The sequence below is a fragment of the Aplidium turbinatum genome, chromosome 12, assembly GCF_918807975.1.
Source record: "Aplidium turbinatum chromosome 12, kaAplTurb1.1, whole genome shotgun sequence".
In the NCBI taxonomy this organism is placed as follows: domain Eukaryota; kingdom Metazoa; phylum Chordata; class Ascidiacea; order Aplousobranchia; family Polyclinidae; genus Aplidium; species Aplidium turbinatum.
Window position 1 is genome coordinate 2,635,039 of NC_137483.1, and position 121,896 is coordinate 2,756,934.

A 121,896-nucleotide genomic window follows, 5' to 3' on the forward strand; every position below is an offset into this window, starting at 1 on the left:
CCTACAAATAACGTAAGAGTAGTAAAAAAGTCTAAATAGCCTGTACGGTAGGAGCTTCTACTGACCTTGAAATTCATAAGTAGCCTCTGAATTATTGCCAGAGACATAACTAGCTGCAATCCTATCATAAGTTTCATTTGAACTTTCCATCTGATCGTTCCAACGCAGTATTCCACAAACCATCCCTATGCCGCATTCCATCCTTTCGGATTCATCGTACAAGTTGTAACGGCGAGAAATGGGGAATCCTCGCTTCCCAACATTGCAAGTATAACCCGCCGTTTCGTTTCGCGCTGCAGAAGCTGAATTGTATGAAGATTTGCATCATTTCTAACTTTAATTATTATTGGTAATAATCCACTTATAGTGACGTCACAAACTTCTTTGAAAAAGATTTCGGAGTCTACAATTTGGCTTTATGAGCCGCACTGCTTCTATGCTGGCTCAAGGCAAATTGGAAGAGGGTAATATGTCACCAGGTTATTACCCGACTTATCCTCACTGCGTTATGCAAGAAAGAACAAAATCGGTACCCTTTTTAAAGTCTTTGGTATGACCCGACCTGGAATCGAACCCAGGGCCACCAGCACCAGAGCCGAAGGCGATAACCACTGAGCCACAGTATATTACTGTATCTCAATAATGGTCACTAACTGCACACGCACTTTGTTGAATACTTTCATTGCAATAGGGCACAATCTGATCCAATATTTCGTATACGATTGCAACGGTACGGTTTATATAAGGAATGAGAGACTGATATTCTTGCGGAAGTATTTGGTTAAAGAACATCAGAAAACTTTCTTCGCTACAACGAGTCACAAGGATAGTCAGTAATTCAGTTTTCGCTTCCTCAAAAACACTGAAACAAAAACAATTGAAAATTAAACATTAAAAACTCGCATTTATTTCTAAATAAAAGATAATTTATCTTCAAACTGCAAAAACCTTTTCTGAAGTTTTATTGTGCAATTTTTATATAAACGTAGAAGCTCTAATTCAAGTTACTAAACAAATTCTAATGTCGACAGCTTGTTTAAGATTTAGCCAGAGGGTTAAAGCTCCCTCTACTTCCACTTCCTCAAACAAAGTAGGTTTGATTGATTGAATCTTTATCCTCGGACTGGGAAAGCTTCTTGGAGAGCTTAATCCTGGCAGCTTCGCATGCTTGTAGGGGCTTTGAATCACTGACGCAGGCCGGTCACCGAGATTGACAGAGTGAAGTTTCGATTGTTGAAGTCTTGTATGCCACTGGATGGAGAGCAGCCCTTAACGTGCGTTGCTCAAGCGCACACCCCGAGAGTCAAACCAGCGCCGTTTTGTCGTGAAGCTTCTTCTTTTGCAAAGTTAAGCGCTATCCAACTGAGCTATCGGGGTGGACTATCTATCAGGTGGAAGTTAACGTATGTGCGCAAGTACAGTGTGCAAAAAAGCGTTCACTTACTAACACAACTCTTGGTGAGTTCTTGTTTCATAAAACTCTTTAAGACTTTCCACCCCTAATCCAACAAGGTCATCAATAAATTCAGCATCACACAAGGGAATTGAAAAGTTTATCGATAATATATCTCTGATTACACGCTCCAGGTATTGGGGAACAGGAAAGCCAGGATTAGGACAAAGCAAGTTGTCAACAATGTTATTTTCATAATAAAAATCTTCTGCTCCGATTGCTCTGAAAAACGATCGAGAACTGTTGATTCTTCTGGAGTAGCCCTGAGCAACCTGAAACCAAAAATTATGTTTTATTGCTGTTTATTTGTAGAACCACGATAAAGCCCAATGAGTAAAGATTTCGATTAAGTGGACAAGAAGGAAAAGAAGCAACGAGGGCTGGTAGCCTACAGTTAGGTCAAGCATGGTATTGGTAACAAAGTTGCTATAATACCAAGGCTTAACTTAACAGTAAAATGACAAGATATAGGCTACATCAATCGGGCTATGACTTGTAACAGAAATGACAAATTAGTTAATGGGAATTAACCACTTTTCCAAAAATTAAAGTAGGCTAATTGCAAGCAAAAGCTTAACGGTTCCTTCAGTGATCATAATTCAGTTTCCTTCATAAGTCTCTTATCAACAGGTTCATGATTGCTCTGATGTCAACATGTGCAGCACTGAGGTATTATAGATATATCCTCAAGAATTCATATGTTAATTCTCAATTCTCACCATATAATAATATCTCAACCTAGGGACAGCATCCAACACAGTAGGACAGTCTCCACTCAGGCATTCAAATACAACATCGCTCAAACAATCGACTGCTTGATTAACTGTTGTCCTGAAAGAGAAAGTAGCAAGATTATGGTATAGTGACTATTTCGTGTATCAACCAATACAAAACCAAGCCATGTATCACAGTATTACTAGTACGTTAACATTACATAAATATAGTTAATACTGTTGTCTTTCGTGCCATCAGAATAAAATATATAAATAAAGAAAAAGAGAATAAGGACCTTCTGATGATCCTTTTTTATGTGAAACAGGCTGTCAAGGGTTTAGATAGCAATAACTATATTTGATTTAAAGAAAAAGAAGAGTGTTCCCTCTGCACTCAACAATTGCCCTCGTCTCAAATGAGGATAGTTCGTTTCCAAACTTACGTAGTTACCTATAAACAATTGAATGGCCATAAACCTGTGGCACGAGAGGGAAGCAGCTGAAATGAATCTATTTAACACAATTCTGTCCAAGAAAGTGCCTGACTTCCGACAGTGAACAATTAACTTTTTATCACTTATCCCATCGTCTACGGAATAGGACTGAAACATAATTAAATATGTATCTTATCAATTCAACTTATCAGTCAATAATATAAATACAGTGTCCCGGATGCAGAAAGTGATATCAGAGCGTTGCGGCGACTGTTTGGTAAATATAACGATTCCAAAGGAAATGGCGTTAATCATCAGCGGAGAGAGGATGCATTGTTGTATCATAAATATACAGTAAGCCTATTTCAAATGAAATACATATTCTTCGCCTATGTTGGTAAATTGTTTTTGAAATGCTATGTTGCGCCAACTCTAACGTCTTTTTAGATATCTACTACAGCGGGTAGAGGACCCAAAGTCAGGGACTAAACCTCGGGGAATTCTAGGAATATATTACGCCAGTCAACAAATCCCAAGTAAAAAATTGCATTGAAACACCGTTGAAACAGCATTTAGTTCAATAACATGAGAAGCTCTTCTGATGTAAACTACATTAAATTATCACAAGGCGTTCCAGATGATTGATGATGATGATGATGATCATCATCAGCCAGTCATGCCACTGCTGGCAGATGGCCTCCACATATGTTTCCACGCCATTCTGTTTTTCGCTGTTCTCATCCAAGTGATGCCAATCGGGTGATAATCTGCATTAATTTCGACGTTTCGTCTATCACACACGACTGAAGAAGACGTCGTGTCATTGAAAAAACGTCAGAAGAGACTTGCCTTTAAAACATTGTATCTCATACAAGGTAAACAAACGAGTATTACGTTAGGTACCTGCATTGCCTTCGGTTGTAAAAAGGATAATATCCAAAATATGGTTTGACGCAAGACAGAGCTTTGTTTATGGTTGTTGTGAGGGAACAACTCGGAAGAACAGCTATATCTATAAAGTAGGTATTAGTGTATCAAAGGTTATCGTTTATACTGTGTATTCCTTGCTACAGATTTATCCAAACTGTAAACTAATATTTATGCTTTTGAAACAATAAGTACACGTAGCACATTGTCCTACATCGAAATGCTTCATAGCTAATCAGACCGTATTTGTACAAAGCAGTTCAATTATTTTATAGCCTATCATATTATTTCAGCTGAGTAATTGAGGTTTCATGCATGTCAAACTTTCACATGTTGAATTGCTATAAGAAACCACTTCTATCGTTAGTGTGTACCTCCTTGCGGAACTTGGTCGCACAACGAGTTGCATGCGGACTCATAACAAGAATTTACAGAACATGAAGCCATTTTGTTGGGTTGCTGAACAAAGTCCTTGCACTGAAAACCTGGGGGCTTGATTGTTTGGCAAAATCCTTGCTGCACATAATATGCTGAAGAAAAAAACAACAATAAAAGTAAAGAAAAAATATATAGGCTCTAAGAGACTTGAGCAAAGTACAGTAGTTGTCATGTATTCTAAACTGTCGCTTTTGTGACAAGAAGAAAACTTAAACTTTGTAGTGAAATTTAACTGCGTACGTTAATGCTCTCCAGCTTTTTTGTATCAGAAAACACGTTTGGACTGCAATAGCAGAATGTAAACTAAGCACAATACCAATTGGAACTCGCGTTTTATTCAAATACACATTTGCATCATTTGACCGAAGCTAGTTGGCACACAAAGAAGCTAAATCAGCAACAATTGTTTCCTGCAGACTCAACATCTGCCTTCTTTGAATGCAGTAAAATAAAAGATGGGCGACTGGAAAAACAACGTTTATTAAAGACACAATATTGAAGATACTGATAAAAATCGCTGATTCCAGAGTGCATGAAACTGTCAAAATTTAGATACAGAAGAAACAACGGTATTCTTCATTACATGCGTTAAATTAATCAATCATGCTTGTACATACACTGTCCTTGATCTCTGTCTTCTTCTGTGTACTGAACACGCCCACAGATTTCATCGTCTTTGCACTGACCGATGGTTACATTGTCGAAGATGGTCGTGGCTAAGTCTGTGATGAGTTTCTTCATGCCAAGATAGCAATAAAAACCTGATCATAGAGAGTTGTTAGCAGGCATGGAGGAACCATTTTAAAAGTAGGTGGGCCCAGAGGCACAGCAGTCAAAGTCAATTGAACTTCTGGGGGTTGAAGCTTCCCAGACCCCCATAACATTGTTGCATTCCTAATACTTCAAATCGTTTATACATTGTGTTTTCATGAATGCCTTTCGCGCCATCAAGCGAAAATTTTCCATATTTGGACCCGATTTGGCCAAAAAATTACAAGATTGTTATATTGTTCTATAGCGCTTTACAAAATATGGCGATGTACACACAAATAAAAAGGCAACAATAGCCTACACACACAGTTATACTACCACATGGGAGTATTAATCTGCAGTATTAGGCTATGCACTACGTGCATATGCAATGATATCATTGTTTTAACCATAGAGACCATAAAGAATAATTACATTGATTAATAGATTGCTCCACCAATCACACCCAACCACACCCACACGTGCTGCCAATCAATAGTGGGCTCAACAGAAAAGTTTAAAGGTTGGATTTCATCATTGAGCTATCAAAGATAATCAAACTACTGTGTATCAAATGAGTGGAGACTTTTTTAGAACTCCCTTCCTGATTTGCCGTTTTTGCTACCTTTTAAAACAAAATTGACTTTCTTCGTGGGCCAGGCCCACCCAGAAAATAAAGTAGGAGGGCCCAGGCCAGGGATATCTAGAGAAGGGGATATGAAGGCTCGCAGCGATTGTCTTATTCTCATGACACTACCAGGGCGGTAGTTTGTAGTGCTTTAAACAAGTGGTTCTTTTTAAAATCGTAGAAAGTTTTGTAGTGCAGCTGGTACAATGAGCTACAGAAGACAGTTAGCAAATGTTACGTAGAGCATATTTAAAGAACACTTGTTTACAAAGACAGTTGAAAAGTTACCAGTAAGCTGTTTTTTTTAACAAAGTCTTTGCAGTAGGCTAGATGTAAAGCAAGTATATGGGTAGTTGAATTAACAAGTAACCATAAGCATGCTGTGAATATCCAGGTCTGATTCTAATAACGCAATGCAAGTTATCATAACAAGATTTTTTAAGCTACTTTCGGTGCCAATTGTCATTTTACGATAAACAGAGATTATTTACGATAAACAAAAGCCCTTCTATTGTCAGACGTAATAAAATCCTTCGTATCCCCTTCTTTGGATATCCATGGCCCAGGCCCACGAGGCCACGTGGTTCCTCCATGCCTGGTTGTTAGCCGTACGCCAAGAAAGCCTCTACTCATGCAAGAGATACGCAGCTAGTCCATCTTGTTTTGTCACAATGGTGGCTGTTGTGTTGGCGAAGACGCAGCGATGTACCGAAAACATTAAAACTGGTTGTGTTTTTTTTATTTTTGTTACTTTACAGTTGGAATAACGTTACCCACTTTAATAAGTTCTATACTATTCTATACTATACTACAATTACTACATTATTCTATAGGAAAATGACTTCTCTTGCAAAGCGATTTTAGCACAAAAATTTAGAGAGCTAAGTTAGCACTCTATATCACACTACACTGTGTGTTTAGTTGCATGGCAATGATGACGCTGAACCTATGATCGCAGGTTGTTGGTTCGACCACCACAGAGAGCACACGTTTGTATCGACAAAACACTTATTTAATGGTATTTCAAAAGAAGTAGCTGGCCCGATGACTATGGTTTCCAATTGCTTTCTACTGTCTATTGTGTTGCTTCTGTGATTTCATTCCACCGCATCCTGTTGCATTGTACTGTATGTTATCATAGGCTAATGGACGCACAGTAGGCTAACTTATAAAAGAATTGTTAGTTTTATTATTTTTGTATGAAACACTCCCATACAGCTGAATTTGTAGACCGAGAAGTCTTACCGGTTGGTCTCCAATTTGGTCGCTATGCGTTCTCATTTGCACCATGCAGATATAATGTCTACTTGCCAAATAGAGTTTCTGTACTCTTGTTTCCAGTTTTTTATGTTTGATTGAATAATTGAGAGAATCTTCAGACTGAGAAAGCCCTTTATAAACCTTAATCCTTGTAGTTTGGCATACTTATAAAGGCCTTGATCCACAGTACTTTTGATATTGATAGACTTTTGAAAGATTCCCCAGATATTAATGAACCCCCTTGGTGCAGCTCAATGAAAAGTTGTCGTTCAAGACTACTGCACGCCCCAGGAGTTGAACTATTGTCGTTTGGTCTTGCCGTTGTACCTGAAAAGTCTTAATAACTACCTAATGTAGTAAAATCAACTTTTGTAATTACCAGCAGTTCCTTCAGGCGGACATTGTTCCCGTTTGATGCATTTTCTTCCCTGAGCAACCGTGCCATGTGGACAAAAGCATCCAGGCTGGCATCCCAAGGTACAAAGCTGGGGCCGTTGGACGCAGGTGGAAGAACACATCGAACCGCAACTGTTCCACACCAAAGGCGGGTGACAATCTGAAAGCAAATTCGTCTTGAATTTCAAATACGACATAAATTGACTTGTAAGGCGGCCGAGATAAAGGAACTGGCCACCCTACTCTCCTTAGTGCCGAAGGCTTACAAGGAGAGCCTTATCTTCTCCTACCCAACACTTGAATCAAGTCTGGGACCACATTTACCTTTAAATATACTAAAGTTTACAAGCAATAAACACACGATACGTCACGAAAAGTTGACCTTAAATAAACATTGCCATTTCATGATTCTTTCGCAACAAATAAATTCTGTTCCAGCACATTGCCTGTCATGAATCACATGGTCATGCTTAACTTTATCAAAACCTTAAGAAGTGTGACCAAATTACAAATAGCCTACTGCTGACAATCACAGTTTTGTAACTATTCCATTATGTTTATTTAGACGTAACTATACTTAAACAGAACAGTCACAAAAAAGGTATTTGTTATATCACAATGTCACTTACATGGAATAGATCCATTTGGACCAATGCTTAACACACATATTAGTCTAACATTTGAAGCATCAGCTTGGCCACTATTTGGCATACAAATTGGGCCCATATTGGGCACCTGAATTGGACCCATTGACATTGGTGGACCAAGTGGAACTGTTGGCCCGATTGGACCAACAATTGGCAGGTTTACATCATCGTTTGGCCCAGAAAGTCCACCACCAAAACGGCCATGCGTCCAGTCCACCATCATGCACACAACAACGACGCTCAGGATGTAAATCATCGCTGGGGTAGTTTTTAATAACCAGTCACTGATTAATATTATTAAACATCTAAAAAAAAAACATATTTGTGTTGTAAATTTAACTTTCAGAAACTAATTTTTTTTGTCGTATCCAGGCTTACACCCGGTGGTTGAAGATTTAGATTAAGTGGACGGGAAGGCAAGGAAGCCAATCTTCGTGTCCACCTTCAAGCATGCCTTAAAGTGTCTTGCCACAGACACAGCCGCATGCTCTTGAGCGGTGTTGAACCGGCGCCCTCTCGATTGCCGTTCCAGCGCTCTCACCACTCGGCTATGTAGCCGACAGAAACTAAATAATAAATCATTTTGAATAGAGAAGTTACTATTTTCAGCAATAAACAGATATAACTCGGTTTCCACTTTAACAAGTCGAAATTCTGCCACTGAAATTGACTATAATGCCAATCAATCAGAACGTGGTATAAGAGGCTACCGTCCAATTGTGACCCTTCTAGCACTCATCCAGAGAGTTAATGCTTGTTTTGAACTTTATTTGGTAATTACAGAAGAAAAAGAGCAATAGCAGTGGTGAGAATCGAACACGCGTCAATGAAATGACTACTTTCTAGCCCGAACCCTAACCCCTAAGCCAACCAGCTGACAAAAAATCCATCACTTAATTTGCTTTCTATGATCTTCTTTTCGCCGTTTTTTACGTCACTTAAACCGTAGCTTATGATTGGTTAGCGGTTTCATTCTAATCAATTTCAGTGGCAGAATTTCGACTTGTTAAAGTGGCTACCATATAACTCAGAAGCAACACAACATGTAACTTTATACAATCAAAATATCAAACGTTTTCGGCTCTGCATCAAGCCTTTATCAAGTATTTGAAAGAAAATTATTATTGCTTTATTAATTAATTATTAAAACCAGGATCCAAATTTGTATTAAAAAAAGCTTTCTCCTTGTTAGAGACCACAGTTCTTAGCTCCCGATCGCTCATGAAAGAAACCGGTCAGGAGATCCTGGGCATTAGTATTCGAGTAGGTGTATGTAGGGTGGAAGCGAGAGGGAGATGAAAAAAGAATGCTTTCCTCAAGATACTATTACCCTACGGTGGAAACCGTTTGTCTGGCTACCCCTAAGCCTACAAGAAGACGAATATCAGTCACAAAAGGCCAACGCCAGGTCTGTCACCTTAGCGTGCCTCGTTTTTCTTAAATGAAAAAAGCAAATACTTCACAAGTTTAATAGAGGAAAGGTGTTTATTGTAAATATTTTTTTCATGTTGGTCTGTCTGCACTGTCTAAGTACCAAAGGATCGGTCAACAGTCTAAACACTTTCTAATAAAATATATCTAATAAAGTATTTAGACTGTTGACCGATCCTTCGGTACTTAGACAGTGCAGACAGACCAACTAAGTTAGTAATGGACAAAGGATCGTCGCAGCATAGTAGTCGCTCAGATAGTCAGGCAGATCTCCTCCATCAGTTTACTACTAGAGAAATTCAAAGACGTATTTTTTTCATGGGTTGATCTTTGTGACGTCATACATACTTCAAAAGGTTGGAGTTCACACCATCTTTCTACGTTGCTGACGTCACCTGAATTTGGTTTTTCTGGTCACAAACTTGTAGATACGTCATTGACAGAACCTCAGTAGGTCACCATACGATCAATAAGCCACAACAAAAGGTCACAAACACGTTTAAAGTTTATTTTTTGGTTCCCAACAACCAAGTTCATAATTAGGTTGATCCTCCTCTATAGTCTATACCTTTAAATTGTCATTGGCCTCTCACATATTGGCCTCTCCACCAAAATGTTTGGTTGCTGGTGACCTTCTTCATGTGGCCTTTGTAATGTTTGGCATTTGTGACCTAACAATCCCATCAACTGCCTATCTTACAGGGCTGTTCGAAATCGAATATGTATTTCGTTTCGTTTCACAAAAAATTCCTTTGATTTCTTTCAATTTATTTCGATATAAGTTTCATGGTGCAAAAGTTCATTTGGTTTTATTTCGAAATGTAAACAATTTATTTTGTTTGGTTAATCGAATTAATGCGAAAAACATGAAAACCACAGAACTAATAGAACGCCTTCAATGTCAAGACGTAGCCCGCTACAATATCATTCGAAGATGTACCGACTATCCAAGGCTTGCGTAGTCAAAATAAACTTATTTCAAGAACTTTTAGACCCAAGTATCGCTTTGAAAGAATATTTCATTAGTTTTGTTTCATTCATGAAACAAAATCCGTTTCGAATACTAGGTCTACCTACCTTTCCAAAGAGAGTTTTTAGTTTCCATTCTGGATGTGCCAATTGCGCAACTCGAGCCCAGCCATTTTCGAAGAGAGTGCTCATATCTAGAAGTAGCTTACCAATAGAAAAACTTGCTGTCTAAAAAAGTTCGTCTCTACCAAGTCGATTTTTGCTTCCAATAGCCCAAAAAGAAACCTCAAAGCGGCCCCCATCACGGGGACTACGAATTTGTCTTCTTATCTCCTGGAAAGGATTTTTTCAGCGATTTACAAATTGGGCTGTTCATAAGTTAGTCCTGCATCTAATTTATAAAGAAAGATATTTGAATTGAGAATTGATCATTTCTATAGTGTCTGGATAAGCGAGGTTATGTATTTCGTACCTCCGGATAACTCAGTGGTAACTGCCATCTGCCGTATATGCCAAAGCGGAGTAGGCTAACTTTAACCAATTATCTTTAATCAACCTCTACAAAAAGCCTGGACAGTAGCCACAGTTAACTTGCAGCAGCAACTGACTTGCTACAATGAATCAGGCGCAAACAATTTTCTCGCTTTTAGTGCCATCAAAGTCTAAAACTTGATATTTCGTTTTCTAAACACCACAAACAATGCATTTATTATGGACGTAACGATTACAAGTGCAACTAGATTGTGACATCATCATTAAAAATGCAAACGCTGCGAGACCTTGATGCTTGCAAGCAGACTTGGACAACTAGTTCGATAAATTAGAGCGAAATGTTGGTAATTCTAATTCTAATCTAATTCGGTAAAAACTTGTTTGCTCTAATTGTAGTTCTTATCCAATCTCCAGTTTTGCTAAAAATTTTAGTTTGTCCAACAGTATCTTTTGACAAATGGAAGAATACTGCGCTCTTATCAACGCTATACAAAAAATGCAATAAAACGATCAAGATCAAAATGTCATTCCATCCCTTGAGCAGCAAAGTTATGAAAAATTCGAGTATCATTAATTCATCAATTCACTGACGTTACAATTATGTATGTTGTGACGTAAGTGGTTTTGGCGCTGTGGTGGTGGAATGACACTTTGATCCCGAGTTGCCACATTGGCGTTTTTATCCAACCAAAAAAAAATATGTGACAACTGCGTCCAACTAATTCTAATCTAGTTTAAATTCTACTCTAATTTGTGAAAACTTGGGAAGCTCTAATTCTAATCCTATGCTAATTTGTAAAGGCTTAAATTACTCTAATTCTAATCTAATGTTGAAAGACTACAAAAATTCTAATTGCCCAAGTCTGCTTGCAAGGGTGAGGTTTCTGCCACCTTTAAAATCTGAGAGTTAACGTCTTTCCTTCTGGATTTAGCAGCAGATGGGGACATTAGGCTGCGTTTCTCTTTAAACTTAGAAAAAATGCAAACAAAAAGATTCTCTTTGTAAACGAACTTGTTCACCTGGCAATGCGGCACATGTACCAAAGTATGACTCAACACGTAATGGAAAGACTGCTTTTAATAGACATATCAAAAATCTTTAAAAGTTTGGAAAAAGAGAACTCTTATTTTCTATAAATAGTACGGTACTATTATAAAAAATACGAATAAAATAACACCATAGCCATTTAGATATTACAACAGACCGGATGCAGTGAAAGTCATCGATATGAAATGCTATTTGACGCAAACCCCTTTTGTTTCCTATTCAATTTGAATTGAATTTTTTGGTGAAAAAGTTTGCTTTGTTTCAAACGGAAAAAAGTTTTCTTCCGTTGTCAACTTGAAACAAAACACATTTAAATCTTCAACAAAAACGCATTGCAATTAAAAATGAATGGTCTTGAGATAGAACCACCTTCTTTGAAGAACCAACAGTTATTCAACTTCTTAATGGTTCTACACCAATATTTGACATTGTTTCGATGTAAACTATTTTGCTGGATTTCGTTTATATTTATTGCACAAAAAATATTTCGTTTGGATTAAATTAAAGTTTGGTTCAAATAGCCGTGACTCGGAAGTGATTATCTATCAATCTGGCCCGTTAAGATAATGATTTGCGCTGGCACCAATGAAATTCCGGGGCCACAAACTTAGACACTTCTGAAAAAAACGGACTATATTCAACGATGCAATGTTTTTTTTCAAGTTTCCAAGCCCCTTAAAAAGGTTACCGGCCCCTCAAACTATCTCGATACCTGGTCCAAAAGTACCATTTGGGCTCTCCTCTCAACGCTACTGCTATCGACCATTTCATACATGAGGCACCACTGGCATAACATCTGCTGTAACACAAACCTCACCGTTCTTGATCTGTAAACAGATTAAAGAAAACGTAGACAAATATAATTGATATTTTATATTGCTTTGTTGCGTCACAAAGAGCATGAATGGTATCCGCTGCTTCGCTTCCGGCAGAGACAAAACACATAGTTTGTTTTATGGAATAGATGCTTATAACAATGCCTACTGTATGTCGTTTATGCAACAACAATGCACATTGCACATTCCATCACAATTGCATTTTTACAATTTTGGTAGAGAGGTGATTTTCTTTAACCATAGACAGATAAAACCAAGCAACCACACGGCATTTAACATCATATTTGAGTGAACAGAAAACTATAAACTACGAACGTTTTCGGCCATACTCAAGTTAGCCCTTCTCCAGTAACGGAAATAACTGATTTTACAATAACATCTACATTGAAAATAACTATTCTATACAATGAATTGAAAAACGAAATGCACAAGAATGATACTGCAAAGCAGAGGAGAAAGGCACACCACATGGCGGATAATTACGCGAGGCAAAAAGCGCATCATACTACAAATTAACCGCCATGTGGTGTGCCTTTCTCCTCTGCTTTGCAGTATCATTCTTGTGCATTTCGTTTTTCAATTCATTGTATAGAATAGTTATTTTCAATGTAGATGTTATTGTAAAATCAGTTATTTTTGTCACTTGAGAAGGGCTAACTTGAGTATGGCCGAAAACGTTTGTAGTTTATAGTTTTATGTTCACTCTAATATTATGATGTTAAATGCCGTGTGGTTGCTTGGTTTTATTTGTCAATTGCATTTTTACCTTCAAATTTTAACAATTTGAATTTTCAATTGCCAGGTAACAAAATCTGTCATTTTACATCGATCCAACGTTTACAGATGTTGATTTAAGGTAAGAAGGATGTATTTTATTTTATTGATTGGGTAATTGTCATGACCACCAGTTTGTGAGTTAAATGTGAACTGTGCTGAGAGAAGTCAAGGTTTGGGGAGGGAGTTATTGTTTCACAAATTGGTATCTGAAGCAACACTGAAGCGTGCTTTTCGCTCAGCACTTTACAAAGCTGACAATATCTGTGTAGCTGCACGTAGGCCCAGTTTGCAAATATTTAAGAAGATAAAGGCTATTTACGATTACAACGTTTATGGGTGAGGCGGATGAATGGCAATAAGGTCGGCTGCATAGCCGAGTGGTGAGAGCTTTGGTGTGACACTCAAAAGGAAGCTGGTTCGACACCCCTCAAGAGCATGCTGTTCTGTCTTTAGCAGAACTCTTAAAGACATGCCTGATGGTGGACACAAAGACTGGCTTCCCGTCCACTTAATTTTTGTCTTCAACCATTTAACCACCGGGCGTAAGCCTAGATATGACAATGACAGTGGATCTATGGCACTGGTGAGGCTGTTAGGCTGAAACGGTGTGCCACTGTCTGCGGTAATGGACGATTGGATGCAATACCAGCAAGCAGATAAAGTTGGTATTTGTGGGCTTCAGACACCCAGTAATAAGACGACAAGAACTTTAAGGTAAACTCAATGAAATTCACTCCATTTTGTACTTTTTTACTAATTCTGACGAAATCTCTCAAAAGAAACTCTGTTTTTGATTTCTAATGGGCCAGTTTCTCAGGCTTTCCCATCAAGTCTCTCTCTTAGCTAATTTTCAGCAGAATCTCAAAATTTCATCAAAAACAGTTTTTAGGTCTCACCAACCTTAAAATTTTCTTAAGAGTCCCCGAAATTGAGATAAAAAATTTTCCAAAATGGAGACAAAATTTCTCCCAAAATGCAGAAAAAAATTCCATCAATTGAGACAACAGTTGACAATACCTAATTCCATTTACTGAGAGAGAGAGAGAAACCTTTTATTTTGTCTGTTGCGAGAAAAGTATACGGTACAAAATATAGACAATGCAAATAAAATAGCACCATAACTAGAATCTACAACAGACAGGAAGCAGCGAAAGACTTATTAGTCATCGAGTCAGCTGCTTCCCATGTTTTTAATGTGACAAATGTCAAACATCGGCATTACGTTGAAACCAAGATATGCGTTAAAATAGGATAAGCTTAAGTTCCGTAAAAAAATGAAAACAAAAAGTTGTTTACTGCTGCGACAGTCAAGTGAATTGCTGTGATTTTATTCAAATATCAAAAAATATCATGCCCTACAAAAGTAGTAAGTTATGAGAAAAAAAACAAACAAAAAACTATGCATAAACAACAACTTCTAACTGCTAGCATAAAAGACGAAACAGAAACACTAAAAGTAGGCCTAATCATAGTATATAACTTTAAACCTTAACAAAATCAGTCAGTTTATAGGCCGACTTGAATACAGTTAATAAGATGACAGCCGTTAATAAATAGTACTTAGCACTAGTTCGTGAGTCGTAGACCTAGGTCTACGTAGTATCAACAATGTTCAATCCGAAAAATTTGCGATAACACTCGTCAATGTTGTGGCAATAAAAACAGTCACAGACAAAGTTTTTTCATATAATAAATTTTACATTTTTTTGTGAAAGTTTTTACACTCGTAGCCCCTACTACTTCAGAAGGTAAATCATTCCATATTTTTGGGCCTAAGAATTTCAAACTGCCTTGGCCTTTTCTTGAGCTGACACTACGTAAGTGAAAGTTATTTTTTTGAGAAGCTCTAGTGCCATGGCAATGTACTTCAGTAATTTCCTTAAAGTAAGGTTCAAAATAGCTTGGCAATAGCATATTTTTAAATTTAAAGACAAATTTAGAAATTTCTAATTGATGCAAGTTAGTGATGGGAAGTAGGCTATGTCGAGATCTTGGTACAGTAGTGAAAGTTTTGCTCTTCTGTTGCTAAAGGTTATTGTGCGAATGATTCGATTTTGCATTGTCGAAATTTTCTTGAGCAGTTTTTGTGTGCTTGAACCCCAACATAAAATGCCATATTGTATTATTGATCGTGCAAGAGCATAGTACAGTGTTAACATGCTTTGTTTGTTTGTGTAGTTTCTAATTTTATAAAATATTCCAGATATTTTTGCCAATCTCCCAGATAGATCTTCAATGTGATAATTCCAACTCAGTTTGTCATCAAGAAATATGCCAAGATATTTGATGTTGTTTGTTTTTTGAATTTTTGTGTTGTTTAAGACTACATTTAGTTTTGAAGTTGACCCTCCTTTTCGTTCAAGTAACATGTAAAATGTCTTGGAGTAGTTGATACATAATTTGTTTGCATTGAACCAATCAGTGATACGCTGCATCTCAATTTCAGTGTTTTGCTGCAATTGCAAAATAGATGTTGCTGAAGTAAAAAAAACAGTGTCATCAGCAAATAGCTGAGAATCGAAAGTTGTTATAAGAGGCAAATCATTTATGTAAAGCAGAAAAAGCAATGGTCCAAGTATAGATCCTTGAGGAACACCACATGTGATATTTTCATGCTTTGATTTGAAGCCATCAGCAGAAACATATTGTTGGCGGTTGTGTAAGTAAGATTTTATAAGGCCTCCCATTAAACCTCTCAGGCCATAAAACTCCAGCTTTTTTAGAAGTATTTGGTGGTTAACAGTGTCAAACGCTTTTGCTAAATCAAGAAATAACAGGTAAACGTAATGATTTTTTTCTTTGAGTTCAATTAGTCTTTCATGAAGATTACTTAATGCTAACGTTGTAGAATGACCTTCCCTAAATCCAAATTGTTGATCATTAATCACGTTGAATTTGTCAAGAAAGCTCATCAAGCGTTTGTAAATAATTTTTTCTAAAAGTTTGCTGATATTTGAAAGCAAGGAAATAGGACGGTAATTAGTTGGATCTGCTTTTGCCTTTTTCTTGAAAATAGGAATAACTTTTGCAATGTTTAGAGCGTCAGGAAATATTCCTTGTTTCAAGCATGCATTAAAAAGTTTAGTTAAATGAGGTGCAATAATACTTTTTGATAACTTTAACATTCGAGAAGAGATGTCATCTGGTCCATCCGATTTTTTAACATCTAGTTTGTTTATTAGGCATTCGACTTCATTTTCATCAGTTTCATATACCGCACATGTTTGTTTTAAAGCAGGCCCCATGAATGAATCAAAGTTTGACTTTTGCTTTAAGTGTGAAGTTAATTTTTCGCCTTAGTTAATTTTTTTAATTTTTTAAGTTAATTGTTACTGGATAATGCTAAATGAAAAGCTGTTGGTTGTTTGCTGTCCTCTAGTGAACAAACATACAATTAAAGTTTCGTGGCTAGATGTCGCCAACTCATCACCTCCAAAATCAATGTTTATTGACCAATGAAAAAAATAATGTTTTTTTAATCGAAATATATCCATTTGTAGTAAAATTATAGTTTGTTTGATTTTTAGAAGTTTATTAAAAAGCTCATTAAAAGTTTCAGAAAGATTAGGTTCTGTAATGTTTAAGCATGTTCAAAATAAGTTAGTTAAAACGCACTTTCTGCAAAATTTTGAATTGAAATAATAAAGTTATTGATAAACATTGTCTTTGTTTTACATGGCTTGCTTTAAAAATAAGTTGTATCTTTCGGCAGAAGATAGACATGGCTGTAATTGCTTTACAGTTAACCTCAGAGTAAGCTTAAATTGTAAAACGGCAAAAATAAAGCCTCGCTCAGCATATGCGCATAAATGTATGAAGCCCACCGCCTTGGTCTAAAATTGTTTGGAAAGTTCTTCCATAAAATGAGAAGGTCTTTCATTCATTTTTGCTGTCATGAATTCCTCAGTCGCGGCTATTGTTTCAACCGGCGCTCAAGTGGCCTCTGAGTGGGCAAACAAATAGAGCTCTAATGCTGCGCGGATTTGACGAACGCTCGAAACGCGTTCCACGTCGCAAGGACAAAAGGAAGTGAAATTGAATTCCATCGTCAAACAAATGACATTGTTTTGCAACAATCACCAGCGAAGATTCGTTTCGAATTCTACAACTTGGTTTGTTTCAAAGCTTCTCAGTATCGATACGTTCAAGTTTGATGCTTAAGAATGATAACTTAATTGTGGCCAATAATAATAGTGATCATTTGAATGGCGTTCAGTTGTGACAGAATAGAATTCAGTTACTTACACACAGTGTAGCCGCTTCAGCTATTGCAGTATATCATTGTATTATGTGTGCAATTGCACAGCAGCGCAACCAACAGCAACACAAAAATTTATGATTTCAGTGTAAAACAACAAGACAGTGGCAGTGATGAAACAGACAAAAACAAGCAGAGAAAGAAACCGCAATCATGGAAGCAAGTGATTCTATTTTGGTATGTTAGCAAGTACCTTGCAAAGACACCTATGAGCATCGAGAATGAGAAGAAAAGGTTTGCATGGTTGGCCACCGACACTATCCAGAGCAGGGTTGCCAGTTCCTTTCTCTCGATCGCCTTTTCTTCAGCAACTACGCCCATACTATTTATTACCTACACTCTGGGTAGAGAAGTCTGATGTTTTTCAATAAACAAAAAACAAACCGCTCGATCCCGGTGTCGAACCCGCAGTTCAGTGTCTAAGTACGGGAGCTTTCACAAAGGCACAAAGACGAAATTTGGAAAGATATCTACCCAGACAGCACGTCAACCGTTTTTTACATTGATTCAATGTCTGCTGTGCATTCATCAGTCAGACTAACAACCTTCACACCCCAACTTTCAGTCATGCAGCTGGAAAAAGATGATCCTCACTGACGTTTAATCAACGTACAGAAAAAGCTTCCAGCGTTGTTCATTAGGCTACCGGCTACGTGATTGGTTGTCGAAACAAAAATCATCTCCAGAATGTTTAGGAGTGGTAGGCTCTGCTTAGCCGATTGTTCCCAATAGAGCAGGATAATAATAGTGTTATGGTTTTATTTATTGTCGCTCTACAACAGCTAAGGTATTTTAGCGACATGGCTCATTTTTAATTTTATAACAAGCTTACAATGTCATCACATTATTACCCGATTTATTCTCACTGCGTTATGCAAGAAAGAAACACAATCGCTACCGTCTTTAAAGTCTTTGGTTTGACCAGACCTGGAATCGATTTCAGATCTACACCAAAGCCGAAAGCGAAACCACCCGGCTACTGAGCTTGGCAACAGAGCAGGAAGAACATCAGTTTAAACCAGGGGTCACCAACTGGCGGCCCGCGAGCCGCATGCGGCCGCCACGCTGTTATGTGCGGCCCGCGGAAGGTAGCAGCGTACAAGTATAAAAAGTACTTTTCTTGAAGAGTTAAAAAGCATGAAGGCAAAACATACTTTCCGGGAAGCTTTATTTCGCTTTGCATACGATTCCACCGACCGACCAATGAGATTGTCGAAATTGTCTGTGAGCATAAGGTTGCTTATTTCAAGTTTGTAAATGTCATGTAAACTCTAGTGTGGGTTTCACCATTATTGTGTTTCACGAGCAGTGTTCCATTTATGCAAGTTTTTGTTGGCAAAATAGGTCGGTGTGCCAACTCAATTTATAATAAATGGGCAAAATATTATATATAAATTTAAAGATTTTTCTGGTTATATTATGAAATAATTTAGCTTAGTAGGCTGCAAAATATTATTAATCAACAATTCTTGCCATGCTGATAAACACCGCAAGTGACAGTTGTCTAATAATCAAAGAAAGTCTGTTTTATAGACTCTCACAAAAATGGATGAAGCACCAAATTGCTGTTTTAGAGGGAACACTGTTCATGAGTTTCAATGGAAACGTTTTTTCGATGATTTCCACAAGCGTTTGTTTCATGGTGTATAGGAGCCTATTATTCGCTGATATGTTTGCAGGCCACTATTGTTGCCTGTATTGCGATGTGTCAAACATTTCCTTGTTTACTGAAACTGTTAATTGCAACATATCTTTTGTGAAGCGAAGTGACAACACCACTCTTACTTGGCGATGAATATTTTGATGAAACCGCTCGCCTCGCTATAGGTGCGCAAAACAAGTGGCCTCGTTTATTAGGCATTGTTAACAAAATCTAAAGTGTTGTTAGAGGAGCTTGGCCTGGCAGTAGCGTTGTTCGACTAATTTTGTTGCTGCGGTATTCAAAGATAAATATTAACAACATGTAACGGTGGATACTGGGTACGAAATGCGTTCTTTTCAGTAGCATAAGAGTCCACCTACCTAAAATTTTATTAGTGCGGTCCGCCACAGCTCTCCTTAGTGCCAAAGTGGCCCGCATGCGAAAAAGGTTGGTGACCCCTGGTTTAAACTAAGGTGCAGCTACCAAACTTCATTTGACGTCTTTTTTACGCTTAGGAATGTTGATAAAAATGTCTTTATGCCTAACAATGCTGCAGAGTGACCTTGCTAGCAAACTGAAAGAAGTGTTAAAGGCACTGCAAGGTTACTAAATGTAAACTTGGGCTGTTTGAAAATTACTTTTTAGATCGAAACAGAAATCTTCTCAGAACCCAGAAACTTATTTCGAATCAACAAAACGCGGACAAGCATTTTCCTTTCGAAGCAAGATGTTTTTAACATTTGAAATATTTTCGTTTTGATCGATCCCGCAGTATCTCGGCAGTCGAGTGTAGAAAGAATTGGTTTGGTTTTGAATTAGTATCCTCGGTCTGACAAAGCCTTGATTGGTTATTCCTTATAGTTTCGCATGCTTGTAGAGGCTCTTCACGCAGGGCCGGTCAGCGAGATTTGCAGAGTGAAGTTTTCCGATTATTATTGAAGTGTTGTTGCCGGGGAATTATTCCATCCACTAGATGCCTGAATGGAGAGCAGTCCTGAAATGCGTTGCTCAAGCGCATACCCCGAGAGCCGAACTAGCGCCGCTTGATCTTGAGTCGGGCGTAACCATTGAGCTAACGGAGACACATGTTTCCCCCATAAAACTGAGCTCATGTTTTGAAAAGTTTTGTTGGCTAGCGTGGAGACTGCATCGATATGGTTAGCGAAAAATGTTTACTGTTCTGTAACAAGTAGCCTAGGCCAATTCAAACCTACAGTAGTTAAGCTTCTAACTGAGATTGTAAAAATTGCATTTTAATGAAAAGCCTAGCTGAATTTATTTTCTTTACAGAAAAGTAATTGAATCACTAAATATATTTCCCTTTACTTTGTAAAAATTTTGCCAAAAAATGTCAAAATCTGTGTCTTGGCGCATCTCTTCTAAGGAATCACGACCAGTAAGATATTTTGAAAAGAAAGCTGAAAACGAAGTTAACACTCGCGATCGCGCGACCTGGACAAATTGCAAAAAGAAACGACCAATCACAGCAGGACACATCATCAGAGTGAGATCACCATTAGCATCAACTGTCTCCTTGTCGACCAAGTCTTCTTATGTTTTAAGTTCGAGACAAAGCGAAACAACGGAAAATGATCCTGAGAGAGGAAGAGAAAATTTCCGGCGGAAAGCAAGATCCCAGCTCAGGTTGACGTTTCCGACCAAATTTTCTAAATTTGACCCAAGCGATCTCAGACTGCAAGGAAAAACAGAGGTCAAGAAATCCCACCTAAAAACATACACACAATCAGCGAATGCCATTGTGACGTCAGCAATGAAAGCTGAAGGTCGATTATATTTTATCAATGGTGTCGCGTCGAACTCTTACCGAAGACCAAGTATTCAATTCACAGACGAAGAGTCTGGATTGATCACAATGCCTTTAGATCGGCGGTTCAGCGAACCAGCTTTCCCGTCATACATCGAGATACAACAACCTAATCGACCCAAAACGAAGAGAAAAATTCCCGGTAAAGCCAAATCAATAACCCCTTCTACGTCAGCACCAGCTACGATAGCGTCAAATGACGAATCGGAAAAGTTATTACGTGATGAAGAGATTCCTTCCTATTTGTCACGTGATTGGAGGTCTGATATTTTATCGCGGTATTCCAACGCCCAGCCGTGGACGCCTAAATATCGAACAAATCGTTACTTTCCTAAGTATTCCAACATGCAGGACCTACACTGTAAAAATCCGTATTTATTTCCTGGTGGTTTGTTATATGAGAATAATGATTCGAAAAATAGTTTATGAACATTTTGCACCTTTTCAGCCCGAAAATTACCTCATTTTACCCTGGTTCAACGTTTGCAGATGTTGAATCAATGTAAAAAGGGACTTAATTTAACTGGCTAACATTGCGTTACAGGTTACATCAACCATAGTGTTGTTTTTATTCAAATTAAAAACATTTTGCTTTTCTAGTATATTTGCTGGCAGCTTATCGTTGTGAAAAAAAAATACGTTTGTTGTCCTGGAAGAGATATGAAGCTTAGATAGGGAAGGAACTGAAGAAAAGTAGTCATCAGATCAAACAATGGTAGGCTGTAATACAAGGACTGTGAGTGACACATCTCATTTTTACATGCTCTTTGAAGCAAATATTGTATAGAAATAGATGAAGTGGGCATACACAAATGGTGTGGCCAAACTAATGCTAGTTCCGAAGAAATCACTTGGTGTTCATTACGACTAAGTCCGACATTAAGTTATCTGGTGTCCCAGATGTAAACTTGATCGTCTTAGTTGGTTTCTCAAAGAACAAGTTATACTTAAATTAAGTGACCATAGTGTCAATTTCAACCACAACCGTTATCTAATACTATGAGGTAGAGCTGGATTTCAAATAGTTTGTTCTAAATGCTGTCATTAAGATTTTTAGTCAATCCAGCTTAACAATTTTAGTTTGGCTGTTTGGGAGCGAGCGTACATGACACTGGAAGGGGCATCGGTTCGACACCTATCGAGAACACCTGGTTGTGTCTTTGGAAAAACACATTTTGACATGTTTGAAGAAGCATACACGAGTTAAATCTGTCTATTTATAAAGGCCTAATTAACAAAGGGAGAACATTATCACCAAACTAAAGTCGAATACTAAAAGTTTTTTTTGTATGATTTGTGACCGTTTGCGACCAACGCACAGCATATATATGAAAACTTGTCAGTCATGAGCGTAGCCACGGGGGAGGCTTGAGGAGAATGGCTCCTCTTTTAAATTTTACCTTGCCCCAAAAAAATGTTTTGATACAACTTTTCAATACCATTGTAATTCATGTTGAATGACTTTTACTCCCTTCAACAGTTGCTTTTTCCCCCTAAAACTTTCTTTCTAGCTATGTCATTGTTGTCAGAGCTAGGCCTATCTGTTTTATTCCCTGACACAAACCTTCAGTTACTGGACAGTTTGTGAAAAGATGCGCTCAGCTTGTTTGAATGTTAAAGTCCAGTTGTTGCCCAAAATAACACAACCATTTATTGCTTATCGTATCACAAGTGACCACTATAGCCACAGTTTTGTTTATTATTGATACTCGTTATAACTTGGGTTTGTTAGGGGTACAAAGAGATCGACTAAGCTCCCACCTGGTGAAGCAATCTACAAATGCAGGACTGATTTGATAGGATATGCAAACTCAAAGTAGTGACGGTATGCAAACTCTGTGATGTAAGATTAAATAAGGGGAGTCAGGAATGATATGACGTAGCTTTGACACGGCACTTGGCACGGCACCTACGTCAAGTAGGCTATAGTTACAGGAACTTGCTCGCATGCCCCTGAAAATTGGGGAAGCAGTACAAAATAGTGTGCGAAAAAAATAAGGTAAAGTTGTTTTTTGGTAACGTACAGACGCTAGTACTTACAGAAAAATGTTTGATTTCTTTCAGGCCGACTTTGTCCAGTTTGTTTATCATAAGGAACGCTGGCAAAGTTTACGAGCTCAGCATCTAATTCAGTGGTTCCCAACCTTTTTGTTGTCACGGACCCCTTTAGACAAATTATTAATTTTTCGGACCCCTACCTAAATTTTGCCTGAACCTCAATTAACTTTAGTTGCACCGCATGCTTTCTATTACGTAATATAGACGAGCCAATCTTGATTTGACTGTAATCGACATGCGTTGTGGTAGATGTAGTTTAAGGTCAATGTAGGCCTACACACTGTGGGCAGCAGCATAGATTTATTTTAATGCATACCGGTACAGTTTATTCTCGCGGGCTTGAGCTTGACATATTTGCATTTAAAGAGAGAAATGAAAGTAAACAGATCGCTTTTCGTTTTTCTTCTTCTAAAATTCATCAAGGTAATCACGGACCTCCAAATGCTTTCTCAAGGAACCCCAAGGGGTCCGCGGACCCCAGGTTGGGAACCACTGATCTACTTTATCGAAGACAGCATCATCAATTCTGCATACGACGACAACGGATATTTTGAAAACATACGTGGTCATCCCAGAAATATTTTGTAGATCCACTACTGGCGTGTGCCCTGTTCACTTAACGTCCTATGAAACGGTTTTCTAAAAGCATTCAAAAGTTCTAGCTCACGTGGCGAGTCTTTTCCGTGTTTAACGAGAGGATATTGATGAATGGAAACAAACCAGAAGGAAGTGAAAAGCGCTGAGTATTCGCAGAAGAAACTTATTTCAATCATCAGTTTAAAAAAGTGCTCACGAATTTCTGAATCAACCGTTTTGTTTTAAATCTTCATTGATTTCAATTGATTCGGGATACAAATTATGACTGAAATAAGGAAACTAAGGAACACGAATCCCGGATCACGAATCCCTGGATCACGAATCCCGGACTTCCCTGTGAAAAATCAAAGAATATTCAATTTTATAAGACTTCCTGTGGTTGAAACACAAATCTTTCCTCTATAAATTATAAATCGTAGTAAAAATTTAGGTTGCTTATAGACGCTAGAACAACTCCACGGAAAGCAGTCTAATTCATTCAGGCTACAAAGTTGATTGGTGAATAATAAATAGGTTTGTCTCAAAAATGCAGCTTCTGTTGGTGTCGTTTTGTTTACTTTGTTACTTCAGCTGGACTTGTGGAAGTAAGTAGAATGTTTTATGTTTTTAAAAAATAATACTTTAAACTAGATATTACTAAATCAGCGATTAATTGCTGGTTCATTCTTGGCCTCGTCAACCTGCTTAGGTTTTCTTAATCGATTGAATATGTCTCCTTGAAGTGCGTTGCCTTACACTACGGGAGTCGAACCGACATCGCTTCGTTTCACTGTTCCTTTAGTCACTCGTATAATCGAATGCTTATTTGCTCAATACTGAGTTATAACGCCAGTATGGTAGACTGATTCCATTTTTTGAAGTCATTTGTTCCCAGACAATAAAATCTGTGGTTTTTACATTTATTCTAAGTCAGCAGACGGTGAATGAATGTAAAAATGACGGATTACGATTAAATAATGAAGTTGAAGCGGTGTAGCCTAATATATCAACAGACTGTTATAATTGGTTTAATTACACAATTTATGGAAGTTTTTCTGAAGCTCAAAGCATCGCCGAGTTCACTCATTGATTTTGGTTGGTTAGTTTTAAATCTTTATCCTCGGATTGACAAAGCCTTTGATAGGTTATTCCTGACAATTTCGCGTAGGCTACTTGTAGAGGATTTTAACCATTGACTTCCTTCTTCTTTTTTGTGTCAATTTGCTACAATATTTAAAAACGCAAAACTTTCTTTCGTATAACTATTTGAATGAGAGAGTGCAGACTCGACGACCTCCTACGCCTCCAGGGCTACGATCTTTCGCACTCTCTCATTGGATGCACACTGTCAGTTTTTGTTTTATGTATGTTTCATCGTTTCACATCCAAACAAAAATAAAATGATCATGACCATGACCATGACGCAGAGCCGGTTTCCAAGATTAGCAGAGTGATGGTTGTTAAAGTGTTGTTGTCTGAGCCATTCCATGCACTAGACGTCACTGAATGGAGAGCAGTTCTGAAATGCGGTGCTCAAGCGCACGACCCGAGATCCCAACCATCCCCGCTTGATCTTGAGTCGGGCGCTTAACCACTGAGCCATTGGTTTTTATCTTGAAAGACTCTCTTCAGCCTAAAAGAAGAAAGTCACTACAAGTAGATTGAAACACACAAAATAAAATGTATGAACAATAATAATAAAGACATAGCTTAATGTGAATGCTTTTGCATAACGCCGTATCCTTTGCAGGTACGCGTTGCTCTCAGCACTTTGCAAGCAGTGTCTGAGTAGCCGGATAGCAAGGACAGCAAGAAAATAAAATAATTTTATTAATTACAAGTTTTTATTTTTCTGTGACAGCTGCTTTTGACGACGTCACTGGTGACGTAACGGATTGGTTGGAAAGTCCCGCAAATGACTTAAACAATAGGGATGAAATGGTTTTCGATGCGAAGTCTCGAATAAAAAATGTCTGCAGACAATTTTGCTCGGGCAAAAGAAAAACAAAGAAGTGCAAAAAGTTAGTAAAGAAATATAAGAAACAATGGAAATCATGGGGTGAGATAATTTATTTTTTTAAAGTATATTTTGTTTCTTTTGAGATTTTGCTTTGCTCAGGCCATGACTTTTGGTTGAGCTGCAGAGGTTATAATTTGCCATGTAGTCTGGTCGGTTTGTAATACAGAGTATGGTAGGCCAACAGAATATACAGAGTACAGAGCATACAGATAGTAAGGGGCTCATGTTTTCTTATTGTGTGATGAATCGCCAGCCTAATAGCAAACGTTTTCGGCTATGTAGGCTATAATACAGTATAGGCTATAATAATAAAAATATGGTCTTATCGAAACATTTGGAAGAACGTTGTCTGTTTTGTTTGTTATAATGTTAAATATTGTGTTGTTACTTGGTTATGTCTGCTCATGGTTCAAAAAAAGGTAACATCTCAGTAAAAAATTGTATGAGTTGCGACAGGCCTTATACAAACTTAAGGAAAACTATTAGATATTTTGAAATTGGCCCTGGAAACGGAGGCCGTTTTAAAAATATAGTCTTTCAGTCAAACTGAAAATCCAACAAAAGTTTTGCTCTGAAGACTAATTCAAAATAAAACCAAACAAAGTTTTTCATTTTAAAATGCATCTTACAATATGTAGACCACGCGTTTCATTTAGAGTTGACGTTTTCATGAACATTATGGGCTACTGGAAAAAAAAAAAAAAAACGAAAACAACAATTCGCCCAGAAACGAACTAGCTTACTTTTCCTTCTAGCAGCCTTGGTCTTACAGAAATACAGACACGTTTTTGATTTGAGATTCGGTCAAGAGCTTTGCATCAGTGGACAGCAGCTGTGGTGCAATACCGATGAGCCCAGTTTCATGGGCAAAACACGTAGTCTACCAAATTGTGGTACAGTATGCCGTCAAGAAACATTATAAAAGTTTTTACAAAACAAGATTTGAATAAAAATGTAGTTTCCGATTGTTGAAATGTTGTTGTCTATAAATTGTTTCATTCACTAGGTGTCGCTGAATGATGAGCAGCTTAAAGTGTTGCTTAATCGCACACCCCGAATCGAACCAGTACCTCTCCACCTTGCTATTTCTTTGTGCACAAAGTTGGCTGGTTTAACCAACAGAACTATCGGGTGGATTGTGCTTTGTGGGAACTTTTGTTTAAGTATTTGAATTCCATAACTGACTTTTATCATTTTTCTGTGTTTAGCTTCAAGCACATGTGCCATGTGCCGTCTTTCCATATGTCCCAAATATAAACCGAAGTCATTCTTTAGCTGGGGTAATGATGACGTCACTACTGGTGACGCTATAGCGTTGCTGAATAGCGTAGTGAATCGGGATACGGATCAAAGCAGAATAACTCAACAAGACTTCGATGCAGACTCTTCGAAACGTCCAAGGAAATGCAAAAAATACTGCAAGGGAAAACGCAGAAACAAACGTTGTTCAGATTTAGTGAAAAGATGCAATACCTCTTGGAAGAACTGTCCAGGTGAACAAAGTGAATTTTAAAATAGATTTTTATTAAATCCATGGTCGGCTTGCTTCATAACAATATGTTGAGAAGACTCGGGTAAAGTGTTCAATGGGGTAAGATGAGCAACTCCTGTTTTTGGAAAAAAAAGTTGGCAGAAATTATTGTTTCAGTGTCATGAATATATCACCCATAATGCCACTTCCGCACTCTATATATTTGATATCCAGTGAGATTCGCATTTTACCATGGGATGCAATTATATTGTTTACGTCAAAAACTCCAACCTTTTTCCTTTTTGCAAAAAATGAATAATTTATTTGTTACACTATGAAGCCTAAATCAAGTTTGTTTGTTGTTTGGTCGGTATAAAAAGGTGATGATATACATTTCATAAAACGTTTAGATTGGGTAGTCTTGTACTTTTTTAAATATTTTTAATTTTGTAGCCAAACTCAGGATAGGATTAAGTATATGAAACTTTAATTGAACAAAGATTGAGAAGTTGCTCAATTTATCCTATAAGACATAATCTTGCAGCTTACTTAATGGTTAAACTATTAAATTTGTGTTTTATATTTTGATTGATTAAAAAATAAAACACTGTGTTATGCTTTGTTTCAAAGTATTGCTTCGCAACTATACCATAAAAATAAAATGACACGGAAATGCTTCAACTTGATGGAATTGCTCAACTTACCCCAGGCCATTGCTCATTTTACCTTAGAAATTTTTTTGTCAGGTTAAGCCAAGCAATACGCATATACCTGTAAACAAGCTATTAATAAAAGAAAAGGTCTATAATTAATCACAAGGTGATCGAACTCAATTTAAACTGTCGCTAAGTCACTTGTGCTTCAAGTTACTCTTGGAAAATTTTCCAGTGGTCAACTGTGGTCAACTGTATAGCCACCTAATGGAGTGGAAGGTCTGCGTGTCTTCGATGATGAAACAAAACGACTGGCTGCTCTTTAGTAGCCTTCCAGCTTAGCCCGGGAAAACAATGAAACGGGCGTGGTAAAAGGATAGACCCTCGGTCCCAGAGGGTCACACGACGACGACGACGACGACGAACAACTATATTTTGAGTTGTTTTACCTCTCACTTTTTTCCCATATGCCATGCTTGGTTAAATGTGACTCCAAATCAAAAGGTGTTGAGTTCGATTTCCTTGTTCATTTGTTTGTTCTTTCTTCAAGCAAGGCACAGTAGTCTGCATTGGCTGATCATGCAATGCACGTTGACAGAGTGATACTGCAGTATCAGTGAATGCATTCAGGGCAGTAGATTCCTGATTGTACTAAACAACAGACCGACGACCCTATCATCAACGATTGCGTCACTGTACGCAGAGCAGTTCAGAGGATAATTTAGGTCTGATACCGACGAGACCTTTAGGAACGAAATTAAGACACTTTTAATAAACGTGACCATATCTAACGAATAGCATACGAGGTGTTTTTTTCAAATTTTTGGGCCTCTAGGAAAGGTTGCTTTCCCCTAAAATCATCCTGGGCCTCCCCCTTGTTAGCTCCGCGTATCGTACGCAGAATCACCAAATCGACCAGAAGGTCTGAATGGCTTGGACGATGAGACCAAAGACTGGGTGCTCTATAACAGCCTCTCGATGTAATTAGAGAATTATCATAAACTTGGGGTGGTAAAAAGATAGAAACTCGGCCCCAAAGACTTGTATGACGACAATGAATGCATTGGGAAGCAAAATCTGCTCTTTTTCACATTAAATAAATGCCTGGAGACGTTGTAAAAATGCATTCAGCAATCTGGGCTAAAATTTATAATAAAAAAACAAAAAAAAACAGGGGAATCTTTGAAAAAACTGTGTATAGAAACAAATAGAAAATTATTTTGCTTTGGTTTAGGCCTACAGGTCTACTGTACATTAATTTTCAAAATTTTGTTTCAGCAATGAGGACATGTAGAAACTGCCATCTTTTACGATGTCCCAAACAATCGACACCAATTTTTGAGACTGATCAGCAAATGTTTAAAATGGAATAGATAAAGGACTTCTTCATTTTGTTGAACCAGAAAGGTGATTAAAAAAATACTTTTTTTCAACTGTGCTAAGAAATTAAAAGGATTGGTCATTTTCTCGTCATCCGGATAAGAAGAATCATTGCAATACATAAACTTAAGGTTAAGCTACTGTCATGAGTTTATTCGCAGTCGAAGAAGGCAAGAATTGACAGTGATATTTTTTGTGTTTTTTTCTTTTTCTTCTTGTCGCTCAACAAATGCTATTATGTTATTTTAGCGACAAAGCTCAAGTTTAGCGACAAGGCTCATGTGTAATGCTATATCAGGCTTACCACATCATTTATTACCCGATTTATTCTCACTGCGCTATGTCGGTAGCTGTTCTAAAGATTTTGGTTTGACCCGACCTGGAATCGATCCCCGATCAACTAGCACCAAAGCCGAAACAACTCGGCCACTGAGCTGAGTAGACACTTGCTTCGCCGATGGGCTCATCAGTAACACACCAATGATGTATGCCACAGTGTTCTCGACCACTTAAATTCTTGTCTTTGTGGAAAGAATGTATTGCCAATATTTCTATTGCAACGATCCAATATTATAAATACAAAAAAGGAGCAGACCATAAAAGGGCTCTCATTCTGCCTTTAGAAGGGAAATTATAGATCGCCTGCATAGAAAAAGAAATTTAAATAAATCTCGTATTTTGTGTGTTAAACCTCTAATTTTTCTATGCAGTAATTCTTTAATTCATTTCGTTATACCTACAAATTATATGAAAACCTTCTGTTAACTTTAAAAATACAATTCGAGCAACAACTATGTGGGAAGTGTTTAATGGAAGTCAGATAGCCCAGGGTAGTCATAAAATTAATCACGCAAGCAGATAAGTTAAATAAAATAATTAAAATATAAAAACCCAAATAGAAATATTACCACAATGGTCAAAATATTGTTACTGCGATCATGGCCACCTGGAGATGCTGCCTGATTTGTCACATTTTGCAGATTTTGATTACAGCTACTGCTAGTGCTTAACTGACATTTTTTGAGATGTTTTTACTTTTTGCGGTTTCCTAATGACAAAAAACTTTTTTGTTGCCTTGGGGAAGCAGTAGCAAATGAGAAAAAGTAAGTTAAAAAACGCAAAATCAGACTGTTATTGAAAATTAACAGTCTAACTAAAATCTACAAAATCAAATTTTCTTTGTTTTTCAACATGTGAGGATGTTAAAACCTATTGTGTCATCTGGGGAAGAGAATAAAGAAAGCGTAAAAACCAAATTTTAAATTTTTTTATTTAAACTATCGCCCAAAGTTAGAAAAACCTGGAAATTTCTGCAAAATGTGACAAATCAGGCCGTATCTTTAGGTGGCCATGCTGCGATCCATTGTTTTTAATTTGTCTTTTATCTACAGGTTCCTTGAAAATTGTACCCAACAACTGTTTTCCTGCAATCTCTTCTGACATCTGATGGTTTTTCATCTGGAATTTTACGATGGGTTGTCACATGAATTTTGTGGAATTGAATATAATTGCAGCCTACTTATTCAGTTTTCTATGTTAACCATTCATTGTTTCAAAGTATACTGTTTGTCAATTCAGATTGTTAACAACACCTGCTTGTCTTTGTTTCATGCAAAACGTTTTAACTTTGAAATTATTAACCGGAAATGGCACTTTGTTGCATTATGTTGCTGCCCAAAAAATAGCTTGACCAGCGCATTTTAGTTTGTTCTTTGTTTCTTTGAACATCACAAATATTTAGTTTATACAAATTGTTAATTGGAAGTAAAATTGCCTGTCCAAGGTGTGTTGTAGCGATCCATTATTGCGCTATTTACATAAAGACTTTTCAAATATTCTATCAAGGGTAAAACAGAATGTTGAATTTTTCAGAATATATGGTAGGTTTGATTGGTTAACTGGAATAAACTGTAGGCTATTAATAACTTACTAACATCAGTTAATTCTACGCTTAGTAGCCTATGTTGAATAGGCAAGCATAGGCCTATATTGCAAGTCGTATCGACCTATGCGGTACAAAAGGCAGATAGCCTACAAGCAGCGAAACAAAATGTAGTCATTGCATCTGTGCCTATTTGTCATGCCATTAGCCAACTCAGAAATTAAAACTTGTTATTTTTACATTGATTCAACGCCCACAGACGTTGAATCAATTAAAATAGGACAGATTTTGTTAGCTGGGAAGTGTCTTGTTAAGCATGTGCACTGGAGCGGTGTCGAATCGACATCCCATGAAACATCGCACAGGCTCTCACCACTAGACCACTCAACCAACAACCAAATAATACGAAGCCAACGTGGACATTGGGCAGTTAGGGCACGCAACTAAACAGGTGTAAAGCCAGAACAAAGGAGCCAACTGCAAATTGAAAAACATCTAGGACCAGAAAGAAAAGGCAACGTGTTGATTGGTTTTGAATCTTTTTCCTCGGACCGACAAAGCCTTGATAGGTTATTCCTGGTAGTTTCGCATACTTGTAGAGGCTATTGACGCAGGCCCGGTTACCGAGATTGGCAGAGTGAAGTTTCCGGTTGTTAAAATGTTGTTGCAGAGAATTATTCCATTCACTTGGTGTCGCTGAATGGAGAGCAAGAATGCGTTGCTCAAGCGCACAGCCCGAGAGTCGAACCAGCGTAAATCGTAACATCGCCCAGCATATGTAAGTCGTATCATAGCTTATTTGGGAAGCTGGTTCCTTACTCAAAATATGTCTAACAAAGGCTTTGTCAGTCCGATGATACAGATTCAAAACCAACCAAAACCAACACACAACGGGTTCCAGTAGGCCTAATCGTGTTTGCAACACGCAGGGGCTCCGGACACTTCCTCAGAGGGGGGTAATTTAAGCAGGGGTGGGAATGATGTTTTGACATCAACAAAGAGGCTTATTGGATTATTTCATCACATATACGTCTGGGAGGTCGCCCCCAGGCCCGTACGTAGTGGGGCGCAGGGGGGCGAAGCTTCCCTGCAAAAGTATTGCCCCCCCCCCCTTTGGCAAAAATGATGTTAATTAACTCTGTTCGTTAACTTTTTAGTTTTATACCCAATTTTCTTGTGTTGTTTGATTGTAAACACTATTTGTCTAATGGTGTGGTCGAATGTTGTGTTAAACAAACAGACTCGAGATTTATTGCTGGAAAGATCCAGAGTAGGTACACCAGTTTCCAATTGAGCTAAGCAGTGTGATGGCCAATCAGTCTCCAGAATACTGTACAGTTGACTGCCACTAAGCGTTATTAAAGTACCGGACAACCACCTTGGCATTTGCGTTCTAGGTATGCTTATCGTTTTGTTCCAGACGCGTTAATGACGAAAAATAAAATGCTTGATTGATGAAAACTCAGTCGCCTACTACTTTCCTGAACAAACGCAGTATCCAGCATGGGTACTGGATAGTGGATAAGCCTACCGTACGTCAAAACTATGTGTTTATGATGTGCAACAGCAGATATAAATAGTTTAGGCTACTTGGTTGGCATTATCGAGCTTCAAGAAAGCGAGCTTCAAGAAAGCATTACGATTACCCTTTCCACCGGTAGCGGCCGACGAAGTAGACTACGTCGACTCAGGAACGGCGTCCCACAGGGCTCTGTCCTGGCTCCCCTCCTCTTTAACACTTACATCTATGACCTGCCTGACACCATCTCCAGGAAGTATGCTTACGCAGACGATCTGGCTCTCCTGCATCCAGCCGGAGATTGGCAGTCAATGGAGAGGAACCTAAGCCAGGACATGGCAACTATATCAACATATCTCCAGAAATGGAAGCTACAGCTCAGCAAGGCAAAGACAGTGTCGGCGGCCTTCCACCTAAACAACAAGGAAGCAAAACGTGAGATCAACATTACCACCGATGACGAACACCTCCCCTACTGCGCCGAACCCACCTACCTCGGCGTAACCCTGGACAGGTCACTCACGTACCGACGACACCTGGAGTCACTGCGCAAAAAACTATCTGCGCGCGTTGCACTTTTGAGGCGGCTGGCGGGTTCCGGCTGGGGAGCTGATGCGAAAGCCCTTCGCACAGCTACCTTGGCCCTTGTCCATTCTACCGCTGAGTACTGCGCACCAGTGTGGTGCCGCAGCTCTCACACTCGCCACATTGACACCGCCATCAATGACGCACTACGCACTGTGACTGGATGCCTGCGTCCCACTCCAACGGACTGCCTTCCCATCCTTGCAGGCATCCAACCTGCTGAGCTTCGCCGTAAAGGAGCCATGATTTCCCTTGCTCGTCGCGCACTGGACCCCGACCACCTCCTCCACAGTACATTCCAGCGCCTACCTGGAAGACAGCAGCGACTGAAATCAAGACGCCCATTTGTGCCCGCCGCACGACAGCTTCTGAACAACGTTGAAGATCTTGGAATAAGTGCGGCACACTGGACGAACTACACATGGAACATGGAGTGGCAAAACAACACCTCCCGACTCCGTGATTTCCTACCCGACGTCGATCCCCACCCTCCGGGAATGTCCCTCGCAAGACTTGCGTGGGTCCGGCTTAACCGCCTACGAACCGGCGTCGGTCGCTTTCGTTCAGACATGTGCAAATGGGGCCTGGCTCCCTCACCGGGATGCGAGTGTGGCGCCACAGACCAGACAGTAGATCATGTCGTCCATGACTGCCCAATCCATCAACCACCACATGGAGCGCTTGGACTGAAGGCCCTGGATGACGAGACTGTCGAGTGGCTGATGACATCATGCCCAAACATATAGTCCAGAAGAACAGCTCATACGACGAAGAAGAAAGCGAGGTGCTAAAAAGAAACTTCAATACAACAAATCTTCAAACGTTTTGGTGCCAACAAATTGAAAGTTATCCTCTTATCACAAAATTTGCCCTTGAAGTTCTCATGCCATTCGTAACCATTTATTTATGCGAGCTTGCGTTTTCTATTCTTGTGAATGTTAAAACAGAAAATCGAAACCGGCTTGCATACAAAAGTGACATGAGAATTGCTGTTTCCGAGACAAAGCTTCGAATCTCACTATTGGTCTCAGAAAAACAACAACAGAAGTCTTATTAATACAGTAATGTATTACTACTAAATGTGGTAGATTCTTGTTTTTGTGATTCGGCGAAAATTTGGGGTTCAACGAAACCTTGCAGATTAGCGTAAGGGTTTGCCGGTTAGTAAAGGTTAAGAACCACTGCCCTAAAACTATCTTTCTGGCTACGTCATTGTTGTCAGAGCTAAGTCCATCTGTTTTCCTTTCCTGAGACAAACCTTTAGTTACTCGACAATCAGTTTGTGAAAGGATGCGCTCAGCTTGTTTGAATATTAAGTCCAGTTGTTTCCAAAACAACACAACCATTTATTGCTTATCGTATCACACTTGACCACTACAGCCACAGTACAAACAATCTTTGAAATTTAATAAGATTTAAGGCGGTGAATTTAACACTTTGTCTACCGAAAAAAAAATATAGCCTACAAGTTTTACCGTTGAGGTCTTTTGGACCCCAAATTTCAACGTAGGGCTACTTGTTTTGGATAATAAAAATCAGTTCCGATGATGAAATTAAAGCTCAATAGGAAAGGATGTAACAGACTACAAAAATCGTAACTTCTAAACACTGTAGAAAAAACAAAAATACTCAAAATTTAACAAACAAGTCATACAGTAGCCCATGCACAAACCAAACTGATACAGAATTGGTATATTCGTGAGCAATGGTCAAACTATTGAGAGATTTGGCTAATAAAACGCATATTAGGCCTACATATTAGTTCACAAGAAATATTGCGAGTTTATATATTATCGCATTCATTGCAAATGAATTGCTAATGTTCTTGGCAAACGTTGAGTTTGCAAGTAGTAGGCTGCAGAATTGTTTGCATTTTTGGTGTTTGTGTCTTTCGCAAAGATAGCATCTATAGCCTTCTTTGATTTTGGTGCCTGATCTTCAACAGCTGTTTCTTTTATTTTGTTGCGGATTTAGTTGTCTTGTTGATATTGAAGTCGAAGCTGGTAATCCAGCAAGCTCTTTTCCTAGTTGGATCTAAAATTTTCTTCTCTTTCATGTAATCATGCAGGCATGCTTCAATGTTGTGCTGCTATTTTCGCCTTGCAATTGATGCCATCCATACCAGTACCACAAAAGCATTGACAGCAGTGACATCGGTCTTATTGTAAAATAGAGCTATCGGCCATCTTCTCGTCAATCTTTTGAAGTGTATTTCCTAACCATTCTGTCAATAGTGTCAACTCCTCTTTTAGTGCTGTTGTATAATACAAGATTACTTCGAATGCAGCATCCTTGGGGTCCGTTGGACCCCATCCCCAGGGTAGGCTACCAGATGCTATTATTTTTATCTATGCTACCAACTTTTGTTTCAGATCAATAATCATTATATTGTCCTAAAGATCAAGCAAAGCTGTGAAAAGTCAAGGTATATCAATATCGCATCTGCTATATGTCTTGAGAAATCGCAGAGCGAAATTTGTTTTGGGGTCCATTGGACCCCACGGTAGAAAGTTTCTTTTAGTTTTCAGTCTTAATATGTTTCTTTTAAGTTTTGCTTATTATTGATACTCGTTATTACTTGGGTTCGTCAGGGGTACAAAGAAATCAATTAAGCTCCCTCCTGGTGAAGCAATCTACAAGTGCAGGACTGATTTGATAGGATTACCTCCATCAAATGTTATTGCAACGTAGCAGTGACAGTACGCAAACTCTGTAAGGTAAGACTGAATGAGGGGCATCAAGAATCATATGACGTAAGCTAGTTACGGGAACTTGCTCGCATGACTCTGAAAATTGGGAAGCAGTACAAAATAGTGTCCGAAAAAATAAGGTAAAGTTGTTTTTGTAACGCACGGACGCCATAAGTACCTAAAGAAAAAAGTTTGATTTCTTTTAGGATGGCTTTGTCCAGATTGTTTATCATAAGAAACGCTGGCAAAGTTTACGAGCTCAGCATCTACTTCATCAAAGTTAACTATCCGCCCCATTAGCTCAGTGATTACGCGCCCGGCTCAAGATCACGTGGTGCAAGTTCGAATGTCGGGGTGTGCGCTTGAGCAACGCATTTCAGGACTGCTTTCCATTCAGCGGCACCTGGTGAATAGAATAATTTCCCGGCAACAACATGTCAATAATTAAAAAACTTGACTCTGTCAGTGTCGGTAACCGGCCTGCGTGAAGAGCCTCTACGAGTATGCGAAACTACCAGGAATAACCTATCAAGGATTTGTCAGTTCGAGGATAAAGATTCTAAACCAACCAACCATCAAAGGTAGCATCGTCTATCATACATATGGCGACAACTATTAGTTCGAATCGTAGCGGCTGCAATAATCTCAGAAACAGAAAATAAGTGTACAACTGGATTCACCATCGGCGGTCATGCAATATCCAACTTAAGCTACGCAGACGATATGGCCATTTTGAATAATTCTAAACTGAAAATGCAGGAATACCTAGATGCTCTGTCAAAAAATGCTGCTAAATTAGGCCTCCAAATAAATGTGTCCAAAACCAAATGTATGACAACCGACAAAACTAACAACACAATCAATCTCACTCTCTATGGAAAACAAATAGAACAAGTATCAGAATTCATATATCTTGGCCACCGACTATCCGCAACCAACGATGGAAAGACTGCAGTGCAACACCGAATTGGCTTAGGCTGGGCAGCATTTGAAAAGAACAAAAAGATTCTAACATCCAACAGACTCCCAATCAAACTGAAAGCAAAAATTTTCAACACCTACGTTTTACCAGTCGTGCTGTACGGTCTAGAATGCGTAAATTGGACATCATCAACAATGAAAAAACTCACTACCTTCCAAAATCACATCATGAGAAGCATGACCAACAAAAGGCTACTTGATCACACAAAAATAGAAGATCTTCTAACTATGACAAAACTACATCCAATTGCAGCAATAATAAAATCAAAAGTTTTAAAACTGTTCGGCCACACTAAAAGATCACAATTCGGAATCAGCAAAGTTTGCACAGAAGGCAAAGTAGAAGGAAAAAGAAAACGTGGCAGACAACCAAAACGATGGCAAGACAACATTCAATCATGGACCGGACTCCACTTGACGACACTGGGCGAGTTGGCTCAAAATCGCCACTCTTGGAAACAAATAAGCCATGTTGATGCGCAATCTGCTGCAGGCGGAGATAACGACTGATGATGATTAGTTCGAAAAAATACGTGGTCATCCCAGAAACATTTTGTAAATCCACTGCTGGCGTGTGCCCTGTTCAATTGACGTCCTGTGAAACGGTTTTCTAAAAGCATTCAAAAGTTCTAGCTCACGTGGCGAGTCTTTTCCGTGTTAACGAGAGGATATTGATGAATGGAAACAAACCTAGAAGGAAACGAAAAGCGCTGAGTATTCACAGAAGAAACTTATTTCAATCATCAGTTTAAAAAAGTGCTCACGAATTTCTCAAGAAACCGTTATGTTATAATCTTCATTGATTTCAATTGATTCGGGATACAAATTATGACTGGAATAAGGAAACTAAGGATCACGAATCCCGGATCACGAATCCTGGACTTCCTTGTGAGAAATCAAAGAATATTCAATTTTATAAGACTTCCTTTGGTTGAAACAGAAATCTTTCCTCTATAAATTATAAATCATAGTAAAAATTTAGGTTGCTTATAAAATCTAGAACAACGCCGCAGAAAGCAGTTTAATTCATTCAGGCTAGAAAGTTGATTGGTGAATAATAGGTTTGTCTCAAAAATGCAGCTTCTTTTGGTGTCGTTTTGTTTGCTCTGTTACTTCAGCAGCACTTGTGGAAGTAAGTAGAATGTTTTGTGTTTTTAAAACAAAATACTTTAAACTAGATGTTTTAATAATAAATCAACGATTAATTACTGGTTTGCTTCTTGACCTCGTCAACCTGCTTAGATTTTCTTAATCGATTGAATGTGGCTCCTTGAAGTGCATTGCCTTACACTACGGGAGTCGAACCGACACCGCTTCGTTTTACTGTTCCTTTAGTCACTCGTATAATCGAATGCTTAATTGCGCCAGTATGGTTGACTGATTCCATTTTTTTAAGTGACTTGTTCCCAGACAACAAAATCTGTGGTTTTTACATTTATTCAACGTCAGCAGACAGTGAATGAATGTAAAGATGATGGATTTTGCTGTTTAGATGACGATTAAATGATGAATTTGAAGCGGAGAGTAATATATCAACAGACTGTTAATAATTGGTTTATTACACAATTTATGGAAGTTTTGCTGAAACTCAAAGCATTGCCGAGTTCACTCATTGATTTTGGTTGGTTAGTTTTAAATGTTTATCCTCGGATTGACAAAGCCTTTGATAGGTTATTCCTGACAGTTTCGCGTAGGCTACTTGTAGAGGATTTGAACCATTGACGTAGGGCCGGTTCCCGAGATTGGCAGAGTGATGGTTGTTGAGGTGTTGTTGCCTGTAAGCCATTCCATCCACTAGGTGCCACTGAATGGAGAGTATAGTTCTGAAATGTGTTGTTCAAGCGCTCGCCCCGAGATCCCAACCATCCCCGCTTGACCTTGAGTCGGGCGCTTAACCACTGAGCCATCGGTTTTTGTCTTGAATAACTCTCTTCAGCCTAAAAGAAGAAAGTCACTACAAGTAGATTGAAACACACAAAATAAAATGTATGAATAATAATAATAAAGACATAGCTTAATGTGAATGCTTTTGCATAACGCCGTATCCTTTGCAGGTACGCGTTGCTCTCAGCACTTTGCAAGGAGTGTCTGCGTAGCCGGATAGCAAGGACAGCAAGAAAAGAAAATAATTTTATTAGTTACAAGTATTTATATTTCTGTGACAGCTGCTTTTGACGACGTCACTGGTGACGTAACGGATTGGTTGGAAAGTCCCGCAAATGACTTAAACAATAGGGATGAAATGGTTTTCGATGCGAAGTCTCAACCAAACAATGTCTGCACACAATTTTGCTCGAAACGACACAAAACAAAGAAGTGCAAAAAGTTAGTAAAGAAATATAAGAAACAATGGAAATCATGGGGTGAGATAATTTATTTTTTTAAGCTATATTTTGTTTACTTTGCTATTTTGCTTTGCTCAGGCTGTGGCTTGTGATTGAGCCGCAGAGGCTAAAATTTGTCATGTAGTAGGCTATGGTCGGTTTGTGATATACAGTATGCTATAGCCTATACCAGTGGTTCCCAACCTGGGGTTCGCGGACCCCTTGGGGGTCCGTGAGAAAGCATTTGGGGGTCCGTGATTACCTTGATGAATTTTGAAAAAAAAACTTTGTTCTATATGCACGGATGGAGCACCAGCTATGCTCGGGAACAAATCCGGATTTGCTGCTTTAGTAAAAAACAAAGCTCCTCGCGTGGTTGTTATCCATTGCTTCTTGCACAGGTAGCCTACGCCTTAGCAGCAAAAACTTTACCAGCAAGTCTCAAAGAAATTCTGACGAATTGCGTGAAAGTCGTTAATTTCATCAAAAGTAGAGCTGTAATCCACCGTACTTTTAAAGCGCTCTGTCAAGAAGTAGGGTCAGATTACGAAGTACTTTTGTATCATTCTGAAGTACGTTGGTTATTTAGAGAAGTTTTAAAACGACTGCAGCAGCTAAAAAATGAGGTATCAACTCTTTTGAAAGCAAAAGGAAGTCCCCTCTCAAAATTGTTCGAGAGTAAAAGTTTTCTATACGGCATGGCCTACTAGTACTTAGCCGATATTTTCTGTCATATTAACAATGTTAATCGTGGCATTCAAGGACCAAGTGTGACAATAATTGATGCAGCTGGAAAACTGAAAGCGTTTTTAGCCAAGTTGCCGGTTTGGAAACGCAGAAGCAGGTAATTACGCTAAATTTCCAATGTTAGAAGACCTTATCTTGATGGATAAATCTCAAAGAGAATGTACTCTTTGATCTCTAGGAGAAAAAAAATTACGCATACTTGAAACCCTGCAAATCTCATTTCAACGTTATTTTAATTTAGAACACCTGCCGAACGAAGTTGAAACATGGATTTGAAATCATTTTCTTTTTGACTGAAACAACATTAACGATGACGATCTCAGTAAAGATGACCTAATTGATTTGAGATCAAAAGAGTTATTACGCATTGAGTTTCATTCAAAAACTGTGGAAGAATTTTGGTGCTCACAACTGTAAACCTACCCATTCTTGGCAAAGCAAGCGATTATTGTTTTGTTACCATTCATAACCACTTAACCTTTGCGAGGCAGGATTCTCAGCTCTTGTTACAATAAAAACAACATCGAAATCGCCTGGACACAGTGGACGTTGAAGATGACATGCGTGTTGCATTGTCAAAAACTCAACCACAGTTCAGTCGTTTAGTTCAAGAAAGGCAACAACAAGCATCTCATTAAATTTGCTTACGTTGAAAAAGTTTCGGCATGGCACTTTGGGTCACCTTAATATTCAAATACTGCTGACATTTCTTGAACAATCCATTCATTTTCTTATTTGAGCAACTGCCTAATCAATCAATCAATCACAGCGGCAATGCAATATGACACCGTACAGTAGTTGAGTAGCTATAATAGTCAATAGTAGCCTACAGTGATTGAACTGACTCGTGTGAAAATAAATTTCTTTGCATTAGTCAATAGTATGTTAATTGAGTTTCAGGCAAAATTTAGGTAAAGGTCTGCAGAATTAATAATTTGTCTAAAGGGGTCCGTGACAACAAAAAGGTTGGGAACCACTGGCCTATACGGTCGTGACAAATTCATAGCTTATCCATATCCTACTCATGTTTTCTTATTGTGCGATGAATCGCTAGCCTAGGCCTAATAGCAAACTTTTTCAGCGATATAAGCTATAATACAGTATAGGCTATAATAACAAAAATATGGTCTAATTTGGACATTTAAGAACGTTTTTTGTTTGCTATAATGTTAAATGTTGTGTTGTTACTCGATTATGTCTGTTTATAGTTAAAAAAGTAACCTCAAACAGATCGTTAGAATCTACATTGTGAAGTAAGCAACGATCATGCTGCTAAAAGCGAAACTCAATCAATTGTATTTATAAAACGTTTCCATGGACATTATGGGCAATTGGGGAAAAAATCAAAAAGAAGACAACTATTTGCGCAGAAACGAACTAGCCTACTTTTCATTCTAGCAGCCTTGGTCTTACAGACACGTTTTTGATTTAAGATACGGTCAAGAGCTTTTGCATCAGTGCACAGCAGTTGTGGTGCAATACCGATGAGCCAGTTTCATGGACAAAACACGTAGTCTACTGAATTGTGATACAGTCTGCAGCCAAGAAACATTATAATCGTTTAAAAAAAAAAGATTTAAATGAAAATGTAGTTTCCGATTGTTGAAATGTTGTTGTCAATAAATTATTTCATTCACAAGGTGTCGCTGAATGGTGAGCAGCCAAACGCGTTACTTAATCGCACACCCCGAATCGAACCAGAGCCTCTCGACCTTGCAGTTTCTTTGTGCACAAAGTTGGCTGGTTTAACCACCAAAACTATTGGGTGGACTGTGTTTTGTGGGAACTTTTGTTTAAGTATTTGAATTCCATAACTGAGCATTATCATTTTTCTGTGTTTAGCTTCAAGGACATGTAAAACATGCCACCGTTGGGAATGTCCCATAAATGAACCAAATTCATTCTTTATCTTGGGTGATGATGACGTCACTACTAGTGACGTCACCTCGTTGCTGAAAAACGTAGTGAATCGGGATACGGATCAAAGTAGAATAACACCGCAACAAGACTTCGATGCAGACTCTTCGAAATATTCAAGGAAGTGCAACAAATACTGCAAGGGAAAACGCAGAAACAAACGTTGTTCAAATTTAGTGAAAGGATGCAATACCTCTTGGAAGAACTGTCCAGGTAAACAAAATGAATTTTAAGATCGATTTTTATTAAATCCATGGCCGGCTTGCTTCATAACAATATGTTGAGGAGACTCGGGTAAAGTGTGCAATGAGGTAAGATGATCAAGTCTTGTTTTTGGAAAAACAAGTTGACAGAATTTATTTTTCCTGTGTCTTGAATATATTACCCATAATGTGAGTAACATCTGTAACATCTGTGAGTATCCTTTGAGTAACATCTGCTTTCAAGCAAATGAGAAACGAAACTTGTCAACCAAGAGCCTCCACCCGGACGGCACAGCTGCAAGGACAACGGACAAGTTCAGACGCCCCCTCTACCCTGCAGCTAAACGTTGAAGGCTACACAACAAGCAAGATCAAAGTTGTGGAGCAGCTTTCCCATATCAACTGGGTATTCGGCATTCTCCTCCAAGATACCCACTGCACCTCTGCAGATAGGCTAGCTATTCCTAACTACAGGCTAGCCGGGTCTACCCTAAGCAGGAAGCACGATATTGCCACGTTTGTGCATGAGATCCTGAAGTGGACCTTTGTCGACCAATCTCTAACTGATGCTGAGATTGAGTGGGAGTGCATATGTATCTCAGACTGTAACATCGTCAATATCTATAAGCGCCCACCCTGACGAATACTACAATCATCCCTTCCAACATTCTCCTTCCACAGTCTCTACGCTGGTGATTTCAACTGCCAGCACAGCGACTGGGCTACAACACAATCAGCGACGGAGAATTGCTGGCTGACTGGGCCTCTACAAACCATCTTGCTCTTTTATTTGACCCAAAGGAACCAGACAGTTTCCACTCAGGTAGCTGGGAAACCGGGACAAACCCAAACTTGGCCTTTGCGAGTGTCGACAGCTTTCTTCCAGATAGAAATGTGCTTAAGAAGTTTCACGGTCCCAACACCAGCTATCCCTCACCATCGACCCAAAACTTGTGGCTCCTGTCCCGAATTCACAGGTGAAGCTATGAAACTTCAAAAACAACAATTGGAATCAATACAGCCTCTTGACCAACTGACCTACTTGAGCATGCAGTAGTCTATAGCCTACGGCCGTGACAAATTCATAGCTTATCCATATCCTATTCATGTTTTCTTTATTGTACGATGAATGGCCAGCCTAATAGCAAACGTTTTCGGCTATGTAGGCTATAATGCAGTATAGGCTATGATAACAAAAATATGGTCGAATCTAAACATTCAACTACGTTTTCTGTTTTGTTTGTTGTAATGTTAAATGCTGTGTTGTTGCTCGGTTATGTCTGCTCATAGTTAAAAAATAGTGACCTCTCTAGTCTCTACACAAAATGTATGAGTTGCGACAGGCCTTGTACAAACTTAAGGAAAACTATTAAATATTATGAAATTGGCCCAAGAAACGGAGGCCGTTTAAAACAATAAATTATAGTCTTTCAGTCAAACTGAAGATCAAACAAAATTTTTACTCTGAAAACTAATTCAAAATAAAACCAAACAAAGTTTTTCATTTGAAAATGCATCTTACAATATGTAGACCACGCGTTTCATTTAGAGTTGACGATAAAACAAAGTTGAGTTTATTTATAAAACGTTTTCATGGACATTATGGGCAATTGGGGAAGAATCAAAACAAAGACAACTATTTGCGCAGAAACGAACTAGCCTACTTTTCATTCTAGCAGCCTTGGTCTTACAGACACGTTTTTGATTTGAGATACGGTACAGAGCTATGCATCAGTGGACAGCAGCTGTGGGGCAATACCGCTGAGCCCAGTTTCATGGGCAAACCACGTAGTCTACTGAATTGTGGTACAGTCTACGGTCAAGAAACATTATAATGCTTTTTTACAAAACAAGATTTGAATAAAAATGTAGTTTCCGATTGTTGAAATGTTGTTGTCTATAAATTGTTTCATTCACTAAGTGTCGCTGAATGATGAGCAGCCTAAAGCGTTGCTTAATCGCACACCCCGAATCGAACCAGTAGCTCTCGACCTGCTGTTTCTTTGTGCACAAAACTGGCTGGTTCAAGCAACAGAGCTATCGGGTGGACTGTGTTTTGTGGGAACTCTTGCTTAAGTATTTGAATTCCATAACTGAGCTTTATCATTTTTCTGTGTTTAGCTTCAAGCATATGTGCCATGTGCCATCTTTCCATATGTCCCAAATATGAACCGAAGTCATTCTTCAGCTTGGGTGACGATGACGTCACTACTGGTGACGTTATAGCGATACTGAAAAACGTAGTGAATCGGGATACGGATCAAAGCAGAATAACTCAACAAGACTTCGATGCAGACTCTTCGAAATATTCAAGGAAGTGCAAAAAATACTGCAAGGGAGACCACAAAAACAAAAAATGTTCAGATTTAGTGACAGGATGCAATACCCCTTGGAAGAACTGTCCAGGTGAACAAAGTGAATTTTAAAATAGATTTTTATTAAATCCATGGCCGGCTTGCTTCATAACAATATGTTGAGGAGACTCGGGTAAAGTGTGCAATGAGGTAAGATGAGCAACTCTTGCTTTTGGAAAAACAAGTCGGCAGATTTTTTTCCTGTGTCTTGAATATATTACCCATAATGTGAGTAACATCTGTAAGTATCCTGTGAGTAACATCTGCACCCAAGGAGATGCCAAACGAAACTTGTCAACCAAGAACCTCCACCCGGACGGCACAGCTGCAGGGGTAATGGACAAGTTCAAACACCCCCTCTATCCTGCAGCTAAACGTTGAAGGCTACACAACCAGCAAAATCAAAGTTGTGGAGAAGCTTGCCCATATCAACCGGGCGCTTGCCATCCTCCTCCAAGAGACCCACTGCACCTCTGCAGACAGGCTAGGTATTCCCAACTACACGTTAACTGGGTCTACCCTAAGCAGGAAGCACGGCAAACCTACATATAGTCCATATTACCATGGAACTTGTCAGGAATCGCTTCACTCTCACCACCGGCAACGCACGGCAAAGCAGACTGAAATGCATGAAAAATGGCGTTCCACAGGGATCAGTGATGTCCCCACAGGGACCTGAAAAGCACGGTTTCCTCAAAATACGCATACGCGGACAACCTGGCAATTCTCCACTCCACAAATTTGCGGGAAAATTTTGAAGACACCCTGAGCCAAAACATATAAAACCTCAGCTTATCTCCAGAAATGGAAACTGAAACTCAGCGAAACCCAAACTGTGGCAGCAGCTTTCCATCTAAATTACTGGGAAGCTGATCGTGAGCTGAATGTCCCGGAACAACGGAAAATCATTTTCTTTCTGACCAGAACCAAAATACCTTGGCGTGACATTAGACAGATCGCTCACGTTCCGCCACCATTTGTTGTCACTGCGCAAGAAATCTTAATCGCGCGCTGCGCTGCACAAGCGCCTAGCAGGCTCCAGCTGGGGAGCGAGGGCTGACGTTTTGCACATAACAGCCTTCGCCATTGTGTAATTTCAACAGAGTACTGTGCACCTGTTTGGTGAGGCAGTGCTCACTACCACAATATCGACACTGCTATCAACAGAGCCCTGCACAAAATGACCGGATACCTCCGTCCCACACCATTGGAAAATCTTTCCATTCTTGCTAGGATCCAACTCGATTGAACCCGGTGGGCTTTTTCGCACTTTGTCTCTCGGTCGACGGGCATTCGAGATCTTTATTCCGAGATCTCTGCTCCCCAAGAGATCACCATCGTCGACTGAAATCAAGACGCCCATTCGTGTCAGCCGCTCAACCCTGATCAACAAAGCTAGTGGATAAAACATCTCTGCGGCTAATTAAGAAAACCATAAATGGAACTCCCAATGGAAGTCAAGTCCATTTGGTTTGTTCTTTTTTTAAGCAAGGCACATCAGTCTGCATTGGCTAATCGTGTAGTGTACGATAACAGAGTGATACTACAGATATTAGTGAATGCATTATGAGCAGTAGATTCCTGATTTCACTGAACAACATACCGACGACCGTATCATCAACGATTGCGTCACTGTACGCAGAGCAGTTGAGAGGATAATTTAGGTCCGGTATGGATGAGACCTTTAGGCAAGAAATTAAGTCACTTTTAATAAAAGTTACTCATGGCCACCTGGAGATGCGGCCTGATTTGTCACATTTTGCAGATTTTGATTACAGCTACTGCTAGTAGCCTACTTGACTGACATTTTTTGAGATGTTTTTACTTTTTGCGGTTTCCTAATGACATAAAACTTTTTTGTTGCCTTGGGGAAGCAGTAGCAAATGAGAAAAAGTAAGTTGAAAAACGCAAAATCAGACTGTTATTTAAAATTAACAGTCTGACTAAAATCTTCGAAATCGAATTTTCTTTGTTTTTCAACATGTGAGGATGTTAAAACCTATTGTGTCATCTGGGGAAAAGAGAAAAGAAAGCGTAAAAATCTAATTTTTAGAACAAATTATTTAAACGTTCGCCCAAAGTTAGAAAAACCTGAAAATTTCTGCAAAATGTGACAAATCAGGCCGTATCTTTAGGTGGCCATGAGTTACTATATCTAGCGAATAGTATACGAGGTGGTTTTTTCAAGTTATCGGATCCCTTGAAAAGATTATTGTCCCCTAAAATCATCCCGGAAGTTCCCAAAAGTACCCCCCTTGTCAGCTCCGCGGATCGTACGCAGAATCACCAAATCGACCAGAAGGTCTGAGTGGCGTGGACGATGAGACCAAAGACTGGGTACTCATTAGCAGCCTTTCGGTTTAATTAGCGAATTATCGTAAACTTGGGGGGTAAAAAGGATAGAAACTCGGCCCTAAAGACTTGTACGACGACAATGAATGCATTAGGTCTCTGTCAGCAAAATCCGCTCTTTTTCACATTAAATAAATGCCTGGAGACGTTGTGAAAATGTATTTAGTAATCTGGGTTAGCAAATGTATTTAGCAATCTAAAATTTATAATAAAAAAACCGAAAAAAAAACAGGGGAATCTTTGAAAAAACTGTGTATAAAAACGAATAAAAAATTATTTTGCTTTGGTTTAGGCCTACAGGCCTACTGTACATTAATTTCCAAATTTTCGTTTCAGCAATGATGACATGCATGAACTGTCATTTTTTCCGATGTCCCAAAGAATCGACACCAATTTTTGAGAGTGATCAGCAAATGTTTAAAATGAAATAGATAAAGGACTTTTTCATTTTGGTTGAACCAGAAAGGTGAGTAAAAAATACTTTTTTTCAACTGTGCTAAGAAAATCAAGGATTGATTATTTTCTTGTCATCCGGATAAGAAGAATCATTGCAATAAATAAACTTTAGGCTAGGCTGCTGAGTTTATTAGCAGTCGAAGAAGGCAAGAATTGACAGTGATACTTTTTATAGTTTGATTAATTGTCGCTCAACAACTGCTATGTTATTTTAGCGACAAGGCTCATGTTTAAAGCTATATCAGGCTTACCATATCATTACATTATTACCCGATTTATTCTCGGTGTCCGACGTTTTTTTCGTAAACAGTTGTCGGTAAAGCAATTGTTCATAAACAATTTTTCGTAAAACAATTGTTCGTAAAATTAATTCTTCGTAAAACAATTCTTCCTAAAGCATTTTTTCGTGTATGTAGTTGAAATTTGATGTATACAAAGAAATGCTTTAGGAAGAATTGTTTTACGGATTTCATTTTACGAACAACTGTTTACGAACAATTGTTTTACGAACAACTGATTACGAACAATTGTTTTACGAACAACTGTTTACGAACAATTTTTTTACGAACAACACCAAATAGAAATATTACAAAATATTGTTACTGCAAACCATTGTTTTTAATTTGTCTTTTTTCTACAGATTCCTTGAAAATTCAACCCAAGAACTGTTTCTCTGCAATCTCTTCCGACATCTGATGAATTTTACGATGAATTTTGAGGAATTGCATAATTGCAGCCTACTTATTCAGTTTGCTATGTTAATCATTTATTGTTTCAATTCCGCTTGTTAACAACGCCTGCTTGTTTTTGTTTCATGCAAAACGTTTTAACTTTGAAATTATTAACCGGAAATGGCACTTTGTTGTCTTATTTTGCTGCCAGAATAAATAGCCTGATCAGTGCATCTTTTTTGGTGTTATTTGTTTGTTTGGCCATCGCAAATATTTACTTCATACAAATTGTTAATTGGAAGTGAAATTGCCTGTCCGACGTGTACACCTATAATTCTATTTGAATAAGAACTTTTCGAAGATTCTACCAAGGGTAAAACAGAATGTTGAGTTTTTCCGAATATATGGTGGGTTTGATTGCTTAACTGGAATAAACTGTAGGCTATTAATGACTTACTAACATCAGTTAATTGTACGCTTAGCAGCCTATATTGAGTAGGCAAGCATAGGCCTACATTGCAAATCGCATAGGCCTATGCGGTACAAACGGCAGATGCAAGCAGCGAAACAAAATGTAGGCTAGTCATTGCGTCTGTGCTTATTTTTCAGGCCATTAGCCAACTCAGCAATTAAAACTTGTTATTTTTACATTAATTTAACGCCCGCAGACGTTGAATCAATCAAAAAGGACAGATTTTGTAAGCTAGGAAGTGTCTTGTTAAGCATGCGCACTGGAGCAGTGTCGAACCGACGTCCCATGAAACATCGCACAGGCTCTCACCATTAGGCCACGCAGTGCCGGTCTTAGGGTATTGCGGGGCCCTGTGCGGAATATGTTTTGCGGGCCCCAAGGACAATGATCCAATTCAGTAACGTATTTAGAAACGGGAGGGGGGTGTTGACGGCCGGCAGGCGAAGCCTGACGGCGTGCTCGCTGAAGGCGACACCCAGCGGCGGGGGGTCTGGGGGGCCTCCCCCAGAAAATTTTGAAAAATTACTTTGAATTTGGTGCATTCTGAGAGCATGTTCAACAAAAATTTGGGTATGAATATTACTGTAAAATGGTGCTGTCCGGTGGAATAGCAAAAGGATAAGATCATGTTTTCTTGGGCATTTTTCAGAAATAAAGCTAAGTCTCTATGTTTTCTTGTTGCTAATTCCTGGCTGAGATATTTGAATGTTTGGTAACTAGCTCTTTTAATGTAGTTTCATTTAAAATTAGGCAAACTTTGTTTTAGAGAAATAGGTTGATCGCTTTTTTGCCAGATTATTACAGTTTTATTATTGATTAATTTTGTCCTTGGTTGATCAAAAAACGATCTTATTCCGGTAAGCCACTAACTTTTATGCTTTAAAGTTAACCCAAAGTTTAGAAAATGTAAACAGACGTTATACATCTCGATGAGTAGGCCTATCAGACAAAAAGCTTTAAGACAGCGAACTTACTTCATTTCTGATATATTCAAGTTTTGTATAACGAACCACTGTAATCAGCTATATACCTGTATAAAAAATCAGTGCAATTTTTCACAGCTGTGGATATTGCAATGTTTCCATGGACTGTACGAGTTAGTTAGCTGCAGACTACTATGGATACTAAACAGCTGTAGAGCATTATAGATCCTATACCATACTAATTTAGTGTTGATTAGAAAGCACAAAACACTGAAAGCATAATTTTCAATATCGTGACATCACACGCGTTCCAAGGGGGGGGGGGGGGTGTAACTCCCAAACTCTCACTTGGCTATGCTACTGATCCAATTTGATTTAAGAAAATCGGTTTACTTTTACTTGGTTGCATAAATATGCATAGAAAGCATGAATGAAAATACATCAAAAACACAATGCTCAACTTTCATGAAATGTGTGCATATTGTTTTATGGGAATATTTAAGCATGAAATATAACAATGCAAAAGAAACAAACCCAACCAAATGCACCTGTGCAGCAACCAGCAAGGACTCCTTATTATGCTTAAATTGGTCGGAATCCATCTGAACTCAGAAGTAGGTAGCCTACCTAGATTGAAGTTGTTTGAAATGCTTGCAAAATGTCCAGCAGGTTCACTTCAGAAAAAGTTTTTACTAAAACTGCTGGCTGCCAAACTCAAAGTAACCCTGCAACTGAAGATGGGCAATATTCTCTGTCAGAGTCAGTTTCTATACAGTGGCAGAGCAGCATTTAATTAAATTGTTTGCCTCATTCCTGCAAATGCAAGTTAAAACATAATCAAGCAGGCTAGAAATGGATTCGTACATGAAACTAAGCCACAACAGGCAAGACAACAAGGGGAAATTTTGAAGACGAGTGAAGGTGTTATTATTGAAGACATCATGCATCAAGTACGTAAACCATGCAATCATGCATCTTAACACTTTGCGGTGAAATACCTCATGTTATACAAACATATTGAAAAATAAATACAGCTACTCAATCCAAGGAAAAAAGCACATTGAGATGTATATCTCAATAAGTTAAATATGAAGTATCATATATAACATAATAAAAAAATGAAAACCACTGCACTTGCTATTTGCATGCCACATCTAGTAGCTCAGAGTAAAGACATGTTGTAAAACAATTTTAAGGTTATGGTATTGCGCACACTAAGCATGCCATGTAGTTCATTAGGGCTATAGTGAATGATGTAAAATACATGCAAAAATGCTATGGCCAGGGCCGTTTGAGAAAATATTTATCTGGGATTTCTTATCAACACCAAATTTAACTGAATAGACATTTTGTACGCACACTAGCTCTTCGAGCAAAGACTTGGCGTTTAGGTCATTTGGGTAAAAATTAGCCAGCACATCACATTTAGAGGAAATCGAGCATTTCTGCTATTGATCTAACATCATTGCAAGCAGCTGGAGTTTGAATAAGGCAAAGCTGATCTCAGAATTTAGTGGAATTAATCTGTTACCACCAGTAGTGACATCATTTAAGATGTTGTCAAAGAAGTAGATTCACTGGTGTCATTACTGCATTTACTGCAACTAGTATATTTTAAAAACTTAGAAATTGAAGAATGCTTTGTATATTATAATTGCTCAACAACTCTTTTTTTAAATCCTTTTTTTCTTTAGTCCACTTTTACAATAATTAGGTATAGCTAATGGATAAATCACTAATGGTACTCTATTATTGAGTTCAACAACCTTTGCTGGTACAAAAATGACATTGGTATATCATCAATCTTCTTCTTTTTGCTTATGAGGCAGCAATTCGGGTAACATCTCCCAATTGTTGCAACCAGAGCAGTGTCTTCATATATCATCAATCAATCACAGGATTATATTACTATTCAGTGAAAAAAATCCAAGCAATGAATAAGTGTACAATGTAGCCTACTGCACAAACTGTATTATACATATCTAAATACAGTAACAAGTAGCCTATATTAAGATTTAAAAATTGTTTAGGTTGGGTACTACAGAGTAATCAACTTGAAACAATTTGAAAAGATCCGGGCCCCTTATATGTTATTTTTCAACCCATGGCATAACAATGACATTTTAGTACCGTACTGTACTGGAAGTAACATGTATCTAAACACAGTTGCCACAAGATTGAAAATTTTGGTTTCTGTTGTCACTGAGCAATGTTAAACATTTGGTAGCCTACATGGCGTTTTGAAAAAAACCTGGGCCCTTCAATATTAGATTTTAAAAATTACATGCATAGGGCATAATAATGATAGTTTAATACTGGAAGTAACATGCATTTAAATTTTCACAAGAGTGAAGTTTCCTGAATTCATAGAATATTAAGTGATTTGATACATGGTGTTTTAAAAATCCGGGCCCTTTAAATGATTAGTTTTAAAACTACATATCATATATATGGCATAATAACAATGGTTATTGTATAGAAACTAACATGTATTCTATTTAAATGCAATTGTCACAAAACAAAATTCTGTTGTCACACTGCCATGTTAACTATTTGGCACATGGTGAAATGTCGTGGGGGGCCTAAAAGCATGCAAAGGTGGCCCGACACGACAATTTCAGCACTTGCCTCACCCTAAAGCCGCAACTGACTTCAAGGATACCGGTACTTGCTTGGGAATCGAATTGAATTTTTTCCATTGGACATGACAAATATTACCGCATTTTCTGAGTAAATTGCGGGCCCCCTAATTTGCGGGCCCTGTGCGATCGCACGGTTCGCACACCCCAAAGACCGGCACTGGGCCACGTAGCCAACAACCAAATCATCCGAAGCCAACGTGGACATTGGGTAGTTAGGCCACGCAACTAAACAGATATAGGGGGAAGGCGGGGCAAGTTGTGCAACGGGGCAAGTTGTGCAAGTCCCCGTTTGAAAGGAAATAAAGAACGTAATAAATCTTTAACGCCGTTATTATATTTTACCTATAATGCCTTTGAAGCACGTGAATCGCAGTTATCAGTTTTTTGGGCAGGTTAGGCTTGATCAACGATATAAGGTGTTTAGGTCTTAGGATCTAAATTCGGATGCAAACGAAATTTTGATTTTTTGGATGCACAGTAGAACTAGTCAAACTTTAGCAGTATAGGAGTCAGTAGACATATGATGTAGTTGTATTTTCGCAGGTAAAATTGTTCGTACATTTGTTAGTTTTTTTGAAATGTTTTGTTCTTTAAAAAAGTGTGAATGGGGCAAGTTGTGCAATTGATGACGGGAAAAGTTGTGCAACTGTTCCTGTAAACCGCTTTTGTTAATTTACAAATGTTGTAGCCTATTAGCCAATTTTACATAGTTTCAAAGTCTGGAGATAGTGAATGAATGTAAAAATAGCTAATTTGTTACAATTGTCTGTGTTTTTGCTGGCCGCAATATGTTGCTCAACTTGCCCCTAGTGCTGCACAACTTACCCCATGGTGCTACACAGCTTGCCCCATGGTGCTGCACAACTTGCCCCGGAAAAATAATCCGGGGCAAGTTGTGCAATCGTTACTTATGCTTGAATACAGTGCAAAATAATAAATACAACCAACGGGTTTTTGTATTAAAACTTGGCTTGGCTATAAAACTCGCATGATTTTGAAATGCAATACTTGAGTCTTCGAAAAAGTTAGTGAAATAAAAAAAAAATACATTTAGAAAAAAACCTGCTCAACTTGCCCCACCTTCCCCTAAAGCCAGAACAAAGAAGCCAACTGCAAATGCTAGGGCCAGGAAGAAGAGGCAATGTGTAAGCCGTAGCATAGTTTATTTAGGAAGCTGGTTCCTTACACAAAATATACTCTGAATAACGTCAAAGGCTTTGTCAGTCTGAGGATACAGATTCAAAACCAACACCAAAGGGTTCCAGTAGGCCTAATCGTGTTTGCAACGCGCATACACCAATGCTTCTCGCGTTTCTCTATTAAGCAATTATTACGTTTCTTCTTTAGGCCAATCTGTTGTTTGTCTTGTTGCAATTGTTTGTCGCGTCATGAACGGCAAACAAAACAGATTGTTCGTCGCTGTTCTGGAGAACAAGAGATCAGTTGTATTAACGAGACCAATAGTGAGGCTAGAAAGTTTTAGACAAAGATCAAAATATTTCTGGTGGTTTCAAATAAGGCTACCAAACCGACCGCCCGAGTCAGACCTGTCAACGGTGAGTTGTATTTTTTTGACAAACTCAACGGGACACGACACCTTGTCAAATACGACTGTGACAGATTTTTGGTAGCCTATTTTGACAAAAAAAGCTGAAAAACGGCCAGTCTTAATCAAAATTAAGTTAATATTATCAGATCGGCTGTTAGTTTTATTAGAGAAGAAAAATGTGCTTAAAAGTTGGAAATATTTTGGTAGAGGCTGAAGCTTTTTTGCCGGCTGCAAAGCCGAATGGTGAGAGCCCTGGTTCGGCATTCGAAAGGGTACCGGTTCGACACCGCTCAAGAGCATGTATGTAGCTATGTGTTTGGTAAGACAATTAACGGCAAGCCTGAAAGTGACACGAAAATTGGCTGCCTTGCCTTCCTGTCCACTTAATGCAACAGTATTAGCCCAGATACGACAAAAAAATTACCATTTTTTATAGCCAAATAAGGCCAATAGTGTTTGTTTTTTGTAGACCTGTTTTGTAAGCTTAGACCTAATTGTTTGTCCGCATACAAGATGTCTTGTTACAATATCTTTAATGTTTAAATTAAAACAATGAAAACTATTAATACTGTAGCCTACTACAAAATGTGCTCAATGCTATGCAAAAAAAAGAAAAGCAGAGCGAATTAAATCAAAAAAGTTGTAGTTATTACTATCTGAATCCTTAACAGCCTGTTTCACCTATACGGATCATCAGAAGTTCTTATTCAAATAGAATCCATTAAATTCCAGTGTAACTACTGCACCGATGAGACCGGGAGGTCGAAACGGTGTGCACTGTCTGCAGTAATATATAATATAATCATTTAAATAGAATCAAATAGATTCTATTTGAATAATAACTTTTGATGATCCGTATAGGTGAAACAGGCTGTTAAGCATTCAGATAGTAATAACTATATTTGATTTAATGTTTAGATTATATGCGTATGTGCATAAAGACTATCACAGATACAACTGAATAGGTTACAAAAAATTCTTTGATAATGTCATTCACAATAAGCGGAAAAACAAATCTGACAAGCACTTCTCGCAAAAGAACAGAAATTGCAAGTCTGATTGAATATGCAAACGATAACAGGCATCTCAAGTCTTTTCATGATGTTGTGATATGTACCGAAAGCTCACAGTTTCCTGCAAACAAGTTGGTGTTGTCTTGCTATTCTGGTTACTTTGAGAAAATGTTTAAAGTTGAAATGAAGGAGAAATATCAACGCTCGGTAAATATCACTTCCGTAAATTCATGTTCGATGTTGGATCTCATCGACTTCATTTACACAGGAAACATTGAAATCAGTAAGGAGAATGTTTGTGATTTGCTCTCAGCATCAGACTACCTACAAATAAACGATGTCAGGGAGTTTTGCTTTGAGTTTCTTGCAGAAGCTGTTAATCCTTCTAGTTGTTTTGTGATTCTAAACATAGCTAATCACTATCAAAACACTTCCTTAAAAACTCATGTTCTTCAAGTAATTTCTGACAACATCGACCAAGTGGCAACCACTCTTGAATTTAAAAACTTGACCGGGAAAGAACTGGCAGCTTGCATCCGGGAACAAACTGAAAGGAAAACGGAAATGACGTCACTATACAAAGCCATAATCAATTGGACAAAACATGACCAAGAAAGCAGACTTAAAAGCTTACCCGACTTGCTACAGCTCATCAACTTTGATCGTCTTCCTTCTGAATTTTTGGAAGTTGCAAAAAAGGAAGCTATGATTGTAAATGATGTTGCTTGCTCAAAGATGTTGCTGAATGCGTTTTCCTTTCACTTAAGGTCATCAAAATGGAGAGAACTTGGTGGTGGCACAAGAATCTTATCTTTGGGTGGAAAATATAGTATGAATGTAGTTACAGAAGTTTACACTTGCATGGAAGAAGATGCAAAATATTATCCAGATCTTCCAATTGGTCGTAGTAGAGGCTGTGCAGTCAAAATGAACGATAATTTGTATTATATGGGAGGATCATCAACATTACGCAATCAAACATCATCCGTCTGTAGACTGAACCTAACTGCGGCAGAGCTGCAATGGGAAGAAGCAAAGCCAATGCACTCGGAAAGAGCTGGATTTGGTGCCACTGTTCTTGATGGAAATTTGATTGTTGTTGATGGTTTTGGTCATAAATCCGCTGAATGTTACTCACCAGTTTCCAATTCATGGCAAGAAATACCAGCATTGTCACACACTTTGTCTGCAAATGTTCTTGTTGCGTGGAAAAATCACCTGTATGCCCTTGGTGGACTCCACGGTGACAAGTTCTTGTCATCAGTTGTTCGCCTGAGAATTGGTGAAAAGGGATGGAAAGGGATAAAGCCAATGCAAACACCACGAGGATGGTTGGCAGCGGTTTACTGTGATGGTTTTATTTATGCAATTGGAAAAAGAATTGATGATGGAACTCGTTTGAAAAGTGTTGAAAAATATGATCTTAGGAAAGATGAATGGACATACGCCAGCGACATGAATTTCCAACGCTCTGGTTGTTCGGCCTGCTTGCTGCGAGGAGAAATAGTCGTGGTCGGAGGGCTGGATGGGAACGGTGAAGTGATTAGAGAAATAGAGTGCTATGATCCGTTGAATGACAAGTGGAGGATTGTTAAAACAATTAACCACAGTCTTCAACTTCATTCAGTGGTAGTGGTGTAAATATATGTTTATCATTCTTGAAACGTTCATGGGCATGTGAACCATAGTTTATTGTTATTGACTGACTTTGCATGCAAAAAAGGAGAACCCTGTGTTTCGCTTTGATTCATTCTCACTCATGGAATGAGAACTGCTTTGAGTGAGGGGCAGTCACTTTTTAATGAGCAGGCTAGGCTACATTGTGTCTAATTCCTAAGGTTTTCAACAGTAAGGCCTAATCTTCTAGTTTTACGAAAACTAATGTTCCCACTGCGACATATAATCGGCTAAAACCCTCACAGAAAATGTGCCCTTGTCGCTTTGAAGAGTAATGCGCACAAACAAACTTAGGCTACAACCACATTCACTTTTGCCATGTTTGTATGACATACGGTAAGCTTTATAAAGAAAATGAAAGTGTAGGATAACTTATGTTTGAACTTTTTTGTCTGTCTTTAGTTCCATTTCGTAGAATTTTTCCTTCGTTTTGTGTGTACAGGACTTTTCAAATTACCGTAAAACCTCTATTTCACCGCCATGGCGCTCTATTTTTCAACTCTTGTTTAAAAGTGGCGTTCTATTAGAGGTGACGTTCAATTAGAGGTTGGCGCTCTACTTTTCGACTAGCTGGTCAGAATTTTGAAATAAAGTTTATCAATGAAAAGAAAAAACACCAAACACATTTACCGGTATATACAGGTAATTTTTAGTTTAAAATTCGTTTGTTTTTAGTTTAAAATTGAAGCAACCTGTCAGGCCCCAGGATTGGCAACACGGCAAAGTGGCGTTCTATTAGAGGTGGCGTTCAAATAGAGGTGGCGCTCAAATAGAGGTTTTACGGTAAGTCTTATTTCTCATTGGCTTTTTGTTCACCTTCAATGTTCTACGTAATTTTTTTATTTTAAATTTTTTAATTTCAACACAATTTGTTCCCTCGCTGTGGTGATCACCATGCCTATGCACGTTAACAATCACTTCATCTTTGTTATGATTTTACTTCGCCTAATTTTTGTCTCATTTATACATTTGCCGTTATAAGCATGTATCGCTCATCTAGTCTGGTAATTCGGGATAAGGACCGGAGTTCTTTGAAGAAAAATTGTTGTAAGTCTGCACTGCAAGAATTACTGCACTTTACACTACGATTTCATTTGGGATTAAGTAGAAAGAACATGGTTGGTTGGTTTTGAATCTTTATCCTCGGACTGACAAAGCCTTGAACAGGTTATTCCTGGTAGTTTCGCATATTTGTAGAGGCTCTTGACGCAAAGCCGGTTACCGAGATTGGCAGATTGAAGTTCCGATTGTTGAAGTGTTGTTTCCGGGGAATTATTCCATTTACTAGGTAGGCTACCGCTGAATGGAGAGCAGTCCTGAAAATGCGTTGCTCAAGCGCACACCCCGAGAGTAGGGACGGTACATTACGGGACGCGCAACTCCGTTGTTCCTTCAACATTAGAAGGGTCAATTGCCAATTTGACATTTTTTTTACGCTTTACTGCTGGCTTGCTTTCAACTAAAAACCTTAAATTACTTTAAAACCAACTTCACTCTTCTTATATAACCCATAAAAAGTAAAATATTTTGTAAATTACAAAAGAACGTAACCCTTCTAGTATTGCGGATAAGCCAAAAGCGGATGAAGTTTCGCATCCCTATGATCTACAATCCCTACCCCGAGAGTCGAACAAGCGCCGGGTGATCTTGAGCTGGGCGCATAACCACTGAGCTAACAGGGCGGACTTAACAGGTTATAAGAACGTTAACTATATTTTTTTAAAGTTCAATTTTGCCATACCTCCTAAATTGAAGAGGCAGCCTACGACAATTAAACCGAGTTACGAAATTTGCTTTCTCGCTTACAACGTGACTAAATATTTGCTTCTGTACAATCCCAGTAAACATTGATTGTTGGGGCAACATTGGCAAGAAGTTGGCCGCAACATTGGCAAGATGCAGACGCCAACATTGGCAAGATGTTTTATGCACCATTTGGATGCATCTGGCCAGCGTTGGCGTCTGCATCTTGCCATCGTTGGCTTCTGCATCTTGCCAACATTGGATTATGCATCTTGCCAACGCTGGCTTCTGCATCTTGCCAACATTGGCTTCTGCATCTTGCCAACGGTGGCAAAATGTTTTATGCACCATTTGGATGCATCTGGCCAGCGTTGGCGTCTGCATCTTGCCAACGCTGGCTTCTGCATCTTGCCAACGTTGGCTTCTGCATCTAGCCAACATTGGCTTCTGCATCTTACCAACGTTGGCAAAATGTTTTATGCACCATTTGGATGCATCTGGCCAGCGTTGGCGTATGCATCTTGCCACCGTTGGCGTCTGCATCTAGCCAACGTCGACTTCTGCATCTAGCCAACGTTGGCTTCTGTATCTTGCCAACGTTGGCAAAATGTTTTATGCACCATTTTGCTTCATCTTGCCAACGTTGGCATTTGTATCTGGCCAACGTTGGCAAGATGGCTTGTGCACCATTTTGCTTCATCTGGCGCCTAAATTCTGGTTGACTTTTATGCACCATGATGCTGCTTCATCTGATCTATTGACTATTGTGATGCCCGCGCTTTGACCAAGGTTGGCCATGCGAAGCAAGCTGGTGCATAAAACATCTGAACAGCATTGGCATCTACATTTGCCAAACGTCTCTGTACTTAAACCTCGCTCATCACCAAAAGTTTATTGTTGAACCTAGCTAATCCTTGGGCGAAAGAACAGCAGCAACACGGATTTATAAGCAACACTTCTCCCTTTGTGACAAAGCAAAGTAACAGCCGAGCTTCGTATATTTTCACATTTATTAGAAACAAGCCACATCAAATCGTATTGACAGATGGAGATTCATTGCACATCAGCAGCTTTTTCTTGTGTATCTTTATCATTGTGAATTCCTGCGAATGAAACAAAAATATTTAAATCAAGAGGGCTGTTTGGCAACAGTGTAGGAATCATAGGCGTAACCAGGGGGGCAAAAGGGGCCATGCCCCCCCAAATTTTCAAACTTTGGATTCCGAAGTTGAGCCCTTTGTTGAAAATGCAATAAAGTTTGTAGAAATTTATATCGTTTTCCAAGAGATCTGGCTATTAACACCCCCAAGGACTTGTTTTAGACACACAGAAAGACACCAATAAATTTTCCAAATCGTAAATCGCCCAAAATTTACGCGATTTACATTTCTTTGAACTAATTTGTGGAAGCAATTTCAGAATGGCTTACTCTGTTGGGCTTTTGTGTAGTTATTGAGTTTTTGTTTAGCTGTGTTTTTGGTGTTCTCTAATTTAGCCGCAGTTTTTGCCAGTTCGTGTGTAAGAGCTATCTTTAATAAGTTAATAGCTGTTTATCTGCTAATAAATTTCATACAAATATTACCCTAAAAGTGTTTTCAGAAAGCGCTATAATCCATTATTTGAGTGTAATTTTTCAAAAATTTTCCGGGGGAGCATACCCCCGGACCCCCTTAGAATACGCGTGCCTTCGGCACGCTCTAACCCCGCTACCAGTTTTATTGCTTCAACCCACCAGGATACGCCACTGCACATCAAGTGGCGATGGCTTTAAATCAAACACTTTGTTGTTCTCTTCAATTCATCAAATATTTGGCCCCCCCAAAACATTTTTCTGGCTACGCCACTGTGTAGGATTTTGATCAGTTGTCGTTCAGGATACTACGAAGTTAATTGACAATCTGCAATATCAATGTAATATCCCTCTCTCCAACGTGCGTGACAAAAAACTTATCATTCGATTCTGCGCCACGCAGAGCAATAATCAAGTTCCAATACATTCTAATTGCGTGTACAGTAGTTATTCAACAACTAAAGCAACACATGCGCTGTTGTCTTTCAAACATATAACAAGCTCACCAAAAGTTAGTTTTTGCCGTTTTCAGCCACCTTGCCTGTCCTTCCAATTTCGAAATCACTCTGAAACTCTTCATCAATTTGCTGCACGGCAGCAGCTTTGTCGTGCGCCATCACCATGTCTAATCATGAAAGTAAAAAAAGAAATGTTAAATCAGTATATAAATGCCGACATAGCCTACTAACCACCATGTTCGTTGTTCACATCACTGCAAATACACCACTAAAACATTTTCATACATTACTCAATACTCTTCACAATTACATCATACATTAATCAAAAGAACAAAATGGCATAGTTATGACATAATCATTTAGTCGTAGTAAAAACATTTATCCGTACTCACCAAGAACAATCTTTTTCAGATTCTTTTTTGAACAATCAAACGAGTGCTTAGACTTCACGACGTTTTTTTTTTCCTTTCTTTTTTCTCGACATGCTTTGAACTGTGTTGTGTTCGATAATAATAGTTGGTAATAAGTCCACTGATACAATCGCTTGCATTTTTGCCAACAGCTTGACTTAAATTTGCTACCTGCAAAATGTAAATCGAATGTAATGACAGGGGTTTCATCCATCATATTAAAAAGCTTCAGCACTTGTTACAGACATTTTCGACTGTTACAAATGACAGCCAACGTTTAAAGTTTATTTTGGGATTCCAGTCGTCTGTTTTGTTGCGTATGTAGGTCGCAGTGTAGGCTACTGTAGGCCATGTTGTCGCAATGGGCGCAAAATAAAACATGTTATTATTATTATTATTCAGTTGACGGCAATGAAAGCTACATTTGCAAATACTCTACAACCATCACAGACCTATCCACACGACATAAAAATACAAACACATTCAAGCAGTCAGGCAAACACTGCCGGAGCAGCAAAATCAAAGATTGAGCAGAACCCTACACATGTTGTGGGACATCACAAGCTCTGCTACTTTGCTGATATCTTCTTAGCACTCATCTAAAAGCACTGGCACTAAATTTGTCACGAGAATATTTCATATGAATGTTTTCCATTGGTCATTGAGTTTTATAACTTTCTCTAAATTGAGTTTTATAACTTTCTTTAAATTGTGTAAACGTAGCCTAGTGACAAAAACGACTTTACACAATTATTTCAGGTTCAATGAATAAAAGACATTCACTTACCAGGTTTTCATAAACATTGTCGTAAGTCATTCTTATAGTTTCATTTTGATCATTTCTAAAACTTCTTTCGGCCGTAATAGGCCTATCTCAATTGAATTCGATTTTTTATATTTTCGATGCAAGAAGCGAAAATTCCTCTTAGCGCTGTTCACATAAGCATTGTGCTTTCGGCTCTCCACGTAATTGTGTATTGAGCACAACCGCCATGCTTGAACAGTCGAAGTGAATCGAGTGACGTCATAATCCCTTTAGCAAAGGATTAAGTCATGGCCTCTGTCTTCCTTCATCAAAACAAACCAAGTTCTTCTGCTAAATTGCATCTCCTCACGTTGATATAACACATCGCCGCATTCTAAAGCTTTGTTGCCTCTTTCACTTCAACGCGTCATATTGCCCAGTCAAAGTTTGAAGTAGTGACGTCATAATGGAGTTTTCACAACAATTATTGTGCCTGCAGTGTTGTTCTATGCACCGCGGGAGTAGAAAAAACGATTTGCCGGATCGTTGAAAGTAAAAGTAGCAATCGTTTTGTGAAATCTCGCTTCAAGAAATTGAGGAGAGATTTCGACGCAACATGACTGCTCCTGAAGCTGGCCTATTGTGCAAGCTTTGCTACATTTAAAGTAAAGACGCCCCTTTGTTGGCGACACGAGAATCTCACCCACGTGGTCAAAATCAGACAGTGAGCGAGACTGCTCTCAGAACAAAATCAACAAGTGATACTGCATCAATCGATTTTTTTTTACATTGATTCAGCGTCTGCAGACAAGTCAGCAGCGCGGCGGCAGTGCAGCCGCAACTCAATGATTACATGATCACCACAATCATGCTGCTGTGTCGAGCGCTACTAAACATCAACAAGTGAATTCGATTAAGCTTACAAGTTGTTTTAAATTTTCTTGAACTGCACGCAAATTTTGAGGTTAGTCCTGAAAAAATGTTTTCAAAAATATTACAAAACATTTTAGTATAGTTAAACTTAAAAATTAAAAAAGCTTTTGTTGAACATAAGAAAAAAATGAAGACCTGGCAACTTGAATCTGCAGACGTTGAATCAATGTAAACAGAACGGATTATGCTAGTTGGGTATTGGAGGCGCCAAAGCCTAAACTTTCTGGAAGTGTTCTCTGAATCACAAGACATTTATTGCACTAAATTATCTGAAGCAATTGAATATGAACAAACGATTTTTATCATGGCGTTGTTGGTACAAGAATACGGTATGCGAAAGAAACTGTGTTTTTCCACTAAACCACATGAGTCATTTAGTTAAAGAGTCATTTTATTGTTGGCTATTAATATTTTCAAAGAATAAATCCAGTGAAGCTGAAATAAAGTAGCCAACGTTGCAATTGTTTATTTTGTAGAAACGCGTAGGGCGAATGGAAACTTTAAACTGGTTCGGTATCAAGCACGTTATCGCGTTCGCGTTTTGTTGCTCCTACCTTTTTCTAGACCTCTGCTCCGTTTGGCATAAACAAACTTGGCAAACTGTTGGCTACACTTCTGACCAACTCTGGTCTTAACTATTCATAGTATACTTGTACGGTATCAAAAAATAATAACAGCATTGATAGCCTATTATAAAAATGTAAAATTGTAGCAAAATCATGGTATACATTTGCATAATTTTAAAGAAAACACCGAAATTGTTATGAATTGGCACAACGCTGGCAATGCTTCTGACCGATGTTAGCCAACCACACAACTGTGTTTTGAAGCAATACCACATGAAAAGAGGTTTGTGTTAGTAATTTTAAAGATTAAAACAAATAAACCTGAAATAAAATCTTTGAGACCTTTTTGAACACATGATAAGAAATAAGTTATTGAAATTGATGGCGTATTGTTGGCAACATGTTGGACATAATTGCCAATCTTGTGCCCTCACATCCAGCATATAGCCGACATTGCAATTGTTTATTTTGTGGAAACGTGTAGGGCAAATGGAAACTTAAACTGTTTCAGTATCAAGCACGGAATCACGTTCGCGTTTCTGTTGCTCCTACCTTTTTCTAGACCTCTGCTCCGTTTGGCATAAACAAACTTGGCAAACTGTTGGCTACACTTCTGACCAACGCTGGTCTTAAATATTCATAGTATACTTGTACGGTATCAGAAAATAATAACAGCATTGATAGCCTATTATTAAAATGTAAAATTGTAGCAAAATCATGGTAGGCCTATACATTTGCATAATTTTAAAGAAAACACCGAAATTGTTGTAAATTGGCACAACGCTGGCAATGCTTCTGACCGATGTTAGCCAACCACACAACTGTGTTTTGAAGCAATACCACATGAAAAGAAGTTTGTGTTAGTAATTTTAAAGATTAAAACAAATAAACCTGAAATAAAATCTTTGAGACCTTTTTGAACGCATGATAAGAAATAAGTTATTGAAATTGATGGCGTATTGTTGGCAAAATGTTGGACATAATTGCCAATCTTGTGCCCTCACATCCAGCATATAGCCGACATTGCAATTGTTTATTTTGTGGAAACGTGTAGGGCTAATGGAAAGTTTAAACTGTTTAAAGTTTAAACATCAAGCACGTTATCGCGTTCGCGTTTTGTTGCTCCAGCCTTTTTCTAGACCTCTGCTCAGTTTGGCATAAACAAACTAAAATGAAACTACTTTGTTGGCAAACTGTTGGCTACCCTTCTGACCAACGCTGGTCTTAAGTATTCATAGTATACTTGTACGGTATCAGAAAATAATAACAGCATTGATAGCCTATTATTAAAATGTAAAATTGTAGCAAAATGATGGTATTACATTTGCATAATTTTGAAGAAAACACCGAAATTGTTATGAATTGGCACAACACTGGCAATGCTTCTGACCGATGTTAGCCAATCACACAACTGTGTTTTGAAGCAATACCACATGAAAAGAGGTTTGTGTTAGTATTTTTACAGTTTAAAACAAATAAACCTGAAACAAAATCTTTAAGACCTTTTTGAACGCATAATAAGAAGTATTGAAATTGTTGGCGTAATGTTGGCAATGTTGGCAAAATGTTGGACAAAATTGCCAGCCTTGTGCCAACATACCCAGCATATAGCCGACGCTGGCCCAGCAATCAATGTTTGCTGGGAACCTGACTTCAAACCATGCAACATCTACTTTACAGTTTTTGTATTTTATTTAAGATCAACTTTAAAAGGATGATTGATCAGCCTCCATGCTCCATAATAACCCCCAATAAACGTGCCTCATCCGGGAATGACCTTGAGTAACCTTCAATCGCTTCATGCTTGAACAGTGCGAAGTCGGTCATTGACCTTTTTCAAATTATCTTTCCATATCTGTAATCGGTTACCAAGTTGTTGCCATTGTGCCTTCCCAAATGTGCGCTGGCATGCTTGGCTGCAAAGACAAAGTGTCGCATAAAAATACAAAAAATTGTTATAATTACGTTAGTGTTTTGCAACAGATATACAAACACAGACTATTTCTGCCAGAGACAAATTACCATAAAATGTAATTTCAATCACACGTTTTGCGGAAGTTGTTCAAACATTATGATGCCATTTTCTTGCTTTCACCTCTACCTATGTGCAGCCAAATGTGGTGTTACATATTTGTGTGTAGAAGCTGGCTGTCTTACTTGTATTCTACTTGATTATTGCCTACAGCTTGATATAATGAGAACCTTATCTTTTCATCTTTGCTGATTGGCATGAAGAATGAGAATTCCCTTTACATTTCGTATCTGTGTCTACAGGCACATCGCTTTAACTCAACAATGAACTTTGACCTCGGGTGATAGCCTTTCAACCGCAACCTGATGATGCTGATCCCCTGTGAGGTGCCGCATGGGATTTGAACATCTATTTAAAGGAAAGCACGTCCCGTATCTCACCTCACGATGACTTTCCTGTTAATCTCATCGATCCTTCCACGGATCAACTTCCTCTGGATCGCGTCGATGATGAACTCCTTAACGTCATCCTCGCCGATGCCCAAGCGCTCGATGACGTCATCGAAGGTGATGTCATGCGTGTCGCCAACCAAGTCAATAAGGGTCAGCAGTTTCACCTTGTTGAGGTTGCTTTCATGAGACAATCCTGAGGAGAAATCCGGCGATAAATTAACGACCAATGCGCATTCGCAACAAATATGGAACTATGTCTGAACTCGAAAATAGCCCATGCGATGCAAGAAAGCTCAGTAAAGAGCTGAGTCTGCTGACACTAAGTATGTGTGCTGACTAGATCACAATAGCGTATATCAGCCATATTTTTCACCACAAATAGTGCGCGCGCATGGTGTTAATGAAGCATCAAAAGACTCCACATTTGCGATACTTAGTGATTACAATTCTATGCTTTCAAGATCACTCAAGACTTTTAAAAAATTATTTCAGAGTTAGTTATTCTTTGTGAAACCGAAAACGAAACGCCAATGAAATTAGGTACAAAAATTCAAAGAAAATGAAGGGGTGTACCAGCAAACATCTATAGGATTGGCCCATGATACTAGAGAAGGATCCACAGAGGATACAAACTGATATTAATGAATCAACAAGTGAATAAAAAAATAACAGTTAACCTCTCAAGTACATGTAGCTCCACACAGAGTGAAATTTACATGCCTTTTGACTCTTTTTTATTTCTTTAAAAGTAATGTCTAAAAAGACATTATTGACAGAAAAAGACATTATGAAAAGTAACTACGGACAAAGGCCAGTGTTTCGATCTTCCGATCTCTTCCGCGTAGTAAAGTGAAAGTGGAAAGTTGTCTTGAAGCGTTGGTTGAGATGATGATTTGAAACTTGAGTGATTGTTGTGAGGTTAACTGAAATTAGGTACACCCCGGGAAATTTCAAACCTGAGATTCAATCTCTGACTGAAACGTTAGGGCAGGAAATCTGTTGGGTAATCATTTAAAGATCTTAATACTATGCTGAGTTGCAACAGCGCGATGCATATAATGTTGCTTCGTCGATGAAAACACGGTGTCAAAACTACGGTTTAGAAACCTACTCCAAATAGAATTTTTCACCCAAGGAATCAACAGGGCCGGATTCACCAGTAGGCAGAGTAGGCAGTTGCCTAGGGCGGCAAATTATTGGGGGCGGCAAAATATAGCCTACGAATATATTACATTGATAATACTGTATGTGAATATAATAATTCACAACAGATATAATCAGATATATAGCAATTAATAAATATGTTATCACATCACACACATTTATAAACGCGTTGGGCTCGCAGTCGAAAGCCTGCATGTTCGACTCCAGCCACCCGCACCTGCTGTTGCTTCTCTGGGCAAGAAACTTTACGATAATTGCCTCTACCCAGTGATCGATTTCGAGTAATGGGTAGTACCAAATTTAAGTCATAAGTAGAGTAGACAACCGGAAACAGACATTGTCGTCGGCTGCAGCGTGGGTCAGGTGTACGTCGGAAGGCGTACACCGATGCATAGCGCTCAAGTCCGCTTTCCCGCAATGCAGGATAAATACATAAAAAAAAAAAAAACTGCGGCAAGTCATCGCCCCTAGAGTACTTCACGCTTGATTGGTTTTCAACAATATGTGCTGCTTAGCGCTTCTTTTAGTTATCTGTCTCGCTTAGTATGGAGGACTAGGCTTTGTCTGTGCAATTTTTATTAATCTTTGTTTGGTTTGTTTCACTGTTAGTAAATTTGAAGGAGCCTAGAAAAAATGTTTTTAGTCACTGTTAGGTTGATGGAAAAGTTGCAGGCTATTTTGTGTAGCTTACTTGCCTTGATGCTTAAAGTATGTAAACAAGCCAAAAAGTAAGACTAGTACACGAAAGAACTTTAGTTTTATGAAGTTTTATAAAAATGGCGGCATTGAGGACAAATGAGAACCAGTGCCTGTGTTGTATCGAAAAATCGAAAATCACCATCAAAAATTTTTTTGGGAGGCGGCATTTTTCTCATCTGCCTAGGGCAGCACTTAGGCTAAATCCGGCCCTGGGAATCAACAAACTGGTTGTTGTTCTTGTAGAATTCTTCATAATCTTGAACATTTCCGCTTACAAAGATATTGAGAAGCTGAAATTGAATAAGAAATTCATTATCACAACGAACATAACGCTTGAAGGAACATTATCCTGTTAAACTTTGATATCACAGTTGTACGATAAGTGCGAACTTCATGTTCCGTAGATTACGAAGTTTATTTGAGAAAACACATTCATTATGAAATTTCAGTGGTTCAATAAAAGATTTGAAGAATATTACATTAAAGTTTAAAAATAACAGTTTCGTGCGTTGCGTCACGACTTACGTCATAAAGGAGTTCCCCTTCAAGGAACTTGACGGCCTTCAAAGTGAGGAAGTGATCGAACAAGAAGGTATTCTGGTCAGACAGGGCGCGCGTGATGCACCTGCATGGCATATAATGTGACAACACAAATATACAGCAAGCAACAGAAGCCCTCAATCTTATCATCATCAAACAATGATACTGTATGTATTTAACGAAAATGTGATGGTCCATAGGAATTGACTGGGTGGAGAAAGCAAATTCATCCTAAAGTAAACCTACCATGAAAATACTATTAACATATTTCAAAAGGGATGGGACATTGAAGAATAGTGTAATAAATAAAGGTCATAACTGAGATACAAACTCACACTACAAAGTGAGTACATTCATTTCAAAATAAAGCTTTACAAGCCTGAAAGTTTATGATGTGTTATTCCGCTAGTGACATGCAATTATTCGTAATTGGTCTCTCCTGGAACGCACCAGGAAGCCCATTCCTGTGTACATGGAACTTCGGGATATACTTGGAAAGCCGATACGGATTGAATACATGTACGATGTACATAACCAGCGTGCTAACAAATAATTTCGAATACAGTATAAGGAACCGCAACTTCAATTGCGGTTAGAAATCTATTACGTCACAAGTGTCGTTATGATGAGTCAATAACGCAACTGAGGCATATGCCACATACCGGACAGCATCCTCGCGTGCTTGGCTAGCGTTTTCTGGAGTATAACTTTCCAAGACTTTAATCATGACCTCAGCCGCCTCATTAGACATTCCACAGTTGATGAATGCCTCATAAAGCACCCGCAGTAGCTTGTGTCTGTTGTCACTGCCCACCTTCCACCAGCCAAGCCAAGTTTCAATCTAGAAGTTCAACAAACACGGTTCAGTGCTAGCCAAGCTAAACAACCTTCGGTTCAGCAGGCCATAGTCGTAAAGGGCCGGAGGTATTTTTGTCTAGAGCAGCTTTCTGTTCATAATCATAAGTAAAATCAAGGGCTGCAGTCGGGGTGCCACTCCGTTATCAATGGCATGTCTTTAAGTGTCTTGCCAAAGACACAGCCACATAATGTTAAACCGGCGTCGAACGAACTTCGAACGTCGAAACGTCGAACTAGGGATCTCACAACATGGCCATGAAACCGGCTAACTACCAAGTACCTACCTATACGGCAATATAACGGTTATCTGAATAATACGGTTAAATACGGTTATCTGAATAAAATAATACGGTTAATACCCTAAAGCAGTGGTTCTTAACCAGGGTTCGATCGAGCCCCTGGGGTTCGACAAAGCTGTTTCAGGAGTTCGGCGCGAACGTCCTTTCAAACATTAACACACGGCCTACTGAATACTGGTATATCAGCGAATATTTTTGGAAAATATTGTCCAGCCGAAACTTGATGGCAGCTTACGTGATGCTTAATAAACATCTGTGTGTTTGACGCGTGATGTAATTGTGCCATCTGCATGTAACACAGAATGCAAAAATATATATTATATATTACGCAACATTGCAAAAACGATCCCTAAGAAAAACTTGATTTCCTCAAAACATGAACTTCCTCACGTTTTCTTTTTGCATGTTAGTTCTATTTTCAATTTTTAAGAAAATTCTTTTTTGTAAGCAAATTGAAGAAAATTTTTTAGCCTACTCTTTACTGTATTTGTACTTTTTTTGTAGGCAGGTTTGCTTAAGGCTTTGTATTGACTGGCGGTAGTGTTCAGTAGTCAGCCATCAGTCAGTATCCGACCGGTAGGCCTAGATTTTTTCTTCACTGTATTAAGACACAGATATTTATGCTTAAAAAAAGAAAGGCTCATGATTGCCACACCTTTTTAAATGTAACCTTTTTTAATGTAACATATTTAATAATAAAGAATTATAAAAGTAAGCACGAAGACAGCACACTTCTAACAGTGTTCATTTCATGCGCCAGGCATAATATGTTGTTTATTATGTTCATCTGTTGTTTAACTTCAGCCTAACATGGCTGCCAAAAAAAGAAAGTGGTTAGAGAATTATGTGCAGTGCGGCTTTGCTAACTTTCAAGGTTTTGCCATCTTTTCCCGTTTATTACGCGCTGGTAGGTCTATAATCGACTACAGTATTGTAGTTAGTAGTATCGTTTTCGTCCAGGACGCGTTAATGACGAAAAATAAAATGATTGATTGATGAAACTCAGTAGCCTACTACTTTTCTGAACAAACGCAGTTTCCAGCATGGGTACTGGATAAGCCTACGTCAAAACCATTTGCTTATGATACTGCAACAGTAGATATAAACAGTCCATACTTGGTTGACATTATCGAGCTTCAAGAAAGCGAGGTGCAAAAAAGAAACTTCAATACAACAAATCTTCAAACGTTTTGGTGCCAACAAATTGAAAGTTATCCTCTTATTACAAAAGTTGCCCTTGAAGTTCTCATGCCATTCGTAACCATTTATTTATGCGAGCTTGCGTTTTCTATTCTTGTGGATAATAAAACAGAAAAACGAAACCGGCTTGCATACAAACGTGACATGCGAATTGCTGATTCCTAGACAAAGCCTCGAATCTCACTATTGGTCTCAGAAAAACAACAACAGAAGTCTTATTAATACAGTAATGCATTACTACTAAATGTGGTAGATTCTTGTTTTTGTGATTCGGCGAAAATTTGGGGTTCAACGAAACCGCTGTGTTTTAAATCTTCATTGATTTCAATTGATTTGGGATACAAATCAAAACTGGAATAAGGAAACTAAGGATCACGAATCCCGGACTTCCTTGTGAGAAGCCAAAGAACATTCAATTTTATACTTCCTTTGGTTGAAACAAAAATCTTTCCTCTATAAATTATAAATCATAGTAAAAATTTAGGTTGCTTATAGACGCTAGAACAACGCCACGGAAAGCAGTTTAATTCATTTAAGCTACAAACTTGATTGGGGAATAATAATAATTTGGTCTCAAAAATGCAGCTTCTTTTGGTATCGTTTTGTTTGCTTTGTTACTTCAGCTGCACTTGTGGAAGTAAGTAGAATGTTTTATGTTTTTAAAACATAATACTTTAAACTACTGTAGATATTTCAATACTAAATCAGCGAATAATTGCCGGTTTCCTTTCCTTCTTGGCTTCGTAAACCTGCTTAGATTTTCTTAATCGATTAAATATGGCTCCTTGAAGTGCGTTGCCTTACACTACGGGAGTCGAGGCGACTCCGTTTAATTTTGCTGTTCCTTTAGTCACTCGTATAATCGAATGCTTAATTGCTTATGTACTGGGGTATAGGCCTAACGCCAGTAGGGAGTAGGGTTGACTGAATTAATTTTTTTAAATCATTTGTTCTCAGTCAACAAAATCTGTGGTTTTTAGATTTATTCGACGTCAGCCAGTGGCGTAGCCAGGGGGGGGGGGGGGGGGTTGGGGGTTACAACCCCCCCCCCCTTTGGCACGTGTGTGACGTCACGATATTGAGAATGATGCTTTCAGTCTCTTTATGCTTGAGAATGATGCTTCCAGTCTAACAAAAATTGCCTAATTTTAAACAAAACTGCATTAAAAGAGTGAGTTTTGCCAATACCAAACATCTCAGCCAGGAATTAACAACAAGAAAACATTGAGACGTAGGTTTGTTTCCGAAAAATGCCGAAGAAAACATGATCTTATCCTTTTCTTATGCCACCGGACAGCACCATTTTTCAGGAATATTCATACCCACATTTTTGTTGAAAATGCTCTCAGAATGCACCAAATTCAAATTAATTTTTCAAAATTTTCTGGGGGAGGCCCCCCAGACCCCCCACCGCTGGGTCGTCAACCCCCCCCCTTTCAAAATTCTTGGCTACGCTACTGACGTCATCAGACGGTGAATGAATGTCAAAATTACGGATTGCGATTAAATGATGAAGTTGAAGCGGAGAGTAGGCTATTATATAAACAGACTGTTAACAATTAGTTTTATTTTGCACCATTTATGTAAGTTTTGCTGAAACTGAAAGCATTGCCAAGTTCACTCCTTAATTTTGGCTGGTCAGTTTTGAATCTCATCCTCAGATTGACAAAGCCTTTGACAGGTTATTCCTGACAGCTTCGCGTAGGCTACTTGTAGAGGATTTAAACCATTGACGCAGGGCCGGTTTCCGAGATTGGCAGAATGATGGTTGTTGAAGTGTTGTTGTGTGTGAGCCATTCCATCCACCAGACGTCACTGAATGGAGAGCAGTTCTGAAATGCGTTGCTCAAGCGCACGACCCGAGACCCCAACCATCACCGCTTGATCTTGAGTCCGGCGCTTCCACTGAGCTATCGGTTTTTTTCTCTTGAATGACTCTCTTCAGCCCAAAAGAAGAAAGTCACTACAAGTAGATTGAAACACACAAAATAAAATGTATGAATAATGACAGTACAGACATAGCCTACGGTAATGTGCATGCTTTTGCATAATGCTGTATCCTTTGCAGACATGCGTTGCTCGCAGCACTTTGCAAGTAGTGTCTGAGTAGCCCGATAGCAAGGACAGCAAGTAATGAAAATAATTTTATTAATTACAAGTTTTTATTTTTCTGTGACAGCTGCTTTTGACGACGTCACTGGTGACATAACGGATTGGTTGGAAAGTCCCGCAAATGACTTAAACAATAGAGATAAAAGGGCTGTCGATGCGGAGTGTCGAATAAACAATGTCTGCAAACCATTTTGCTCGAGACGAAGCAAAACCAGAAAATGCAAAACGTTAGTGAAGAAATATGAAAAAAAATGGAAACAATTTGGTGAGATAATTTATTTTTTTAGGCTATATTTTGTTTTTTTTGAGATTTTGCTTTGCTCAGGCTGTGGCTTTTGGTTGAGCAGCTGGGGCTAAAATTCGATATGTAGTCTGGACTCTGGTCGGTTTGTGATATAGAGTAGGCTATAGCGTAGGGCCGTGACAAATTCATAGCTTATCCATATCCTACTCATGTTTTCTTATTGTGTGATGAATCGCTATCCTAATAGCAAACGTTTTCGGCTATGTAGGCTATTTAACAGTACAGGCTATACCGTAATAACAAAAATATGGTCTAATCTAAATATTTGAAAGAACGTTTTCTGTTTTGTTTGTTATAATATTCAATATTGTGTTGTTACTCGGTTATGTCTGCTCATGGTTAAAAAAAGTGACGTCTATACACAAATTGTATGAGTTGCGACAGGTCTTGTACAAACTTAAGGAAAATTATTAAGTATTATGAACTTGGCCCTAGAGACAGAGGCCGTTTGAAACAATATAGTCTTTCAGGTCTTTCAGTCAAACTGAAAATCCAACAAAATTTTTACTCTGAAAACTAATTCAAAATAAAACCAAACAAAGTTGTTCATTTGAAAATGCATCTTGCAATGTGTAGACCACGCGTTTCATTTAGAGGTGACGACAAAACAAAGTTGAGTTTATTTAAAAAAACGTTTTCATAAACATTATGGGGCTATTGGGAAAGAATCAAAACGAAAACAACAATTTTCGCAGAAACGAAGCAGCTTACTTTTTATTCGAGCAGCCTTGGTTTTACAGACACGTTTTTGATTTGAAATACGGTCAAAAGCTTTGCATCAGTGAACAGCAGCAACTGTGGTGCAATACCGCAGAGCCCAGTTTCATGGGCAAAACACGTAGTCTACCGAATTGTGGTACAGTCTGCCGTCAAGAAGCATTATAATAGTTTTTAAAAAACAAGATTTAAATAAAAATGTAGTTTCCGATTGTTGAAATGTTGTTGTCTAAAAATTATTTGATTCACATCGGGTCTTTCGGGTCCTTCTAACTTCGGGTCCTTTGTCCATCGAGTCCTTCTAACCTTTGGTCAGGTTTTATCAATTGAAGCTTTTGGAAATCTTTAATTAAGGTTTTTGGTATAACTGTAACATCCGCTCCTGTATCTACTTTAAAATCAATGAAGTCGTTGTAAATTTTAATAGGCACAATCCAATTACTCGTTGAAGACTCATTTATTTCACCTAAGTAAGACGTCTTTTCCTCTTCGTAACTAGTTACGACTTTATCAGCTGATGTCGACGAGACTTCCTGGTATTTATTGCTGCGGCATTGTCTTGCAAAGTGGCCTATCTTTGAACATTTAAAACAAGTAATGAATTCAGCTGGAAATTTTTCGTTTTCGTAATGTTTATTTCTACCACATCGTTGGCAGCATTCTCGATTCGGGAAGAACTTATTGCGACGTTTTCTTTCAACCCCGTCCACGTAGTCGAAATTTTTCTCCGCTCTACTTTGAAGTTCACCTTGTTGCTCTGCACCTTGAAGTTCACCAGGTTGGCCTGTTTGGGGCCAACTTTCAGAAATCTGGCTCTTTTTGAAGCTGTTTGGCCCCCAAATTTTTGGTTGGTCCGTTGGCTCTTTGTTGGCTCTTTTTGAGCAGACTGAGATCTCTTACCTAGATTTTTCTGTAAAGCTTCATCAATATGGAAATTAAAACGTATTGCTGTGGCAAATTTTGACTTTCTGATTTTTCATCCTGTTTTCTTTTCATACGCGGGTCTGACAGTGGCGTAGCCAGGAAAAAAATTTGGGGGGGGCCAAATATTTGATGAATTGAAGAGAACGACAAAGTGTTTGATTTATGTGCAGTGGCGTATGCACGTATGTGCACCTGATGTGCAGTGGCGTATCCTGGTGGCTTGAGCAAGGGGAAGCAATGAAACTGGTGGGGGTTAAAGCGTGCCGAAGGCACGCGTTTTTTAGGGGGGTCCGTGGGCATGCCCCCCCGGAAAATGTTTGCAAAATTACACTTGAATATTGGATTATAGCGCTTTCTGGAAACACTTTTAGGGTAATAATTGTATGAAATTTATTAGCAGATAAACAGCTATTAACTTATTAAAGGTAGCTCTTACACACGAACGGGCAACATCTGCGGCTAAAATTAGAGAACACCAAAAACTCAGCTACAGAAAAACCTAACAGAGTAAGCCATTCTGAAATTGCTTCCACAAATTAGTTAAAAGAAACGTAAATCCAGTAAATTTTGCGCGATTTACGATTTGCAAAATTTATTGGTGTCTTTCTGTGTGTCTAAAACAAGTCCTTGGGGTGTTAATAGCCAGATGTCTTGGAAAACGTTATAAATTTCTACAAATTTGATTATATTTTCAACAAAGGGCTCAACTTCGGAATCCAAACTTCGAAAATTTGGGGGGGGGCATGGCCATTTCGCCCCCCCCTGGCTACGCCTATGGGCTCTGACCGAGTACGCGTCTGACATCAGCATGGCCTTTTTCTAGTGAGTTGAAGGATTGCCAGGTTGGCCTTTTTGGGGCCAATTTCAGAAATCTGGCCATTTGAAATCCAGTTAGCTCTCCAATTTTGGGTTGGCTTATATTGGCCCCTTTTGAAAACCAGTTGGTTCCTTAAATTTTAGGTTAGCCCTTTAGTTTTTTTAGACCTTGATTGGCCGTTTTCAAAGTTTTACTATTATTGTGTTTGTTGGACTTGATCCAGGAAGACTAGGATGCCAAAGAAGTAGAAAGCAGGATATGAGAGCGGTAGGAAATACAATAGTACGGTAAATGGGGAAAAACTTATCACAGACATTGTGTATGCTGTGAACTCGAATGGGAGGATGATGGTGAATTGAATGAGGAAATAGGCTATTTATTTAACTGTTAGATAACTTGCTCGATGGAATTTATTGGGATCACATTCTCTGCATGCCTTTTTGTAAATTGTTTATTTGTTATTGTTGTGTCTCTCCAGAAGCATGATCCTACATGCTGTATCGTATGTTACCGTATGTTTCAGTGCTGCATTGTCTGTGCTACTTCTGGAAATAACGTTAAACTGGCAGATTGATTCCTAATTCAAACAATACTGTTTGTCGATTTTTCTTATTTTTGTGTACACAGTAACTTTTTACTAAGGTATTACTTTAATTATTTTGTTTACAGGTGAAATATGTGGCTATATTGCTGAGAATGTGTTGCTAATTCAGTGAAATTGCTTCTTAGTACTTGAAAATTGAGTTGGCCCTATTTTTGGCCCCTTGTTTTAGAAGTTGGTTCTTTTTTAGCCCTTTTTGAACGTGCAGTTGCCCCTTGCTAAATTTACATCTGGTAACCCTGCTCTGCAATGCTTTCTGCGTGTCGTGCGACGTCGATAGCTTTTTGTAAAGTTAACTCTGGGCCCATTTGCATGCGTTCGGACAGCGACTTATTTGTAATTCCTACGACGAGTCTGTCTCGCAGTAGCTGATCAGACATAGCGCCATACTGACACTTTTCTATCATGCCATACAGAGAAGTAACATAGTCATTAAAGCGCTCGCATGGCGGTTGATCTCGGCGGTTGAATACTGCTAATTCGAAAATTACGTTATTGTGCAGTTTGAAATGGTTGTTGAAGCGTTCCTTGACTACGTCGTAGTTGATCGAATCGGCCTCTGATAACTTAAATGAAAAAAAAACACATCCTCGCCTTTGCTTCCTAGCAAATAGACTAGAGAGTTGACTTGCACTTTTTCAGGTTTCGACGCTAATTGGGATGCTTGCCTATATTGTTCGAATCTTTTAATCCACTGGCCCCACTCGTTATGTTGCCAGTTAAACGCATCTGGTAACATTATCTGATGTGACATTTTATCTCACTTCTGACACTCAGGGGTGCATTCCTAAAAATTTTTTTGGGGGGGCTCTAACACTTAGCTGTGTTGTTATAGACAAAGTATGTATAAGTAATCGGTATAGGTTAGCCAACAATGTTTATCTTTTTTAAAAGGAAACTCTGTTCAGTATGTTTTTACTTCTGAACATCATGTCGAAAAACAACCCATGCTAAAACATAGCTTGAAGTACAGAAAAAGGTAGAAGCAACAAAACGTGAAAACGTGGTTGAATTCGATATAAAATTATAAGTTTGAAATTTGGCTTGGTTGCTACACTGCAATCTCCTTTGCTTTTTTTTACTGCGTAGGCCTAGGCCTACACTTGAAGCTCGATTTGCATGAGCTAATTCCAATCTCTTAACTCAATTGTAAACTTATTTGTATGAGCCAATCCTAAGCACACTTGCAAAAACGTTGACTGCAATAGGAAAGTAAGGAAATGCAATTCTTGAAATGAGCGCTTGTAGTTGCAGATTTGCTATGTAAGAACCAATAAGCTGCCAATGTGACAGTTACACTAACATCTCATTTAGTTATTAACGAAGAGTTTAAAAAACTCCAATTACAGCAAAAGCATATTCCAAGTTGGTGCAAACGAGATTACACAAAACAAATAGCCTGTCTGCCAGGTCTTTGGTTTTATGGGCTAAGTTAAAAGCACCACGACAGTCCTTGATTTTAGCCAGCAAACAGTTTTTGCAGAGATCTGAGTTCATTCAATGTGGGCAGCTTAGAATGCTTAACTTGAATATCCACAGCCGACCGATGAGTTTGCAACCACTTCTGAGTTGCCGCAGTGCCATTCCATAAATGAGGAGGTGGTCCATTGATGCTGATGAACAACAATGCTGAAACAAGTGATATGGTCATTGGTCAGCCGTGATCGTAGCGGTGTGATGACCAAGTTCATTTGTGAAAATCCACGTTCGGCTTCAGCAGAACTTATAGCAATCATGTTTAGTACTACGTTCTTGAGCAACTTTATCGTATCTGGTATATGACAAGGATTGTCAACATACAATCGAAAATCGGAAATGGGAGTGATAACATGAAATCTCTCCTCTATTTTTCGTAATCTCTGCTCCCCTTCTTGCCATGGAACTTCGACTGCAGCAGGCCATAACTCTGGTACAATAATTTCCAAGCTCTTCACAGAATTTTCATTGTTGGTGTCCACCATCCTGCTTCCAATGTTGTCGATCAAAGCTTGAATAAACCGATTACGATCAAAAGAAGGGTAGTCTCTACGTCGAGCTTTGAACTGGTCTAATGTTGTGCCTTTAAAGGAGTAGTTTTTTGTACTTCCGGAACTCAAGTTAACAACTTCATCAAACGAATACTTTCCTTCTTGAATAGCTTTTTTTATTTGAAGTAGAGAATTAACAGTCCATTTGACATGACGATTAGCTACTACGAAGTTGATATTCCTAGTCTGGAGAGTTTCTGACAAAAGTGATAATTGGCGATTGCTATCAACTTATGTTCGTGTTTTTTTGCAGTTCTGTTGTGAGAAAGCTGTTAAAGTGTTACTTGTTCAGTCGAGAAGTTGTTGTTCAGCCAGAAAAGCTGAAAAATGGAAGCTTGAACGAGCCCCCCCTGAGCCCCCCCTACATCAAACCTTTTCGTATTTCGGGGGGCTGAGCCCCCCCCGAGCCCCCCAGGAGTGCAACCCTGAATAAGTGACACCATGTTGTGTTAGTCTCGAATGAATCACAAAAACCTCAGTCATCGCTCACGTAGCAGTTCTTGCGTCGCCCAACGGCAGGTACGCGCACAGTGCTGCGTAATTACCATTGCGTGGCGTCTCAGGGCATAACATGTATTATGCCTTCACACTACATCTCCGCCCAAGCATCGAGGTATTGTAAAGACACCATACAGAAACAGGTGTATAACCACACGTTGCAAATACAGTACAATAAACAGAATAAGTTTTCACACGGTTTATGGGAAGATAATAGGGTACGGTATTAAATAAGATCAGTTAAACTTCTGTGAGCAAGTCTCATGTAGCCTATACAAGTTAAACAATCATGAAACTTCGCGGAACGTTGTCAACTTTCTTATCGTGAGACACTTTCAAGGAAATATGGTAAATTAAAACAATATGCACTAGTAAGACACAACTATAGTCCTACATTATCTCCCCCCCCCCCCTAAAAAAAAAAAACACAAGACGTACAGAACAAGACGTAAGCAGTTAATATGACAAGCGTTCAGGTGGTTTTGAGATCCTGCCGGATCTTGTTCTTCTAGATTGGACGTCGCTAGTATCTGTGTTTGCTTCGTTGTTAACTAAGTGATTGTTAATAGAATGAGAGATTTCACATTTCACGCTAGGCCTACTACTTATGTCAAATTCACCAGCCTGTGGTATTTTTACCAATGCGCTGCGGTTTCTACGAACTGATGTTCCTTGATTGGTGTCTATGATGTATGACCGTTTGGCGTCATACTCGTTTCTCACGACCCCCTTCTGCGTGGCACTGCTGTCTCTAACAAACACCTCATCACCTGGATGGAGGGTGGGTAGCGGTCTCGCTCCATGGTTACGGTCAAAGTCTTTTTTTTGTTAGATTTGATCCTCAAGGTCAAGCTTACGGACAAGTGCAAAATCTGGCCAATTTGGCAGCAAGTTGTCGGGAAAACATGAAAGTTTTGTCCGGAGCTTGCGGCCCATCATCAACTCTGATGGAGAAAATTCATTCCTCAATGGCGTCGAACGATAAGCCAGCGTTGCCAAGTACGGATTTTTACATTTGTCGAAAAATGTCTTCATGGTTCTGACGGCTCTTTCGGCTTCGCCATTAGATTGTGGATATCTAGGACTAAACGTAACATGAGTTATGCTAAAATCTTCTACAAAGTTTGAAAAGTCTCGGCTCTTATACTGCGGGCCGTTGTCAGAAACTAGTATCTCGGGAATGCCATAACGAGAAAACATAGACTTCATGTGATTAATGATGGAAGGAGATGTTGTACTCGATAACAAGGATAGTTCAATCCATCTCGAAAAATAGTTTATCAGTAAAAGACACTTCTTACCTTTGAACTCAAATAGATCACTTGCTATTTTTTGCCATGGTCTGCTCGGTCTTTCCACGGGCAGCATTGGTTCACACCGATTGCGGGAATGTTCCGCGCAACAAACACAACTCCTCACCATTTCCTCGAATTGTTTATTCATTCCTGGCCACCAAATTGCATCGCGAGCTCGTTGGCGACACTTGACGATTCCCATGTGGCCTTCGTGGATTTTCTCCAGGATATCCAATCGTAATGAAACGGGAATCACTAATCTTGTTCCTCGAAGTAGCAATCCATCGTGTACGGACAATTCGCTTCTAAAGGGATAAAATACTTTTAGTTTTGGGCCTAACTTACTTAAGGTCGGCCATTCATTTGTGCAATAATGCATAATCTCACAGCACACTGAGTCATCAGCCAGACGTTCTTTGATTTGTTGTAGACGACTCTCCGTAGCTGGCAGAGATTCAACAAAAGAACAGACGAAAGCGTGGACCTGCTGACAGTCATCTTCGTCTGTTTAGGAAGGTGGCTCTACCGGAGCTCTAGAGAGTGCGTCTGCAAGGATTAGGTCTTTTCCTGGAATGTGCATAACAGAATAAAAAAACGCATTAGGAGAATCCGAAACCGTTGCAGTCGTGGCGTCAATACTGCTAACGACTTTGCTCCTAAGATTGCAACTAATGGCTTGTGATCAGTTTGGACAACAAACTTCAGTCCTATGACGTCATCAGAAAACGTCTCACATACCCAAGTGACACCTAGGGCCTCCTTTTCGATTTGAGCATAGTTCTGTTCTGCGGTACTCAAAGAACGCGAAGCAAAGCATACAGGGCGCCAATCACCATTCTGTTGTTTCTGAAGCAAAACTGCCCCTAATCCAAATGAACTAGCATCTGCTGAAACAATTGTTTCTCTTGTTGGATCGTAAAAACACAATATTTTTGTGAAACAACATAACTGCTTCACTTTAACAAAGGACTTCTCTTGCTCCTCTTTCCAAGCCCACACAGAATTCTTGGTGAGTAATTCTCTCAGCGGCTTAGCTGCTTCTGAAATTTCTGAGGAAAACTTCACTAATTGATTGACCATACCGAGGAATCTTCGAACTTCGCTTACGTTTGTTGGAGCACCCATATCGCGTATGGCTTTCACCTTGTCTGGATCGGCACGGATTCCTTCGCTGTCGATGACGTGACCTTGAAACTGTATCGACGTTTTACAAAACTCGCATTCTTTGTTTAATGTTAATCCACACTTTTGTATTCTACTCATTATTTTGCGCAGCCTGTCGTCATGTTCGTTCTTGGTGGTTCCAAAAACTAAAATATCGTCCATTTCACAAACCACTCCCTCAATACCTCCAACGATTTGGGACATTCGTCGTTGGAAATACTCTGGGGCACTTGATATCCCGAATGGCAAACGATTAAAGCAGAATCGTCCGAACGGTGTAATAAACGTTGTCAACAGTTTTGACTGCGTTCATAGTTTGATTTGCCAGAAACCCGATTTTGCATCTAACTTAGAAAAATATTTTGCACCTGCCAGTTGGCCTAAAACTTGATCTACACAGGGTAACGGGTGTTTTTCACGTTTCACGCATTTGTTGAGTTGATGGTAATCGACACATATGCGTAGTTTGCCGTTTTTCTTTGGGACGACGACCATCCCTGAACACCAATCTATTGGTTCATTAACTTCCGATATGACCATCTTTAACCATTTGATCAATTTCACCTTTAACTTTTGGAAGTAGAGGGATAGCGACTCTTCTCGCTACGGACACTTGGTAAGGTTCGGCATTGTCACAAATTTTTATGTTGTACTCCCCCTCGAGATATCCCAATTTTCCGAACAAGTATGGGAATGCCTTTTTGTATTTATCTGATTCTAGGTCGAGATTATTCACAAATTTAACTACAATTAATTCCTCTATGGCAGGTTTTCCGAGCAAGGCTCTGCTACCTGAATATGTAACATAAAATTTTTGCCATGCCGCACGTTTTTTGTAGGATACGTAGTAGTCGAAGTATCCGACGATGTTCAACGTTTGTCCATCGAGTCCTTCTAACCTTTGGTCAGGTTTTATCAATTGAAGCTTTTGGAAATCTTTAATTAAGGTTTTTGGTATAACTGTAACATCCGCTCCTGTATCTACTTTAAAATCAATGAAGTCGTTGTAAATTTTAATAGGCACAGTCCAATTACTCGTTGAAGACTCATTTATTTCACCTAAGTAAGACGTCTTTTCCTCTTCGTAACTAGTTACGACTTTATCAGCTGATGTCGACGAGACTTCCTGGTATTTATTGCTGCGGCATTGTCTTGCAAAGTGGCCTATCTTTGAACATTTAAAACAAGCATTGAATTCAGCTGGACATTTTTCGTTATCGTAATGTTTATTTCTACCACATCGTTGGCAGCATTCTCGCTTCGGGAAAAACTTATTGCGACGTTTTCTTTCAACCCCGTCCACGTAGTCGAAATTTTTCTCCACTCTACCTTGAAGTTCACCTTGTTGCTCTGCAATGCTTTTTGCGTGTCGTGCGGCGTCGATAGCTTTTTGTAAAGTTAACTCTGGGTCCATTTGCATGCGTTCGGACAGCGACTTATTTGTAATTCCTACGACGAGTCTGTCTCGCAGTAGCTGATCAGACATAGCGCCATACTGACATTTTTTATCATGCCATACAGAGAAGTAACATAGTGATTAAAGCGCTCGCATGGCAGTTGATCTCGGCGGTTGAATACTGCTAATTCAAAAATTACGTTATTGCGCAGTTTGAAATGGTTGTTGAAGCGTTCCTTGACTACGTCGTAGTTGATCGAATCGGCCTCTGATAACTTAAATGAAAAAAACACATCCTCGCCTTTGCTTCCTAGCAAATAGACTAGAGAGTTGACTTGCACTTTTTCAGGTTTCGACGCTAATTGGGATGCTTGCCTATATCGTTCGAACCTTTTAATCCACTGGCCCACTCGTTATGTTGCCAGTTAAACGCATCTGGTAACATTATCTGATGTGACATTTTATCTCACTTCTGACACCATGTTGTGTTAGTCTCGAATGAATCACAAAACCCTCAGTCATCGCTCACTTAGCAGTTCTTGCGTCGCCCAACGGCAGGTACGCGCACAGTGCTGCGTAATTACCATTGCGTAGCATCTCAGGGCATAACATGTATTATGCCTTTACACTACACTACATCAGTGGACAGCAGCTGTGGTGCAATACCGCTGAGCCCAGTTTCATGGGCAAAACACGTAGTCTACCGAGTTGTGGTACAGTCTGCCGTCAAGAAACATTATAATAATTAAAAAAAAAAGATTTAAATAAAAATGTAGTTTCCGATTGTTGAAATGTTGTTGACTATAAACTATTTCATTCACTAGGTGTCTCTGAATGGTGAGCGGCCTAAAGCGTTGCTTAATCGCACACCTCGAATCGAACCAGTGCCTCTCGACCTGGTTGTTTCGTTGTGCACAAAGTTGGCTGGTTTAAGCAACAGACTGAGTTTTGTGGAAACTTTTGTTTAAGTATATGAATTCCATAACTGAGCATTATCATTTTTCTGTGTTTAGCTTTAAGGACATGTGCCAGATGCCACCTTTTGAAATGTCCCATACATGAACCAAGTTCATTCTTTGAGCTTGGGTGATGATGACGTCACTACTGGTGATGTCACAGCGTTGCTGAGAAGCGTAGTGAATCGGGAAACGGATCAAAGCAGAATAACTCAACAAGACTTCGATGCAGACTCTTCGAAACGTCCAAGGATGTGCAAAAAATATTGCAAGGGAAAACGCAGAAACAAACGTTGTTCAAACTTAGTGAAAGGAATACCTCTTGGAAGAACTGTCCAGGTGAATAAAGTCAATTCTAAAATAGATTTTTATTAAATCCATGGTCGGTATGTTGGGGAGACTGAGGTAAAGTGTGCAATGGGGTAAGATGAGCAACTACTGTTTTTGGAAAAACAAATGGGCAGAATTTATTTTTTCTGTGTCATGAATATATCACCCATAATGCCACTTCAGTCTATACTTGTTATGTCCGGTGAGATTCGCATTTTACCATGGGATGCAATTATATTGTTTACGTCAAAAACTCCAACTTTTTTTCCTTTTGCAAAAAATGAATAAATTATTTGTTACATTATGTAAATCAAGTTTGTTTTTGTTTGGGTTGGTATAAAAAGGTGTTGATATACATTTTATAAAAAGTTTAGATTGGTTAGTCTTGTACTTTTTTAAATATTTGTCGCCAAAATCAGAACAATATAAAGCATGCAACTTTAATTGAACTAAGATTGAGAAGTTGCTTAACTTACCACAGGCCATTGCTCATTTTACCATAGAAAAATTTTTGTCAGGTTAAGCTATAAGCAATACGCATATACTTATAAATAGGCTATTAATATAAAAAGTCTATAATTCACAAGGTAATCGAGCTCAATCTAAACTGTCGCTAATTCACTTGTGTTTCAAGTTACTCTTGGAAAATTTTCCAGAGCGAACCATTTTTGCAAAAGCAACGAGAAAAAAGTGCTCCTCAGTCCTTATACTCTAGTCCTTGTACCACCTATCCGTACTACTGTCTTGTGGTAGCCATGCAACGTCCACTACGCAGAAATAGGTGAATGATTTAAAGAATCTGGAACCTCTTCTGAGGACTGAGGGCCGGAAACTTGAAAAAAGCATCGAAATTTTGTTACTTCATTTCACCTGTCAGAAGATACTTCATTTTCTTGATCGAAATTTTGTTCTGTTACAGTGCGCTTGCATCCAATTCACAGATAAAACCTTACGTAAGGGACTAACTTTCTCTTTGGTAATGTTTTTAGTATATCTCCTTCTTTGAGGAATTTGTTTGAGGGATTGTTTTGTGGTTTTCAAACAAGTATCATGTTGAGTGTTCAGCTCTTCCTCTCAACCACGACCGAGCATTCCATGGTCTCATCCGAAGCATTGCGTGTTGTTAGTTGACTACACCTGTTGACGATTATTACAGTGTTCATACCACCAGTGCAGCACATTATATGGAGACACTTATTGAAACACAGCATGGTGTATCACCCATACCAAACCACGTGATTTTATACCTCATCCGGTGGCGCGCTCGCTTAGTATGGACCAGCTCCGGCCGACTTGGGTCAAGCTCAATGGAATTCGAACAGGACTCGGCCGCTATCATTCTAACATGAACAAGTGGAGTCTGGCTCTTTCATATAGCCCTGCGAGTGCGGCAAATGAGAAACGAAACTTGTCAACCAAGAGCCTCCACCCGGACGGCACAGCGGCAGAGGGCAATGGACAATTTCAGACACCCCACCAACCTGCAGCTCAACATAGAAGGCTACACCAGAAGCAAGATCAAAGTTATAGAGCAGCAGCTTGCCCATACCAACCCGGCACTCGCCATCCTCCTTCAAGAGACCCACTGTACCTCTGCAGATAGGCTAGCTGTTCCCAACTACACGTTAGCTGGGTCTACCCTAAGCAGAAAGCACGGCAAACCGACATAATATAGTCCACATGACCATAGAACTTGTCAGGAATCGCTTCACTCTCACCACCGGCAACTAACGGCAAAGCAGACTGAAACGCAAGAAAAATGGCGTCCAACAGGGATCAGTGATGTCCTACAGGGACCTACAAAGCACGGTTTCCTCAAAATACGCATACGCGGACGACCTGGCAAATTCTCCACTCCACAAATTTGTGGGAAAATTTTGACGACACCCTAAGCCACAACATAAAAAAACCTCAGCTTATCTCTCGAAATGGAGACTGAAACTCAGCGAAACCCAAACTGTGGCAGCAGCTTTCCATCTATATTACTGGGAAGCTGATCGTGAGCTGAATGTCTTGAACAACGGAAAATCACTTTCTTTCTGCCACGAACCAAAATACCTTGGCGTGACATTAGACAGATCGCTCACGTACCGCCACCATTCGTTGTCACTGCGCAAGAAATTTTCATCGCGTGCTGCGCTGCACAAGCGCTTGGCAGGCTCCAGCTTGGGAGCGAGGGCTGACGTTTTACTTATAGCAGCCTTCGCCCTTGTCTACTTTTCAGCAGAGTACTGTCCACCTGTTTGGTGCAGCAGTGCTCACTGCCACAACATCGACACTGCTATCAACAGAGCCCTGCACAAAATGACCGGATGCCTGCGTCCCACACGCCCCGTTAGCTGAGTGGTTACGCGCCCAGCTCAAGATCACGCGGCGCAAGTTCCACTCTCGGGGTGTGCGCTTGAGCAACGCATTTCAGGACTGCTCTCCATTCAGTGGCACCTAGTGAATGGAATAATTCCCCGGAAACAACACTTCAACAATTGGAAAACTTCACTCTGCCAATCTCGTTAACCGGCCCTGCGTCAAGAGCCTCTACAAGTATGCGAAACTACCAGGAATAACCAATCAAGGCTTTGTCAGTCCGAAGATAAAGATTCAAAACCAAACAACTATTGGAAAATCTTCCCATTCTTGCTATCATCCAACCCGGTGAGCTTTTTCGAAAAGAAGGCACTTTGTCTCTCGGTCGACGGGCATTCGAGCCCAACCGTCTTCTTTATTCCAAGATTTCTGCTCCCCAAGAGATCACCATCGTCGACTGAAATCAAGACGCCCATTCGTGCCAGCCGCTCAACCTGATCAACAAAGCTAGTGGATAAAACATCTCTGCGGCTAATTAGGAAAACCATAAATGGAACTCCCAATGGAAGTCAAGCACCATCACAGTCCATTTGGTCATCCCCGATGCCAGTGATGGGCATTATCGGCGATAATTATCGGCGATAAATTTTTATCGCTTATCGTTATCGCTCAAGTATTTTTCAGTTATCGTTTATCGTTATCGCCAAAGGCAATATTTGATTATCGCCGATAGTAATGAATCGCCGATAAATTTATTTCGGATCAACACACAAGTGGAAAGATCATGAAAAGTAGGCTAATATTTTTAGGCTACTAGCCATCTAGTTAATGAAACTAAAATTAAAACCAGTTCTTCTTCAGTGCCTGAAGTGTGTGTGCACAGGTCGTTATCAGGGAAGGGGGCACGCCCCTCTGCAGCGACGGCCCTGACAACACAATAATTTTAAGAGTTGCAAATTGCAATGCATGCTACATACGAGGCCGCTATTACATCGGAAACATGGTCTTTCGCGCCACCTCACCATCAACTATTTTATTCTTGTGTTTTCTTTTTTCGTTGAAAGTGTTAGTTTTTAGTAATTGCCGTAAAAAAATAAAATCTCTCTATCCAAAACATGAAACTTACTGTTTTAAGCGCATTAAATCTTTAGATGAGTAGATTAACTAAAATTGCAAGAATTTGCCTTGAGACGTGCGGTTACGTCACAAACTCAGATTAAAAGACAAAATTTACACACAATAACAACACAAGATCGGGTATAGACTGTAAGATCGATTTTTTTTCTAGCTTAGCGATATAACTTCCAAAAATAATAACCAAATGCATAAGTGCCATTTAACTTAAAAAGTTAACCCATTTGTGGCTAAAGTGAAAGTAGGCTACTTAAAAAAAAATTCGGAAAATTTAAATATTGTATAATTATGACCTAAAAAACATATCACATTTATTTTTTTCCTAATTGTGTGTGTACTTTTTGAGAAAAAAGCCGTCCTATATATAAGACGCTAGGCAAACCCGTTATCAAATTTCACAAGTTTCTTGTGCGTAATGCGCGTTATTACATTTTACTTAACGCTCAAAGTGATAAATGGGAAATGTCTTGTTCATGTCTTGTCATGTCATTATTGTAATCGAGCATTTTATTGAAATGAAAGTTCAAAAAATATGAAGATGAAAATTAGCAAAGTAACACAACATCACTGAAACAAGTCATTGCGGAATATGATATTGCTTGAAGCATTTAACATGCAGACCGACATCACATTTTTTGCATCTTGTAGTAGTTTTTGCATGACAATAGGCGGATCGAGTTGCGTGGTAAAATTATGCTAAATATAGTATAACCTTTCTCATTTACTGTAGCCTACCTATGCGACATAGCCTACCTCAATCAAATATTTTTATTCCCACTAATACAGTGCCTAGGCTACATTGTAATTCTTATCTCAATAACTCAGCGTTCTGCCATTGCTTTAATGATGGTGTTCACAAAGAAAACAAAAAAAAATTATCTGAAATTATCAGTAAATTACGATAATTATGTTATTGTTCTTAAACAAACACGACTAATTTGACAAGCTTGATGGATTTCACAGTATGCACATTTTTACTACCAATAACGCTTAAGATTACTGATAAATTTTCAAGCATTTTGCGTTTTTGGGAATTTTTTCAATTATTGCTGACTTTGCTGTAAACAGCCCTTTAAGCAGAAAGCAAAATACAAAGTTTGGAATTTTTTATGGTATTTTCATTTGATTTAATTATTTTGCCTACTGCACGTAAGCGGCAGTGTAACTCAATTGATAAAAGCATCCAACTGGTATCTGAAGGTATAATAATAAGCACAGCGGTTACTTCAATGGTTTGATTCTGGATCAAGAGGTTGAAGATTCGATACCCACTACCGCTATTGCGATTCTATTTATGCATAACTTACAAAAAGTTTTGTCCTTTACAGTTTTAATGTTCGATTTTTCGGCATGTTGATGAAAACAATTCGTGCTGCATAGGATGGGGCAGCGCTAATCAAGAAAAAAAAAATTATCGTTATCGGACATTATCGGCGATAATTTATCGTTTATCGTTATCGCTCAACTTTTTTTTGATTTATCGTTTATCGTTATCCCTTTAGGCATTTTTTGTTTATCGATTATCGTTATCGCTTAACTGAAAAATGAGTTATCGCGCACAACACTGCCCGATGTTGACACCCGTCCCACCGGCCTGACCCTACAAGTACAGGTCTGACGCCCCAACTGTCTCCGCACGGGCGTTGGGCTTTTCCGCTCAACCATGCACCAATTAGGAAAGGCTTCTTCCTCTACCTGTGAGTGTGGTGCTAAGGAACAGACCACAGACCGCATTATCAAAGATTGCACCATTGCACCATAGTGGTCAGCTGTAGCTACCTAATGGAGTGGAAAGTCTGTGTGTCTTGGATGATGAAACAAAAAGACTGGCTGCTCTCTAGTAGCCTTCCAGCTTAGTCCTGGAACATAATGAAACGGGCGTGGTAAAAGGGTAGGCCCTCGGCCCCAGAGGGTCTCACGACGACGACGACGATGAACATCAATATTTTGGGTTGTTTTACGTCCCACTTCTTTTCCCATATGCCATGCTTGTTTAAATGTGACTACAGATCAATAGGTACTGTGTTCGATTCCCTTGTCCATTTGATTTGTTCTTCCTTCAATTCATCAAGCAAGGCACAGGTGTCTGCATTGGCTGATCTTGTAGTGCACGATGACAGAGTGATACTACAGTATTGGTGAATGCATTAAGGGCAGTAGATTCCTGATTTTACTGAACAACAGACCGAAGATCGTATCATCAACGATTGCGTCACTGCACGTAGAGCAGTTGAAAGGATAATTTAGGTCCGGTACAGATGTGACCTTTAGGGGCGAAATTAGAACACTTTTAATGAAAGTGACTGTTGATGACGTCATATCATTGCGCAACGCAGTATCTGTCTTGAGATCAGTCACTTCGCCTTTTTCTATTCTACCACCACTTGAGCTAATCCGTTACCGCCATTTTGTGACACGCATTCACGCATTCATTCTGTTACTGAAGTGCTTCGTACCAACAACGTTCGCAATAAAGCTCGAGACATAATAAACATGGTGGCAGCGTAAGATTTTTGAACTCAGCCGTAGCGTCAGCAAATCGAAGACATACAGATAGAAGTGGCACTAAGGTTAAATTTAACCAGCGTCATAGACAGACAAGATGTCAGATCGCCAACATAGACTGCCCCCACCACTTGATCCACTGGACAGCAACCTTGCCGAGTCCTATCACCAATGGCGTGAAATGGTGGATATCTATTTGCTGATGACCAAAGCATATAATGATGACAACAAGGTGCAGACAGCAATCGTTAAAGAATGCGCAGGCTGGAGCATGATCCAGGAAATGAGACATTTTGAATATACCGCAGAAGAGAGCAAAGACGATCCGAAAATATTGCTGGAAAAACTTGAAAAATATTGCAGCCCAAAACAGAACGATGTTATCTCCACATTGAGGTTTTACAAAGTAGAATATAAAGAACCCTTTGACGCATTCCTGACAGAATTGAAAGCAAAAGCTGAACACTGCAAATTTCCAGACCAGTGTTGTCAGGTTATGTTACAAAAACAAGCAAAAAATTTTGAAAAACAAGCCCAAAACAAGCAAATTAACACAAAAACAAGCCCAAAAACAAGCAACAAAAAACAGTCAAAATAGCATTTAAAAAGTTGCAATATGGCAAATTTTTGTAATACAAAACATTCTATAGAGAAATAAAACATAGTAACTTTAGCGGGTATAGCATACTTTATTTCAGGCAAAATATAACATACAAGTCAACCCTCGATTTAACGGACTTCGATTTAACGGACTTCGGATTTAACGGACTCAATATGCGCAGATCTATGAGTAAAAGAATGTACCAAAAGAACGGTTTTTATTGTTTTGGAATTCACCAGATTAGAAAGCTGTCTCTCACAACGTTACAATACGTATTGTGATCTATCAGCGTACTCTGTCAGCGTACTCTGTCAGCGTACTCTGTACTGTACTCTATATTCCTTTTGTTGGTTTTATTACTGTATTTTTTTTTCACAATATCATTTCTTTTGTATTCTGACAAAGAAAAATAAATTGAATTGAATTAGCAAGAGCCTTCATTCGGTGCACCTTAGAATCAGTTAGAACCTGCCTGTGTTTAGTACGGTGCATTATGTCTAAGCCAAATGAAAAACGTAAACGTGTGAACTTGTCGGTGATGCAGAAACTAGAACTGATCAAAAAGCTTAAAAAAGGGGCCAGCGTTGCGAGTGTTTGCGATCAGTATGGTGTCAAAAAACAAACAGTCTCAGACATTAAGAAGAGCAAGGACAAGCTGTTGAAATACGCTACGTCTTATTGTGTTGATGCGGCGTCTTCCAAGGGTGGTAAAGTGAGCAACAGAAAACATATGAAGATGGGTAAGGAACAATTTTTGGACGCAGCAGTTATGAAGTGGTACGTTCAACAACGGTCCAGTGGAGTGAATGTGCGTGGGACAGAGTTAATCGCAGCTGCTGCTAAACTTGCTACCAGTCTTGGCTTAACCGATTTTAAGGGCAGTGATGGGTGGCTTTGGCGATTTCGGAATCGCCACGGATTATTTAACGAGGTTCTGCATGGCGAGGCTGGTGATGCAGATACGGCAAGTGTGGCCCCCTTTCGCGAAAAATTAACAAAGCTGATTAGTGACGCAGGCCTCACCCTATCTCAAGAATATAACGCAGACGAGACGGGAATTTTTTGGCGTTCTCTCCCGAAGAATTCTCAAGTCCGTCAGGGTGAGGAAAAGACCAAAGGGAAGAAGACAAGCAAGGAAAAGCTGTCGGTCCTGGTCGGGTCCAATGCCACCGGTACTCACCGACTGAAGCTAGCCGTGGTGGGCAAATCGAAGAAACCACGGGCATTTAAGGGATTAAACGTCGAGCGTGACCTGCCAGTAGTTTACTACAACTCTAAGAAAGCTTGGTTTAACTCTGCAATATTCACTGATTGGTTTTTCTCGCATTTTGTGCCTGCGACTCGGAAATATCAAGAAGAAGTGCTGAAGATTTCTCCTGATGATGTACGAGCGATTCTAATACTCGACAATGCCCCAGCGCACCCTAGTGAAAAGAAGCTTGTAAGCGCTGACGGCAAGATAAGGTCCTTTATCTGCCCCCTAATACAACATCGGTTATACAGTCAATGGACCAGGGGGTTATTAGCGCCTTGAAGAGGCGCTACACCCGACGTTACTTGGATGAGGTCCTGGTCATTGTAGAGGACAAAACAGATGCTGAGGTCGACACCAGGGGCCATCGGACCTTAAGCAACATAAAAAATTACAATATTTGTTCAGCCATTTATAACTTTGCAGCAGCGTGGCAAGACATTAAGGTGTCTGTCCTCGCAAATTCATGGAAGAAAATCTTAGAGGACAAAGATTCAGAGGCCAACTTTGAAGGAATAGAGACAGGAGATTTTCTCCAAATGTTGCAGCGTGGTGGGGAGGTATCCACCTCCATCGATGATATAACTGACTGGCTGGACGAATTAGATCTGGACCCAGGGTATCAGTTCATGTCTGAGGCCGACATAGTGGCATCTGTGGTGGATGGTGGAGAAGAGGAAAGCAGTGACGAGGAAGAGGCGATTGAAGTCCCCAAGGTGAAGTTGTCAACTCTACGGAGTTATATCGATGCCCTCATTGATTACTCCCGCCTACAGCCAACTAGCTGAGATGGCGCACCAATATGGGAAGCTCAGGATGATCAGGGAGCATATCATCAAAGAACAGCATATGGGGGGTCGCCAGACAAAAATCAACAGCTTCTTTGCCCCTAGTCGCCCTGTTCAACATGGTGCTCCAGCCAACCCATCTGTGTCGTCTCCATCTCTCTTACGCATCCCACCTGCCCCTGAAACTCTGAACAATGATGCCCCATGCTGCAGTCATCGTCCCGCCATCCCTGAGGTTGATGTTCAGGAGGATGGACATGATGAGTTGATGATCATCTCTGACTCAGATTAATCTACATTTAAGTTGTGTACTGTAAATGTACCTGTGTACTGCAGTCGCTATACAAAATACAAATGTTTGTATTTTGTATAGCGACCTTGTTCAAGGAACGCATTTCATGTGTCTTTAAACTGCTACTGTGTTGTACTGTACAGTATTTGGTTTATTAAGCGGTGACAGATGGTCTACGCTATAGCAGAGTACTTGACTGTACACTGTACAGTAGTGGGAGTACGGTATTTTCCATTAACGGACTTTTTCCAGCAACGGACTGCTGCTGGTCCGCATTTGTCCGTTAAATCGAGGGTTGACTGTAATTAAAATAAAATAAACTCAAACGTTTTTGACACGTACGTGTGTCCTCATCAAGAATTAAATCTGAAATACGGTACATAAAATGAAAAATCGTAAGATAAATTTCACTTTGCACTGTAACTAAAATGTGATAAGGAGTAAATAAGGATTTACTAGGCTATAGTGACACTACCAGGCAGAAGCACACACTAGTTACCCCTGTTGACTACCTGGCTATGGCTACTGACTTGTGACATTGTGAACTTGAACTACTGACTTATGACTAAACTTGTGACTTGAGTTGTTGACTGGTCACTGTTGTGTGTGCTGGAATTCTTGGAAAGTGTCTGGTGGAAAGAGAAACTGCTGCCCAGTGTTGCCAGATACAAAATCAGTTTAAACAGAAAATTAAAACAGCAAAAGTTCCATAATATTTAAAAATGTCATAATAATTTAAAACATCTAACAATTATACCAATAAAAAGAAATATTTCAATAACAATAAAACAACAAGCACAAAAAAAGCAACCCGCAAGTCTTAAAAAAAAAACGCAAACCCAGAAAAAAACAAGCCCAAAAACAAGCAACCCGCAAGTCTTAAAAAAAAGCCGCAAACCCAGAAAAAAACAAGCCCAAATTCGCGGGAAAACCGCAAGGTTGGCAACACTGTTCCAGACAGAAACAGGGCTTTGCGAGACAAAATCATACTGTCTGTTCCGACGACGCTGCAAGAGAAGCTTTCATGCGAAGCGACACTCACGCTTGACAAAACAATACAAACCTGCCGAGCCCGTGAAGCATCGCACAAACAATTGCAAGAATTGCAAACAAAGCCTGCTGAATCCATACAAAAGGTTGTACAACACCATTCCAACAAGGCAACACAGAGACGCTTTTCACGCTATGAGAAAAGCGCTGAATGTGACTTTTGTGGCCAAAACCATCCCCGCAACAGAAGCATGTGCCCAGCGTATGGAAAAACGCAGTGGCGTAGCCAAGGGGGGTTTTGGGGGTTACAACTCCCCCTTTGGCACGCGTGTGACGTAACGATATTGAGAATGATAATTTCAGTCTAAAAAAAATTGCTTAATTTTAAACAAAATTGCATTAAAAGAGCAAGTTTTGCCAATACCAAACATCTCAGCCAGGAATTAGCAACAAGAAAACACAGAGACTTAGCTTTATTTCTGAAAAATGCCGAAGAAAACATGATCTTATCCTTTTGCTATGCCACCAGACACCGCCATTTTACAGAAATATTCGTAACTACATTTTTGTTGAAAATGCTCTCAGAATGCACCAAATTCAAAGTAATTTTTCAAAATTTTCTGGGGGAGGCCCCCCAGACCCCCCGCCGTTGGGTCGTCAAAACCCCCCCTTTCAAAATTCCTGGCTACGCTACTGGAAAAACGTGTTCCACTTGCGGGAAAAGAAATCATTTTTCAGTAAAATGCCGAAGCCGCCTACACCAGGTCCACAACATGGAGCCAAGCGTGCACTCAGAAGAAGAAGACGCATATTTGTGTGCTATACAAGGAAGTGAGAAACGAGGACTAACTGCACTACTCAATATAAATGAACAGGAAGTCCGTTTCCAGCTAGACACCGGAGCTGACGTCAACACCATATGCAAGCGCTTTGTAAAAAGAGGTCAGATAACTCCGACTACACAAACATTGACGATGTGGAATAGAACTACAGTCAAACCAGCAGGTACGGCCCTACTCGATGTTATCAATCCGAGAACTAAGGAAACCTACTGTGTTAAATTCACTGTTGTAGATAATAACTTGAACTGTCTTCTAGGATTATCCGCAGTTTAAAAACTTGAATTTGATTTCGATTAATGATGCTTTTATCGCCAATATACAGTAAGTAACACAAAACTGGGTTACATCGGTTGTGCGTCTTTAACAGTAGACCCAAGGGTAAAACCTAGAACCTTACCCTGTCGCAATGTGCCAGTCGCGCTCAAAGAGAAAGTCAAACTCGAACTCGAATCGCTAGTAGAGCAAGGCGTACTATCCCCTGTTGATGAACCAACGGACTGGGTTAGTCCAATGGCAATAGTAAAAAAACCAAATGGGGATTTACGTATCTGCATCGATCCCCAGCCACTAAACACAGCATTAAAAAGAGAACACTATAAATTGCCAACGCTTGACGATATCTTACCTTCCTTAACAAATGCCAAAATATTCTCAAAGGTCGATGTAAAACACGCCTATTGGCATATCGAACTAGATGAAGAAGCGAGCAAACTAACAACAATGATCACGCCGCATGGTCGCTATCGGTGGAACAGACTTCCATTCGGTCTCAAAGTAAGCAGCAAAAAAGATTAATAGAGGCGTTGCAAAACCTAAACGGTGTCTTCGCTGTCGCAGATGACATCATTGTTGTTGGTTGTGGGTCAAATGAAAACCAGGCCATCAATAACCGTGACGATAACCTGAGAGCTTTGCGACAGCGCTGCAAAAATATACCAATTTTGCTCAATGATCAAGAGGCGATCATTAAGAAAACGGAAATCACGTTTATGGGCCACAAGGTAACGAAAAACGGGATCCAAGCCGATCCATCAAAGATAGAAGCAATAAGAAACATGCCTTCACCCACAGATATATCTGGCGTAAAACGATTCTGCGGCATGATTCAGTATCTATCGAGGTTCATGCCAAATCTGGCAAACGACCTCGAGCCCGTAAGAAGACTGACCCGAAAAAACGTAGAGTGGGAATGGAGTGAGGAGTGTGAGCAGGCAATACAAAAGGTTAAAAAGAAAATCGAGCAACCCCCAATACTGGCCTATTTTGACGCGCAAAAGCCAGTGATTCTACAGGTGGACAGCAGCAAGGATGGACTTGGTGCTGTTCTCTTGCAGGACGTTCAACCTGTCGAATATGCATCTCGCGCCCTCACAAAATCTGAGCGAAATTGGGCACAAATAGAGAAAAAGACATTAGCAGTCGTATTTGGTCTGGAGCGATTTGACCAATACACCTATGGCCGACAAATCACAATACACAACGACCACAAACCCATCGAAACTATACTTAAAAAACCACTAAGCCAGGCCCCCAAACGAATACAGAGCCTGCTGATGCGCATGAATAGATACGATGTTGATTTCAAATACATGCCTGGAGCCAGCCTTGTCATTGCCGACACCCTAAGTAGAGCCTTTCCTGAACTTAACGACTCAGAGAATCAACCGAATCACATAATGAACTTAAACGTCCTAGAGGACATACCAGACGAACGTCTAATTGCAGTAAAACAGGCCATGCAAAGCGATGACGAAGCAAAAACACTGTTGAGGATCATAACAGAAGGTTGGCCAGCTACCAAAAATGATCTCCCAGAAAACATCAAACCTTATTTTTCGCTTCGAGAGTGCCTGACGCAAGAAAAGAACTTAATACTAAAGAGAGAGCGCATATTTATCCAAAAAAATTTGCGCCGCGAGATCAAAGACAATTTACACCTTGCGCATTTAGGTTATGACAGCAGGATGCGGCGAGCACGCAAGACCGTGTTTTGGATAGGATTACCAAAAGAACTAAAACAAATGACAGACAATTGTATAATCTGTCAACAAACAAAACCAAGCAACCAGAAAGAGACACTCAAACAACACAACGAAGGAACGGCGCCATGGGAGAAAATTGGTATTGATCTGTGCGAGTTTCAAGGAAAGAGCTATTTAATAACGGTCGACTACTAGCCTACTCTAATTTCATTGAAATCGACGTGATGAAGTCAACCACCACCAGACAAGTTATAAGCTGCTTAAAAAAGCATTTTGCGCGATACGGCATTCCCAAATGTGTGGTATCAGACTGCGGTCCACAGTTTATGTCTGATGGCTTTAACGCATTTTGCAAAAAATGGCAGGTCACCCATACAACTTCCAGCCCAGGCCATCAACGAGAAAACGGGAAAGCAGAGTCAGCGGTTAAATGTGTAAAAACCATGCTTAAGCGCACATTTCTCAACCAAACCGACCAATACCAAGCCCTGCTTGAGATCAGGAACACGCCGCGCCAAGACGTAAACATCAGCCCAGCAGAGATCCTCTTTGGCAGAAAACTTAGATCAGTGATACCTCTAATCACCAAACCTAGCAACACCATGCACGCCGAAAAAAGGCTTCATCGCAGAAATGCCACAAAAAGAAATTATGATAAAAACGCTCGTGATATGAGTCCATTTTCAATTGGACAACGAATTTATTTTCAAAGCCCACCCAGTACAAGCTGGGAACGAGGGAGAGTGACCGCAATACCTTCTTCGCGCACCTACATAATCGAGTCCGCTTCTGGCACAAGGTATAAAAGGAACAGGGTCCACCTTCGTATCGACAAAAGCGACCTGTTTTTAGATATACCACACAGTATAACCCCACTTGACAACCATGACGCACCCTCTGAAAGCTACCCCAGAAGTAGCTCTTCAGAACGACCAAGACGGATGCGTAGAGCCCCTGTGTGGTTGAATGATTACCATAGTATGTAATTTTCTTAACCTACAACCTGATGACATTTGGCATTTGTGTATGAAGTTATATGTGATATATTTTAACTGCATTAGCCCAGATATCACTGATAACTTTTAGCAGTATGCTTGCATCTCCACCTCTTGAGCATTTACCCTTTCGCTGTAAATATAATTACCATATCGTAATCACATGTGTTACAATACGTTTTGCATTGTGTGTATATCGTAATCATATGCCATATCGTAATCATATGTGTTACCATACGTTTTGTATTATGTAACCTAACCCCCAAATGATCTCTCCTTCATACTGTAGTAAACCTGCAATCCTATTCATAACTAGGGCTACCATATGTCCTCTTTTAGGAGGATTTGTCCTCTTTTTTCATAAAAAATGAATTGTCCTCCGAGGACACTTAAAAATGCTCAAATGTCCTCTTTTTTGCATTGCTATTATTTTCAACAGGGTTTTATTTTTATGTGACCGTGGCGAAAGCTAAATAAGGCTAAGCAACGATACCAAAAAGGAAAAGTATGTGAGCTGTGGCAGAAGTAAGCTATCCTTGTTTAAGAAAAGTGTTTATTGACTTTGAGGTTAACAATGCATTGCTTGCTGTGGATATGGTGGATACATTTATTTCTGTGGCAAACGAAGGCAGTGTTACTCGATGACCATGTGAGATGTATTTCTATTGTTCGACTCTTGTGTTGCCTGTTTGGATAAATAGACCACTAATTTCATTTTCCGAGTTCATATCCTTTGATTGGATGCTTATTGCTTATACTGTCTTACACCAAAGAATAGGATAGCCTAACGCAGTGGTTCTCAATCGGGGGTTCGTGAAAGTTTCCGAGTTTGCAGTAGATAAATTACGAAATTTAAAAAATGGTTGGTTGTGCTTTATTTGTGTATTACCACGGTTTTCAAATTGTACTTCCCAACAAACTGGTGCGATGTCCTTTGAACTTTCAAAGGACATTAAACAAAGGTTTTGTTTCCTAACTAAAATACTAACCGTATAGCCTACTTAAATGAATTAATTTTTTAATAAGGCTTTGTTCAACTTAATTCTTTTGAGATCAATGCTTAACTTAGAAATCTAAACGTTAGTCAGCAGTCTATCACCACTCACAGTTTTGCAATGACAAAGATTATGACGAATTAATATTAATTCCGAATTAATATTGATTAGAAATGAAAAAAGAGAGAGATTCTTCGTAACGATCGCAAAATTCTATTGATTTTTGATAAAATTTATAGAAAAACATCAAATCAACATAGGCTATAGATTATAAATTTTTGGACGCCATGTTCCAATATAAACTTTATGACATAATTTCGGCAATGTCATCAATCGTCAAAGTGCGTCGCGAGTTAATAAATTATTCTAAGTGTGTCGTTTCGAAACTTATGAAACATTTGATTCCATTATAGGAGAAGCAATATACCAAAATTTCAGATAAAATTTTTTTAAGGGTCCGCGACCGCTTCGAAAGTACCAAAAGGGGTCCACCAAAACGAAATGGTTGAAAACCATTGGCCTAGCGCTTTTCAGCGGTGTGTGGAAGTATCAGTCAGAGAAAAATGTTGGCATTGAGGATGCTAAATTGCTCGATCTATTATACCAAAGCTAGTGCAAAGACAACTTAAACCTAATAGCTATAGCTTGCATTAACTTTGTTTAAATAACGGCACATTAGAAAATGGACAGAATAGTTCAAACATTGCATTATAGATTTTTTTAATGAATTGTTAAAAATCGAGCAATTCTTCATCTGTAATTGGCTATGGCTCAAAATGCAAATGTGAAACGCATGTTTTCTGTGGAGAAAATCAAATGAACAGCAAAATGTTCATTGACTGAGTCTAACAAATAAATGTGTTATGTTTTTTATTTGTCACTTTTTCTACATAGGCCTAGTCTAAAAATTGTTTAAACGTAAAAATCCACTGGTATTTTACTTTCTTACTAAACATGTCCTCTTTTTGGGTGATGAAAATATGGTAGGCCTATTCATAACCCCTTTCATTGAAAGGGGGATGTTGATGACGTCATATCATTGCGCAACGCAGTATCTGTCTTGAGATCAGTCACTTCGCCTTTTTCTATTCTACGACCACTTGAGCTAATCCGTTACCGCCATTTTGTGACACGCATTCACGCATTCATTCTGTTACTGAAGTGCTTCGTACCAACAACGTTCGCAATAAAGCTCGAGACATAATAAACAGTGACTATATTTAACGAATAGCATACGAAGTGTTCTTTTTAAGTTTTCGGGCCTCTTAGAAAGGTTAGCCTACTGTACCCTGAAATCATTCGGGCCTTGTCCAAAAGTACCTCCTTGTCAGCTTCACGGATCGTACGCAGAATCTCCAAATCGACCAGAAGGTCTGAGTGGCGTGGACGATGAGACAAAAGACTGGGTGCTCTTTAGTAGCCTCTCAATTTAATTAGCGAATTATCGTTAATTTGGATGGTAAAAAAGATAGAAACTCGGCCCCAAAGATTTGTAGCCTACGACGATTATGAATGCATTAGGACTCTATCAGCAAAATCCGCTCTTTTTCACATTAAATAAAAGCCTGGAGACTTTGTAAAAATGTATTTAGCAATCTGGGCTGAAGTTAATAATAAAAAAACCAAAACAGCCAGGGGAATCTTTGAAATTAAAAACTGTGTATAGAAACAAATAGAAAATTATTTTGCTTTGGTTTAGGCCTACTGGCGTACATTAATTCCCAAATTTTCTTTTCAGCAATAATGACATGCATGAAGTGCCATTTTTTCCAATGTCCCAAACAATCGGCATCCATTTTCGAGAATGATCAGCAAACGTTCAAAATGAAATAGATAAAGAACTTTTTTATTTTGATTGAACCAGAAAGGTGAGTAAAAAAATACTTTTTTCAACTGTGCTGAGAAAATAAAGGATTGGTTATTTTCTTGTGATCCGGATAAGAAGAATCATTGCAATAAATAAGCTTTAGGCTAGGCTACTGTCATGAGTTTATTGGCATTCGAAAAAGGCAAGAATTAACAGTGATATTTTTTATGGTTTGATTTATTGGCGCTCAACAACTGATATGTTATTTTAGCGACAAGGCTCATGTTTAATGCTATATCAGGCTAATTACCATATCATTACATTATTACCCGATTTATTCTCACTGCAATATGCAAAAAAAAGTCGGTAGCGGTTTTAAAGATTTCGATTTGACTCGACCTGGAATTGATCTCAGATCATGCAGCACTAAAGCCGAAACTACTCGGCCATGAACTGGGTAGACACTTGCTTGCCCATGGGCTCATCAGTAACACACCAATGATGTATGCCACAGAATTCTCGACCACTTAAATTCTTGTCTTTGTGGAAAGAATGTATTGCCAATATTTCTATTGCAACGATCCAATATTATAAATACGATAAAAGGAGCAGACCATAAAAGGGCTCGCATTCTGCCTTTAGAAGGGAAATTAGATAGCCTACAAAGAAAAAGAACGTTAAATAAATCTCGTAAAATGTGTGTTAAACTTCTAATTTTTCTATGCAGTAGGCCTAATTCTGTAATTCATTTCGTTATTGCCTACCTACCAAATTATATGAAAACCTTCTGTTAACTTTAGAAATATAATTCGAGCAACAACTATGTGGGAAGAGTTTAATTGGAGTCAAGTAGCCCAAAGTAGTTATAAAATTAATCAGGCAAGCAGATAAGTTGACTAACTCAATTGACATAATATGTTAATTTTTTATATTATAATAATTTATATTACCACATTGGTCAAAATATTGTTACTGCGAACCATTGTTTTTAATTTGTCTTTTTTCTACAGGTTTCTTGAAAATTGAAACCAAGAACTGTTTCTCTGCAATCTCTTCTGACATCTGATGATTTTTCATCTGGAATTTTACGATGTTTTGTCACATGAATTATGTAGAATTGAACAATTGCAGCCTACTTATTCAGTTTGCTATGTCAACCATTTATTGTTTCAAAGTATAGGCTACTGTTTGTCAGTTCGTGCTTGTTAGCAACACCTGCTCGTCTTTATTTCAGGCAAAACGTTACTTTGAAATTATTAACCGGAAATGGCACTTTGTTGCCTTGTTTTGCTGCCCGAAAAAATAGCCTGATCAGCGCATCTTTTTTGGTGTGATTTGTTTGTTTGGCCACCACAAATATTTACTTTATACAAATTGTTAATTGGAAGTGAAATTGCCTGTCCGAGGTGTTTAGCTATAATTCTATTTGAATAAGGACTTTTCGAAGGTTCTACCAAGGGTAAAACAGAATGTTGAGTTTTTCAGAATATACGGTGGGTTTGATTTCTTAACTGGAATAAACTGTAGGCCATTAATAACTTACTAACATCAGTTAATTCCAAGCTTAGTAGCCTATGTTGAGTATAGGCAAGCATAGGCCTACATTGCAAATCGCGTAGGCCTATGCGGTACAAAAGGCAGATGCAAGCAGCAAAACCAGCCGCCCCGTTAGCTCAGTGGTTGCGCGCCCAGCTCAAAATCACGCGGTGCTGGTTCGACTCTCGGGGTGTGCGCTTGAGCAACGCATTCAGGACTGCACTCCATTCAGCGACACCTAGTGAATGGAATAGTTCCCCGCAACAAGACTTTAACAATCGGAAAACTTCACTATGTCAATCTCGGTAACCGGCCCTGCGTCAGGAGTCTCTACAAGTCTACGACTCCAAGTATGCGAAACTACCAGGAATAACCAAACAAGGCTTTGTCAGTCCGAGAATAAAGGATAAAAAAAAAATGTAGTCCTTGCGTCTGTGTCTATTTGTCATGCCATTAGCCAAATCAGCAAGTAAAACTTGTCACTTTTTACATTGATTTAACGCTTGCAGACGTTGAATCAATAAAAAAAGACAGATGTTGTCAGCTGGGAAGTGTCATGGTAAAAGGAAGCCATAGGCTATGCACTGGAGCGGTGTCGAACCAAAATCCCATGAAACATCGCACAGGCTCTCACCACTAGGCCGTCGTAACCAACAACCAAATAAAACGAATCCAAAGTGGACATTGGGTAGTTAGGGCACACAATTAAACAGATAGTCAGAACAAAAGGCCAACTGCAATTGAAAAACATCTTGGACCAGGAAGTAGAGGCAATGTGTTAATCGTAGCATAGCTTAGTTGGGAAGCTGGTTCCTTACTCAAAATATACTCTGAATAACGTCAAAGGCTTTGTCAGTTCGAGGATACAGATTCAAAACCAACACACATCGGGTTCCAGTAGGCCTAAACGTGTTTGCAACGCGTATACTCCAATGCTTCTCGCGTTTCTCTATTAAGCAATTATTACGTTTCTCCTTTGGGCCAATTTGTTGTTTGTCTTGTTGCAATTGTTTGTCGCGTCATGAACGGCAAACAAAACAGCTTGTTCGTCGCTGTTCTTGAGAACAAGAGATCTGTGACTAGTTGTAACCTATTAAACGAGACCAATAACGAGACTAGAAAGTTTTAGACAAAGATCAAAATATTTCTGTTGGTTTCAAATAAGACTACCAAAGCGACCGCCGAGTTAGACCTGTCAACGGTGAGTTATATTTTTTTGACAAAGTCAATGGGACACGAGACCTTGTTAGTAGCCTACATTGACAAGAGAGCTAACAAAACGGCCATTATATTATCAGATCAGGCCATCAGTTTTATTTGAGAAGAAAAATTTGCTTAAAAGTTTGAAATATTTTGGTAGAGGCTGCAGCTTTTTTGCCGGCTGCATAGTCGAATTGTAATAACTCTGGTTCGGAATTTGAAAGGGTGCCGGTTCAAAACCGCTTAAGTGCATGTGGCCATATTATGTTGGGCAAGACAATTAACGGCAAGTCTGACAGTGACACGAAAATTGGCTGCCTTGCCTTCCTGTCTACTTCATCTAAAAATGTTAGCCTAGATACGACAAAAAATTACCATTTTTTTATAGCCAAATAAGGTCAATAATAGTGTTATAACTGTTAAAGACAAGATTAGAAATGAAGTTATCAGAAACAAAACTTGTATCAAAGATGTCATAGAAACAGCAACAAACCTAAAGTGGCAATGGGCGGGACATGTAGCAAGAATGACAGACAACAGATGGGCCAGGATAACCACAGAATGGACACCAAGATATGCAAGAAGAACTAGAGAGAGACCAAAAAGAAGATGGCGAGATGGCATAGAAGAAAAGATTGGCATCACCTGGATGAGAACAGCAAACGACAGAATGGTGTGGAAACATATGTGGAGGCCATCTGCCAGCAGTGGCATGACCGGCTGATGATGATGAACTGTTTTATAGACTTGATTGTTTGTCCGCATACAAGATGTTGTCTTTTTATAATATCTTTAATGTCTAGATTATATGCGTACGTGCTTAAAGACTATCATAGATACAACTGAATAGGTTACAAAAATTCTTTGATAATGTCATTCACAATAAGCGGAAAAACAAGTCTGACAAGCACTTCTCGCAAAAGAACACAAATTGCAAGTCTGATTGAATATGCAAACAAAAACAGGCATCTCAAGTCTTTTCATGATGTTGTGATATGTACCGAAAGCTCTCAGTTTCCTGCTAACAAGTTGGTCTTGTCTTGCTATTCTGGTTACTTTGAGAAAATGTTTAAAGTTGAAATGAAGGAGAAATATCAACGCTTGGTGAATATCACTGCCATAAATTCATGTTCGATGTTGGATCTCATCGACTTCATTTGCACAGGAAACATTGAAATCAGTAAAGAGAATGTTTGTGATTTGCTCTCAGCATCAGACTACCTACAAATAAACGATGTCAGGGAGTTTTGCTTTGAGTTTCTTGCAGAAGCTGTTAATCTTTCTAGTTGTTTTGTGACTCTAAACATAGCTAATCAATACCAAAATATTTCTTTAAAAACTCATGTTCTTCAAGTAATTTCTGACAATATCGACCAAGTGGCAACCACTCTTGAATTTAAAAACTTGACCCGGAAAGAACTGGCAGCTTGCATCCGGGAACAAACTGAAAGGAAAACGGAAATGACGTCACTACACAAAGCCATAGTCAGTTGGACAAAACATGACTAAGAAAGCACTCAAAAGCTTACCCGACTTGCTACAGCTCATCAACTTTGATCGGCTTCCTTCTGAATTTTTGGAAGTTGCAAAAAAGGAAGCTATTATTGTAAATGATGTTGCTTGCTCAAAGATGTTGCTGAATGCGTTTTCCTTTCACTTAAGGTCATTGAAATGGAGAGAACTTGGTGGTGGCACAAGAATCTTATCTTTGGGTGGAAAATATAGTATGAATGAAGTTACAGAAGTTTACAATTGCATGGAAGAAGATGCAAAATATTATCCAGATCTTCCAATTGGTCGAAGTAGAGGCTGTGCAGTCAAAATGAACGATAATTTGTATTATATGGGAGGATCATCAACATTAGGCAATCAAACATCATCCGTCTGTAGACTGAACCTAACTGCGGCAGAGCTGCAATGGGAAGAAGCAAAGCCAATGCACTCGGAAAGAGCTGGATTTGGTGCCACTGTTCTTGATAGAAATTTGATTGTTGTTGGTGGTTTTGGTCATAAATCCGCTGAATGTTACTCACCAGTTTCCAATTCATGGCAAGAAATACCAGCATTGTCACACACTTTGTCTGCAAATGCTTTTGTTGCTTTGAAAAATCACCTGAGGGAGGGTGGGGTAAGATGAGCACCTTTTTGCTTACGTCGCTTTTACAAAACAACGGTTTGTTTTGGAAAATTTTAATAGGGTTAACTTGAAGCACTAGTGAATCAGCTCCAGTTTAAATTGAGTTTTATCACCTTGCGATTTTTATATTTTTTTATATTGATACTTATTCGCGTGTTGCTCAACTTACCCCGGCATAAATTGTTTGGGGTAAATTGAGCAATGACCTGGGGTAAGTTGAGCAATTCGATTAAGTTGAAGCATTCCTCTGTCAGTTTGTTTGTATAATTGCGAGGAATTATGCTTTACAACACAACACTGTTTTTTTATCCAATACGAACCTAAAAAGACATAAATTCAACAGTTCAAACATTAAATAAGCTAAGGCTATTTCTTTTGGGGTAAGTTAACTTAGTTAAGCAACTGCTCCAAGATACTTCAACTAGCATTGCACATTTTACCCCATCCTGATTTTTGTGACAAAATTACAAATATTTAAAAAACTACAAGACTAACCAACCTGAACGTTTTACTGAGTATCCTCACACTTTATACTTACCAATACAAAAAAACAGATTTGATTTACATAGTGTAACAATAAAGTTATTCAGTTTTTGACAAAACAATAAAAATTTCGAATTTTTGACATAAACAATATAATTGCATGCCATTGTAAAATGCAATTCGCAGTGGACATAACAAATACATTGAATGAAGTGGCATTATGAGTGATATATCCAGAATAAAAAAATAATAATTCCGCCAACTCGTTTTTCCAAAAACAGGGGCTGCTCATCTTACCCCATTGCATACTTTACCCCAGTCTCCCCTATGCCCTTGGTGGACTCCACGGTGACAAGTTTTTGTCATCAGTTGTTTGCCTGAGAATTGGTGAAAAGAGATGGAAAGGGATAAAGCCAATGCAAACACCACGAGGATGGTTGGCAGCGGTTTACTGTGATGGTTTTATTTATGCGATTGGGGAAAGAATTGATGATGGAACTCGTTTGAAAAGTGTTGAAAAATATGATCTCAGGAAAGATGAATGGACGTAGGCTACATCAGCGACATGAATTTTCAACGCTCTGGTTGTTCGGCCTGCTTGCTGCGAGGAGAAATAGTCGTGGTCGGAGGGCTGGATGGGAACGGTGAAGTGATTAGAGAAATAGAATGCTATGATCCGTTGGATGGCAAGTGGAGGATTGTTAAAACAAATAACCACAGTCTTCAACTTCATTCAGTGGTAGTGGTGTAAATATATGTTTATCATTCTTGAAACGTTCATGGGCGTGTGAACCATAGTTTATTGTTATTTACTGAATTTGCATGCAAAAAAGGAGAACCCTGTGTTTCGCTTTTATTCATTCTTGGTCACAGCGGTAAACCATAATCTCTTCGTGGGAAAATTGTAACATAAGATTTCCAGATCCGTTCGTCTGTATGTAATGACCGAAAAGAAACACTCTTCAGGAAACGTCTATTCGAGAATTGTATTTCTGTAAAAATAGCCTCAAAGCTGTCGAAAATGGGGTGCAACGCGATACACCACTAAAAACTTGTCACTACAGAACAGATTACTTGGATAAAAGACGGAAATTTTCGTCCAGCTGACAAGCACTAAGCAAAACAGTTAAACATGCGACCAACCTCTTCAAGCAACAATTTTAAAATGACTAGAATAATTTGCGATATCTCAAACTCACGTAAACAGTAACTGTGACGCAATAATGAAAGACATTGTCACGCAATTCTAACAGGTGTTCAAAGGTGGTGATCCAATGTTTTATGTTTAAACAGGTTTGACACAAGTCTTACGAACGATAGTGCAATTTTGGCTCATTTTTAGGAAAAATTCCATGACGTAATATGCTAAGATTCAGTAGACCTGAACGGTTTTTATATGACGTTTGATTAGGTGAACAATATTGTCTGGAACAATTCTCACTCATGGAATGGGAACTGCTTCCAGTGAGAGGCAGTTACTTTTTAATGAGCAGGCTAGGCTACATTGTGTCTAATTCCTAAGCTTTTCAACAGTAATCTTCTAGTTTTATGAAAACTAATGTTCCCACTGCGATATATAATCGGCTAAAACCCTCACAGAAAATGTGCCCTTGTCGCTTTGAAGAGTAATGCGCACAAACAAACTTAGGCAACAACCACATTCACTTTTGCCAGGTTTGTATGACATAAGCTTTATAAAGAAAATGAAATTATAGAATAACTTATGTTTGTTTATCTTTATCCTGCATTGCGGGAAAGCGGACTTGAGCGCTATGCATCGGTGTACGCCTTCCGACGTACACCTGACCCACGCTGCAACCGACGGCAATGTCTGTTTCCGGTTGTCTACTTTACTTATGACTTAAATTTGGTACTACCCATTACTCGAAATCGATCACTGGGTACTTGGGTAGAGGCAATTATCGTAAAGTTTCTTGCCCAGAGAAACAACAGCAAGTGCGGGTGGCTGGAGTCGAACATGCAGGCTTTCGACTGTGAGCCCAACGCGCTAACCACTCGCCATTGCTGCTGCCGAACCTTTTTGTCTGTCTTTAGTTAGATTTCAAAGAATTCTTCCTTCGTTTTGTGTGTACAGGACTTTTCAAATTAAGTCTTATTTTTCATTGGCTTTTTGTTCACCTTCAATGTTCTACGTAATTTTTTTATTTTATTTTTTTTGATTTCAACACAATTTGTTCCCTCGCTGTGGTGATCACCATGCCTATGCACGTTAACAATCACTTCATCTTTATGATTTTACTTCGCCTAATTTTTGTCTCATTTATGCGTTTGCCGTTATAAGCATGTATTGCTCATCTAGTCTGGTAATTCGGGATAAGGACCGGATTTCTTTGAAGAAAAATTGTTGTAAGTCTGCACTGCAATAATTACTGCACTTTACACTACGATTTCATTTGGGATTAAGTAGAAAGAACATGGTTGGTTGGTTTTAAATCTTTATCCTCGGACTGACAAAGCCTTGATAGGTTATTCCTGGTAGTTTCGCATAGGCCTACTTGTAGAGGCTCTTGACCAGGGCCGGATTTACCAATAGGCTAGGCAGGCTGAAGCCTAGGGCCTCAACGTCCAGGGGCCTCGAAATTCGGTTTTGAATTTTGTATTTCTTTTAAAAACTTGACAAGTTTAAACCCTACCTAAAGTATTATATATATCAAGCTTTTCAGAGTAGAAAATTCTAACCACAACTGGTTTGACAGACTTTCTAAGCGAAATTAGAGATGAGTTTGATCAGCAAGCAAAAGCAACTTTGCCGAATATTAACTACAGAGCTGTCACTAGGAGACAAAGAAATGCACCTGACGCTTTAAGAGAACTCTCTTCAAAGGAAAGGTTTAAAATAAATTCCTTTATCCCTATGCTCGACGGTTATAGGCAAATTGTTCGTATAAGCAATTGTTCGAAAAGCAATTGTTCGTAAGCAATTGTTCGTAAAACAATTGTTCGTAAACTGTTTTTCGTAAAATGAAATCCGTAAAACAATTCTTCGTAAAGCATTTCTTCGTATACATCAAATTTTAACTGCATGCACGAAAAAATGCTTTAGGAAGAATTGTTTTACGAAGAATTAATTTTACGAATAATTGTTTTACGAACAATTGCTTACGAACAATTGCTTTACGAACAATTGCTTACGAACAATTTGTCGGACACCATGCTCGACGCACTTGAAGCCAATTTAAGAAGAGCTAATGTGTACAGTGACATTGCAGAAATGTTCCTCTTTTTTGCTAATCTGAAAGCAACTAAGGTAGAAATTGTACGAGGAGTAGAACTTTTAAAGGAAGCGTATCCGGAAGATGTTGACCAGAAACTTACTGATGAACTTCTACTTTTTCATTTGTACGTGAAACAAACACAAAACCAAGGGCATACCGGTACAGAAGAGCAATCTATTTCCTTGTCTCATGGAGACCTTTATGAAACTATGTGTAAGGAAAAAATTAACACTGCCTTTCCTAATGTGGAAGCAATATTAAGACTGTTTCCACGATTAATGGTCACTAACTGCTCAGGAGAGAGATCTTTCTCAAGGCTCAAAAGCATCAAAAATAAACTGAGATCGACAATGTCTCAAGAAAGGTTGTCCGCACTGAGCATTCTGTGCATTGAGAGTGGCAAACTTAAACAGATAAATTTTGATGAACTTTTGCATGATTTTGCTTTGAAAAAAGCTAGAAAAAAATTTTGATAGCCTAGTCTTACTCTATTTGATGGCTGTAACTATATCTTATGTCCTCGTAAATAAACTTTACAATTATTGTAACGGTTGTTTGATCAAAGAAATTAAAATTAAAAGCAAAACTACCTTAACTAATTTTTTATTCTTTTAATTAAAAATTTGCACCCATGAATGTGGAAAATGAAAAGAACGAAGAGCTTAATGCACTCATATTTTTAACATTAAGCAATGACATGTGATGTTGTTTAGAGAGAAATTCTAAGCTCAAAAATAGGGAGGGGCCTCACAAATGGAATAGCCTAGGGCCTCTCATGGTCTAAATCCGGCCCTGCTCTTGACGCAGGGCGGGTTACCGAGATTGACAGATTGAAGTTCCGATTGTTGAAGTGTTGTTTCCGGGGAATTATTCCATTTACTAGGTACAGCTGAATGGAGAGCAGTCCTGAAAATGCGTTGCTCAAGCGCACCCCGAGAGTCGAACAAGCGCCGCTTGATCTTGAGCTGGGTGCGTAACCACTGAGCTAACAGGGCGGACTTAACAGGTTATAAAAACGTTAATTATAATTTTTTAAACTTCAATTTTGCCATACCTCCTAATAATAATTGAAGAGGCAACATACAAAAATTAAACCGAGTTACGAAATTTGCTTTCTCGCCTACAACGTGACTAAATATTTGCTTCAGTACAATCTGACTTCAAACCATGCAACATCTACTTTACAGTTTTTGTATTTTATTTAAGACCAACTTTAAAACAATGATTGATCAGCCTCCATGCTCCGTAATAACCCCCAATAAACGTGCCTCATCCGGGAATGACCTTGAGTAACCTTCAATCGCTTCATGCTTGAACAGTGCGAAGTCGGTCATTGACCTTTTTCAAATTATCTTTCCATATCTGTAATCGGTTACCAAGTTGTTGCCATTGTGCCTTCCCAAATGTGCGCTGGCATGCTTGGCTGCAAAGACAAAGTGCCGCATAAAATACAAAAAATGTTATAATTACGTTAGTGTTTTGCAACAGATATACAAACACAGACTATTTCTGCCAGAGACAAATTACCATAAAATGTAATTTCAATCACACGTTTTGCGGAAGTTGTTCAAACATTATGATGCCATTTTCTTGCTTTCACCTCTACCTATGTGCAGCCAAATGTGGTGTTACATATTTGTCCGCCAGTGTAGAAACCGGCTATCTTACTTGTATTCTACATGGTTACTGCCTAAAGCTCTGAGAACCTTATCTTCTCATCCTTGATGATGGCATGAAGATCTTTACATTTCGTATCTGTGTCTACACTACAGGCACATCGCTTTAACTCAACAATGAACTTTGACCTCGGGTTGTAGCATCTCAACCGCAACCTGATCCCCTGCGAGGTGCTGCATGGGATTTAAACCTGTTTTTTTTTTTTCGGTCATTGACCGATTTTTTAGAAAAATGTCCGAAAAAAATAGTCAATTCGGCCGGGTGCTGCAAGGTTGAGTTTCGCTGATGAACGTTGAAGAAACGTTTGCCTGTTCTAACTTTTCTCAGATACAACACGACAACGTTTCGCAGCGAAACTTCATGCTGTAGCTAGTCAGCAAGTGCAAATTTTGGTTTGTATCAGCTGCTTGAAAGGAAATATTTTCATCAGAAAAAATGACCAAAATAAAGAAAAAATGACAGAATTTTTTCAAGTCATTTCGGACAAATGACCGAAAAGTCTCAGCGAAATAAAAAAAAAACAGATTTGAACACCTATTTAAAGGAAAGCACTTCCCGTATCCTCCTCACCTCACGATGACTTTCCTGTTAATCTCATCGATCCTTCCACGGATCAACTTCCTTTGGATCGCGTCGATGATGAATTCCTCGACGTCATCCTCGCCGATGCCCAAGCGCTCCATGACGTCATCGAAGGTAATGTCATGGGTGTCGCCAACCAAGTCAATAAGGGTGAGCAGTTTCATCTTGTTGAGGTTGCTTCCATGAGACAATCCTGAGGTGAAATCCGGCGATAAATTAACGACCAATGCGCATTCGCAACAAATATGGAACTATGTCTGAACTCGAAAATAGCCCATGTGATGGCGGTTGACACTAAGTACGGTTGACACTAAGGCTGACACTAAGTATGTGTGCTGACTAGATCACAATAGCGTATATCAGCCATATTTTTCACCACGAATAGTGCGCGCGCGCATGGTGTTAATGAAGCATCAAAAGTCTCAACATTTGCGATACTTAGTGATTACAATTCTATGCTTTCAAGATCACTTAAGACTTTAAAAAAATTATTTTAGAGTTAGGCTAATTATTCTTTGTGAAACCGAAAACGAAACGCCAATGAAATTACACCCCGGGAAATTTCAAACGTGAGATTCAATCTCTAACTGAAACGTTAGGGCAGGAAATCAGTTGGGTAATCATTAAAAGATCTTAATACTATGTTGAGTTGCAACAGCGCGATGCACATAATGTTGCTTCCTCGACGAAAACACGGTGTCAAAACTACGGTTTAGAAACCTACTACAAATAGAATTTCTCACCCAAGGAATCAACAAACTGGTTGTTGTTCTTGTAGAATTCTTCATAGTCTTGAACGTTTCCGCTTACAAAGATATTGAGAAGCTGAGATTGAATAAGAAATTCTTTATCACAACGAACATAACGCTTGAAGGAACATTATCCTGTTAAACTTTGATATCACAGCTGTACGATAAGTGCGAACTTCATGTTCCGTAGATTACGAGGTTTATTTGAGAAAACACATTCATTATGAAATTTCAGTGGTTCAATAAAAGATTTGAAGAATATTTTGTGTGATGACTGTTGACTGATGACTGTTAAAACTTTGAATTCTATGGACTTTGAGTCTGATTGCAAATAAATAACAATAATAATTAAAGTTCAAAAATAACAGTTTCGTGTGTTGCGTCACGACTTACGTCATAAAGGAGTTCCCCTTCAAGAAATTTCACGGGCTTCAAAGTGAGGAAGTGATCGAACAAAAAGGTATTCTGGTCGGACAGGGCGCGCGTGATACATCTGCATGGCATATATGTGACAACACAAATATATATACAATATACATCAAGCAATGGAAGCCCTCAATCTTATTATCATCAAACAATGTCACTGATATGTATTTAACGAAAATGTGATGGTTCATAGAAATTGACTGGGCGGAGAAGCAAATTCATCCTAAAGAAAAGCTACCATGAAAATAATATTAACATATTTCAAAAGGATGAGACATTGAAGAATAGTGTAATAAATAAAGGTCATAACTGAGATACAAACTCATATAGTCAAGTGGGGTAAAAAAAAATAGTGGGGTTATTGGGGTAAAAAAAAACACTTACCATCTCACATCTAAAATGAGTAGATATTCACTCAACTTTTTTAGTGTCTGTTTAAGTGGTCTTTGGAGATTACTTTGAGGGGTAGAGAAAAAAGATTGGATTTGACAAAGAAGAGCTATGTTAAATAGAGTAAATATGGCCTGCGAAGGGTGCAAAAAAAGGTTCGGAGGAGTTTATTAAAGGTTTTTGCTAAATTTTAGTGATAGGTAGTATGAATGTTTTAATGTTATATTGTGAGTACTATGTTGTGAGGCTACTAGATGCAACAAAGCCTGGAGCCTCCAAATGTTTGTGTAAATTATTATTGAGGTGTTTTTTTTTACCCCAATAAAATTCGTTGATTTGGGGTAAAAAAAAACAGTGCATTTTATGGAATGTTTTGGCTTTGTATTGGTGTTATGTCAACTGCCAAGCAGTATATCACCAAAAAATACAAAAACAAACTTCTGGATGCATCAGTGCCAATGTATGCATGTGTTATGCACAATCAATTGATGTTTTCTGGAATAGGGGGTCCGAGCTTAAGGTTAGTGTTGCGGGTTAGTCGATCAATAGCGCAGATTGAGAGTACAGAGTGATCCATTGATTGATAGTGCACAACACATGCAATCATACATACACAAACTGTTGTTTTATTTCCTGTCTGTTGTTTTTTAGTTGTATGTTCATTCACAAACAGCTGGTTGATTTTTTATGATTCACGATTCGCGAAATTTAATCGCCCACTTGCATGTTCAAACCAGAGCTGCAGATAAAATTCAGGATGGCTTGCATAAGTATACTAGACACAATTTTTTGTCTTGCTGCTGTTTTTATTACAGTAATGAGACTTTGCGATTTCAGAATGTGTATTTTAATAAAAAGTGCATACAAAAATTGTGGGCAAAATCATTTACATCATCATCATGACCCATCCGGTCAGTTTCGAGTATGGGTTCAGCATCTCTCACAGTCCTTGATATATGAGTTACACAAAGCTTCTTTCCTCTGGTGGAGAATCATTTACATTACATATGAAATCAATAGCAAAACATATGAAATCAATATTATAATAATAAAGAAGAAGAAGCTGCTATACTAACAGATGTTTTTTTTTACCCCAAAGCTGGGGTAAAAAAAAATTCAGGTATTTTGGGCATAATTTCCAAACCAGTTAATGGATTTAAAAAATTTCATTGGGGGATGATAGACATACATGGTCTGCATATTGTGACCAACTTTAGTGGTCATACTTGATAAGCTAAAAAATCTAGGACAACCTTTCTGAAAAAAGTTTTTTTTTACCCCACTTGACTATACCACAAAGTGAGTATATTAATTTCCAAATAAAGCTTTTCAAGCCTGAAAGTTTATGATGTCACTGTGTTATTACGCCAGTGACATGCAATTATTCGTAATTGGTCTCTTCTGGAACGCAAGCCCATTCCTGTGTACAATATGGAACTTCGGGATGCACTTGAAAAGCCGAGATGGATTGAATACATACATTGTACATAACCAGCGTGCTAACAAATAATTTCGAATATAAGGAACCGCTACTTCAATTGCGATTAGAAATCTATTCCGTCACAAGTGTCGTTATGATGAGTCAATAACGCAGCTGAGGCATACGCCACTTACCGGACAGCATCCTCGCGTGCTTGGCTAGCGTTTTCTTGGGTATAACTTTCCAAGACTTTAATCATGACCTCAGCCGCCTCATTAGACATTCCACAGTTGATGAATGCCTCATAAAGAACCCGCAGTAGCTTGTGTCTGTCGTCACTTCCCACCTTCCACCAGCCAAGCCAAGTTTCAATCTGGAAGTTCAAAAAACTCTGTTCAGTGCTAGCCAAACATAACAACCTTCGCTTCAGCAGGCCATAGTCGTAAGCATTTTTCTCTAGAGCAGCTTTCTGTTTACAATCATAAGTAAAATCAAGGGCTGTAGTCGAAGGGGTGCCACTCCGCTATCAATGGTATCGAACCGCCGCCCTATCGAACGTCGAACTAGGGATCTCACCACTCGGCTATGGAACCGGCTAACTACCTACCTATACGGCAATATAACAGCATAGATACAATGTATAGTCGAGTGGGGTAAAAAAAAAAATTTTCAAAAAGGTTGTCCTAGATTTTTTAGCTTCTCAATTATGACCACTTAAGTTGGTCACAATATACAGACCATGTATGTCTATCATCCCCCAATACAATTTTTTAAATCCACTGGTTTCAAAATTATGCACAAAATACCTGAATTTTTTTTACCCCAGCTTTGGGGTAAAAAAAACACCTGTTAGTATAGCAGCTTCTTCTTCTTTATTATTATAATATTGATTTCATATGTTTTGCTGTTGATTTCATATGTAGTGTAAATGATTCTCCAACAGAGGAAAGAAGCTTTGTGTAACTCACATATCAAGGACTGTGAGAGATGCTGAACCCATAGTCGAAACCGACCGGATGGGTCATGATGATGATGATGATGTAAACGATTTTGTCCACAATTTTTGGATGCACTTTTTATTAAAATACACATTGTGAAATTGAAAAGTCTCATTTCTGTAATAAAAACAGCAGCAAGACAAAAAATTGTGTCTAGTATACTTATTACTTATGCACGCCATCCTGAATTTTATCTGCAGCTCTAGTGTGAACATGCAAGTGGGCGATTAAATTTCGCGAATCGTGAATCCTAAAAAATCAACCAGCTGTTTGTGAATAAACATACAACTAAAAAACAACAGACAGGAAATAAAACAACAGTTTGTGTATGTATGATTGTATGTGTTGTGCACTATCGATCAATGGATCACTCTGTACTCTCAATCTGCGCTATTAATCGACTAACCCTAAACCTTAACCTCGGACCCCCAACTCCAACAATTGATTGCAATTGTTGGAGTTCAACAATTTGATGATATAACACTAAGATACAACAATAAGTTCCCCAATTCCAACAATTGATGCATAACACATGCATACATTGGCACTGATGCATCCAGAAGTTTGTTTTTGTATTTTTTGGTGATATACTGCAAAGCCAAAACATTCCATAAAATGCACTGTTTTTTTTACCCCAAATCAACGAATTTTATTGGGGTAAAAAAACACCTCAATGATAATTTACACAAACATTTGGAGGCCCCAGTCTTTGTTGCATCTAGTAGGGGCGTGAGACCAGAGGGGGGGGTACCCAAAAAATAGTATATCCAATTTTATTTTGATAGATATACTAAATCTAGGCTGTATACCAAATTTTAGGTCAAAATATTGAAAAACCATTCATTAGGGGCAAAAAATGTGATTTTTGACCCCAGCGAGGGAATTTTTTTCATAAAAATTACTTTTGGATATAAAATCTGACACAGTTGAGGGAATCAGTTGATTTAAAAGTGTATTCCTACTCATTTTTCAGCAATGAATCCATTTTTGGTGGTTAAAATCATCTATCTCAAGTAGAAAGTGGCCAAAACTTGATTTTTCTTCTAAAACTACTGAAAAAATACCCCTCGAAAAAAAAATTATTGTAAAAATTTTCTTGCTGTGCCCCCCACATCCCAATTCCAGTATTTTAAGCCCTCGTGTGGGATGGTCAGAATAAATGCAAACATTTTGGTGCAAGAAAAAGTGAAAAAGCTCTTGAAATGGCCAAATGGTGCCATTTATGGAATTATATACACGCGAGAATTTGAAAATTTGCTTCATTACATAGCACATAATTAACTCACATAATATAAATATGTACACAGTATATTGAGCACAAGGATAGACTATAGTCAGTGTTGTGTCCCAGGGGTGAATGTTCTTCCCCAATGCATGTGGAAATTCAAAGGTTTGTATTTGACTCTTTCTTTGTTTGTTTATTATATTGGTGGGGGGAGATTGAGAGATTAGCAGGGGATTATATCAGGTGTTTTGAGAAGTATATTCACCTCTGATGTGTCCCAATATTTCTATGTTGCCATAATGAATGTTTATTGTTTATGCATATCAGAATTATGTTCATTATTACTGATATTTAGATCAGCAATTGTGCATGATATTGATACACTTAGAAGGTAGGTTTTGCTTTGTTGAATAGAGCTTCGATTTCTTTGGTATTTTTCAAACAGAATTTGTTTGTTCTACCAAAGTCTCACTTTCCTGTAATAATAAGCCTTTTTCCATTTTCATTTGTAAGGATCTGTTCTACATCAACTTTGTCATCAACTGGTTTTTCTGCATGTACCCAGTAAACATTCTTTTCAGAGTCCTTTCTCACAAGATGGTCAATAGTATAATCTTTGGCTGAAAGCATCTCCTTGAAGTATCCAATATACCAAACTACAGTATCTCGTTCCACGATAATGTAGCGCAAAGTTCATTGACCTCAAAAAGAGAAATAGGAGCAGGTTGGTTCGAGATTATTGCCAATGCGTCTTCATTGGTAGGCAATGCTACATGAGCAGATGATATTGCTGTGCCATAGGAACCGCCTAACAGTATGCATAAATTTTCCACCTTTTCTTCAATTGAGATTCTACTTTGGCGGTATAATTCTGGATTAGATGCTCGTTCATGAGGATGAGTGTGAATTAAGAATGCTAGTTCAGTGCATACAATTGATTTAATATTGTCTGGATGTTGTCGGAGCACAGCCAACAACTCATCTTTGGTTGTGCATGGACCATTCCAGCTCTTGCAGGAAGTGAGAAGTTTTGTGATGTGATCAGTGTGCTTTTGTTTTTTCTCACTTCATGCAATAGCTGGAATGGTCCATGCACAACCAAAGATGAGTTGTTAGCTGTGCTCCAACAACATCCAGACAATACTAAATCAATTGTATGCACTGCACTAGCATTCTTTATTCACACTCATCCTCATGAACGAGCACATCTAATCCAGAATTATACCGCCAAAGTAGAATCTCAATTGAAGAAAAGGTGGAAAATTTATGCATACTGTTAGGCGGTTCCTATGGCACAGCAATATCATCTGCTCATGTAGCATTGCCTACCAATGAAGATGCATTGGCAATAATCTCGAACCAACCTGCTCCTATTTCTCTTTTTGAGGTCAATGAACTTTGCGCTACATTATGGTGGAACGAGATACTGTAGTTTGGTATATTGGATACTTCAAGGAGATGCTTTCAGTCAAAGATTATAGTATTGAACATCTTGTAAGAAAGGACTCTGAAAAGAATGTTTACTGGGTACATGCAGAAAAAACCAGTTGATGACAAAGTTGATGCAGAACAGATCCTTACAAATGAAAATGGAAAAAGGCTTATTATTACAGGAAAGTGGGACTTTGGTAGAACAAATTCTGTTTGAAAAATACCAAAGAAATCGAAGCTCTATTCAACAAAGCAAAACCTACCTTCTAAGTGTATCAATATCATGCACAATTGCTGATCTAAATATCAGTAAATATGAACATAATTCTGATATGCATAAACAATAAACATTCATTATGGCAACATAGAAATATTGGGACACATCAGAGGTGAATATACTTCTCAAAACACCTGATATAATCCCCTGCTAATCTCTCAATCTCCTCCGACCAATATAATAAAAAAACAAAGAAAGAGTCAAATACAAACCTTTGAATTTCCACATGCATTGGGGAAGAACATTCACCCCTGGGACACAACACTGACTATAGTCTATCCTTGTGCTCAATATACTGTGTACATATATATTATGTGAGTTAATTATGTGCTATGTAATGAAGCAAATTTTCAAATTCTCGCATGTACATAAAGCATAAATGGCACCATTTGGCCATTTCAAGAGCTTTTTCACTTTTTCTTGCACCAAAATGTTTGCATTTATTCTAACCATCCCACACGAGGGCTTAAAATACTGGAATTGGGATGTGGGGGGCACAGCAAGAAAATTTTTACAATAATTTTTTTTTCGAGGGGTATTTTTTCAGTATTTTTGGAAGAAAAATGAAGTTTTGGCCACTTTCTACATGAGATAGATGATTTTAACCACCAAAAATGGATTCATTGCTGAAAAATGAGTAGGAATACACTTTTAAATCAACTGATTCCCTCAACTGTGTCAGATTTTATATCCAAAATTAATTTTTATGAAAAAAATTCCCTCGCTGGGGTCAAAAATCACATTTTTTGCCCCTAATGAATGGTTTTTCAATATTTTGACCTAAAATTTGGTATACAGCCTAGATTTAGTATATCTATCAAAATAAAATTGGATATACTATTTTTTGGGTACCCCCCCTCTGGTCTCACGCCCCTACATCTAGTAGCCTCACAACATAGTAAGTACTCACAATATACCATTAAAACATTCATACTACCTATTACTAAAATTTAGCAAAAACCTTTAATAAACTCCTCCGAACCTTTTTTTGCACCCTTTACTGGAGCCATATTTACTCTATTTAACATATATATCTCTTCTTTGTCAAATCCAATCTTTTTCCTCTACCCCTCAAAGTAATCACCAGAGACCACTTAAACAGACACTAAAAAGTTGAGTGAATATCTACTCATTTTAGATGTGAGATGGTAAGTGTTTTTTTTACCCCAATAACCCCACTATTTTTTTATCCCACTTGACTATACTTACAAATAATTGACAATAAGACAAATTGTATGACACTATCTCATGGGCTCCAAACAACTGTCACGATTACCTTTTGTAAATCTGTTGGGATCATCCGAATGTTTCGATGTTGCCCTGCAACAGTGACCCACGTACAATAAACGTGATATAAAAATGGTGTCTTTGGGTGATATCCATGAAACAGGTTATGGAGCCTGAAACATATAGGAGTATAAAACGAAACTTCAAATAAACTTAACACATGAGGACTTGAGGAGCACCAGCTGCACCACATGATCAACACAATTAAACCCTATGCTGTAGTAGTTATTGAAAAATTGTTTAAAGTTGCCCTTGTAAAAAACACAATATTGTATATATCATCAATAACCATAGGCAAACAGCCTTGTGTTGTTCCAAACAAGTTACGTCAAAAAAAAAACACAATTATTATACAGAGCAAATGAGCGCTTTTGGTGGAATGTAAAATTATAAAACTGTTAAAGCAAAGTATTCATTAAGATATTGATATAAATGATTGATTGTGCTACATTCCGTGCTATAAAAGTGAAAAAAGTAAAAAAAAAACAATAAAAACAATGCCCATTGCGCACAGCATTATTTTGTCAATGGAGTAGAGTAGGTACTATTGCACCATGGAACAGAATTTAACATGCGCTATAATTCCTATAAAAATCTGCTGATGTAAATAATTATAATATTAAACAGCATAGAACTATTCCAAGCAGAGCTTTGGAGCTAGGAGCCAGACCCATGGTCCACGGAACTTTGCATGTTCACAAAGAGCTGGAGCTGTACGTAAAATTCAAGTGGAGTTGGAGCCAGTTGATTGATAAACAGCTCCAGCTTCAACCTTCAAGTAATTTCATGAGATGCTATTGCTATTGGCTGATTTCACATACCGATAATTTAACAGCAACCCGTCACAAAATTGATCATTGTTGGCTGGTATTTTTAATTGTTGGATAATTGTTGTGTGTCTGCTATTTTGTAAGACTTTAAATTTGAGATGATTACTGAACGAGGGCGACTATAAATTAAGTCGTATATTATTCAAGAAAATAAGGTAATGGAGCTGGAGCCTGAGCAGTGGTATGAAAGAGCTCCAGAGCTGGAGCAGTTTCATTTTTATGCCGGCTCCAAAGCCTTGATTTCAGGTAGGGTAGGTATATTGTATGTAAATTGACTTCACTCACAATTTCAAACTGACTGCAGCTTTCCCGGAATCAGCTCCAAGTTTTAGTTGATCACAAAGTAACATGACTAGCTCCTCCCCTTTATTGATTGGTATGACAAACATCAAAGACAAAATACTATTTACAATTCCTTCAATATCTGCAAGAAAAAATAAGGTTACTACTGTATGTGTATAATATATCATATATTTTAATATGAATACTTGCAGGTTCAGCAACATACTGCTTCCTAAAGATCTCATCCATGCTATATGAGTATATTGATTAATGATTAGACTGTTTGGTGTAACTGTTCAGTTTTAGTTCTCAGCAAAACTACATCACAAGTCTAACTATTGTCAGCATAACCTTCAAACAAATTCGAGTCACTACTACAAACTGCAACCAAATTTTAGTGTAAAAAATAAAACTAAAGTCCTACAAAATCAAATCTTGACATCACGACGGCATTTGGCTTGGTATCACTTGCCATTGTAAAAGTATATAATATATATATATATAACTTTACCAAATTTACACAGCTGATAAAATTCTCAAATTTTTGTTGCTGTTTTTCAGCAAGAGAATCACAATGACATGTTAGCTGTTCAAATTCTGCTTTGAATGTTTGAAACAACCTTCCAATGCTAAAGTATGCAGCACTTTCTTCTTTCCATATTGAAAGTTATATATATATATACTTGTTTGTTTAGCCTATTATCCCACGAGTTTTCACTGTCGCCCATTATGATAGATATAGAAATATGAAAAGATTCATAGTCAAAAAAAAGAAACTCCACTCCGAATTTTCGAAGAGAACACATGAAGTTAGTCAACTATAAAGAATAAACTAATAAAAGATTCCAAAAGAATAAGACAACTGTTTTTAAAAAAGTAATTTAACCAATCACAAAAATTTGGATAATAAAAATACCAAAGTTGTTTTGATCTTAACAGGAACTGTAGTGTTCTATAATCACTTTAAATATATGCCACTGTTCCAATACCAACAAAATGAAAAATTGTTTACTTGAGGCCAGCAACCAAACATTGTTTACCAGCATGGTACTCTCGGAGGCCATTTAATGACTTCTTGGTAGCCATGGCCGCTGGGAGCTTAGAGGCTTGACAGTTGACATGGTCTGGTTCAAGAGTACTTTTACAATACTTTCTTAAGTGTTTCCTCTTCACCAAAACTTTCAGTTTTATCACATATTTTATGAGAATTAGCAATAACACTAACTATATGTATACCTTTTGTTTCACTGTCCTTCCATATTTCAGAGGTGGCTTTTATAATTGCTTTGACATCTTCAAATAAGTTACTCGATGCAGGTTTTATTACTTTGATGTCCTTACTTTCATAAAATTGACAAAGTTCTGATACCTAAACACAGAAGAAATCACACAAATATGCATTTAAAAAGTCAAACAAAAACAGCCTTAAATAATTCGTGGCATCAAAATGTTGATGATAACTATACTTTCTATCAATGGTTTTTAAACTCAGGACATGAATCATTGTCGATAAAGTGTTGTGCAGCAGAACAAATAAAGAGTTGAATTACAGGTACTGGGTGATGCCTAAATTCGATTCCTGCAATGGATGTATCAATATATGCTGTTATTGAGGCAACATTAAATTACTAACAAGAAGAAGTGATGGACAGAGCGAAATAAAGAAAAAGAGAAGGAAATATAATCTCCAAGAGAAAGAATCGGCCGCTCCCACTTGTGATAATAAAAGAATTTTGACGATGACTGAAAAATCAATTCCATTTACTGTTTGTGTAAAATAGGTAGTAGGTACTATGACACCATAAATTACTTGTACCATATAAATAAATGCAAATAGTTTACCTGGTCAGTTTCAGTGATGTCTATGAATGCAGGAACACTCATAATGAACTTCTTGAAAATCTAATGTCCAGCTGCAAACTCTTATGTCAAAAACTACAAATATTTTATGAACAATTCTCTGCAATCAATTTCTTCAAAATATAAGTAAAGTTAATTGAGTACGAAATGACGTGTCAGTCAAAACATTACAGCCTAAAAATATTATTTATTATTATAAACAATTCAAAATTGCTTGATCCATTATCATATTATTTAAGGCTGTGGCTATACATTATAGTGTAAATATAGCCTCAATAGCGTTGCCAGATAAGGAATTCTGCCCTAATTTGAGACAAGTTTAAAGATATTGAAAACAAAAACGAGTCATTCCATTATAATTCAACAGATTTTCTTCAAAAAGTCAACCCGCCCCTCTTGGAATTTTTTTGTTTTTAGATATGTTGATGTGCATGAAATTCTGAATGCAACAAAAAAAAATTATGAAAATTGATCAACCGGTTCACTAGATATGCCATTTTGAAATTTGTTGATCACTTGGTGGCGCTGATGAGTTCACAAACATAAAAATGTCATTTGTTGCGCCCCCTGATGATAGAGAGGTGATCAAACATT

General features: G+C 38.7%; 8 protein-coding genes and 1 long non-coding RNA gene across 10 annotated transcripts; 6 read left to right on the top strand and 3 right to left on the bottom strand.

Annotated features, from left to right (window-relative positions):
* The first annotated feature begins 20,398 nt into the window (after positions 1 to 20,398).
* LOC145781430 (uncharacterized) lies at positions 20,399 to 21,377 on the top strand. Its single transcript, XM_082593212.1, has one exon. It carries the CDS (start codon positions 20,448 to 20,450, stop codon positions 21,351 to 21,353), a length of 906 nt encoding a protein of 301 aa, XP_082449338.1. The 5' UTR covers positions 20,399 to 20,447; the 3' UTR covers positions 21,354 to 21,377.
* A 2,628-nt stretch (positions 21,378 to 24,005) lies between these two features.
* On the top strand, positions 24,006 to 30,859 carry LOC145781183 (uncharacterized). Its single transcript, XM_082592957.1, has 5 exons — positions 24,006 to 24,163; positions 25,420 to 25,617; positions 26,787 to 27,071; positions 28,981 to 29,109; positions 30,474 to 30,859. Exons 1-4 carry the CDS (start codon positions 24,106 to 24,108, stop codon positions 29,073 to 29,075), a joined length of 636 nt encoding a protein of 211 aa, XP_082449083.1. The 5' UTR covers positions 24,006 to 24,105; the 3' UTR covers positions 29,076 to 29,109; positions 30,474 to 30,859.
* Positions 30,860 to 37,716: 6,857 nt separating this feature from the next.
* On the top strand, positions 37,717 to 47,996 carry LOC145780923 (uncharacterized). Its single transcript, XM_082592587.1, has 6 exons — positions 37,717 to 37,871; positions 38,905 to 39,102; positions 41,653 to 41,940; positions 44,052 to 44,336; positions 46,973 to 47,102; positions 47,733 to 47,996. Exons 1-5 carry the CDS (start codon positions 37,814 to 37,816, stop codon positions 47,065 to 47,067), a joined length of 924 nt encoding a protein of 307 aa, XP_082448713.1. The 5' UTR covers positions 37,717 to 37,813; the 3' UTR covers positions 47,068 to 47,102; positions 47,733 to 47,996.
* A 6,339-nt stretch (positions 47,997 to 54,335) lies between these two features.
* LOC145781281 (kelch-like protein 26) lies at positions 54,336 to 56,003 on the top strand. Its single transcript, XM_082593057.1, has one exon. It carries the CDS (start codon positions 54,336 to 54,338, stop codon positions 56,001 to 56,003), a length of 1,668 nt encoding a protein of 555 aa, XP_082449183.1.
* Positions 56,004 to 58,607: 2,604 nt separating this feature from the next.
* Positions 58,608 to 61,377, bottom strand: LOC145781179 (uncharacterized). Its single transcript, XR_014290706.1, has 4 exons — positions 61,008 to 61,377; positions 60,203 to 60,391; positions 59,859 to 59,977; positions 58,608 to 58,885 (listed from the first exon to the last, which is right to left on the bottom strand). It is a non-coding gene; the product is annotated as an uncharacterized LOC145781179 (long non-coding RNA).
* Positions 61,378 to 64,216: 2,839 nt separating this feature from the next.
* On the bottom strand, positions 64,217 to 68,853 carry LOC145781282 (eukaryotic translation initiation factor 3 subunit M-like). Its single transcript, XM_082593058.1, has 6 exons — positions 68,839 to 68,853; positions 67,954 to 68,132; positions 67,277 to 67,376; positions 66,960 to 67,041; positions 64,877 to 65,081; positions 64,217 to 64,380 (listed from the first exon to the last, which is right to left on the bottom strand). Exons 1-6 carry the CDS (start codon positions 68,851 to 68,853, stop codon positions 64,263 to 64,265), a joined length of 699 nt encoding a protein of 232 aa, XP_082449184.1. The 3' UTR covers positions 64,217 to 64,262.
* A 1,361-nt stretch (positions 68,854 to 70,214) lies between these two features.
* On the top strand, positions 70,215 to 101,260 carry LOC145780924 (uncharacterized). Of its 2 annotated transcripts, XM_082592588.1 has the most exons (5): positions 70,221 to 70,285; positions 71,828 to 72,025; positions 82,517 to 82,798; positions 99,208 to 99,337; positions 100,287 to 101,260. In XM_082592588.1, exons 1-3 carry the CDS (start codon positions 70,228 to 70,230, stop codon positions 82,591 to 82,593), a joined length of 333 nt encoding a protein of 110 aa, XP_082448714.1. In that variant the 5' UTR covers positions 70,221 to 70,227; the 3' UTR covers positions 82,594 to 82,798; positions 99,208 to 99,337; positions 100,287 to 101,260. The 2 variants fall into 2 exon arrangements, 1 of the variants encoding a protein (XP_082448714.1); XR_014290684.1 differs by lacking the exon at positions 82,517 to 82,798 and having other exon boundaries at positions 70,215 to 70,285; positions 100,287 to 101,255.
* A 2,253-nt stretch (positions 101,261 to 103,513) lies between these two features.
* LOC145781283 (kelch-like protein 14) lies at positions 103,514 to 104,149 on the top strand. Its single transcript, XM_082593059.1, has one exon. It carries the CDS (start codon positions 103,514 to 103,516, stop codon positions 104,147 to 104,149), a length of 636 nt encoding a protein of 211 aa, XP_082449185.1.
* Positions 104,150 to 109,054: 4,905 nt separating this feature from the next.
* LOC145781152 (eukaryotic translation initiation factor 3 subunit M-like) lies at positions 109,055 to 121,418 on the bottom strand. The gene is made up of 9 exons (XM_082592919.1): positions 121,285 to 121,418; positions 120,679 to 120,811; positions 119,446 to 119,584; positions 118,320 to 118,443; positions 113,307 to 113,485; positions 111,270 to 111,369; positions 110,871 to 110,952; positions 110,116 to 110,320; positions 109,055 to 109,291 (listed from the first exon to the last, which is right to left on the bottom strand). The coding sequence occupies exons 1-9, from the start codon at positions 121,324 to 121,326 to the stop codon at positions 109,174 to 109,176; spliced, it is 1,122 nt and encodes a 373-aa protein (XP_082449045.1). The 5' UTR covers positions 121,327 to 121,418; the 3' UTR covers positions 109,055 to 109,173.
* Positions 121,419 to 121,896: the final 478 nt, after the last annotated feature.

Excerpts from the sequence above, each read along its gene's own strand:
- LOC145781430 (XM_082593212.1), top strand. The coding sequence starts at position 20,448 with ATGTCAAAATCTGTGTCTTGGCGCATCTCTTCTAAGGAATCACGACCA.
- LOC145781183 (XM_082592957.1), top strand. The coding sequence starts at position 24,106 with ATGCAGCTTCTGTTGGTGTCGTTTTGTTTACTTTGTTACTTCAGCTGG. Across the intron at positions 24,164-25,419 it reads CTTCAGCTGGACTTGTGGAA|CTGCTTTTGACGACGTCACT; the intron begins GTAAGTAGAATG and ends TTTCTGTGACAG. Across the intron at positions 25,618-26,786 it reads GAAACAATGGAAATCATGGG|CTTCAAGCACATGTGCCATG; the intron begins GTGAGATAATTT and ends TTCTGTGTTTAG.
- LOC145780923 (XM_082592587.1), top strand. The coding sequence starts at position 37,814 with ATGCAGCTTCTTTTGGTGTCGTTTTGTTTGCTCTGTTACTTCAGCAGC. Across the intron at positions 41,941-44,051 it reads CTCTTGGAAGAACTGTCCAG|CTTCAAGCATATGTGCCATG; the intron begins GTAAACAAAATG and ends TTCTGTGTTTAG. Across the intron at positions 44,337-46,972 it reads CCCTTGGAAGAACTGTCCAG|CAATGATGACATGCATGAAC; the intron begins GTGAACAAAGTG and ends TTTTCGTTTCAG.
- LOC145781281 (XM_082593057.1), top strand. The coding sequence starts at position 54,336 with ATGTCATTCACAATAAGCGGAAAAACAAATCTGACAAGCACTTCTCGC.
- LOC145781282 (XM_082593058.1), bottom strand. Across the intron at positions 65,082-66,959 it reads CCAGTTTGTTGATTCCCAGG|GATTGTCTCATGAAAGCAAC; the intron begins GCCGGATTTAGC and ends ATTTCTCCTCAG. Across the intron at positions 64,381-64,876 it reads AACAGGAAAGTCATCGTGAG|CCAAGCATGCCAGCGCACAT; the intron begins GTGAGATACGGG and ends TTGTCTTTGCAG.
- LOC145780924 (XM_082592588.1), top strand. The coding sequence starts at position 70,228 with ATGCAGCTTCTTTTGGTATCGTTTTGTTTGCTTTGTTACTTCAGCTGC. Across the intron at positions 70,286-71,827 it reads CTTCAGCTGCACTTGTGGAA|CTGCTTTTGACGACGTCACT; the intron begins GTAAGTAGAATG and ends TTTCTGTGACAG. Across the intron at positions 72,026-82,516 it reads AAAAAAATGGAAACAATTTG|CTTTAAGGACATGTGCCAGA; the intron begins GTGAGATAATTT and ends TTCTGTGTTTAG.
- LOC145781283 (XM_082593059.1), top strand. The coding sequence starts at position 103,514 with ATGACTAAGAAAGCACTCAAAAGCTTACCCGACTTGCTACAGCTCATC.
- LOC145781152 (XM_082592919.1), bottom strand. The coding sequence starts at position 121,326 with ATGAGTGTTCCTGCATTCATAGACATCACTGAAACTGACCAG. Across the intron at positions 119,585-120,678 it reads GAAGGACAGTGAAACAAAAG|ATATTGAAGGAATTGTAAAT; the intron begins GTATACATATAG and ends TTTTTCTTGCAG. Across the intron at positions 109,292-110,115 it reads AACAGGAAAGTCATCGTGAG|CCAAGCATGCCAGCGCACAT; the intron begins GTGAGGAGGATA and ends TTGTCTTTGCAG.